Raw genomic sequence first — 112,492 nt, forward strand, 5'->3', positions numbered from 1 at the left:
CCACCAGGGCTTGTCCATAGCTGTCAACGTTTTCCTTTTTTTAAGGGAAATTCCCTTATTCCGAATAGGATTCCTCGCAAGAAAAGGGAAAGGTTTGACATCTATGGGCTTGTCCGGTGCTGTGGAGGAGGGGAGAGTCGTCGGGGGCGTGCGGCTTATAGTCCAGCCCCCGACAAGGTCTGAGGGACAAGGGGACCGGCCCCCTGCTGAAAAGGTTTGCTGACCCCGACATAACCCTACACATATGTAGAGTCTCTACAGTCGCCTTGAGTGCCTCCTTCCCGCAACTCTAGCAACCAAGCTGGTGTCAAATGTCTTGCTCTGCTTTCATTTGGACAACATCAGCCAGGCCGAAGGGGGTGGGGGGTGTTCTTGTCGTCTGGGTGGCCCAGGACCACCATGTGCCATGTGCGTGGCAGTCTGACTTCACCCCCCGAGGCGCACTCCATTGTCTGTTTGAAACAGACAGGTGCAAACAGCAATATCAGTTCCAGAGAATCGCATGTAGGGGTCGTTTTGCTGCTGTGTTCGGGTCCAGATCGTGAGCTTCCCATCAGGACATCTGGAGAAAGGGTGTTGGACTGGAACGGTCCCTTTGGGCCTGATCCAGCTGCAAGGCTCGTCTGGTATTCTTACGGAGCCTCCTGGTCCAGAGGAAGTCTATATTGATTTCTAAGTTCTTAAGGGTGCTTAATGGGACGCGGGTGGCACTGTGGGTTAAACCACAGAGCCTAGGACTTGCTGATCAGAAGGTCGGCGGTTCGAATCCCCGCAACGGGGTGAGTTCCCGTTGCTCGGTCCCTGCTCCTGCCAACCTAGCAGTTCGAAAGCACGTCAAAGTGCAAGTAGATAAATAGGTACCGCTCTGGCGGGAAGGTAAACGGTGTTTCCGTGCGCTGCTCTGGTTCGCCAGAAGCGTCTTAGTCATGCTGGCCACATGACCCGGAAGCTGAACGCCGGCTCCCTCGGCCAATAAAGCGAGATGAGTGCCGCAACCCCAGAGTCGGCCACGACTGGACCTAATGGTCAGGGGTCACTTTAAGCTTTAATGGTGTTTAGCCCTTGGGAGAACAGTCTAGCTTTAGCCTGACAGACTGTGGCTTATTATTGAAGCGGAGACCGGGGTGGGCGGGCGAAGGTTGGATGTACCCAACTGAATCTGGTTCACTCCAACAGGAATAAATTCTCTCGCTTGTCCCGTCTCACCCCAACTGTTTCCCAAAGCAATCCCAAAACATACGGCCACGTGCCCCCCTGCAGGGTTGGCGTTAAGAATTGCCCCACTAATTTATGCTGGAAGTGTTTGCAAACACCATTGTGCCATTTAAAAGCACCCATTGTTTTGTGAACTTTCCCAAAGGTAATCCAATCACCAGAAAAAAAATTTTTAACAGAAATTTATTAGTCTTATTTAGGTTTTAATATATTTTAACTTTTTTTCTTAAAAAAAAAAAAAAGAACACACATTTTGGTCTGAAGATAGGTTAATGGTCCTTTTTTGTAAACCTCCCCCTACCCCCCCCCCAAAAGCCCTAAGGCTAAGGCTAGGGAAAGAATAATTGCAATTTGATCCTACAGGTATAGCAGATATTTTTCAAAACTGTCTTTCTCTGGAGTTTTCATTCCAGCTAAAGCCAAAAGATTTTTCTTGTTTTGGTGCTTGAAAAACCTTATCTAATAAATTAAAACAAAAATCAGTGTCTCCCCCTCTGGGAGCGGTAAAAGGCAAGTAGACTACAGAAAAAGGGGTGTACCTCTGTGGGTGTGGTTTTTTTTAATAGGATGAGAAAAGGATTGTGGAGTTGGGGGCAAAAGGAAAGTATTACATTCCTAAGAGAAGGAACGCAGGGGAATAAAGTGAAATAGTGTGCATTGAATTAAATTCTCTACAGGAGGAAGGTGGTGCAGTTTAGAGAAAGCTCTTTTAAGAAAAGGAAAATAAAGACCATCACTGAGTTTTCAGCCTTCTGGCATCATTGACCTATCTGAATTAGCGTGCCGAAACATCTCCCCCACCCCAAACAAACTAAAATACCCAGGAAAAAAAGGTGAGTAAATCCTCCATGATCTCATCTGAACATGATCTCCAAAAAATTAAAACCCTCTACCTGTGATTCCCTCGCCTGTGGACTCACCGTAATCCAATCGCTTCTTTAATTAAATACTTTTTTTTGCAAATTAAAAACCTCTTCCTATTGGGCTGGGGGGGTCTGTAAAGGCAGAGGTCAAAACTCCAGGGCCTTACAAGTGTGTGGGGCACTGGACATACCTTGAGGACTAGAAGACGTCTATATCCATCTCCCTCTTGCCATTTGTTTCGCTGCAGCTAATAAAACAGAGCCAGGCTTTGCAAAGGAGTAATATGGCTTCTACGATAACCAAAAACGGATATCGAAAGGCTTTGGAGTTAAGGCAGGACCGGTGGTGGGACTCCTGGCCTGGTTTTGAAAAAGGTATCAAGACACAGTTGGGTAGATGTGCTCAGAGGAGACGGGAACCGTAGCGCTGCACCGACGGCGCCTGCTTGACTCAGTTTCCCAACTCTGGCAGAGCGAAGGCGCAGGGATTGTCCCCATAAGCGGCAAAGGGGAACTGGGGCGGAAACCCCAACCTTGCCCTCTGCTACAGCCCACCCGCTTGTACCCAAAATATTTGCTTTTTCCACACACACACACAAAAGGATTACTTGTGGAAAGAAAATATTTGTGTCCATGGTGTAAGATATAGCAGATCTGGGGGGGTGGGGGGGAAGGAGGCTTGATAGCTGAGCCCAGCTTTCCTGACATGTTTACAAGCAGGAGGGCCTTTGGCACGGGGAAAAGAGGCCTCGATGAGGACTAGACACTTGACAAGCGGAGTACTTTCCCCGCCAGTGTTGGTTCCTTTTGAGTGTGCTTGGAAGGGAAAAAAGACGTGTGTCTTTTCTGGGGTGGGGCGGAGAAGTTGCTCTCTGCTTGCCCAATTTTGTGGAGGGGTTTTGGGCGGGTGAGGAGGGGGTTGGCAACGTGTGAGGGGTCTCCGGGCTGCTTTCCAAGGTGGATTCAGGACAGGGGCTCAAGGAGGGAAGGGCAACCATGCTCCCCCAACTCTGCCGTTCTTCCCATACATAAAGGGTGCCGGGGAGAGAAAAACGAGCACTGTTTGCAAGCTCCAGAAAAGGGCCCCTCGCTTTGCCCCAAGGAAAAGCGGCGAGTGTCTCAGGATCCCGTCTTGAAATGAACCGGGCGATTCTTCGGGCACTTGGAGGGTCCAAGGATGGAGAGAGGAGCTGGTGGGGAGGCAGGGGCGGTGCTTCCAGCTGCAGCTCCACAGAGGAAGTTTTGTTTTCTTTTTGGCTTCAAAAATGAAAATAAAGATCTGGGTTCTGGTGGCAGACGGGAGTCCCCCCTGGAAGCGGAGGAGGCCTGGGTACCAAAAATGGACGTCGAGCGATCAATTGGTTTTCACCCGGTGGTTATTGTTCAATACGGGGTGCCCGTTGCTTAGGGGGCCGTTCTTTGTGGGTGCTGAGGCAGCTTTCTCTTCTTCCAACTCCTCTTCCTCCTCCCCGGTGCTGTCCGTCTCGTCACGGTCGCTGCGCTCGTCCTCCACCACCTGGAGGGGAGAGAAACCCAGGTCAGGAAACGAGAGACGACTCGGACACTTCCCTGGTCCTGGATGGGGCAACTGTGCCCCTGAAGGACCAGGTGCGCAGCCTGGGAGTCATTCTGGAGTCACAGCTGTCCATGGAGGCGCAGGTCAAATCTGTGTCCAGGGCAGCTGTCTATCAGCTCCATCTGGTACGCAGGATGAGACCCTACCTGCCTGCAGACTGCCTTGCCAGAGTGGTGCATGCTCTAGTTATCTCCTGCTTGGACTACTGCAACACGCTCTACGTGGGGCTGCCTTTGAAGGTGACCCGGAAACTGCAATTAATCCAGAATGCGGCAGCTAGACTGGGGACTGGGGGCGGCCGCAGAGACCACATAACACTTGTCTTGAAAGACCTACATTGGCTCCCAGTACGTTTCTGAGCACAATTCAAATTGTTGGTGCTGACCTTTAAAGTCCTAAATGGCCTCGGTCCAGTATAGCTGAAGGAGCATCTCCACCCCCATCGTTCTGCCCGGATACTGAGGTCCAGCTCCGAGGGCCTTCTCGGTGGTGACTCCCGCCCTGTGGAACGCCCTCCCACCAGATGTCAAAGAGAACAACAACTACCAAACTTTTAGAAAACTCCTGAAGGAAGCCCTATTTAGGGAAGCTTTTAATGTTTGATGTATTACTGTGTTTTAATATTTAGTTGGAAACCGCCCAGAGGGGCTGGGGAAGCCCAGCCAGACGGGCAGGGTATAAGTAATAAATTATTATTATTACTACGTAGGGCTTTTAAGGTGATCAGGAAGTTAATGCGTATCTGAAGAAGTGTGCATGCACATGAAAGCTTATACCCAGAACAAACCTAGTTGGTCTCCAAGGTGCTACTGGACAATTTCTTAATTTTATTTCGACTGCGTCAGACCAACACGGCTACCTACCTGAATCTAGGAAGTTAAGTGTGACCAAGAGACGGCGACAGCCGAGCAGGAAATTAAACGTGACCAAGAAATGGGAGTCTTTGGCCCTGGTGGTACTCCTGCTTTTGGAAATCCTTCCCCCGACACAGTCGTTAAAATCTTTTAGGTATACCAGGCTCGTTCCAACCCACCCACCAGAGATTTTAATCATTATTCATCGACTTTTAGTTGCTGTCTGTTCCCTGTGAGGTTATTATTATTATTTCCTGATGTTTTTAAGCTACCTTAAGGGCCAATTGGTGGGAGAGCCTTTTTGAAATGAAAATAACTTCTTAACTACATAATTCTGGAGATTAACCCTTCGCCCCCCTTTGCATTCCCGCTTTGAGAGGTGGAACTGGAAATATTCAATATTCAGAATCTGATTTAGCTTTCCAAAGGGTGCTGGTTTTTTTTAAAGTTACTTTTATTCACTGTAATTTATTCACGTCTTGCCTTTCCTGAGTGCAGAATGCGATGGGCTTGCAATGAAACTTTAAAGTGCAGCGGAAGAAAATAAAACCTACAAGCAGCTTTTAAAATCAATCTGATGGGTAATCGGGCAGCCTGCGGCAATTAAAAGCCACTCACGGCCTGAAACGGCTTTTCTTATAACGGAAGTGTCGAGGGTAAGCCATCCAGCAGATCTTTTCCACATAAAATCCCAAGTTCTAACCCACAAAAATTGCTTCTGGGCGCGGCAGAATCTAGCATCCTGAACAACTCCGCTTCCGTTGCCAGGAAGAGGAAAACATGAAAGTAAGTTGCTAGCCCTCATGAAGACAAGAATAGGGTTTATAAATTTTTTGGCTCCACAGGACAGGTCCTTATCAGGGTTGGCCTCCTGGACAAATTGACAGGTGGGCAGGCCCATCCACCTGGTGCTGTAATGGCGTCAGGTGATTCAGAACCCCATAGCCCATAATTGGGACTTCAAACCACCACTAGGGCATGACCAAAAGGGAGTTTCGGCCCTTAGAAATGAGTGCTTGAGTTTTTATTTTTCCTCATCCCTCCTTGTACCTTTCCCCTTGTATGTTGTTGGGGATTTTTTAAAGACTGTAGGCCTTCAGGTAGGTACTGTCTTGATTGTACGTAAGCCGCCTCCCCCCATGGGAGCCTTTTCGACTAAAGAGTTGGGTGCAATTGCTCCAAGCAAGTAATAAATCATGGGTGGGCAAACTAAGGCCCAGGGGCCAGATGCGGCCCAATCGCCTTCTAAATCTGGTTTGTGGACAGTCCGGGAATCAGCATGTTTTTACATGAGTAGAATGTGCCCTTTTATTTATAATGCATCTCTGAGTTATTTGTGGGGCATAGGAATTTGTTCATTTTCCCCCTTCAAAATACAGTCCTGCCCCCCACAAGCTCTGAGGGACAGTGGACCGGACCCCTGCTGAAAAAGTTTGCTGACCTTTGTAATAAATCAATAAGGAAGGGCTTTTGTTCTGAATCTTGCCAAATTGGCAGGGTTTAACTGCAGCTCATCCGTAGCCAGCGCAGGACTGAACCCCACCCACCAGAGTGGCATCAGCTACTGGGCCAATAGCTTGGAGAAAAAGATGTCATTGGCCCAAGTGGAATCATGACGGGCCAAAAGTGGCCTACAGGTTGCCGACCCCGGGGTTAGGAAGACCAGGGTTCAAAATCCCCATTTGGCCATGAAGCTCACTGGATGTGACCTGACGGTCTCTTAGCTTGGCCTACCTTTCAGGGTTGTTGTGGAGAATATGGAAAGTCGGAGAACCACGCAAGTAAGCTACCTCGAGTCCCTTTGAGGAAAAGTGGGACAGCAATAAATAGATATATTTTAAACACAGACTTGCCCTCTGGGTTGGTTGGTTGGTTGGTTTGTCTCTCTCTCAAACACCAAAAAATGAGTTGGTTTTCTTTTATACCTCCTACTAGACAAAACACGAATTGGGGAAGGGTACCAAACCCACCCCCCTAAAACCCAACTTGCCTTTCCAGTTATGAATTTCTGGGCCATCCGGATAATGAGGTACGCCCAAAATATGTGCAGGGACTGCAAAATCACCATCATGAGGTTGAAGAAATAGTAGCCGAAGAAAGCTGGGTATATTTCCAAGGGGTACACCATGGTGCAATGCAGGATCCTATAAAATTCAACATAAGGAATCAGATCAAGAAAAATCAGAATACAGAAACCACATTGGTAGTTTACCCCCTCGCAGAGCTACAATTCCCAGCACCCTTAAACTACAATTCCCAGGGTTCTTTGGGGGTAAACCAGGGGATTTAAATGCCCTTTTAAGGAACAGCATGGGTGTGGCCTAATAGCAACTGGCAGATTATATTCCCCTATGAACTGGCCCACATTTATTCATTCATCCTGTATTGCAGAGGGTTGGACTGAATAACCCTTGGGGTCCCTTTTGCCACTCTATACTCTTTTGTGATTCTGTTCGCCCCCTTCCGCCCATTCTCTCTCTCCCAACAGCTTCTCAACAGGCAGGTGTTCAACAGGTAAACCTCAGTCACACGCCGCGCACGTAACTCTCACCAGAACGGAAGGATGACGAGTCGCGTGACGATGAAGATGGTGGCAAAGACGATGAAGATGTTGTTGGACATGTTCTTCCAGCCTGCGTAGTTGAACATTTTCGCCGACTGCAGAGACACAGTAAAAGGAGGAGGGAGGCAATATTTACTGGCAGCCCTGAGCTCAGGGATAGGGACCGGCAGCAAGAGACGGAAGATGCTCTGGCTATGAAGAGCATGACGGAGCATCTCCTTCTCGTGGGCAGGATGTGGTCCGTGGGGGTCCCTCTACCTGTCTCCCGGGGGTCTCTCCAAGGGCCGGATTTAGGTTTGATGAGGCCCTCAGCTACTGAAGGTAATGGGGCCCTTTATATGCCCAGCTGTTCTTTGTCAGCAACAAATGGTCACTTTTTTTGTGTTGAATATATGCTATATGGCAATTTATGGGCCTAATAGGTATCTAAAACCATTTGCACATCACAAAATATGTATTTTATCGAAGTAATTGTTGAAAAGTCCATGCAGAATGCAAACTCCATGCAGAATGAAGGCACCATATATATACAAATGAGCAAACCAGTGATATTTTAGAGAGCAGGCTAGCATCATAGGAGCCTACACAACACAAAACACTCTTGCTGTATGTAGGCTTTATTTTATTAGTTTTTTATCTTATATTTTGGAAATGTACGTCCAGTTTTTCCCCCCTTTAAATTTTTTTGGGGCCCCCAAGAGAGTGGAGCCCTAAGCTGTAGTTTGTTTAGCTTATACGTAAATCTGGCACTGGTCTCTCCCCACACCACACACTTCCCTGGACCTGTTCCACCCCCTAAGTGCCCCCCCCCCCTCGGCTGAGAAGTGTCCTTGACTACTTGGGAGGACAGACCAGGGAGCAGAAACCAGCCGACAAAATCGAAGCCAATTGCTCTTGCAGCGGCTCTGTTACGGGTTTCAGGCAGAGATTATTCCCAGTCCTACCTGGAAATGCAACTGGGACCTTCTGCGTGCAAAGCGGGTGCTCTAACCACTGAGCCCCACAGCCCTTCCCAGACATGCCGCCATTTAATTATATGTTTTTAAGAAGCGACGACCGCACGCAGCACAAGGCGTCCGGAATGGGGGGAGTCCCTAAGTTGAGTCGGACCCCTGGGCTTGAGCAAGGGAAGAAGGGGTCCCAATCCCTCACCTCCAGCAAGTAGTCCGAGGAGTCATGCAGGGCCATGATGAGAGTCCCGGCCCGGATGTAGTTGGTGTACCAGGAGAAGCTAATCAGGACGATGGTCGCTACGTGGTGGATGACCTGTTCCTTGAAGTCCTGCCCAAAAGCAAAAAATCAGCCAAAGCGTAACAGAAAATACCTATTTCCCTAGAAATCTTTTCAGGCTGTTTCATATATTTTCTTTTACAGTAAGTTAACTTAGATCACTGTTACTACAGACCAGTTTTTTTCAATTCTGAATTGAGACAAGTTTGGATTTAACTGTATTATTATTATTATTATTATTATTATTATTATTATTATTTTATTGCTCTCTTTATATGTTACTGAGCTTTTAACACTACACCGAATGCAATGTTGTTAACATTTAACACTTGTGTTCTCCTGAGCCTCTCTGAGCTCAAAATTCACTGTCACAGAAGGAGTATACAGTGGTACCTCGGAAGTCAAATGGAATCTGTTCCGGAAGTCCGTTCGACTTCCAAAACATTCGGAAACCAAGGCGCGGCTTGTGATTGGCTGCAGGAAGTTCCTGCAGCCAATCGGAAGCCCTGTCAGACGTTCAGCTTCCAAAAGAACGTTCCAAAACCAGAACAGTCACTTCCGGGTTTGCAGCGTTCGGGAGCCAAAACGTTCGAGAACTAGGCTGTTCGAAAACCAAGGTACGACTGTATGAACATTTTATATCTGTCTGCGTTGAAACCCTAGGTAGGGCTGATGCCTCTCTGCTGCTAAATTGAATTTTTTTGTGTGTGTATTTAGACCTGTTGTTTCTGAGAGGGCCAGTTGCTTTAAACTGATTTTTCATATTGTGTCTCGATTTCAACAGGTTTAAGTTCTCCTGAGTACCACGTTGAAGGGGTTGGTCTGGATGACCCCCAGTCCCCCTTCCACCTCCACCATCTGATTTTTCTTTCATATACTTTCCCCCCACTTATTTTTTAGCTATCCTGGAAGTTTAATTATAACACTCAACCTTATGCTGCCATGAACCTGCAGTGATAATATGTGTATATATATTTAACTTTGTTGAATCTAAAAAAATAAGATCAACTTCCACTGATCAACTGCAGATCCAGCAGCAAAGGTCAGACGCCGTCTGCGCTCCCCATGAGCCAAGCATTCGACTCACCTTCCTCTTCACGTCCGAGGCGATGCTGAACAACAGGGACCAGTAAAACGAGAGCTCAATCATGTAATACCAGTACTGGGATGGCAGCAGGTTCTGGAGAAGGGAGGGAGAAAAACCCCTCAAATATATCCAGGTCGTTCCACGTCCTCAGCCAACATTTTTTAAAAACCCAGTTTTGTGGTCTCCCCATCCCAGGGAACTATAAGAACACAAGGAATGTCCTGCTGAATCAGACCAGAGGGACCACCTCTCCTGTTCTTCCGGAGCGCTTTCTTTTCCTCTGCCGTCCTCATCCCTCCCTTCCTTTTGTGTCGTGCCGCCTTTGACGGCAAGCTTCATTTATTTAAAAGCATTTTTCGCCGCCTGATGTTTCACAGTATCTCTAAGCAGTCGACTGCAGCGGAAGGATATCGGTCATCTCAATCTCGCTACCCCCCCCCCCTTTATAGTTATGTGCTCCTTATTTCATGGTGTATTGTAGATATTTGTGGATTTTCTTGTTTGTTTTTTATATAAAAAAAGAAAAATCCAAAGGTTGTGTATATATAATTTCTAATGCACACACCACATGAACAGACAGGGCTGTTGTCCCTGCTCAAGTTGCTCGCGAACCCTGCCTACCCCCCACCAACCCCCCTACCCCATTGCCAACCCCCAACCCGTGATTTTACACCTCTCCAAGCTGTCCCCTCGCAGCTGCATCAGGCCCACATTCTCACAGCTCTGTCAAGCTCTCTGCACATCCTCAGAGACACTCTGTGTGTTCCCCCAACCAGCTTTATTCAAACCTCTGCTGTTGTTTAAAACCACCATTTCTCTTTTAAATCCTCCCTGATTTCATGCAACTCCAGGATGGTGACGCCGCACTACAACTCCCGCCCCCCAACAAAGGCTGCGTGATGACAGCCTTAGGTTTCTATATGTATATGAAGATATTCCCCCCAAAAATAAATATTATTATTTTTTAAAAAAGCAAAGGTTGCAGCGTAAAAACTTGGCTAACCTGTGTAGGGTATCCTTCCCAAACTAGCCTGAGGTTGTAGAACCAAGGTTTCTGCAAGTTCGGGAGACAAAGGATGAAAAGACAGGAGGCGGTTAAGCATCAGGAGGACTCGCAGAAAAGGAAACTCCCGTTTCCCGCCTAAGGTTGAGGAGGAAATGTACTCACGTCAGCTATGACGGCCGTGCCAGCAATGAAAGCAAGAAGGTAAAAGGTGAATCTCCAACTGGAAAAGGAAGCACAAAGTCTTGTTTCTCATCCCCTGAGCAAATGAAGCACACGTTCTCAGGCATGTCAAGAGTGCCACTGGGGGCGTGCGGAGGGCCTCTGACGTCTGCCAGGAGTGGAAGGGCGAGAGGCAAGGAGACAAACAGTAGGGGGAGCCAGAGAGCCAATGGCTTGGTTGTAAGGAAGACTCTGGCTACTAAATGTTTTGGACTTGTGCGGCTGTGACACTCGCAAAGGCAAACCGTCTGCCTGAATTTGCTACCCTCTAGGTGTTGCTGGGCACCCAGCTGCCATCGGACAGCATACCCAATGGTCAGGGGCATTGGGAACTGGTCTTCCAATGGATGTGGACTGTTTTGGCAGGCAGAGAGTGTGGAGGAAGGCTGGCCCAGCTGCTGACCCCTAATCCAGCGATGCTTTTGCAGATGGGAAAGTGTGCATGGGGCTGGGGCAAGCCTGCTATTCACCCCAGCTGCACCTGCAGGCCTACCTGGCCTCCCGAAATTTCTTGAGCAAGCTGGGCCGGTCCTGATTGCGCCGCCGGCGGAACCAGCGCTCGACCTGGCGGGGGGTGCAGCCGCTTTTCTTCGAGAGGCCCTCGATGTCTGCCTGCAGGGGCAGAAGAAGGAAAAAGAGGGCCCAGTCAGAGGGAGGAGAGAGAGCTTAGGGAAGAAAGCCGCTGAAATGCAGACAGCAGCAACATTTGCTTTGCTTTGCCATTTCTACCTTGAGACACTAGATTTCTAAGTGCGTGGATCTCATGCCTTCTTCCCAGAAAAAGCCGTTGGTTTTGATGAAAGCTTCCAACTGGGGGTCCTGCCTTGGGAAATGGCCTCTCTAGTTGCAACATCAGCCTGGCAAAGACTTCTCTTGATTTGAAGATGTGCTGGTTTTTAATGCTTAAGAACTCAACTGACCCAATGCAGTTTCCAAGCTATTTTCCTGCTGGAGTTTGGCAGCCCTTTGATTCCCCCATTTTTATATTTTATACGGTTGGCTTTGGGTCACCATGTCCTGAATCTCAAGAAGGGGACATTTCCAGGCCAAGAATTCCAGGGATGAACCCGAGATCTTCTGCAGCCAAATTTATGCCACTGGGATGACGATTTTAGGGGAACTGCAGGGGTGAGCACACCCCAAGTGCAACAGAGGAACCTCACCCTGGGAAAACCACCTTCCATTCAACAGGGGGAAAGAATCCCGCCCTCCTGCTGCTGAAAACACCGGTTTCTCCCAGCCCTGCCTGGAGATGCCCACTGGGACCGGGGACTTTCTGCGCTCTACCAGTGAGCTACGGCCTGTCCCCACCTCCATCCAGACTGAAGCAGCAGCAGCGATGCAAGAAGGCACAGATTTGGCTCAGGGGCTGCCAGCTGGCAAAGGCATACAGGAGATGGAAACCTTTTTGCTCTTGTTTATAGGCTTAATTACCCAGATGCACCAACTGGGACTTCAGAGCATATGTCCACAACAAGTATTGGCACGGGCCGTGCGGTGCCAGCAACAAGCCAATTGATTTTTCATCTGGAGGCCTTGATGGGAGAAAAGGGGAGCCAGAGGCTTGGGCCATCAGCTCTGGCAGAAGACCAGCTCCATTAAGTGCCTCCTGACCCAGGACTTGTTCTATGCCAGCTGGTCACTGCAAGAGTTACTATTAAAAAAGTGGTGCCTGAGCGTGTTTTTCCTCTGCCCTCCCTGTCCCTTCTTCCTTGTGTGCCGTGTATTTTTTTCTTTTCCATGACTGTGGGCAGGGACTGTTTTGTTTTAATTGACTGGACACTGGGAGCCTCTTTCTGGCTGAAGAGCGTTGGGTACAAGTGCTCTAAATGAGAGAGCTGAAAGAAACATTTTCCATGTCTCCGGGTAGAGGGCGACCTTCGAGTCTCCTCTGTGAAAACCTCCTCTCAATACCCCCGCCACACAGGAAACCTTTGTTCCCTTTACAGAGCTAAAATTCCCAGAGTTCTCTATGTTTTTAGAAGGTTCCTGTTTTTATCTGTAAGCTGCCTTGAGTCCCGTCAGGGAAAAAGGAAGGGTACAAATTATTGTTATTATCCTTATTAGGGATGGATCATTAAACCGCTCTGGGAATTGTAGCTCTGTAATGGTACATCAATCTTCTAACCACTCTCAGTTCCCAAACTGACAAACTACAGTTCACAAACTACAGTTCCCAGGATTCTTTGAGAGGAAGTAATGTCTGCTTAAAGCAGAATCATAATATTTAAATGTATGATACAAAGAACATCTCCACTTCCTTCCTCTCAAACATGACTTCCCTGGCCAAGTTACCTGTTTGGGGTGTTTACAGGACGTCGTATAAAATTTCTCTAGGACGGGATTCGGAGTGGCTTTTAACCGCACTTTCTCCTTGACGTTCAAAAGACCTGCTAGCGGAGTTGCCACGTATCTGGGGTGGGGGGGAGAAGGGAACAACGGAAAGGGAAGAGAGGGGACGAAAGAAAAGAAACACGACGTTAGGATTCTGCAGCAGTTTCCGGGGCCAAAACAGAAACGGCCGTTAAATTTTACGGACTTCTGCAGCAAACCAGGGCTTCCTTTGAGGAAGGTCTGAGCGCCGAAACCATCAGATACAGCACAAATTCACGGAGTGATACGGAAGGGGGGGGCATGTCTTCTTCACCCCTTCCGCCGGTCACCAGAGGGTCCGAGACGATGACCTCAAGGGCACCCGGCCCTACATGGACCCTTCAGCCCCCCCACTGTTACACAAGCACCGATTTTCTTGCTTTTGGTGCCAATCTGTTTAATTTCCCTAGGACTCCATGACACCTTCACTGTCCACCATAATCCCTCAAGCGAGGTGTCACGTACACACAGGAAGACCCTAATCCCGTCAAATCACTCTGCCAAGCCTTTCCTCCGGGCAATGCCAGGTGACAGACTACGCATACATGGACCATTGTCTTCTCATCACCAGTACTCAGGATGTGCTTATCTGCGCATATCTCCAGCTCTGCATATTCCCCCCTCCCTCCTCCATATGTTAATCCTGTGTAACCCAACCTCTTCTTAATGTATTCATGATGTAACTGTGACAATTTTGGCACTGTATCTTGGGACATGGAAGGAAGTTTTAAAAGTTCACGTCACCCCTTCCCCGCTGTTCAATCTCGCCTTGAACCTGTTGCGCAATAAACTTGGATCTTCTGCATCTTGCTCCTGTCTCCGGCTGAGCACATTTTCCTCCGCAGGGACCCGCGGACTTAGTCCGACGAGCTGGGTGGCAGAGCAGCCTCGCACCCAGATTTCACCGTAACAGGAGGAAGCTGGCTTCAGACAGAGTCCGACCACTGGAGTGCATCCAGCTCAGAACGGTCTGGCAGCCGCTCTCCAGCGGTTCAGACAAGGGGATCGAGCTCGAATTTTTCTGTCTCCAAAGCAGAGGCGCCACCCCTGATCTACGGATCTTCTTTTAAAACAATACAGTGGTGCCTCGCAAGACGAAAAGAATCCGTTCCGCGAGTCTCTTCGTCTTGCGGTTTTTTCCTCTTGCAAAGCTAGCCCATTAGCGGCTTAGCGGATTAGCGCTATTAGCGGCTTAGCGGATCAGCTGATAAGCAGCTTAGCGGCTCAGCTGTTAAGCGGCTTAGCGGATCAGCTGATAGGCGGCTTAGCGGCTCAGCTGTTAAGCGGCTTAGCGGATCAGCTGATAGGCGGCTTAGCGGATCAGCTGTTAAGCGGCTTAGTGGATCAGCTGATAAGCGGCTTAGCGGATCAGCTGATAAGCGGCTTAGCGGCTTGGGGAAAAGGGGGAGGGAAAGGGGGGAAAAACCTGCAGGAACTTGCAAGACCTTTTCGTCTTGTGAAGCAAGCCCATAGGAAATTTGTTTTGCGAAGCACCTCCAAAACGGAAAACCCTTTCGTCTAGCGGGTTTTCTGTCTTGCGAGGCATTCGTCTTGCGGGGCACCACTGTACTAAGATTCCAGTCCTCATGGTCCTGAACGCAGGACCGATTTAACATTTAACTTGTTGGCAGGCTTCGGGCATGGAGTCTTTTTCCAGTCCAGTCATGGGGGGTTGCTGCAGCCCTCTTCCCAGGAAGAAAGCAAGTTTCTAGTCCTCATTCTGCATAAAGGGCTGAACTGAATGCAAAGAGAGGAGGCAGCCTTATATTGCCCTTGGTCCATCTACTCAGTATCTCCTGCACTGACTGGCAGTGTCTCTTTGGGGTTTCAGGCAGGGGGGTGGTATTCACAGCCCCACCTAGGGATGCCAGAAATCGAATCGGGGACTGTCTGCATGCAAAGCAAGGAATCAGGGATCCCAGTAGATGCTGGGCCTCACATGAATTCATAGAATTGTAGAGAGGGAAGGGATCCCCAAGGTGATCTAGTCCAACCCCCCCTCCCTGCAACACAGGAATCTTTGCTAAAGCATCCTGGACAGAAGGCCATCCGACCTCTTCACCCCACATAAACAAACCCGGCCGCTTCAATCTGCAGAACTGCTGCAAGTCCCTCCTAATACTCGCTCTGCATTTGTAGGAAATCCCATTACACTTTGGAACTCCCTGCCTATTGACGTCAGGCAGGCTCTTTCGCTGAATTCTTTTCGGCGCCTGAACCTCTTTGTGCAGGCAGGCCTTATCTAGATGTGTGGAACGCCTGCAGGCGTTTTAATCCGGGTTTTCGGCTTAGATTATTACGTGAAGGTTTCCAACAGTCTCCCTCCTTTACCCGAGTGAATCTCAGGGTTTCATTCCCTGCTTCTCCGCTTTATCATCAAGTAATAATAATAATAATAATAATAATAATAATAATAATAATAATAATTTATTTGTACCCTGCCCATCTGGTTGGGTTTCCCCAGCCACTCTGGGCAGCTTCCAACAAAGATGAAAAATACATTAAAATGTCACACATTAAAAACTTCCCTGAACAGGGCTGCCTTCGGATGTCTTCTAAATGTTAGGTAGTTGTTTATTTCCCTGACACATGATGGGAGGGCATTCCACAGGGGGGGCGCCACCACTGAGAAGGAACTCTGCCTGGTTCCCTGTAACATCAATTCTCACAGGAAGGAACCGCCAGAAGACCATCGGAGCTGGACCTCAGTGTCTGGGCAGAACGATGGGGGTGGAGACGCTCCTTCAGGTCTACTGGACGGAGGCTGTTTAGGGCTTTAAAGGTCAACACCAACACTTTGAATTGTGCTCGGAAACGTACTGGGAGCCAATGTAGGTCTTTCAGAACCAGTGTTATGTGGTCTCGGCGGCCGCTCCCAGTCACCAGTCTAGCTGCTGCGTTCTGTAGTTTCCGGGTCACCTTCAAAGGTAGCCCCACGTAGAGCGCATTGCAGTAGTCCAAGCGGGAGATAACCAGAGGATGCACCACTCTGGCGAGACAGTCTGTGGGCATGGAGGGTCTCTTCCTGCGTACCAGATGGAGCTGGTAAACAGCTGCCCTGGACACAGAATTGACCTGCGCCTCCATGGACAGCTGTGAGTCCAAAATGACTCCCAGGCCGCGCACCTGGTCCTTCAGGTGCAATTTTACGAGAGGAATCCAGTAAGGCCGTCCTAAACTGAGCCTCTGGAGATCTGCAGTGCTGAAGGGATTTGTTACAAGGGGGTACACAGCCCCCAATACCCCCCCATTAGCCTGCCCCCCAACCCCCCCCCCCCCGTTGAGCCTATCCTAGAGCTAAGGGGCGACTCTTCTCATGCTCTCTCCAACATTGCTGCACCATAAAAAATAACATACACACAGAGGCCAGCGTCTCAAACAATGCTCCGATTGTCTCCATCCTCTGTGGAGAAGGAGGGGGTGGTGGAATGGTCAACCGTGATAAATAATTGCTCTTTAATTCTCCGGCCTGGCCGCCTCAGGCCTGTCCGCGGGCGCTGCTGACTTCATCGGGATTGCCGCCCCCTCCGCAGACAACCGCTGGCAGGTGACACAATGCCACAATTATGCCAAGGGCCCACGGCTGGGTCAAGGCTGATGCCAGAGCCCTGCTGCCCTCTCCCCCTCTCCCCCCCCCCGCCCGATTTGCCTCCGATTGTTTCCTTAGGACTTGGCGAGGGATCCGGGCACAGGGAGAAAAGCGTCTCGCCTTTGCCCCAAAACTCTCCAGGAATCCGCAGCGCCCACGCAGGGCCGACCAAAGCGCGCCACCCTCCATCCCAGGACGAGCGGTCAAGAGTTTGCAAGGTTGAGGCTTTCAGTGGGGACGGAACGGCCTGGCAGCAGGATCAGGCCAGAAAAGGTGCATCGGGTCCGGCTTTCTGTCCTCGCGGCAGCCAAATGCCCCTAAGAACCAAGGAATCCAGATAGACTGCCCCTGGACCTGGAGGTTCCACAAGTGTCTCTCTCTTTTTTTGTTCCAGCCAATCAGAAATTCACTGGCTGCTGACCCCGTGGGGCCAGTCCCCGCCTCTCAGCCTAGCCTACTATGCAGGGACCTTGCTCCTTGTCCCCCTTCCCCCCTGGTTTACTCCAAATAGGCCATCGTACTCACATCTCAAAGAGGTGCCTGATGATGAGGAAGACAAATGCTAGAGGGATGGTGATATACAAGTCGCTGGACTTCGGGGCCACGCGGCCTTCGCTGAATTCGACGTCCGCCCAGGTGAGGTTGGACGGCAACCAGAGCCGGTCCCACCAGAAGTAGTTGCATAATGTCTGGAACATCCTGGGAAAATGAAGAAAACAGAAACCGGGTGAGTGAGGAAAGGCAGTTTCCAGTTGGGAGAGACGCCGGGCAGAGGGCTCAGAGCCAGTGTTCACACCATGTACAGTGGTACTTCGCATTACAGATACCTATTTAAAGGTAAAGCGACCCCTGACCATTAGGTCCAGTCGTGGCCGACTCTGGGGTTGTGGCGCTCATCTCGCTTTACTGGCCGAGGGAGCTGGCGTACAGCTTCCGGGTCATGTGGCCAGCATGACTAAGCCGCTTCTGGCAAACCAGAGCAGCGCACGGAAACGCCGTTTACCTTCCCGCCAGAGCAGTACCTATTTATCTACTTGCACTTTGACGTGCTTTCGAACTGCTAGGTTGGCAGGAGCTGGGACCGAGCAATGGGAGCTCACCCCGTCGCGGGGATTTGAACCGCCAACCTTCTGATTGTCAAGTCCTAGGCTCAGTGGTTTAACCCACAGCGCCACCCGCGTCCCATACCCAGAATTAGTACCTCAGGTTAAAAATTTTTCTTCAGGATGAGAACAGAAATTGCGCGGTGGCAGCAGGAGGCCCCATTAGCTAATGTGGTACCTCAGATTAAGAACAGTTTCAGGTTAAGCGGTAACTCGAGGTACCACTGTATTTAAAGCCCTACGGTACCACTTTAAACGCCCGTGGCTCCCATCCTGCAAAGAATCCCGGGAACTGAAGTTTGGCTAAGGGTGCAGAGTGTTGTTAGGAGGGGAACTCCAACGCTTCTCTGCTGCAGCTACAATTCCCAGAGCGGTTTATCCATCAATCTCTCTTCACAGGGAGTTCTGGGAATTGTACTTCAGTAAGAGGGAATAGCTCAGGCACCCCCAAACTCAGCCCTCCAGATGTTTTGAGACTACAGTTCCCATCATCCCTGCCCACTGGTCCTGTTAGCTAGGGATGATGGGAGTTGTAGTCCCAAAACATCTGGAAGAAGAAGAGGAGGAGTTTGGATTTGATATCCCGCTTTATCCCTACCCGAAGGAGTCTCAAAGCGGCTAACATTCTCCTTTCCCTTCCTCCCCCACAACAAACACTCTAGGAGTCTTGGTTGACCACAAACTTGACATGAGCCAACAGTGTGACGCGGCAGCTAAAAAAGCCAATGCAATTCTGGGCTGCATCAATAGGAGTATAGCATCTAGATCAAGGGAAGTAATAGTGCCACTGTATTCTGCTCTGGTCAGACCTCACCTGGAGTACTGTGTCCAGTTCTGGGCACCACAGTTCAAGAAGGACACTGACAAACTGGAACGTGTCCAGAGGAGGGCAACCAAAATGGTCAAAGGCCTGGAAACGATGCCTTATGAGGAACGGCTAAGGGAGCTGGGCATGTTTAGCCTGGAGAAGAGGCGGTTAAGGGGTGATATGATAGCCATGTTCAAATATATAAAAGGATGTCATATAGAGGAGGGAGAAAGGTTGTTTTCTGCTGCTCCAGAGAAGCGGACACGGAGCAATGGATCCAAACTACAAGAAAGAAGATTCCACCTAAACATTAGGAAGAACTTCCTGACAGTAAGAGCTGTTGGACAGTGGAGTTTGCTGCCAAGGAGTGTGGTGGAGTCTCCTTCTTTGGAGGTCTTTAAGCAGAGGCTTGACGACCATATGTCAGGAGTGCTCTGATGGTGTTTCCTGCTTGGCAGGGGGTTGGACTCGATGGCCCTTGTGGTCTCTTCCAACTCTATGATTCTATTCTATGATTCTAGGTGAGTGGGGCTGAGAGACTTCAGAGAAGTGTGACTGGCCCAAGGTCACCCAGCAGCTGCATGTGGAGGAGCGGAGACGCGAACCCGGTTCACCAGATTACGAGTCCACCGCTCTTAACCACTACACCACACTGGCTCTCTGGAGGGCCGAGTTTGGGGATGCCTGGAATAGGGGGTCTCTCTCCTGAAAACTCTCAGCATCCTTAACAAACTAGAACTCCCAGAATTCCTGGGGAGGGGAAGCCATGCCTGTTCAAAGTGTCATCGCAGAGCTTTGAATGGATGGTGCCAAAGAAACCAAAGTCAAAATAGTTCCCCCTTTATTTAGACTTTAGAGTGATGTGTTTCTACTACACCAGAGCAAGGAACCATTTACCCCACAGCTCAGGGGCCACACTGACTTGCAGGGGGACCCCCCCCCCGGTGGCAGTGGGCGGAGCCAGGGCAAAAGTGGGCGGAGCCAGAGAGGCAGGTGTTCCCTTTGTCCAGCCATGCAACTTCAGAGGGTTGCAGCCAATGAGAGCAGACTCACCGGAAACAGCGAAATATTCAACACAACTAACTTTGGTCCATTGATTTCAATGGGTCTACACAAAGTAGAGCTTAGTTGGAAACCAAACAGGGGTTTCTAGGCACACACTCCTCTGTCCAAACAAGCAAGGGGACTCGACATGCCTGAATAATAATAATAATAATAATAATAATAATAATAATAATAATAATTTATACCCCACCCATCTGGCTTGGTTTCCCCAGCCACTCTGGCCGGCTTCCAACAAAATATTAAAATACAGTAATGCATCAAACGTTAAAAGCTTCCCTAAACAGGGCTGCCTTCAGGTGTCTTCTAAAAGTCTGGTAGTTGTTTTTCTCTTTGACATCTGGTGGGAGGGAGTTCCACAGGGCAGTCTAGCTGCTGCATTCTGGATTAGTAGTAGTTTCTGGGTCACCTTCAAATGTAGCCCCACGTAGAGCGCATTGCAGTAGTCCAAGTGGGAGATAACCAGAGCATGCACCACTCTGGCAAGACAGTCTGCGGGCAGGGAGGGTCTCATCCTGCGTACCAGATGGAGCTGATAAACAGCTGCCCTGGACACAGACTTGACCTGCGCCTCCATGGACTGGTGTGAGTCCAAAATGACTCCTAGGCTGCGCACCTGGTCCTTCAGGGGCACAGTAGCCCCATTCAGGACCAGGGAGTCCCCCATACTTGCCCGCCCCCTGTCCCCCAAAAACAGTACTCCTGTCTTGTCAGGATTCAACCTCAATCTGTTAACCGCCATCCATCCTACAATTGCCTCCAGACACTCACACAGGACCTTCACCGCCTTCACTGGTTCCGATTTGAAAGAGAGGTAGAGGATACAGACTTCCCAGGTAAAAGTTCTCAAGGTGTTCAATGTGGCCTCCAGTCCTCCCTACCTGGCCCCCAGGACCCTCCCTCTCTGGCCTGCCTTTCAAGTGCTTCTGATTACTGCAAATGTATCCTCAGAACCGTGATGCAAAGAAGTATATAGAAACCTCTGAATTTCCGGGGGCTATTGCCGTTGGCCCCGGCCACCACCACACGCGGCCCTCGCCTGCAAGGAACCTGCCCCTCCAGCTGAAAAAGGTTTCTCCTCCTCGTGCCTCGCATGCCCCAAGTAACTTGCGCCTTCAGGAATAACCAGAGTGCCTCTAAGCATATGCAGAGTGCCATGCGTCTCCAAGAAACGTGACACACACACTCTGCATTTAGGGGGCCGGAGTGGACAGGAACTCTGGGTAAGCTCAACAAATTAAAGTCAAGTGGTTCTGTAGGAAGAGCTAAAGTGGTGGGGGGGCACCCAGCGCAGCACCCTGGGAGTGCCAGGAACCCACAATCAAGACCCCAGGAAAAGAGAAGGGGCTGGTTGGGTCAAAGTGCCCTTTTGATTACCCTCTGCCAATCTCGTTAGAATAAATAAAACACTCTTGGCAGCCAGTGTTGGAAATTAGCCAGGCACGTTTTGCAGCTGGCGCAGTTCCACTGGCGCTGATGAGTGGCATCTCCACCCGGCTAGCTCCTCCAGCCTTCCTCAGCAGGTAAGCAGGTGACCTTATTTATTGGGTTCACCTTTTTCTCCAAGGAGTACATGGTTCAGCCAAGCTCCTTGGTTAATCCCTACGACGACCCTGTGAGGTAGGTCTCACCAGAGTGGCACATGCTCTGGTTATCTCTCACTTAGACTACTGCAATGCGCTCCACGTGGGGCTACCTTTGAAGGTGACCCGGAAGCTGCAACTACAGTCATACCTCGGCTTACAGACGCTTCAGGTTGCATTTTTTCAGGTTACGGACGCGCCGAAACCCGGAAGCACTGGAATGGGTTACTTCCGGGTTTCGGCGGCCGTGCATGCACAGAAGCGCTAAACCGCACTTTGTGCATGCACAGAAGCGCCAAATTGCAACCCGCACGTGCACAGACATGCTGCTGTGGGTTGCGAACGCTGCAGGTTGCGAACGTGCATCCCACGCGGATCACGTTCGCAACCCGAGCGCCCACGGTAATCCAGAATGCGGCAGCTAGACTAGAGACTGGGAGCGGCCGCCCAGACCACATAACACAGGTCCTGAAAGACCTACATCCCAGTATGTTTCTGAGCACAATTCAAAGTGTTGGTGCTGACCTTGAAAGCCCTAAACAGCCTCAGCCCAGTATACTCTGAAGAAGCGTCTCCACCCCCATCGTTCAGTCCGGACACTGAGGTCCAGCACTGAAGGCCTTCTGGCGGTTCCCTCCCTGTGAGAAGCCAAGTTACAGGGAACCAGGCAGAGGGCCTTCTCGGTGGTGGCGCCTGACCTGTGGAACGCCCTCCCACCAGATGTCAAAGAGAACAACAACTATCTGACTTTTAGAAGACATCTGAAGGCAGCCCTGTTTAGGGAAGCTTTTAATGTCTGTTGTTTTATCCTGTATTTTAATATTCTGTTGGGAGCCGCCCAGAGTGGCTGGGGAGGCCTGGCCAAATGGACAGGGTATAAGTAATTAAATTGTTGTTGTTGTTGGTTATTGGTAAAAAGGCTGAGACTGAGGTCACCCAGTGAACTTCAGGGTGAGTGGAGATTCAAACCCGGACCTCCCAGGTTCTGGTCTGACGCTCTAACTGCTGCACTGTCCTGGCTTCCTAGAGTACTTCGGTTCTATAAATTAAGGAGGCAAATAAAACTGGGGAAAGCAAAATGTCACTTAAGAGAAGGAGATGGGAATATTTTTTCCTGGAAGCTTGAATTGATTTTGGTTCTGGATTGGTTTATTTGACGCTTTAATGTGTTGTAAACTGCTTTGATATTTGTTCTTCAAAATATAAAGTGGTATAGAAATGATCACCATCCCCCCACCGGGAGAGGAGGGGAACCCGGAGCTTAGAGATTCCTTCATGACTGGATTATAGATCTGAGTTTCGAACATGGTTGGCAACACCTCAGAAGTCTGTTACAAGTCGTTTGCCTTGCAGAGGAGTAAATGAAGGCGAGGCCGGACAAGATAGATAAGAGAATGAGAACATAAGAAAACAGAGAACTAATGATTAAGAAAAAAACCCGGTGCCAAAATTACAATGGAGAGGGACACACCATCTCACCGCAGACAGATCGATGGCGCTGCCAGCCCACACAGGACCGGTCTGGAGCAGCTCAGGCAGAATTTGACCCCGTTCAACCGTCCCAAAAAACCTGGACTTTTTTGCCAACTGGGTCAAGATGTAATTTTGTCCCAGTTGCTGAACTTCGCAGAGTTTGGCCAGGGCAAAACCGAGAGTGACAGGAGACTCTGAGGGTTGTGGGTTCGAGAGCTCCACTTGGGGCAAAAGATCCCTGTGCTAAAGGGGGTTGGACTAGATGACCCTGAGGGTCCCAATTCTACGGTTCTCTGACATGAAATGCATCGTTGAGAGGGCAGGGGAAAGAGAGACAAGAGATAGCTGGTGGTCAGGGGAACAACTGAAAAAATGACTTCACGCCGAATCAATAAAACATTGAATATGAAGCCCCCGACGTGGTACGATTTGCTGCCACAAGTCGGGGCAAGATTCGAGAGGTTTGCGGCGATGCCAATTTGGGAAAGGAAAGTCCTGCCCGGACACGGGTGCTACTCCCAATTGCTCCCATCTGAAGAAAGGGGGCAGCGTTTGGACCTTTTTGAGGTTTGGAGAGCAGACAAGGAAAACGCAACATGATAGGAAACAGGCAGAGAGGAGATTTTCCTCCCTCTCTCACAACACCGGGACTCGCGGACAACCAAGGATGCAGAAGGTTGGAAGGTTTGGGGCAGATAAAAGGAAGGACTTATTCACACAGAACAGAGATGAACTGTGGAACTCCCTGCCACAGGGAGGCAGGCAGGGCATAAAGGTAAAGGGACCCCTGACCATTAGGTCCAGTCGTGACCGACTCTGGGGTTGCGGCGCTCATCTCGCTTTATTGGCCAAGGGAGCCGGCGTACAGCTTCCGGGTCGTGTGGCCAGCAGGACTAAGCCGCTTCTGGCAAACCAGAGCAGCGCATGGAAATGCCGTTTACCTTCCCGCCAGAGTGGTACCTATTTATCTACTTGGACTTTGACATGCTTTTGAACTGCTAGGTTGGCAGGAGCAGGGACCGAGCAACGGGAGCTCACCCCGTCGCAGGGTTTCGAACCGCCGACCTTCTGATCGGCAAGTCCTAGGCTCTGTGGTTTAACCCACAACGAGGACTGGGCAAATGAGTAGCTATCGGCGGCAGCAATGAGAACAGGATCCTGGCGTGATCCAGCTGAGCTCTTCTCACGTTCTGGCCCGCGTAGGACCAGTCTGGATAGTTGGCCTTGGTGAAGACTTGACGTTTTCATCCCCAAAAAAGTTTTTTATTTGAGTTTCTACTGAAATGATGCTGCATTTTAATGTAGTTTAATCTTGTTTTTAAGTTGTATTTTGTTTTCTTGGTTTTTTTTAGTGTTTATATTATTAACTTGTAAGATATGGATTTGTTTTGTCTTTTTTAGTTGTTGTTGCTTTTTTAGTTTTTCAAATGTTGGTTTTTGTGTGTTGTATATTGTTATTTTTCGATATTTTTTGTGTTGTTGTTGTGTGGAAAATACTAATAAAATTTATTGAAGAAGAAGAAGAAGAAGAAGAAGAAGAAGAAGAAGTTGTATTTTAATCAATTGTTTTATACCTGGTGTTAGCCGCCCTGAGCCCAGTCTTGGCTGGGGAGGGCGGGGTATAAATAAAATTTATTATTATTATTATTATTATTATTATTATTAATTATTATTATTTGGGGCATTTGGCCACAGCGAGAGCAGGAGGCCGGAGCAGGTGGACAACTGACCCGCTCCAGCTAAAAGGGCTCTTTGTATATATATTTTGTTAAAGCAGCCCGTTCCAAGCAGGAAAGCGGAGGATATAAACCGGAATTAACTGCATATCCACCGGGTCTGGGAGCATGTGCGTGAGGAGGCAGAGATTGCAAGAGGACAGAAGATGGGAGTTTGCCCAATCTCTCTTCCCACATGACGGGCAAAGGTCACAGTCGGTGGACTCTGCTCCTCATCGGCTGCAACGCGACGCACACTTAAGCAGAATGGGAATTTATTAACACCGAGCATTTATTAACACATGCCCAGAGATTAACAGGCATCGCGTGTCCTTACGACATCCACACAAGGCGTATTACGAGCCAGGCTGCAGCCAGGGCCGGTTTGCCCAGGGCAAAGGTGGGGCTTCAAGTCTCCTCTCTTGAGGACTAGCCACTTGCAGGCTCTCTCTTAACACGGGAGCCCCGCCAGGAATGGCCGACCTCATGCGCATGTCCTTCCGCAGGGCCTGTGAGACAGAGCTATTCCGCCTGGCTTTCAATTTGAACTTAGCCTGATCTTTCATTTCCCTTCCTTCCCTCTCCCTCCCCTTTTTATGAAGATTCCCCGCTCTGGGATCCCACAGCTAATTCACCGCTGGTCTCCTCGCTGGACCAAATAGGACTAATTTAGCCAGCTAGCCCTGGTGATCATCTAATGTTTATTGGATGGATTTCCCCCCTAAATTGATTTTTGAATTCTGAATTTATTGTTATTCACGTTTTATACTGCATTTTATGCTGGTTTTTGTTGCATCAATTAAGTGTTTTAAATTTGTTGTTAGCTGCCCTGAGCCCGGTTTTTGAACTGGGAAGGGCGGGGTAACTGTGCCCCTGAAGGACCAGGTGTGCGGCCTGGGAGGCATTTTGGACTCACAGCTGTCCATGGAGGCGCAGGCCAATTCTGTGTCCAGGGCAGCTGTTTATCTGCTCCATCTGGTATGCAGGATGAGACCCTATCTGTCCACGGACTGTCTTGCCAGAGTGGTGCATGCTCTGGTTATCTCCCACTTGGACTACTGCAATGTGCTCTACGTGGGGCTACATTTGAAGGTGACCCAGAAACTACAACTAATCCAAAATGCGGCAGCTAGACTGGTGACTGGGAGCGGCCGCCGAGACCACATAACACCGGTCTTGAAAGACCTACATTGGCTCCCAGTACGTTTCCGAGCAGAATTCAAAGTGTTGGTCCTGACCTTTAAAGCCCTAACAGCCTTGGTCCAGTAGACCTGAAGGAGCGTCTCCACCCCCATCGTTCAGCCTGGACACTGAGATGCAGCGCCGAGGGCCTTCTGGTGGTTCCCTCGCTGCGAGAAGCCAAGTTACAGGGAACCAGGCAGGGGGCCTTCTCGGTGGTGGCACCCTCCCTGTGGAACGCCCTCCCACCAGATGGCAAAGAGAAGAACAACTACCAGACTTTTAGAAGACATCTGAAGGCAGCCCTGTAGGGAAGCTTTTAATGTTTAATAGGTTATTGTATTTTAGTGTTCTGTTGGAAGCCGCCCAGAGTGGCTGGAGAAAGCCAGCCAGATGGGCAGGGTATAAATAATAAATTTATTATTATTATTATTATCACCACCACCACCGGTCTGGCAAGAACATCAGAAAATCCGTGTAGCTGGGCAGGCCAATGGCTCATCTTGCCCCGCATCCAGCCAAACACTTCAAAGAATGTCGGAATCAAGGTAGACTGCCACTGCGCCTGGAAGCTCCGTAAGGATATCAGAAGAGGGCAGGGCTGGGAGAGAGTGGTGCCGGCTCCATTGGGCGTTTGGGGTTTTATAGCTACAACCAGACCAAGAGACTGGAAATGCAAGCCTTCTTATTTGTCGTCTTGTTTTCACAAGCGTGCAACCCAGCACCGTTCAGAAGGAAATTAAGTTTAAGGGAGGATTAAGGAGCAGCTCAAACAATTTTCTTCCCGGGGCTAGACGACACTTTGCACATCTTTGCGCTGCCGGGTGAGAAATTCCGCCACCGGATCTCTTCCCAGGAGCCAGGAAGGAATCTCAGAAGGCTCTGTGGGTGGGGAGTTCACAGCTGGTCCAGTCTCTGGCCGGCAGCCAGCCCTTCCCAACCAAGATGACTCTGTAGAGAGGTGAAGCCTCTCGTAAACGCTGCTTTCTAGCCTCTTAGCCACATCTCCAACCTGTTTGATGTCCAGGCGACACCTTGTCACAGGAACAGGGGTGCAAGCTGCTGCCTGATGCCACGCCCGGTCTCCGCTCCATCAAACTTAATATTGTCTGCACTGACCGGCAGAGGCTCTCTGGGCTTTCTGGCAAGGGACATCCCTTAAACGATGTATTTATTATTACTATTATTCATTAAATTTGTATACCACCCTACAGCCACAGGTCTCGGGGCAGTTCACAACATAAAATGATATAGCTTCTCTGCTACAAATTAAGTAAGATATTAGTCCTCATGCCTGTTGTCTTTGTCCATGGAGTTTGTCCAAGACGCCTGCTTTCTGGGAGAAAAGCAATGACAAACCTGGACAGCATCTTAAAAAGCAGAGACATCACCTTGCCAACAAAGGTCCGTATAGTTAAAGCTCTGGTTTTCCCAGTAGTGATGTATGGAAGCGAGAGCTGGACCATGAAGAAGGCTGATCGCCGAAGAATGGATGCTTTTGAATTCTGGTGCTGGAGGAGACTCTGGAGAGTCCCATGGACTGCAAGAAGAACAAACCTCTCCATTCTGAAGGAAATCAGCCCTGAGTGCTCACTGGAAGGACAGATCCTGAAGCTGAGGCTCCAAGACTTTGGCCACCTCATGAGAAGAGAAAACTTCCTGGAAAAGACCCTGATGTTGGGGAAGATGGAGGGCACAAGGAGAAGGGGACGACGGACGACGAGGTGGTGGGACAGTGTTCTCGAAGCTATGAACATGAGTTTGACCAAACTGCGGGAGGCAGTGGAAGACAGGAGTGCCTGACGTGCTCTGGTCCATGGGGTCACGAAGAGTCGGACATGACTAAACAACCAAACAACAACAACAACAAAAGCGCCATGGCTGTGCTCTGCCTGCCTTCACGGCGGGAGGCAGTAATGCCTCTGAACAGTTGCTGGACCAGCGGTTCTCAACCTGTGGGTCCCCAGATGTTGTTGGACTACAACTCCCATCATCCCTGAGCTCTGGCCTTGCTAGCTAGGGGTGATGGGAGTTGTAGTCCAACACCATCTGGAGACCCACCGGTTGAGAAAGGCTCCTGGAGACTATTGTTCTGATGGCAGCTCCAGGCCCAGAGGCAGTCTACCTTGATTCCCAGGTCCTTTGGGACACCTCATCTGCTTCAGGTACAGGGCTGCTCTCCATCTTTTTAAAACGGCCCGTCCCTGTGGCCTAATCCTCCGGCCCTAGGAGTCCTCATAAGGGAGCTGTTCCGGGAGGAATAACTGTCCACCTGCCTTGCCCAACCCTCCAGTCTCTGCTTCTCAATGCGTATTGTATTGTTTTATGTACTGTGGCTTGCCGCGGTTTTATTGATTATAGTTTAGATATTATTTATTGTAACTGTTGAGTGGATTTCTGTTTAACTTTTATATGTTGATACTATTATTTTATACTATTCTAATGATGGCTGAATGCTACATTTTGATGTAGGTTGCCTATTTTAAAGTTATGTTTTATTATCACATTTTTGTACAGTGGTACCTCGGGTTATGTACTTACCGTATTTTTCGCTCTATAACATGCTCCCAACCATAACACGCACATAGTTTTTAGAGGAGGAAAACAAGAAAAAAAAAATTCTATACAAAACAGTGGATGTATGATTTTTGTGGTTCATGCTGTGGCCACAGACATGTGATCTAACGATGAGTTTGGGGTAGCCCAATGCAAAAATCCTGAGGATCCATGTGGATCCGTGCTTTGTAACCACGTGAATGAAGGAACTGTCAGTAATGTATGGTATCTCCAATACAGTGATGAAGGAAGAGGGGGGGAGCTCGCACTTGTCCTAGGCAAAGCAGCCAACTCCTATAGGCCTAGGTGCCTTCACCCCCTCCATTAAATATTTGAGGGAGTCATCCTCCCCCCATGCTGATGGGCATTGCCATTCATATAAGGTACCAGTGTGCATGCAAGCTGGAAGAGGGAGGGAGGGAGGGAAGGAAGAGAGAGGGGGAACTCACATTTGTGCAGCTGCCTTGCCTCGAACCGAAGCAAAAAGAGGAGGAGATGCAGGGACACGAGCCTTGTAAGCTGCTTTGTTTGAATTTACCGGTGAGGTGCTGGGGGATGGACGGAAGGGGATGCCCTCTTTGTCCCTCCTTCCAGCTCATTGTAAAGAAAGCAGAGTAAGAGCCACTTACATGTGTGTAAGGGAGAGCCATAGAGCAGGCAGACACTGAGAAAGAGAGGCTGTCTCCCTTCTCCCACCTTGGCTTTTACAGCTGCAGGCAGCTCTTGCCGGCTTCCAAGCTGCCTCCCTTCTCCCACCTCGCTAAAAAGCCATAGAGCAGGCAGACAGGAGGGAGAGAGGCTGTCTCCCTTCTCCCACCTTGGCTTTTACAGCTGCAGGCAGCTCTTGCCGGCTTCCAAGCTGCCTCCCTTCTCCCACCTCGCTAAAAAGCCATAGAGCAGGCAGACAGGAGGGAGAGAGGCTGTCTCCCTTCTCCCACCTTGGCTTTTACAGCTGCAGGCAGCTCTTGCCGGCTTCCAAGCTGCCTCCCTTCTCCCACCTCGCTAAAAAGCCATAGAGCAGGCAGACAGGAGGGAGAGAGGCTGTCTCCCTTCTCCCACCTTGGCTTTTACAGCTGCAGGCAGCTCTTGCCGGCTTCCAAGCTGCCTCCCTTCTCCCACCTCGCCAAAAAGCCATAGAGCAGGCAGACAGGAGGGAGAGAGGCTGTCTCCCGACACTCAGCTGTTGCTCAGCTGTTGCCGCGGAGGAAAAGAGGCTGCCGAACAGCCAGCAAGAGCGGCTCCTCCTGCCTGCATTCGCTCCATAACACGCACACACATTTCCCTTTACTTTTTAAGGGGGGAAAACTGCGTGTTATGGTGCGAAAAGTACGGTAATTCGTTCCGGAGGTCCGTTCTTAACCTGAAACTGTTCTTAACCTGAAGCACCACTTTAGCTAATGGGGCCTCCCGCTGCCACCGGAGCACGATTTCTGTTCTCATCCTGAAGCAAAGTTCTTAACCCGGGGGACTATTTCTGGGTTAGCGGAGTCTGTAACCTGAAGCGTATGTAACCCGAGGTACCACTGTATTGCATTAGATTGTTATAAGATGTACAGTGGTACCTCTGGATACGAACAGGATCCATTCCAGAACCCCGTTCACATCCTGAAGTGAACGCAATCCGCATCCGCGCGGGTTGCGATTCCCCACTTCCGCGCATGCGCGTGACGTCATTTTGAGTGTCTGCGCGTGCGTCTGCGCGCTCCGTTACTTTCGGGTCGCCGCGGAGCGCAACCTGAAAAGGCTTAACCTGAAGCGACTTCAACCCATGATATGAACTCTACATTTTTTGTTTCTTTAGCTTGTAAACCGCCTTGAGTATTGTAAGATAGAAAGATGGTATGCAAATTAAAAATGGTGATGACGACGACGCGCTCTTCTGATGTTAGCTTAAATGTTACTATGTTATGCCCGTCTGGAGGGGGTGTTATAAAAGTGTAACAAGGGTGAATTTATTTCTTTTTTTAAAAAACAGCCCACAACATTTGGGGAATGCAAACTTACAGGATTTCAGCGATGAGCTATGCACGGATGAAGGACCATGTCTCCCCAAAAACTTTTGTAGGTTGAAGCAGTATCATAATAATAATAATAATAATAATAATAATAATAATAATAATTTATTCATACCTCACCCATCTGGCTGGGCTTCCCCAGCCACTCTGGGCAACTTTCAACAAAATATTAAAATACAGTAATGCATCAATCATTAAAAGCATCCCTAAACCACCCTGATGCCACCCAGAGTACAAATAATATGCTGCTTTTTGTTTTCTGTGTTAAGAAAACCTCCGGCTTCTGACAAGAGTCCAGTTTAGCAGGTTTCAATATTTGCAAAAAACAAAAACCAACGACACTAAAATGCGTTTTTCAAATGCAGCAAGCCACGGCAAGAGAGAGCGCCTCAGGCCGAGAGAGGCGGAATAATAATAATTATTATTATTATTATTCCAGCAAAACAAAATCCTAGCGTCAGACAAAGCCAGGCTAACACACAATTTAACACAGTGTCCCTGTTTAAACAATGCCACTGTTTACAAAGAAGGACCACTTGTTTCCTAGAACTAAGCTCTCCACAAATTAACTGTCCCCATTTGCCCTCTGGAGAGAGGGATATCTTTTAATTTGTTATTTCATTTTATAATGTTTAAACAGACCTGCGTCCCCCAGGGCCTCTGGGAGCCAAATCGCAGAGCCGAGGGCAATAAAGCATTCTTATTTTTTTTTTGCGCACGGTCGCAAAGAACGCCGGCGAATTTGATACCCGCATCCAGCCTGTCTAGATAGGAAAAGGTTCCTGCGCGCAGTGGAACATTCCCCAAAATGAGCCAGGCATGAAAGGAAAGCAGGGAGGGGAGGGGAGAGGGAAGAAAAAGACGCTCCGTTTTATCAGACATTCCCCTACTTCAGAAACTAGGGCAGGATTGTCTATTGTTGGGGAAATAAAGAGAGGAAGATTAAAGGCACAGATAGTTTTGCTGACCGACTTAGGACAAAAAAGAAGGCTCTTTCTCCCCAACCGATTTGGCGCTAAGTTGCCAGAAAAACAAAAGCAGGTCGTTTTTACGATAGGCTTCTTAATGCAAGCGGAGCTGGCCTTTTTTTAAAGGTGCACTATTTGGATTTCTGAGCCAATTTCCTTCCCACTCGCTCAGAATAGTTCTGTCCCCCAATGCAAGACACGGACAAGAGAGAGCACAAACCAGGGTGCATAAAAACCAATGGTTTTATAAAATATATATTTAAAAATCAACATCAAAAAAACGGAGATCATGGCCACTGGTCCCATCACCTCCTGGCAAATAGAAGGGGAAGAAATGGAGGCAGTGAGAGATTTTATTTTCTTGGGCTCCATGATCACTGCAGATGGTGACAGCAGCCACGAAATTAAAAGACGCCTGCTCCTTGGGAGAAAGGCGATGGCAAATCTAGACAACATCTTAAAAAGTAGAGACATCACCTAACCAACAAAGGTCCGTATAGTTAAAGCCATGGTTTTCCCAGTAGTGATGTATGGAAGTGAGAGCTGGACCATAAAGAAGGCTGATCGCCAAAGAATTGATGCTTTTGAATTCTGGTGCTGGAGGAGACTCTTGAGAGTCCCATGGACTGCAAGAAGATCAAACCTCTCCATTCTGAAGGAAATCAGCCCTGAGTGCTCCCTGGAAGGACAGATCCTGAAGCTGAGGCTCCAATACTTTGGCCACCTCATGAGAAGAGAAGACTCCCTGGAAAAGCCCCTGATGTTGGGAAAGATGGAGGGCACAAGGAGAAGGGGACGACAGAGGATGAGATGGTTGGATAGTGTTCTTGAAGCTACAAACATGAGCCTGACCAAACTGCGGGAGGCAGTGGAAGACAGGAGTGCCTGGGGTGCTCTGATCCAGGGGGTCACAAAGAGGCGGACACGACTAAACAACAACAACAACAAAAATTTAAAAATCTGGTTTTTAAAAAATTTAAATTGGAATTTTAAAATAAAATGCTTTCGGGCTGCTCTCCCACTTCCTTTTCTCAGCTCTATGGTCTTGTTGCCTTTAATGACCAGAAGGGGACACTCAGAAGCACAAGGGGAGACCTCGAGGGCTGCATCCAGCACATCAATGCTCCCACATGGACGTTCATGCAGTGCTGCATTTACGTATAAGCTAAACAAGCTATAGCTCGGGGCCCCACTCTCTTGGGAGCCCCCCCAAAAAAACTGAAGAGAGAGAGAGAAAAAACTGGGTAACATGTGCAAATGACTTGAGATACCTTTTAGGTCCATAAATTACCATATAGCATATATTCAACACAAAAAACAGCAAAGATTTGTTGTTGACAAAGGACAACTGGACATATAAAGGGCCCCATTGCCTTCAGGAGCTGAGGGCCTCATCCATCCTAAACTGCCCGGGACAGGCGGATACCAAAAAGGAGAAGGAAAGGGCTTGATTGTAAAAAAAGAAAGAACCTAAAGCAGTAGAATCACAAATAAGAATTTAACAGCAATCAATCAAGACCTTTGAGAAGTTAAAATAGACTAAAAACAAGTCAAAACTCGCATGGGCTTTCTTTGCATCTGGGTAAACGTGTGCTTTTTGGCAGGTGCCAAAAAGTATGTCAATATTAGCTTGGGTACGCTAGGTCAGTGCCATTTCATGCTCAGATGAACCTCCCTGATCTCCGCCTGGGGTGAGTTTGAGGACGGGTGCCCGCCTGGCAGAAACCGCCCCGGGGGCAAAACTAAGATGGTAAGGGGCCTGGCGGGAGAGTCGCCTTGAGCCACCAGGCCAGAGAGGTTTTCAGTGGCTCTGGAACAGAGGTTTTGTGCGCAGAACGGATTTGAGGTATAAACGCCTTGCCAAAGTCCGGTGGGGACATGGCAGTGTGGCGCAGTGGTTAGAGTGTCAGACCGGGACCCAGGAGATCAGGGTTCAAATGCCCAACTCGACCAGGAAGCTCCTCGCTCTCAGCCTTACCTACCTCGCAGGGTTGTTGTGCGGTTAAAAATGGGGAGAGGGAAAACTACCGTATTTTTTGCTCTATAAGACTCACTTTTTCCCTCCTAAAAAGTAAGGGGAAATGTGTGTGCGTCTTATGGAGCGAGTGCAGGCTGCGCAGCTATCCTAGAAGCCAGAACAGCAAGAGGGATTGCTGCTTTCACTGCGCAGCGATCCCTCTTGCTGTTCTGGCTTCTGAGATTCAGAATACTTTTTTTCTTGTTTTCCTCCTCCATAAACTAGGTGCGTCTTGTGGTCTGGTGCGTCTTATAGAGCGAAAAATACGGTATATCTGCTGCCTTGATCTCCTTGGAGGAAAAGAGGAGCTGGGTATCAAATAAGTGCAGAAATAAATAAAATGTGAGGACAGGTGGATTTGATTTAAATCACAATTTAAATCACTAGTCAGTAAGATTTGATTTTTCCATGTAAAACACTTGGGTTTTTTAAACCAAAAAAATAGGTTTAAAATTGGGGATTGTCTTATACACAGGTAGTGCTGAGGAGGCATTTTCTTAATTTGGAGTCCGCCCAAATAGGGGGCGTCTTATACACAAAAAAATACGGTAAATCAAATTTCTTTTACAGAAAGACTCATTCTTGCTGGTATAATCTTAATATTCACACAAGCAGATGAAGGTTCCGTTTTTGGAATAATACATTTTCAGAGTAGTTTTTACAGTTATATCAAAAATCACTGATTCAGTTATACTCTTAGAAATACATAGACCGATAACTATGAAATTATTGTGAGGTTTAATAAGTTAACCGTTTATATTAGGACAACTTTTCTGCTTTACCTTTATTGGAAGGAGAAAAACATAATCATTTCCTTAATAACAACTTAAACAATGTATTTGACTAAAACAATAACATTATAGCATATGTATCCATGTTAACTGATGTGGTTAAACAATTAAAAAAAAAAAACTTAGACTGAGTTTTAGCACACATGAAAAAACAAATCCTTATTTCTTGAATAGCCTTTGGGCTATAATGTAACTTAAATAGAAAACTGTCTTTAGAATGATTTTTCCTCCAAAAGCACATTGTTTAAAAAATCTGATTTAAATAAAAAAAAAAATCCCAATTTAAATAAAAAAAATTTTTTAAAAATTATTTATCCACCCTGGGATTGCTGCTTGGGTTTCGATACCCGCTGTTACTCATAGTGGAAACCTTCACAGATCAGATCAAAAGAATCTTTATCTGCATCAGCCACGAACTGTAGCAATAAAATAAAATACAATGAACTGCAGATAGAGGTTAAAAAAACTATACAAAATACATTTTTGAGGTTTAGATCAATCATCAGATAACAGATCTTACTCTAATTGCCCCTGCTAATTATTTTTTTTGCAGTTTTTGCTGTCACCTGATTATCTTTCTTTCCGCGAAATGTTTCCTACCAGCCTGGGGTTGTCTCCCTCTTCTCGCATAGAAGCCCCATAAGATGCGTGGGCAGAGAAAGAGAAGCACATTAGTGCCTTTTATTAACTGCGGTGGCTGCCAAGGGTTGCAAAACACCAGGTCACACCCCGTGTGTGCATGAACTCAGGGCCAGATTCAGGTTGGATGAGGCCCTCAGCTCCTGAAGGTAATGGAGCCCTTTCTATGTCCAGCTGTCCTTTGTCCACAACAAATTGTCCTGTTCTTCGTGCTGAAGACAGTGGTACCTCTGGTTGTGAACAGGATCCGTTCCGGAGCCCCGTTCGCAACATGAGCAGAACGCAACCCGCAGTGGCGCGTCTGCGCATGACGTCATTTTGTGCTTCTGCGCATGCGGCGAAAAGTAGTGAAACCCGTAAGTAACCCTTTCCGGTACTTCCGGGTCGCCGTGGGACACAACCTGAAAAAACGTATCATGAAGCAAACGTAACACGAGGTATGACTGTATATGCTATATGGTAATTGATGGACCTGATAGGTATCTCAAGCCATTTGCACATGTTGCCCTGCAACCAGTCCATGCAGAATGTTGGCACCCTATATATAGAAAGGAGCAAACCAGCGATATTTTAGGGAGCAGGCTAGCAGGCGGGGCCCATGACTTACATCACAGGAGCCTATGCAACACAAAACACAAATTGTCACTGTTTTTGTTGTTGTTGAATACAGTGGTGCCTCGCAAGACGAAATTAATCCGTTCCGCGAGTCTCTCCGTCTTGTGGTTTTTTCGTCTTGCGAAGCACGGCTATTAGCGGCTTAGCAGCTATTAACGGCTTAGCGGCTATTAGCGGCTATTAACGGCTTAGCGGCTTTAAGAAAAAGGAAACAAACTCGCAAGAACTTGCAAGACGTTTCGTCTTGCGAAGCAAGCCCATAGGGAAATTCATCTTGCGGAACGACTCAAAAAACGGAAAACCCCTTTGTCTAGTGAGTTTTTCATCTTGCGAGGCATTCGTCTTGCAGGGCACCACTATATATGCTATATGGTAATTTATGGACCTAATAGGTATCTAAAGCCATTTACACATGTTGCCCTGCAACCTATATATATAGAAAGGAGCAAAGCAGTGATATTTTAGGGAGCAGGCGGGGCCCATGACTTACATCATAGGAGCCTACACAACACAAAACACTGTTTGTGTATGTAGGTTTTATTTATTTTGTTTTTTATCTTATATTTTGGAAATGCACATCCAGGTGGTTTTTTTCTTTAATTTTTTTTGGGGGGCCCCAAGAGAGTGGAGACGTAAGCTATAGCTTGTTTAACTTATATGTAAATCCGGCAGACAATGGAGGCGAGCGCCTTTGCCGTGTTCAAAATCCGCCAGGCCCCAGGCGAATTTTGCACCCTGCTATCGGCCCCTTGCAACCAAGCGAAAATCTCCGCCACCTGGGAGATCATTGGATCTGGACTGTTTTCACACACTAATACCCCGCCCTGTAGAATTCTGTCCGTTGACCTGCACAATCAGAATGAATTCCGGGGACCAAAATGCTTTTTCTGCGCAGCCTTGAGCAGGAGCAGCGAACAACAATTGCTGTCGCTTGTCTTCTCTCGCCCAACTGCCCTGCTCACAGCTGTGAAGAATATTCTTACGTCATGAGTGGTCTGGTCTGTGTCACCATTCAGAAAAACAGGTCAGAATAGGGCAATATATATATATATATATATATATATATATATATATATATATATATATATGCTTTCGTAGATTTTCACGGGTACAGGAATGCAGGTTTTGGTGTCCTCGGGTGTCTTCCCGTGTAAAAGTTGGGGTGTCTAGGCGACGTTTCGACGAGGTCTCACTCGTCATCTTCAGGCTGGTGCTTTCGGCTTCTTGTTACTGGAACAGAGCAGGATCTCAGTGTTTGAGTTCCTATAAATACTGTTGAGGAGGTGTGTTGTATAGCCTCCAATGTTCTGGGCAGAGAGGAAGTTCCCAGGCTAGTGTGCCTTTTCTTCTTTTGTTCCTTAATTGCTTGAGGGATATCTTGAGTGATTTCTTGAGTGATATCCTGAGTACCACTTAGGTGGGTCATTAGGTGTGGATTAGTTGCTAAAGCCTTTGTGTCTTGACCTCTTGAACTTTGTGAAGAGTTTTTCTGAGAAGATGGGTGTACTGCATTTAGTTGTGCTCTGGCTTGGCTTCGTGTATAGGGGCGAGCTGTGGTTTTGTGGCCTGTGCCAGCCAGATCTGTGTAGGGATTGCAGGGGGGTGCAGCATCCGGAGGTGCCACCATGGTTTGGCTACTGGATGGTGTCTGTAATTTATCTGTGGAGAGGGTCTGGGTTTGGGTCTGGTGTGGTTGATTGGTGATGGCGTTCTGTGTGCCTCTGGATCTGGTGTCAGTTTTTGTGGGGAGGGCTAATTTCCAGATGTCTGGCAAGCGGGATGTGTCGTCACGCTTGTTCATGTTGTGAGGGTGTTTCTCTATCTCGATGGCTTCCATGATTATTCTCTTGTGGTGATGTTCCATGTTAGAGAGCAATTTGGAATCTGCAAAATTAATTTCGTGTCCTGTTTCTTTCATGTGTTGGAAAAGAGAGGAAGTTTTTTCTTCTTTTTTGACGGCATTCTTGTGTTCTGCGATACGTGCATTTATTCGTCTGTTTGTTTGTCCAATGTACGTGGCTGGGCAGACTTTGCAGGGTATTTCATAGACCCCTTGGTTTTCCAACTGGATTTTATCCTTGGGGTTTCTGAGGATATTGGCTATTTTTTGGTTGGCGCAAAAGGCTGTTTTGATATTGTGTTTATGGAGGATTTTGCTAATTTTATCTGTAGTGCCCTTGATATAAGGAAGGAGGGCCATGCCATTGTTTTCTTCTGTGTCTTGGTTTTTGGGGGGTGTTTCTTTTTGGATTAGCTTCGTAACCCTGTTTTGCTGGTATCCATTGGCAATTAACACATTTGAGAGATTCTGTAACTCAGTTGTCAAGTGGTCTTTGTCAGCCAGGCGTTTGGTTCTGGAGATGAGAGTCTTGGCTACGGAGTTTATTTGTGCAGGGTGGTGGTGTGATTGTGCATGTAAGTAGCGGTTGGTGTGTGTTTTTTTCCGGTAGATAGTGTGTCCTAGGGAGCCATCAGGTTTTTTGTAGATTAGGCTATACACGAAGCCAAGCCAGAGCACAACTAAATGCAGTACAGCCATCTTCTCAGAAAAACTCTTCACAAAGTTCAAGAGGTCAAGACACAAAGGCTTTAGCAACTAATCCACACCTAATGACCCACCTAAGTGGTACTCAGGATATCACTCAAGAAATCACTCAAGATATCCCTCAAGCAATTAAGGAACAAAAGAAGAAAAGGCACACTAGCCTGGGAACTTCCTCTCTGCCCAGAACATTGGAGGCTATACAACACACCTCCTCAACAGTATTTATAGGAACTCAAACACTGAGATCCTGCTCTGTTCCAGTAACAAGAAGCCGAAAGCACCAGCCTGAAGATGACGAGTGAGACCTCGTCGAAACGTCGCCTAGACACCCCAACTTTTACACGGGAAGACACCCGAGGACACCAAAACCTGCATTCCTGTACCCGTGAAAATCTACGAAAGCAAATATCTCACCTCTACGGGGAGGAAACCTTCCAGCTGACAAGAACCTACGAGAAACTAGAAATCCGAAGAGCCTCCATCTTATGTGATCTCTTGTTCCTACGCAACTGCCGAGACAACAACTTAATTCCCACATGCTTCCAACTTAAATTCCACTCTAAAACCCCAGCTACCGAAAGGATCCTGAAACGAACTGAACTATCCCTAATCAGAAACGAACTACACAAGAAAAGATACCTACTAAACCAAACCAACAAAGATCTGCTCACTCTTCACCTCAAACTCTGTAACAAAATCCACTCCGCACTCTGGGACAAATGCAAACAACTAGCCGTCTGGAGAGCTGAAACGGAGACCTCACATAAGACAGACACACACACCAACAAACTCCACAAACTAGAGAAACGCCAGAAGCCCAGCCACCCTCCACAACAACCCATGAAACAAACAGTACATAACATATCAGACAGGATCCTCACCTCAACTGAAACCAAAGTACTCTCCAAAGGTTTCAACTTTGCAGTCGCCCCGAGACGCATCCCCACGGAAAACATCATATGCGGAGTCGAAGCTAGCCTAACCAAAATCAACCCAGATGAAGCCAATAAAATCAGACTTGAAGTCACCAACATCCTCTGCTCCAGCAAACCACCCAGAAGCAATTTACACAAAGAAGAACAGAAAGCACTCACCAACCTGAGGAAAGACAACAACATAATCATTCTCCCAGCAGACAAAGGTAATGCCACTGTTGTGATGAACACATCGGACTACCAAGCAAAACTATCAAATCTACTCCAAGACCCTACCTACCAACCTATAAAAACAGATCCCACCACCTATCTGGAAAAAACCACCAAATCCAAAATAAAAGCCTCTCCTATCAGTGAAGAAATCCAGCTAAGAATCATCCCCAGAGAAAAATCATCCAGATGCCCCAAACTCTACGGCCTCCCCAAGATACACAAAGAAGGAACACCACTCAGACCAATAGTCAGCTCCATAGGCTCACCTCTACAAAATCTCGCTAAATTTCTCGCCAAGCAACTTCAGCCCTATGCAGAATCCATCTCTTCACACGTTCCAAACTCCTTCCAGTTCATAGAAACAATAAAGAAGCAAAACCTACATCCCAATGACCTACTTGTGAGCTTCGATGTTGTATCTCTCTTCACACAAGTGCCCATTAATGAAGCCTTGACAGCCATTCAAAACAAATACAATCCCCCCGAATACATCTTGGACCTGACCAACCACTGCCTAACCAACACGTACTTCATCCACAATGGACAAAGATACAAACAGATAGAAGGAGCACCTATGGGATCACCCCTCTCACCGGTCATCGCAAACCTGTACATGGAACACTTTGAAACCAATGCTTTAGACAAGTCAGAACACAAACCTAAACTTTGGCTCAGATATGTTGACGACACCTTTGTAATTTGGCCACACGGGAAGGAAAAACTGGACAGCTTCCTCACACATCTCAACAGCCTACACCCCAAAATACAATTCACTATGGAAATAGAAGCCAACAACCAACTTCCCTTCCTTGACGTCCTAATCTACAAAAAACCTGATGGCTCCCTAGGACACACTATCTACCGGAAAAAAACACACACCAACCGCTACTTACATGCACAATCACACCACCACCCTGCACAAATAAACTCCGTAGCCAAGACTCTCATCTCCAGAACCAAACGCCTGGCTGACAAAGACCACTTGACAACTGAGTTACAGAATCTCTCAAATGTGTTAATTGCCAATGGATACCAGCAAAACAGGGTTACGAAGCTAATCCAAAAAGAAACACCCCCCAAAAACCAAGACACAGAAGAAAACAATGGCATGGCCCTCCTTCCTTATATCAAGGGCACTACAGATAAAATTAGCAAAATCCTCCATAAACACAATATCAAAACAGCCTTTTGCGCCAACCAAAAAATAGCCAATATCCTCAGAAACCCCAAGGATAAAATCCAGTTGGAAAACCAAGGGGTCTATGAAATACCCTGCAAAGTCTGCCCAGCCACGTACATTGGACAAACAAACAGACGAATAAATGCACGTATCGCAGAACACAAGAATGCCGTCAAAAAAGAAGAAAAAACTTCCTCTCTTTTCCAACACATGAAAGAAACAGGACACGAAATTAATTTTGCAGATTCCAAATTGCTCTCTAACATGGAACATCACCACAAGAGAATAATCATGGAAGCCATCGAGATAGAGAAACACCCTCACAACATGAACAAGCGTGACGACACATCCCGCTTGCCAGACATCTGGAAATTAGCCCTCCCCACAAAAACTGACACCAGATCCAGAGGCACACAGAACGCCATCACCAATCAACCACACCAGACCCAAACCCAGACCCTCTCCACAGATAAATTACAGACACCATCCAGTAGCCAAACCATGGTGGCACCTCCGGATGCTGCACCCCCCTGCAATCCCTACACAGATCTGGCTGGCACAGGCCACAAAACCACAGCTCGCCCCTATACACGAAGCCAAGCCAGAGCACAACTAAATGCAGTACACCCATCTTCTCAGAAAAACTCTTCACAAAGTTCAAGAGGTCAAGACACAAAGGCTTTAGCAACTAATCCACACCTAATGACCCACCTAAGTGGTACTCAGGATATCACTCAAGAAATCACTCAAGATATCCCTCAAGCAATTAAGGAACAAAAGAAGAAAAGGCACACTAGCCTGGGAACTTCCTCTCTGCCCAGAACATTGGAGGCTATACAACACACCTCCTCAACAGTATTTATAGGAACTCAAACACTGAGATCCTGCTCTGTTCCAGTAACAAGAAGCCGAAAGCACCAGCCTGAAGATGACGAGTGAGACCTCGTCGAAACGTCGCCTAGACACCCCAACTTTTACACGGGAAGACACCCGAGGACACCAAAACCTGCATATATATATATATATATATATATATATATATATATATATATATGGACTTTCGCGGGACCACGTGATTTTTCTTCTTTACGTTCGTAATCAAGCTCAATGTTGCCTTCTGAACTAGCCGGATGTTTAACTGAGAGCCAATCGCAGTCAGTCCATCATTTGAAAACTGACTTTTGAGCCCTCTTGCCCCAAAATGGAAACTAGACATCCCATTTTGGCAACTATAACCCTGGTTTAAGGAGCCATTTGACGCCTGGGCTTATAATCTGAGAGTTTCTAGCCGTTTCGCCTTCGGGGATGAAGTCAAACCATTAGAGAGCGACATGAAAAATCTTTTAAAAATAAGAATTGGATAAAATGACACAAAGCATTCGAAACCTGCGGGACCAGAGATTTACAGAAGATTGGAAGAAATATACGAACTATTTGAAGAGCAACTGTAATCAACAAATTATGCCAGTAGGACTACAAGAAGTTTTGTAAGGAGAAATATATGAAATATATTGAGATTTGAGATATTGAGAAATGAGATTTAAATGTAATAGTGAGAGTAAGAAATGCAAATTAAGTGAATACAGTGGTACCTCGGGTTAAGTACTTAATTCGTTCCAGAGGTCCGTACTTAACCTGAAACTGTTCTTAACCTGAAGCACCACTTTAGCTAATGGAGCCTCCTGCTGCCGCCGGAGCACGATTTCTGTTCTCATCCTGAAGCAAAGTTCTTAACCTGAAGTACTGTTTCTGGGTTAGCGGAGTCTGTAACCTGAAGCGTATGTAACCTGAAGCGTATGTAATGCGAGGTACCACTGTAGATTGGGAAATTTTCAGATGTGATTGATGGAAGTAAAAAAATTGTATAAGATAGTTATTAGTATAAAAATTGGGGAATTCGTGGAAGGGAATTGAGGTCGACCTTAGAAAAAGATTTCAAGATTGATGTTTATAAGTTAAAATGGGTTATATAAAATGAACTAAATACAATAATGAACTAAATATAATAAGGTTAAAAAATTAGGGATAAGAACTTGTTGAACAAAAATTGGAATTGGAATGCAAGAAGGGGAGGCGTGGGGAAGTCATGGAAATAAGTTATTGAAAATAAGGTTTGTAACTGAGTGTTTTTTCTATTTTTAATTTTTTTTGTATCTTTTTCTTTCTTTTCTTTTTTCTTGGAAAATCTCAATAAATATCTTTTAAAAAAAATTGTATAAGATATAAAAGTATGTTTAGTTATTGTTGGAAATGATATGTTGAAAAACTAGTAAAATCATATATATATATATATATATGCCCCGATGGAGCAATCCCCAAAAGGGTTTCAATTGCCAGGACAAATATTGCGCCAACATGCTTGGGAAGAAGTTTCAAGGAGTTTGTGTGGGGTGGGGAGAGAAACACAGGACGGCAAGGGGAGGACGGGTTCTCCTTGCAGGGCGGCTGACTTCTGTTTTATCTTTTAAGCCTTCGGTTCAGAGGGTCGGAGTTCGCCAGGGCTCCTCGACGGTCATCTTGCAATTCAGGAAGGTGGGGAAATTATGTGCTCTTTCCAAAAGATGGCTGCTTCAACGGATCGGGCAGACATATTACAGTGGTACCTCAGGTTACATACGCTTCAGGTTACAGACTCCGCTAACCCAGATATAGTGCTTCAGGTTAAGAACTTTGTTTCAGGATGAGAACAGAAATCGTGCTCCGGCGGTGTGGCGGCAGCAGGAGGCCCCATTAGCTAAAGTGGTGCTTCAGGTTAAGAACAGTTTCAGGTTAAGAACGGACCTCTGGAACAAATTAAGTACTTAACCTGAGGTGCCACTATACTGTATTTTCCCGTGTACAGCACGCACCTGTGTATAAGATGCCTCCTATTTTGGGGGACTCAAAATTAAGAAAATGGGGGGAGATTGCGCAGAGTTGTTGACCTTTTTTTTGGGGGGGGGGGGAATTGCCAAGAACTGCTCATCCGCCTGAACAACGGTTCCTATCAGACGCAATGAAAAGGCCACCAAACGTCTGACCGCTTGCAGCCAGCGGCCGCCTATCGCAAATCAAATCATTGCCGCAGCCACCACTAACCCACACTGCCACCGCTGACCATCTCCAGCTCATGGCAGCAACCAGTCACCCGTCTCCCCCACAGCACTACCCGTGTATAAGGCGGCCCCAATTTTTAAGCATTACTTTCACGTAAATAATCCTTGTGTTATACATGGAAAAGTACAGTACAGTGGTAATAATAATAATAATAATTTATTATTTGTACCCCGCCCATCTGGCTGGGTTTCCCCAGCCACTCTGGGCGGCTTCCACAGAGACCAAAAATTCACTAAAATGTCACACATTAAAAACTTCCCTGAACAGGGCTGCCTTCAGATGTCTTCTGAATGTCAGGTAGTTGTTTATCGCTTTGACATCTGATGGGAGGGAGTTCCACAGGGCGGGCGCCACTACCGAGAAGGCCCTCTGCCTGGTTCCCTGTAACCTCACTTCTTGCAGGCAGGGAACCGCCAGAAGGCCCTCGGCGCTGGACCTCAGTGTCCGGGCAGAACGGTGGAGGTGGAGACGCTCCTTCATGTATACTGGACCGAGGCCGTTTAGGGCTTTAAAGGTCAACTTTGAATTGTGCTCAGAAACGTACTGGGAGCCAATGTAGATCTTTCAAGACTGGTGTTATGTGGTCTCGGCAGCCGCCCCCAGTCACCATACCTTGGGTTATGTATCCAGAGGGATACATAAACTTCGGGTTGCGAACGTGGCAAACCCGGAAGTGTGTACTTTCGGGTTTCACCACGCGCACATGCACAGGAAGCGCTCAATCTCACTATGTGCGTGCACAGAAGGGCACCACCTGGGTGCGGACTTTTTGGGATACGGCCGGACCTCCAGAACAGATCCCATCCATAACCAGAGGTACCACATAATTTCTTTTCTGAACAACAAGCCCTGCTTTCGGGACCTGGGAGCAAAACAAGAGCACTTCTATCTTAGGTCGGCCTGGTCGCCGCAGCGGCCGACTCAGGTGTTTTGAAAAGGGACGCTCAAAAGCAGCTCACGAAGGTGCGTTTCCCACAGCGACAGGCCTTCTAAGGGCAACTGCTCCTGGGCATGGAGGCTCCACTATCCAGACAGGAGAGGAGCCCTTCTGAAGGGCCATCGAATTCAACAGCCTATCCTAATATGGGTTCCAAAGAGTACAAAGCTATCAAAATCTGGAGGCTGCCGGTCAGAGTTGGTAGCACGGGGATTGGGGGGAGCCTCAGAAACACAGATCTGGAGATACAGGAGGATGAGGAGCTGTCTCCCACTGAGTCAGACCATTGCTCTATCTAATTCAGTTTTGTCAACACTGGCTGGCAGGGTTTCCGATGGGGAGGAAACACTGACTTACCTGCAGATGTCAGGTTTTTTACCTGAGACCTCCGGCACGCAGAGCTGATGCTTTCAGCCACAGTCCTCCCCTTTTAAAGAAAAAGCCCGGTTCTGAATTAAGGGCTGAATTAAAATGCAAACAGAGAAGGGCTTTGGGTGAGTCGGACCCAGAGGAAAGCAGACAAGGAGTCGCTCCCAGCCTCAGATAGTGAAGACGCCAGAGGTTGAAGCTGGGACCTTCTGCAGGCGCAGCAGGTGCTGTAACCACTGAGCTACAGCACCTCTCTTCCAAACAGAGCAAGATTCCAGTCCTCATGAGTCTGAGGACATAGCTCTCTCCCTGCAATGCCAGGAGATTTCAGGGACTGAGCCTGGGACCGTCTGTGTGCGAAGAGACTTGTCCTGTGATTAAGCTGGAGGTGCTCCTCCAGCTAATAATAGTAATAGATATTATGATAATAGATATTATTATTATTGGCAGAGAACTGCAAGAACACATCAATCTGGCCCAGAGGCTGCCAACTGGCAAAGGCCAGCACGAAACGTAAAGCTTTTCGCCCTCCAAGGATGCTAGACTTAATTACCTGCACACAGCAATAAGAGACGCAGCCAGCTTCCATAAGACTTATTTGCATCTGCTCCCCGGTGCCAACAGAAAGCTAATTTGTTTTGCACTAGGCAATATTTGAAGCTGGCGAAGAGAAGGGCCCTGAGAATGCAAGGGCGTAGGATGCTGGATCAGGTCCATGGGGGCCCATCGATCCCAGGATCCTGTTCCCACAGGGGCCAAGCGCTGCAACCCCAAAAGCAGAACCCAAAAGACAGAAGCAGCACTCCGCCCAAATGAGATCTATTGTCTCCAATGGTGAATTTTGCAAATCTGGCCAACTGGCAGCTGGCGACCAAGAGCGGCTGAGGGCTCTTGACTTTAGCACCTGGTGCAGTCAAGGTAGGATGGGGGGGGGCAGGGGGAAGCACAGGTAAGGAGCCCCATTCAGCAGAGACACCCCCCCCAATCAACACAGTGCTAGCCGATCACATTTTGAAGTAATGCACACCCACCTCTTAAAACAGATTGGGTAAACAAATTACTGGGCTCAACAGGACCCTCATCCTGACAAGGGGCACTCATCCTGCCCCAAGGAGGCTCTCCAAAGCACCTGAGCCGATTCCGCAAGCGCCTCTCCATCGAGAGGCAGTGTGGCGTAGTGGTTAGAGGATTGGACCAGGATCTGGGAGGAACCAGGGTTCAAGCTCGGCCATTAAGCTCGCCGCGTGAGCGACTCTCCCCCTTAGCCTCGCCTCCCTCGCAGGGTCACTGTGGGGTGGAGAACCACGCTTTTGGGAGGAAAAAAGTAGGCTATCTTCGCAAACCGATCGGTAAATTCCCAATAATAGCCATCTGCAGTTGCCTTACCTGGAGGGGAGGGGGGGAAGGACACCTAATGGCCTTTTTCAGACACGGGAGGTTTAGGAGTGCGGAAAAATCCATACACAAAAAGCTTTGAAACTTGCCCTTCGGGTATTTTCCTCTCTCTCCCCCAACCAAGATCAGACGCAAAAGCAGGTAACTGCAGCCAAATCCATTAAGAGCATTAAAGCCTTACTGCGATCAAAGGTTTGCCACCCACCCAAGCACAGCTTATGCTCAAGAAAACCGTCCTGTTATTTATTCCCAGCGTCCAACAGATCTGCCACCAAGTCCTTAAAAATAAACCTGTTTCTCTAAAGGCACCCATTATTTTTTTTTGCAGGGAACTCTCCAAACACCCATCCACACCTGAGACAGAAGAAGAGGCCGCTGGATCAAGCCAATGACCCCTCTAGGCCACCCTAGGGCTCTTACAGTGGCCAAATCTCCCTGGGAACGGTGAGGCCAAGATAGACTGCCCCTGGGGGTGGAGGTTCCATTGGAACGTCAGAAGAGGCCTTGCTGGCCGGGGGCAAAACCCACCACCCCGTTCTCACGTTGGCCAGACAGTTGCCCATTTAGGGAAGGCCACAAGGAGGACGTGAGCGCAAGAGGACTGTCTCTTCTGGTGACTTCCTCAGCTTCGTTTCCTCACCTTTCCCCTGAAGCAAAAAAAATTAAAAAGACCCAGATGCTGCAAGCCTTCCTCATAGTTGCCCCATCCTAAGATCACTTCTTAGACATCACCTTGTCCACAAAGGTCCGTATTGTTAAAGCAATGATTCTCCCAGTCGTGATGTATGGAAGTGAGAGTTGGACCATAAAGAAGGCTGATCGCCGAAGAATGGATGCTTTTGAATTCTGGTGCTGGAGGAGACTCTTGAGAGTCCCATGGACTGCAAGAAGAGCAAACCTCTCCATTCTGAAGGAAATCAGCCCTGAGTGCTCACTGGAAGGACAGATCCTGAAGCTGAGGCTCCAAGACTTTGGCCACCTCATGAGAAGAGAAGACTCCCTGGAAAAGACCCTGATGTTGGGAAAGATGGAGGGCACAAGGAGAAGGGGACAACAGAGGACGACATGGTGGGACAGTCAAAACAAAAAAAAAATCCTTCCAGTAGCACCTTAAAGACCAACTAAGTTAGTTCTTGGTATGTTCTGAAGAAGTGTGCATGCACACGAAAGCTCATACCAAGAACTAACTTAGTTGGTCTTTAAGGTGCTACTGGAAGGATTTTTTTTTGTTTTGACTATGGCAGACCAACACGGCTACCCATCTGTAACTGGAATGGTGGGACAGTGTTCTCGAAGCTACCAGCATGAGTTTGACCAAACTGCGGGAGGCAGTGGAAGACAGGAGGGCCTGGCGTGCTCTGGTCCAGGGGGTCACGAAGAGTCGGACTAAACGACCAACAACAACAACAACAAGATCACTTCCACACCAGGGGTGCTGGGAATCACAGCTCTGTGAGGGGGAAAACTACAGTTCCCTAAATTATCTGATATGAGGCCTCGGCAGGGCTGGCTTACCCACAGGCGCTAGGGGTGCGGGGCACCCGGGCACCAAGCTCTCAGGGGCGCCAGGCCGAGAGTCCGGTGCGGAGACTTGGAGTCCGGGGATTGAAGAGCCAGGCAGAGCGCTGCAGGTTTTTCTGCTGCCCGCCCCCCAAAATGGGGCACTGAGCAGTTTTTTGCACCCCAGGGACGTGGGTAGCGCTGTGGGTTAAACCACAGAGCCTAGGACTTGCTGATCAGAAGGTCGGCGGTTCGAATCCCCGCGACGGGGTGAGCTCCCATTGCTCGGTCCCTGCTCCTGCCAACCCAGCAGTTCGAAAGCACACCAGCACAAGTAGATCAAGAGGTACCGCTCCGGCGGGAAGGTAAACGGCGTTTCCGTGCACTGCTGTGGTTCACCAGAAGCGGCTTAGTCATGCTGGCCACATGACATGGAAGCTGTACACTGGCTCCCTCAGCCAATAAAGCGAGATGAGCGTCACAACCCCAGAGTCGGCCACGACTGGACCTAATGGTCAGGGGTCCCTTTACCTTTACCGCATATGCTAAATACGGCCCTTGGGAGAGTCACTACTGAGGATCCCCTGTGGCTCAGCTCAGACCCACCAGTTCTGTGTTGTGGGCTGTTTTGTGGATGTCCCACTTGAGGTCAGACCTCTCTACCTCTGTTGAACTTCTGAAATCTAATGAATACTTCTTCTTCTTCTTCTTCTTATTATTATTATTATTATTATTATTATTATTGTGGCAGGCTTTTATACTGGAGAAAGTGTGACCACCTATTGGTGGCTAGGGGAACTGCAGCATGACGACAGCCTTACATTTTTTGTATATAGGCAGAAAATAATTTTGTACATCCTTCTTCGGAACATGGTTGGTCCATACTTGGTTGTCTTTGCTGACAGCTTCTCAAAGGCCATGCACCACATTGAGAGACTATATATACAGTCTGGCCAAGCAACGGCTGGTTTTCAGAGAGCTGACAGTCCGAATGTTTCCAACTGCCTGTCACAGAGAACTGATTGCCTGCTAGCTGCCAATAATTCAGCCAGCCTACAGTCTGGACGAAACACAGACACCTAAGGATACGGCCAGGTATTCACTAAAATGTGGAGGCTATGCCTGGCTGTTTGACTTGAAAAAGGTTTTCGGATTTATTGGGAGTGCAGAAGACATGTAAGAGTAGAAAGATAACCTCGCAATTTCCACAAATTGTGTAATATGAATTTGTAATTGTTTATTTTACGGGATTGTTCTGTAAGGTAAGGACAGGCATACTGAAAGATTGATGATAGTAAAGACTAGTCATTCTGGGTGTTGCCTAACTAAATTCTACTTAGACTCATTAATGGACAGTAATTAGGCACATGAGTAGGACTAACGCTGCATCCAACCCAGTGATAATGATTATTAATCAGACATATGGATATGGAATGTGGATAAAAATGGTATACTGAGGACTTAATTCCTTAAGATGAGGGTTTCTTGTGTAAAGGATGCTTGATGGTTAATCATATAATAAGGATTTGTCATTATGATAAGTTGGGTAACCACACCAAATCAGTTTGGAAACATTTAAGAATACAATGTTGCATTGTAGGAAATCCGAAGGAAATTTGCACAGTGTAAAATCCAATAAAAGAAGATGAGTTCTTGTCATTATAGGGGATTGGAATGCTAAAGTAGGGAGTCAAGAGATAAAAGGAACAACTGGCAAGTTTGGCCTTGGAGTTCAAAACGAAGCAGGGCAAAGGCTAATAGAGTTCTGTCAAGAGAACAAGCTGGTCATCACAAACACTCTTTTCCAACAACACAAGAGACGACTCTACACATGGACATCACCAGATGGGCAGCATCGAAATCAGATTGATTATATTCTCTGCAGCCAAAGATGGAGAAGCTCTATACAGTCAGCAAAAACAAGACCTGGAGCTGACTGTGGCTCAGATCATCAGCTTCTTATAGCAAAATTCAAGCTTAAACTGAAAAAAGTAGGAAAATCCACTGGGCCAGTAAGATACAATCTAAGTCAAATCCCTTATGAATACACAGAGGAACTATACCAGAAAGATATGGATGGCTCGTACACCCCAGGTAGTGTGGTTGCTGACCTTGAGCCAGACATCCTGGAGAGTGAAGTCAAACGGGCCTTAGAAAGCACTGCAAATAACAAGGCCAGTGGAAGTGATGGTATTCCAGCTGAACTACTTAAAATTTTAAAAGATGATGCTGTTAAGGTGCTACACTCACTATGCCAGCAAGTTTGGAAAACTCAGCAGTGGCCAGAGGATTGGAGAAGGTCAGTCTACATCCCAATCCCAAAGGAGGGCAGTGCCAAAGAATGCTCCAACTACCGCACAATTGCACTCATTTCACACGCTAGCAAGGTTATGCTTAAAATTCTACAAGGAAGGCTCAAGCAGTATGTGGACCGAGAACTCCCAGAAGTGCAAGCTGGATTTAGAAGAGGCAGAGGAACCAGAGACCAAATTGCAAACATGCGCTGGATTATGGAGAAAGCTAGAGAGTTCCAGAAAGACATCTACTTCTGCTTCATTGACTATGCAAAAGCCTTTGACTGTGTCGACCACAGCAAACTATGGCAAGTTCTTAAAGAAATGGGAGTGCCTGATCACCTCATCTGTCTCCTGAGAAATCTCTATGTGGGACAAGAAGCTACAGTTAGAACTGGATATGGAACAACTGATTGGTTCAAAATTGGGAAAGGAGTACGACAAGGCTGTAATTTGTCTCCCTGCTTATTTAACTTATATGCAGAATTCATCATGTGAAAGGCTGGGCTGGATGAATCCCAAGCCAGAATTAAGATTGCCGGAAGAAATATCAACAGCCTCAGATATGCAGATGACACAACCTTGATGGCAGAAAGTGAGGAGGAATTAAAGAACCTTTTAATGAGGGTGAAAGAGGAGAGCGCAAAATATGGTCTGAAGCTCAACACCAAAAAAACGAAGATCATGGCCACTGGTCCCATCACCTCCTGGCAAATAGAAGGGGAAGAAATGGAGGCAGTGAGAGATTTCACTTTCTTGGGCTCCATGATCACTGCAGATGGTGACAGCAGTCACGAAATTAAAAGACGCCTGCTTCTTGGGAGAAAGATGATGGCAAACCTAGACAGCATCTTAAAAAGCAGAGACATCACCTTGCCGACAAAGGTCTGTATAGTTAAAGCTATGGTTTTATCAGTAGTGATGTATGGAAGTGAGAGCTGGACCATAAAGAAGGCTGATCGCCGAAGAATTGATGCTTTTGAATTATGGTGCTGGAGGAGACTCTTGAGAGTCCCATGGACTGCAAGAAGATCAAACGCATCCATTCTTAAGGAAATTAGCCCTGAGTGCTCACTGGAAGGACAGATCCTGAAGCTGAGGCTCCAAGACTTTGGCCACATGGTGAGAAGAGAAGACTCCCTGGAAAAGACCCTGATGTTGGGAAAGATGGAGGGCTCAAGGAGAAGGGGACGACAGAGGACGAGATGGGGGGACAGTGTTCTCGAAGCTACCAGCATGAGTTTGACCAAATTGGGGGAGGCAGTGGAAGACAGGAGTGCCTGGCGTGCTCTGATCCATGGGGTCACGAAGAGTCGGACACGACTAAACGACTAAACAACAACAACAATGGCAAGTAACGAACGGCAAGCGATGGTAAACCCCAAAATCACTTACCCTAGAAAGCAATGGATAAATCTTTCAAGGAAACCGGGTGTGGGGGAACTTTGGCCCTTCGGAGGTTCCCAAACTACAACTCCTATCAGCCCCAGCAAGCATGGCCAGGCGTGAGGATGGGATACGTAGTTCAGCGACACCTTGGTGGGCCAAATGATCCTTGCACCAAAGTAAATAAATGCACAAAGCAAAACAAAACACTCCCAAGGGCAGGCACCCCCAAACTCGGCCCTCCAGATGTTTTGGGACTACAATTCCCATCATCCCTGACCACTGGTCCTGTTAGCTAGGGATGATGGGAGTTGTAGTCCCAAAACATCTGGAGGGCCGGGTTTGGGGATGCCTGCCCGAGGCTGACTTCTACACAGAGTAGACCCGGCGAAGTTAATAAATGTGGTTAATTTCAATCTACTCTGAATGGGAGTCCGCTGAATGCAGACCCAATGAGGTTATGGCCTCAGCCTGCACAGGCCTGAAAGCTAACAACTTTGGGGAGTTTTTTTAATCCCACAGCGGATACATTAGAAAAAAAATGCTAGTCCATTACTATGATTTAATCCTACGTGGCGACTGGGCAAAGGCTGTTGCACGCGAATATTTCTGTTTTTTAACCCAGCCTTTCGGAAACTTAGAAAAGCAAACAGAGGCTAGATTCAGATGTGCCACACTGAAATGCATGCATGGCTCTCCTTTCTGAAAACCCCGGAAGCGAAAGGCCTTAAGAAACAGCAACACAACTATCGGTTTAGTTTGGACAGACCTGAGGGTGCCGTAAATGTGCTTTCGCAAACAGAAAGGAAGGAGGGGGGAAGACAGGCCTGCCATGCCCATGCTCAAAAGGGGGGACATTTCCCCCCACCCAGATCAAGGATCATTAACTGGTTCCGGGATGCCAGGGTGCCCTCGATTTGCAGGGGGGAAAGTTGCACACATACACATCAGGGTGGCGAAGATTTGGTGTAGGCCTCAAAAGGGGAGACTGGCACTTCCTGGATCGGAGGGAAAGAGCAGAAGAGAGAAGGAAGGAAGACTTTGGGGCAGGGGTCAGCAATCTTTTTCAGCAGGGGGCCGGTCCACTGACCCTCAGACCTTGCGGGGGGCCGGATTATATTTTTGGGGGGGAAATATGAACAAATTCTTATGCCCCACAAATAACCCAGAGATGCATTTTAAATAAAAGGACACATTCTACTCATGTAAAAACACGCTGATTCCCGGACCGTTTGTGGGCCAGATTGAGAAGGCGATTGGGCCGGATCCGGCCCCGCGGGCCTTAAGTTTGCCTACCCATGCTCTGGGGGGAAAGATAAACTGATATCCTACAGCAATGAAGCACACTTTGGAGAGGCAAGCCAGGAACCTCTCCCAAACTCTGCGGGGTTATGTGTAAACATGGCTTTAAGGCACAGGATTCTTGGATAAAGCTGTCAGAGAAAGGGCCATTATGGCTGGGACAATGGACCCCATAAATCAGGAGAGAAAAGAGAGAAGGGAGATGCTAGCAATGCTACAAAGGGTGGAAATTTAAGGGTGGGGGCACCAAATTCTCCCTGTCCTGCCCCCCTCTTCTCCTCCCCACTTTCGCTGAACATTTACTTGAAGGGAGTTCTCGCCCGAGCCCCCAAAAGTGTCCGAAACAAAGTCTATTTCCCCCTCACAGCCCAGAGAGGGGAGGAAAAACAGTCCCCAAATAAAGTGGGTCAGACAAACCCTTTTTTTCTGGAAATAAACACATTCCCCTTCCTTTCATCTCCAAAACACACATCCCTCAAAGATAAAAAGGTTCAGCTCTACAAAGTACCTTTCAAACTTTTCTATATAGATGCAAAAAGGTTTTGTGGGGGGGAATAAGGTGGGGATTCCTATAAATTGGGGGAAGGAAAGAAAGACCTGGAAACCCCCTTCTATAATAGGATTCTGGAGGAAACAGGGTTTTTTTAATTAAAAAGGGAGAACAATTCTTAATTTTCCGAGAGAGAAAAAAGAGAATTACCTCCGGGGTTCTTCCTCCCGCCAGTGAATCCGACTCGTGTGCAATGTGGGGTGGATGGAAGTGTGGGTCGATCCTGGCTGCCCCCACACCCACAAAAAAAAAATCCCTGGATGGAAATTAGTCATAGGGAAGGGGGGGGAGGGATCGAGGGAGGGGCGCCCCGTGCAAAGGATCCGCCCCATTGCCAAATAACAGTTTAGCCATTCAAAGCCCCGTGCGCGGAGCTCCGAGGCCCCGATCCCGCGCGCCTTTACTTGCGAGTAAGCGCCGTTAGGCCCCTTCCTTCCGAGCAGACTCGCCCTTTCCTCCGGATCCTGGAGCTCCAGGGCTTCCTGGTGCAGGGCCGCTGAGCCCGCTTACTCCCGAGTAAGCGCGCTCCTGGAGTCCCGCGTCAAAGCGGCCGGCGGCCCGCAGGCTTCGCCGGGAGTTGAGTCCACCCGTTTCCAAAACGCAGAGCAAGCCGGGGTTACTCTAGAGTAAAGGCCGCGCCCGATCCGGTGCAAAAACACTCTTTTAAAAGCTCGAATTCCCGGTAAGAGGAGCAGATGCGCTATGCCGTAAGGAGGTGCAGACGCCCCGCGATTAATGCGTGCGCCCTTGATGGCGATGGGTCTACTCCCAGTATATCTGGGAGCTTTTGCCATGCCTGCTCGGAAGCAAGCCCCGTTGACTTCCACTGGGTCTTACTCCCGAGTAAGCGGCCTGAGGATCGCAGCCTGCCTCGGCCCCGATCCGAAACCAGACACCCCCCAAAAAACAACACTCCATGAAATCAATGGAGATGAGTCTCCTCGGTGAGTAATACATACTGGAAAGTGCCCACGAGTATTTTTCCTTTAAACCGGGAGTGGCGAGGGCGCACGGGAGGGAGATATCGATCCGGTTTATAGTCTGTTTACATGACGGAAGAGAGAAAGCGGGAGAAGAGTTGGGGCGAGTAAAGGGGAATAAATGAGGGTGTGTCTCCCCCCCCAAAAAAAACATCACCCTCCCAAACAAAACACGCACACAAACTCCCCCAAAGAATTAGGAATCAACTCGCCTTTGGCGCAGCGCAGCCGAAATGGGAAGGCGCAAAGCGGAGCCTCGCCTGGAGCCACAAAGTTACTCATGACACAACCCTCCTTCCGCTCACAGTTTCCTGAACCCGGAGCAAGGGAGGGGGGGCAGGATTACAAAGAGAGAGGAGGGTTTTTTTTTGGAGGGGGGGTTGAAGAGAAGCTCGTGGGAGGAAAGCAAAGTGGGGCGAAGAAGGAGAGGAAAACCCAACTTGTTGCAAAGCATCGGGGCGCACAGACAAGACGAGGGATCCACTCACGTTTTGCACCAGGAAGTCTAGCAGAGCTCTGCGGAATCTCCCCTTCTCTCTTTTTTCTTTGGGGGGGGGGGGTTGCCTGGTTTAAAATAAAAAATTGGGGGGTGGGAGGTGAGGTTAGGGGGCGCAACCTCTCTTTCGCTCCTGCTCCTCCCCTTTGATCCAAAGCGCGCAGGCGGGGGGGGGGGGCTGCTGCTGCTGCTGGGAAGGGGCAGAAAATAAATAAATATAAAGTAAAAAGCAGTCTTCTTTTTGGGGGGTGCGCGCGCGTAAGGGGGGGCCGGGGAGTTGTTGGAGAAATGACGTCGCCCCGGGACGGATCAGGTTAGCAGCCCCGCTGAGCCACTGGCAACATTAATTCGATATCGCAAAAAAAAACAACACCACTTTTTTTGGGGGGGGGAAATAGCCAAGCCTTAGCAATCGAGGGCAGAGCCTGGCACGGCGCGTCCCCGCGCCGCCCCTCCCCCTCCATCCATCTCTCTGGCCATCCACTGACTCACCCACTTTGCTGGCGGGGGAGGGCGCGCGCGCGGGGGGGGGGTGTTGTCCCACTTTGGAGGAGGGGGGAGGGAGGGGCCTGCCCGTCACTCGGAGGGTGGGTCTCTCTCTCTCTCTCTTTCCGGATTCCGGATAGAGCCCCTCCTACCCAAGGGAGGGCTCTTCTCTCTTTTTCCCTCCCCCCCCCCGCACTTTTCTTTCTTTCTTTTTTCTTTCTTTTTGCAAAAAAAAGGAGCTTCTCTCTATTTCTCTTCTGGACTCACCAGTTTTGCAAAAGAGAGGATGGAGCTGGAAGGAAATTGGGGGGAGGGAGAGAGAAATGGGGAGGGGGACCCCAATTTTCCCCATCACTCCCCCCTTTTCTTTCTTTCTTTCTTTCTTTCTTTCTTTTTGCAAAAAAAAAAAAAAAGGCGCTTCTCTCTTTTCCTCTTCTGGACTCACCAGTTTTGCAAAAGAGAGGATGGAGCTGGAAAGAAATTGGAGGGAGGGAGAGAGAATGGGGAGGGGGACCCCAATTTTCCCCATCTTCCCCCCTTTTCTTTCTTTCTTTCTTTCTTTCTTTCTTTCTTTCTTTCTTTCTTTCTTTTTGCAAAAAAAGGAGGTTCTCTCTTTTCCTCTTCTGGACCCACCAGTTTTGCAAAAGAGAGGATGGAGGTGGAAAGAAATTGGGGGGAGGGTGAGAGAATTGGGGAGGGGGGACCCCAATTTTCCCCATTGCTTCCCCCCGCCTCGCCCACGTGGCTAAGGGACCCTGGGTTGGGCTCCAGAGGATAAGCAACTTGGTGCCGGAGTCAGAGCGTTGGTCCATGTAGATCAGCATTGTCGGCACTGGCTGGCAGCAGCTCAAGGAGGGGAGGGGGAGAAGTTGGGGAGGGGGGCAAGGTGTCTAAGCTGCCCCAGGTTGAGTGACACTTCAGAGGAGTGGCGGAGGAAGCGGACTTTGTGAGTGTGTTGCTGCATAGGGCGCAGCGGTGCTTGCACGGGCTGGCAGTATCTCTCATGAGGGGGGCAGAAAAAGAAGGGGGCAACACCCGATTCCCCCTCCCTTCACTCCAGTTGGACTGCTGCTTCGAGGAAGATGAGTCACAGCATTGCTTCACCTAGTTCAGCGAGGTCGACACTGGCTGCCAGCAGCTCTCCAAAGTTTCCGGCAAAAGGGACTTTCAACCAGCTGAACCCAGGACCTTGGGCAGGCAAGACTGAGACTCTGCCGCACCCGAAGATGACTCGGAAACTGCAATTAATCCAGAATGCGGCAGCCAGACTGGTGACTGGGAGCGGCCACTGAGACCACATAACACCGGTCCTGAAAGATCTTCACTGGATCCCAGTACAATGGTACCTTGGTTTACATACGCTTCAGATTACATACACTTCAGGTTACAGGCTCTGCTAACCCAGAAATAGCACCTTGGGTTAAGAACTTTGCTTCAGGATGAGAACAGAAATCGTGCTCCGGCGGCGCAGCTGCAGCAGGAGGCCCCATTAGCTAAAGTGGTGCTTCAGGTTAAGAACAGTTTCAGGTTAAGAACAGACCTCTGGAATTAATTAAGTACTTAACCCGAGGTACCACTGTACGTTTCCAAGCACAATTCAAAGTGTTGGTGCTGACCTTGAAAGCCCTAAACCAGGCATAGGCAAACTTGGCCCTCCAGATGTTTTGGGACTACAACTCCCATCATCCCTAGCTAACAGGACCAGTAGTCAGGGATGATGGGAGTTGTAGTCCCAAAACATCTGGAGGGCCCAGTTTGCCTATGCCTGTCCTAAATGGCCTTGGCTTAGTAGACCTGAAGGAGTGTCTCCAACCCCCTCCATTCTGCCCGGACACTGATGTCCAGCTCCGGTTCCCTGCCTGCAAGAAGTGAGGTTACAGGGAACCAGGCAGAGGGCCTTCTCGGTGGTGGCGCCTGCCCTGTGGAATGCCCTCCCATCAGATGTCAAGGCAATAAACAACTATTTTACTTTTTGACAATTGAAGGCAGCCCTCTTTAGGGAAGTTTTTAATGTCTGGTGCTGTATTGTTTTTAATATTCTGTTGGAAGCCACCCAGAGTGGCTGGGGAAACCCAGCCAGATGGGCGGGGTATAAATTATTATTATTATTAATAATAATAATAACATAAAGCACGAGGCTAGTCCTCATTGTGCACCCAGTGAGTTGTGTTACGTGACTGACAGCAGCAAAAACAAACGGCCTGATGAAACAGTACAAACATCGTCAGACCAGGATCTCGTATGGAGACCCTGTTGGGGATTATTGCTGTGAAACTCACAGACTCATTTTGTTGTTGTTTTGTTAGCAGAAAGTTAGCAGGCTCCGGAAATTTTACAACATCCGTGTGGCAAATTGTGAAATGAAGATCCTCTGCCCAGTTCTGGTTCATATTTCCAGTAAGTAATTTTGGGGAGGACGTGTTTCTGAAAAGGGGCTTTAAAGTATTGCAAATACTGTACAGAAGAAATAATGTAAATAAAGAAATAATCTAAAGGTGTTTGCTTCCATGCTGTTTTTATTTCCTGCTGTCCCACAGCGCCACCTGGTGGCACACTCTGCTTGTCTCTCCTCTTCATCAGCAGGGAATTGTAGTGCTCTGAGCAGAAATCTCTCTCAGCGCTCCCGAAAACTACAGTACCTACAGAACTACAGAAGCTCTCAGCAATCTGAACCGCACCCTGTTTCTTCTTCTGCTTGGTGTAGTGTCTGACCAGGAGCTTGCAGACCAGAGTTCAAAACCCTGCTCAGGCATGAAGCTTGCTGGATGTGTGACCTTGGGCTAGTCACAGTTGTTGTTGTTGTTTAGTCGTTTAGTCGTGTCTGCTTCTTCGTGACCCCCTGGACCAGAGCACGCCAGGCCCTCCTGTCTTCCACTGCCTCCCGCAGTTTGGTCAAACTCATGCTGGTAGCTTCAAGAGCACTGTTCCACCATCTCGTCCTCTGTCGTCCCCTTCTCCTTGTGCCCTCCATCTTTCCCAACATCAGGGTCTTTTTCCAGGGAGTCTTTTCTTCTCATGAGGTGGCCAAAGTCTTGGAGCCTCAGCTTCAGGATCTGTCCTTCCAGTGAGCACTCAGGGCTGATTTCCTTCCGAATGGATTGGTCTGATGTTCTTGCAGTCCATGGGACTCTCCAGAGTCTCCTCCAGCACCAGAATTCAAAAGCATCCGTTCTTCGGCAATCAGCCTTCTTGATGGTCCAGCTCTCACTTCTGGGAAAACCATAGCTTTAACTATAAGGACCTTTGTTGGCAAGGCGATGTCTCTGCTTTTTAAGATGCTGTCTAGGTTTGTCATTGCTTTTCTCCCAAGAAGCAAGTGTCTTTTAATTTCGTGACTGCTGTCACACTGACCTCTCCTTTATGGATCACTGCCTTGCCGTGGCGAAGGGGCTTGAATAACTCAGAGAAGCGATGAGCTATGCCGTGCAGGGCCACCCAAGATGAACAGGTCATAGTGGAGAGTTTTGACCAAACGTGATCCACCTGGAGCAGGAACCGGCAAGCCACTCCTGTATCCCTGCCAAGAAAACTCCATGGACAAAGACAACAGGCATATAAAAGTTATGACGCTGGAAGATGAGCGCCTCAGGTCGGAAGGCGTCCAACATGCTACTGAGGAAGAGCGGAGGACAAGTACAAGTAGATCCAGAGCTGATGAAGCGGCTGGGCCAAAGCCGAAAGGACGCTCAGTTGTGGATATGCCTGGAAGCGAAAGGAAAGTCCAATGCTGTAAAGAAAAATATTGCATAGGAACCTGGAATGTAAGAACCATGAACCTGGGTAAGTTGGATGTGGTCAAAAATGAGATGGCGAGAATAAATATTGACAACCTGGGCATCAGTGAACTAAAATGGACGGGAATGGGCAAATTCAGTTCGGATGACCATCATATCTACTACAGTGGTGCCTCGCAAGACGAAAATAATCCGTTCCGCGAGTCTCTTCGTCTAGCGGTTTTTTCGTCTTGCGAAGCAACCCTATTAGAGGCTTAGCGGGTTAGCGCTATTAGCGGTTTAGCGTCTTAGCAGCTATTAAAGGCTTAGCGGCTTAGCGGCTAAAAGGCTATTAGTGGCTTAGCGGCTTAGAAAAAGGGGGGGGGGTTGGAAAAAATCGCAAGACTCGCAAGACGTTTTTGTCTTGCAAAGCAAGCCCATAGGGAAAATCGTCTTGCAAAGCAACTAAAAAACGGAAAACCCTTTCGTCTAGCGGGTTTTTCGTCTTGCGAGGCATTCGTCTTGCAGGGCACCACTGTACTGTGGGCAAGAATCCCGCAAAAGAAATGGAGTGTCACAGTATCTCAGCCTTAACCTACCTCTCAGGGTTGTTGTGAAGATGAAATGAGGAACAGAGGGAAAGGAAAGAGAACCACCTATGTCACCCTGAGCTCCTGGGAAGAAAAGTTGAGATATCAGTGTAATCGACGTCTTTTCCTTTTAACAGAAGAATTAGGGCCATTTCCTCCAAACAGTGATGGGTGTCTCATTCCAAAACCCAGAGAGAATTCTTTTTCCCCCCTCCTGCCAATAAATTTTATTAAAGTTGGAAAGAAAATATATAAAGATAAAAAGAGAAACAAATATAAATAAATTTTAAAAGATGCAAAGATAAAAAAACTAATTAAAAACACAAACCAAAAGGAGGAAGAAAAAAAAGGGGAAAAAAGAGACCTTCTGATTCTATAAATATAGCTCTCTATACGCAGAGAAGTATGCAAAACATCCACTCTGATAAAACACCCAACAATTCTACTTTATATAAACCAATATTTTCTTCAGTCTCCAAACCCAGATATCCTAAGTGCATTTTCGTTTTCATTCAATAGGTCTATAAGGAGATCCCAGTCTGAAGAAAATACTGACAAAGATTTTTTTTCTGATTAAACAGGTCAACGAAGTCCAATAATTTTAGCAATTATTCCTGCATGGTGGGTCATGACCTTTCCATCTTTATGCATATAAAAGTCTTGCTGCTGTGATCATTTATTGAAATAATGTTCTTTTTCTAATTGTATTCCATTATTCCTAGCAGGAAAAGTTCTGCCTTCAACCGAATGTTACAATTTAAAAAACACAAACTTTTGCATCAATGTATGTATTTGTATCTAATATTTCCTGGCTTTTTTTTGCAGGTCCACCAAGCGTGAGAAAATGTCCCATCATATTTTTCAGCAAACATTTAGAACGCCTTTACACATCCTAAATCATTTATCCGGATACCATTAATCCATCATTTTATTTAAACATTCTTTAAGGTTATTATAACCATAATACAGAGAGGTTTCTAGCCATCAGGAGACTTTTCTGACCAGTATCCCAGCTGATGAAACGATTGACGGTCTGTTGAGACGCTTCATGGACCCCTCTCTCTTTGCCTTTATCACTGCAGCCTAGCAGGCTGAAGTTCAACAGGTGGTTCTCCTCCAAGCATGGATATAAAAAGTGCTAAGGCAAACTTTGCCTGCTGGTTTTCTGCCTTGCACGATCCGTAATTAACTGGTGGAGCTCCTCCGTTCAGTCAAAAGCACCCCAGGAGAAGGTGGGGCAGGACAGGTGAGGGGTGTGGCTTAGGGAGAGATTCCTGGGGGGCAGAGAGAGAGAAAGAGAGAGAGAGAGAGAGAGAGAGAGAGAGAGAGAGAGAGAACGAACCCCAGAGAGCCTTAAGTCAATACTGACCTACTTGGAGGTGTTGGGGATTTAACCGGGGACATTCTGCATGCAAAGCATACACTCTGCCCCTGAGCTACGGAGTTTCCTTTAAAAAGAATAGTTAAGGTTCTAGTCCTCATGGTTCTGGAGAACGGCCTGTCGTAGGCAGGAAAATAAAAAGCTGTCTTCTACTGAGTGGGGCCATAAGAATTGCCCACAGAGGAGTATCAGGAAGAGTGGAATAAATTTAATGATTATCTAGTTAAATTTGTTAAGTTAAATTAATTGAAAATAGCTTGCAGATACTTAATTGGCTTAGGATTTTATTTATGTTAAGTGATGAATTAATATGTTTAATTCCATAAGGTGAAGATTTAAGGATGTTAATGTTTAAGTTAAATTTCACAAGAATTGGGATTTGGAAAACCGTTAAAAGGACATGCAATGAAATTCAACCAAGGGGAAGCGAGGAAGTCACTTAACAAAGTTAATAAGTGTAATTTTCAATAAGGCTATGATTTATGTTTGTTTGTTTATAATATTGTGAAAACCAATTTAAAAAAAAAATTGGAGGGGGGGGGAGAATTGCCCACTGTCTGGCAAGTGAGCGAGGTCCCGACTATTATTATTATTATTACTATTGGCAACTTAAGCTGACAGAATATGCACAGCTTGCAGACTTAACATCTAGAATAAGAGGACAAGAAGAACATACGTTTAGAGAAGATTGGAAAACGTTTCTTGAATACATGCGGGGGGGGGGGTGTACGCTTGAAAACGTTGGCAGCATTAAGATAAATTCAACAGTGTGATTAAATTCTCATGGATGGAATAATGGAATACTGAATGGTTTAGTTTTTGTAAAATATGCAGGGATTTATGATATGCAAAATGAACCAGGGAAAGAGAAGAAGGGAAGTCATTGATATTTTAAGGATGCTTAAACGAGAGAATTGCCCACACTGGCTGGCAGCAGCTCTGTGGGGTTTCAGGCAGCCCCGTATTATTCGGACCGTGTGTGGCATCTGCAGGAATTGGCAAAAATACCTGGGATTCAGGGGTCATTATTGTTGTTTAAAATATTGTTATCTTCTGCTTCCCGCCCCATTGCAATAATAAAATTTAAGGTCTTATATATACAGTGGTACCTCGGATTACATATGCTTCAGGTTACAGACGCTTCAGGTTACAGACTCCGCTAACCCAGAAATCGTACCTTGGGTTAAGAACTTTGCTTCAGGATGAGAACAGTTTCAGGTTAAGAACGGACCTCCAGAACGAATTAAGTACTTAACCCGAGGTACCACTGTATAATAAATGTTCATAAATGTACCAACCAAGCACATACGTACATAGATCAGCACAGGAAGACTGACCTGAAACCATTTTTGATTCCCAAACTGACCAAATGTTTTCTCTGCAAGGAGGGAGGGGGGTGAGGGAACCTTCTCATTGTCTCAGGAATTGGGAAGTCACCATCTCAGAGGGTGACAGACTACCAGGAAAGGCAATCAGGTAAGGCATTATCAGATAACCTGGCAGACAGGAAAAACAACAACACGCTCAAATTTCTGTTGTAGACCGCCTTTTCTGTGATGTAGGTATGATGTTTGTGGGGGGTGGTCTTGGGCTACACCCCTTCTGTGATGTATGTATGATGTATGGTGGGGTGGTCTTGAGCTCCAGGGCAGGGAATTTAAAATGTCTAGACGTTGTTCGAGGTCCTCCTCCTTTCCTGCGTGTGAGGGGAGCACCCTCCTGCAACAGATCAATAAAGATCAGGCTTCCGAGCTGCTTTGCTTCTCAATATTCTCTGCTTGGCCTCTGTTATTTTCTCCTATCAATAGGGAACCCACGTAAGGACTCTATACGGGCTCTTGGATACCCCATAAGGGGAAAAGGGCAGATTCTGTTTACACCACAAAGGAGTTGCCCGGTTATATCTACAAGCACAAAAGCAACCCCCCTCTGCAATGCAGGAATATGCAGCTGTCCCACACAGGGATCGAACCTGCTGCCTGCAACTTTGGCACCATCAGCGCCACCTTCTAGGGACCTGAGTTATTCAGGCTGCGCCCTTAAGCATTTGTGCAGCGCAAGAGGACGAGGTCTCTGCCCCGAGAGGCTCCCAGTCTAGAGAACGTCTTGAGACCTTGCACTCCACTGAGTGTCTCCCTCGGATCAATGATTAAGCAGGGCTCCTTAGGAGGGAGGCCAGCGCAGGAATTTCCACCTCGCCTCTTCCAGAGATGTGGGAGGGTTGGCTCTTGTTCTCGAAAGGAATTCGCGGCAGGAATGCAACCAGGCAACTCTGGCAGTGTTTACTTGTGTGTCTCCAGAGAGTCCTTTACTTTTGAATTTCGCCAGGTGGAAGGAAGAGAAGAGACTAAGGTCAGCCTGGACCATCTTTGTTGCGTGAAGATAATAAGCAGGAAAGGTGTAATAAATTAAAACCAGCTCAGATCATAGCAAAGCTTAGCCAAGCCCAGCACCCTGTCTCCAACAGGGGACAGCCAGAAGTAGCTGGGAAACTGACAAGTTGGGCAGGGAAACACCAGCTCTCCTGCTTCATTTGGAAGCTTGCAACTGGATGCAGGGGCTCTGTTTAATAATCCAGGCTAAAAGGCGTTCCTTCCCAAATTTACTTGGTCCTGGCGCTTCTGGATCAGACCACTGTCCTCTCTCCGAGAAAAATGCCCCTTCTTGGAATCCCGTAAACACACCAGGCAGGCAGTACCTAAACCGAGATCTCCTTTGGGGAGACCCAAGTCAAGTCAAGTCGTTTTATTATGGTCAATGACCAGTATCAAAACAAAACACCAATTACAAAATTTTAAAGCTCAAGGCGAAATAAAATAATATAAAAACACACATACATGAAAGACCAGTTCTGGGTGGACCTTTATCTCTCAGAAAGGAAACCCTTCTGGCCTAGGAGTGTCTATCAGAGAATTGTTGTTTGTTGTTTAGTCATTTAGTCGTGTCCGACTCTTCGTGACCCCCTGGACCAGAGCACGCCAGGCACTCCTGTCTTCCACTGCCTCCCGCAGTTTGGTCAAACTCATGCTGGTAGCTTCGAGGACACTGTCCCACCATCTCATCCTCTGTCGCCCCCTTCTCCTTGCGCCCTCCATCTTTCCCAACATCAGGGTCTTTTCCAGGGAGTCTTCTCTTCTCATGAGGTGGCCAAAGTCTTGGAGCCTCAGCTTCACGGTCTGTCCTTCCAGTGAGCACTCAGGGCTGATTTCCTTCAGAATGGAGAGGTTTGATCTTCTTGCAGTCCATGGGACTCTCAAGAGTCTCCTCCAGCACCAGAATTCAAAGCATCAATTCTTTGGCGATCAGCCTTCTTTATGGTCCAGCTCTCACTTCCATACAGCACTACTAGGAAAACCATAGCTTTAACTATACAGACCTTTGTTATACTAATTCTGGGTGCTCACCATTGCATGTCATATTTTAATGGCTGCTACACAAAATTTACAGGGACATGGGTGGTGCTGTGGGTTAAACCACAGAGCCTAGGACTTGCCGATCAGAAGGTCGGCGGTTCGAATCCCCGCGACGGGGTGAGCTCCCGTTGTTCGGTCCCTGCTCCTGCCAACCTAGCAGTTCGAAAGCACCTCAAAGTGCAAGTAGATAAATAGGTACCGCTCCAGCGGGAAGGTAAACACCGTTTCCGTGCGCTGCTCTGGTTCGCCAGAAGCAGCTCAGTCATGCTGGCCACATGACCCGGAAGCTGTAAGCCGGCTCCCTCGGCCAGTAAAGCGAGATGAGCGCTGCAACCCCAGAGTCGGCAGCGACTGGACCTAATGGTCAGGGGTCCCTTTACCTTTTTTAACTCCTGTCTGGCACCCAAGCGATTGTTTCCTAGGTTCCAGGTGACTTTCTTCTCTTCTTCCAACGCAGCCCACAAGCTAAATAATAATAATAGAAGGTTCTCCACCCCTGGGCTTAGTTACAATAAACCTTTTCTCTTGATCTCTGTGTGTGGAAACACAACACAATGGTTAGGCAAGTTTTGACCTGCACGTTTTGCTCCTCGTGCCTTCCAGAGGGCACTGAATTGTGTGTCTGTGTTTGTGTGTTTGTGTTTGTGTGTGTGTATTGCAGCGGCTTACAAAGCAGAAATTGATCTGATCAGAGCAACTGACGATGGCAGAAGCTGGAACTTTGTGCTATAAGCATTTAATGTATTTTTAATCTTTTGTTGGAAGCCGCCCAGAGCAGCTGGGGAAACCCAGTCAGATGGGTGGGGTAGAAATAAATTATTATTATTATTATTATTATTATTATTATTATTATTATTATTATTATTATTATTATTATGGCTGGTAAAGTCAAGATGGGCCAAAGCTGGCAAACCAGCCAAAGTTTATAGAAAGCTGGCACTCAGATGGACATTTGAAGGGTCAGATTGAAACCCCCTAATATAGGATTCCCTCCCCCCCCCCAAAAAAAACCTCCAGATCTAACAGGGGTTTGCTCCTTCCCATCCTCACCTGTTTTGTGAAATTCAGGAACTCTTTGGCAATTTGCTGCCTCTGTTCATTGCTCCTGTTGGTCAGTAGGTCAATGACGGTTACATATTCGACACCTGCCACAATGGATAGCAAATTTAGAGGCTAACCACTAAACCGTGGTTCACTGTATGTGTTTATTATTATTATTATTAATTTCTATTTTGTCACTGAAATAGATATATGTGGTTTTAGTGACTAACTTCATCCTACCAGCTTATCTGGAGGGGTTTGATGCTTTTTAAAAATCTCTATCTCTCTATCCCCCTATCCACCAGTGTAAGAGTTAGAGATGGTTAGAGTGTTGGACTAGGACCCAGGAGAGACCAAGGTTCAAATCCTGCACTTGGCCATCAAGCTCATTGTGTGCCACTTTTGGCCACCTGCTCACAAGGAGGTGGGGAGAACCATGAACACAAAATGTGAGATGTAAATGCAAAAAGAAAAATGCTATTTGTCTTTTAAACAGAGGTTCGAGGGCTCTTTGGGAAGACCCAGCCTTTTCCTCGGTTTCCCCATCGATGATCCTTGCTCAAGCTGAGTTGTTGCTGGCTAGCGTTGACCTAATTTCCTTTGGCATGCACCACTTTGCAACATCGCGTTGAGGCGAAGCGAACAATTGCCCCTGAACTTTCTGAGGACACTGTGGGATGTTGATCGCTCTGGGTTTTGATCCTTGCCACTGTCTTGGTGCTGCTGCTAACTCCTGTCCTCAGTCTTCTGCCTGCGGAATGGGAACAATCTTCCCAGCCCACAGAATGAGGCCGTTGTACAGACGCATACCCTCCAACATTTCTCAGATTGAAATAGGGGCGTCCCATTCCATAATGATATTTTTTTCCTATTTATACCTCCACACATCTTACTGGGTTGCCCCAGTCACTCTGGACAGCTTCCAGCATATATAAAAACATAAGATAACATAAAAAACTTTCCTATACAGGATTGCCTTTGGCTCGGGGGTTGGATAACTCCATACCCTCCAACATTTCTCCAGTGAAAATATGGACATTCAAGAACCTTTTAATGAGGGTGAAAGAGGAGAGCGCAAAATATGGTCTGAAACTCAACATCAAAAAAACTAAGATCATGGCCACTGGTCCCATTACCTCCTGGCAAATAGAAGGGGAAGAAATGGAGGCAGTGAGAGATCTTACTTTCTTGGGCGCCATGATCACTGCAGATGGTAACAGCAGTCATGAAAATAAAAGACACCTGCTTCTTGGGAGAAAAGCAATGACAAACCTAGACAGCATCTTAAAAAGCAGAGACATCACCTTGCCAACAAAGGTCCGTCTAGTTCAAGCTATGGTTTTCCCAGTAGTGATGTATGGAAGTGAGAGCTGGACCATAAGGAAGGCTGATGGCGGAAGAATTGATGCTTTTGAATTCTGGTGCTGGAGGAGACTCTGGAGAGTCCCATGGACTGCAAGAAGATCAAATCTCTCCATTCTGAAGGAAATCAGCCCCGAGTGCTTCCTGGAAGGACAGATCCTGAAGCTGTGACTCCAAAACTTTGGCCACCTCATGAGAAGAGAAGACTCCCTGGAAAAGACCCTGATGTTGGGAAAGATGGAGGGCACAAGGAGAAGGGGACGACAGAGGACGAGATGGTGGGACAGTGTTAGACAGGCCTAGGATTAGAATAAGAATGTTGTTTATTATTATGGATCTAAGTCAATAAGAAAAGAGATAAAGATAGTAGATTGAAGGAGTTAATTGGAGTAGAAAGATGATCTTGGAGAACTGTTATAAGGTGATACAATGAAATTCAGTTAGAGGGGTATTGAGGAAGTCAGTTTATAATGAAATTTTAAATGAACTTTAGAAAGAATATGTGTTTTTAGTTTCATTTCTTCTTCTTTTTTCTTGTAGTATTGTAGTGTGTTTTCTTTTGTATGTTTTATATGTTTTATCTGTTAAAAACAATAAATTTTTTTGGAAAAAATATATGTTCCAGGTTTGTTTATTTCGCTTCTACTTTTGCTGAGCTGCGCCGCAAAAGTGCTCCGCTATGGATGGCAGTAACAGGGTAACATTGTGGAAGCATCGCAGAGCAAATACAAAAGAGGACTCCTGTGTGGATGGCCCAGTATCGATCCACCGCTAATGTGCTATTATTTGTGTCAATGGCGTGTTGCAGAACACGCCTGGAGGAAGCGAGAGAACTGCGCTTTCCGTTCTGGCACCCATCTGTCTCGGGAGACAACGGCGGAGTGCGCCTTTGGGGCTGAAGTCAAACCGTTGGAGAGTTACAGCGCCTGCTGTGTCTGTAGAGACCGATACAGGAGAGACATGTTTTGTTGCAGCCGGGGCAGATAAAGGCGTCCGGTTGTTTCTTCTCCCTGCGGTCATCCCAGTGGTCATTCCTCCTCTGGTCACTGCTGTCTGTCTCCAGGCACTGCGGTCGTCTGCAAGGGACTCCCACACAGCAAGGTTTATTCTGACAGCCTTCATGTCTCACCTGCAGATGCCACATGCTGGGAATGTGACATTTGGCAAGAGCGCATCTTTGTTTGAGTCTCTGTCCTGCCATGTGACGCCCCAATTCCTCCTGGCGCACTTGGAAGATGTTGAGGCGCTGCTGCTGAAAGCTGTAAGTTGCCCATGACTCACTTCCATGTCGTTTTTAGGGGGGAAAGAAGGAATTGACTAATATTGCATATTCTCTTTGGCAACATTTTTCTTTAGACAAGCCTGCCCAGCGATGTAAAACGTTGGCGTGCATTTTCCTGCGTACCACCGATTTTAACTTTTTAAAGAACACGTTTTAAATAGATGTTCTTAACCGTTTCTCTCTCTCTCTCTCTCTCATTTTAAAAAAGATTATCTTTATTGATTTTTTAAATTACATACTATACATACACATATTACAGTAGTACCTCAGGTTAAGAACTTAATTCGTTCTGGAGGTCCATTCTTAACCTGAAACTGTTCTTAACCTGAAGCACCACTTTAGCTAATGGGGCCTCTTGCTGCTGCTGCGCCGCCGGAGCACAATTTCTGTTCTCATCCTGAAGCAAAGTTATTAACCTGAAGCACTATTTCTGGCTTAGCGGAGTCTGTAACCTGAAGCATATGTAACCTGAAGCGTATGTAACCTGAGGTACCACTGTACATTATATTTTACATTTGTTCTTGCTCTCCTGAGCTGACTTCCCTCCTTCCTCCTTCCGGCTTTTTCGTGTCATCTTTAACTTTTCGCATCGTCTTTATCCATTTTGTATATAGTTCTTCTTCTTCATTTTTTGTCCATGAAATGTCTGTAAACAAATAAATCTTTCTATATGTACAATTCTTATTGCCTGTCTATATTCATTTACAAATACTGTTCAACAACGGTCATAATATGTTCTTAACCGTTTCTCACTGATCATTTTAATAGGGCAGCCGTATTCCAAAAAAGGGAAAATTCAGACACCAAAAAAAGTTGCTTTTTCAGTTTTGCCCAAAGTTGTTGTTGAGCTTTCTAAGGAAATTTGCCAAAACCTACACTTCCGCCATAGGTTGCCATACATAGGTTGCCATACATAGGATTCAGTGGCGTAGCGTGGGTTGTCAGCACCTGGGGCAAGGCAAGTAATTTTGCGCCCCCCTAACCCGTGGATTTGCGCCCCCTAACCTGTGGATTTGTGCCCCCTAACCTGTGGATTTGCCCTAACCCCAGATGTTGCGCCCGGTGCAGCCGGCCCCCCCTGCACCCCCCCCACTACGCCACTGATAGGATTTCCCCAGACATTAGGTGATTTCCGCCGGGACACTGTTTCCAGCAGCCAAATCCTCGTTATGTCCGGATGTATGGCAACCCTAATTTTAATTCTTCCCATAAGCAGCTTTTAGGTTGGTTGGTTGGTTTTCCCAGTCCAGCAGTGCCTGCATTTCGTGAAATAAGTAAATAAAGACATCTTCTTCCGAGGCTGATCCCCTATTTGGGGACTTCCCTAGCTTTTTGCTTTTTTCTGGCCCATGTAGGACCAGCCTAGATAGTTAGCCTTTGGTGAAGACTTGACGTTTTCATCCCCAAAAAGTTTTTTATTTGAGTTTCTACTGAAATGAGGCTGCATTTTAATGTTGCATTTTAATCTTGTTTTTAAGTTTAATCCATTGTTTTTATACCTGGTGTTAGCTGCCCTGAGCCCAGTCTTGGCTAGGGAGGGCAGGGTATAAATAAAATTTATTATTATAATTCCACATTAGACACCCTTCCTGCCCATCACCTGTTCCCTCACCTGTCAGGTTTGGGCTCACGTCTCAGAAGGACGTCATTTTTTATTCCTGATGCTCCAGTTCCTGGTTGCAGCCCCGCCAGGGATAGAAAGGAATTACGATACTTGGCAGCTTGCCTTGCGAAAGGCACAGACTTCTTGGCTTGAGAGCTACAGACCGGACTGGTTTTTCCTTCATCCACTTATCGCGGGCTGGTCGGCTGAGGCCCTCCCTCAGGGTGCTGGGTGGAGGTGACTTGTCACTGCCACCCGCTCACGTAGGACAAGGCACTAGCTGCTGTCCGGGAGAGAGACACAAAAAACAGTCAGGTACGTTCTTCAGACGTGGGGTTTTTTTTTGGGGGGGGGGAGTCACATTTGGGAGTTGCCAACTTTTAAAGACCAGTCCCGCTCCTCTGCCTTTGTGATCTGCTTGATGCATAGAAGACTGGGAGGGTGAAGCTTTTACCCAAACTGCCTCCACTCTGGGAAAAGGTCTCACCTGCTTAATTCCTGCTGTTTAACATCATAGGGATGCGGGTGGTGCTGTGGGTTAAACCACAGAGCTTAGGACTTGCCGATCTGAAGGTCGGCGGTTCGAATTCCCGCGACGGGGTGAGCTCCCGTTGTTCGGTCCCTGCTCCTGCCAACCTAGCAGTTCGAAAGCACCTCAAAGTGCAAGTAGATAAATAGGTACCGCTCTGGCGGGAAGGTAAACGGCGTTTCCGTGCGCTGCTCTGGTTTGCCAGAAGCGGCTTACTCCTGCTGGCCACATGACCCGGAAGCTGTACGCCGGCTCCCTTGGCCAATAAAGCGAGATGAGCGCCGCAACCCCAGAGTCGGCCACGACTGGACCTAATGGTCAGGGGTCCCTTTACCTTTACATTTAACACCATAGGAGTTAGGCGGCTTTAGAAAGTTGGCAACCCTACCTAGGATCTGGGGTTCAGTTTAAGGCAGGCAGATGGAATGAATGGACTATTTTTCAAACTGATCCTGAAGACAGAAATGAGAGAGGTGGCGGGGAGTAAATTTCCGAAAGTGGATTAGTCTCAAACCATATTCCTCCCCAGTGAGACCTTAAGCAGGTGTCCCAGGTGATCTCTTGAGGGGTTGAAAGTGAAGAAATTAATGTGTTTTTTATTATTATTTAAATTTTATTAACATATAAAACACATAGATATACATTTACACAATACACATACACAACACACTACCTTATTTTCATAACATAAAACATACCTACATTATATAATACTTACCTATACTACGCATATCAACACACCTACCCCACACGGACACCTACCAAGTGACTTGACTTCCAGCTGTTCTTGTTACGCTACTTTATTTTTCCAACTAGCTTAAACGCATTTCATTACTTCTTTAATCTCTTCTTCTATCTTGACTTTACTCTCTTTTCACTCTAACCATTTTCTGCATTCACTCAATATCTGTCAGAAATTTTTCCACATAAATTTTGATGCATTCCTTAAAGATAGTCCGCTCCTTATTCACTTTTTGTATCGTTTATCCTCCCTGTTAGTTCGGCAATATGGAAGTATTCCATCATTTTAGATAACCAGTCTGTTCTAGGTGGGACACTGCTGCTGTTCCAATTTTTGGCAATCCATAACCTTGCCGCCGTAGTTGCATACATAAATATTGGTCTGACCGTTCTTTTATTTCCTGATACCTAGGAGAAAGGATTCTACACATCTACACATGTGGTGGGAGTGCAAAGAGGTAGTGGGATTCTGGGAAAATATCTATAACGAACTGAAAAAGAGGTTTAGATTTTCATTTGAAATTAATGTGGTTTGATTAACTCTATGCTGCATGAAGCCCTTTTTAAAAATCTACCTTGACTCTTCTAACACTGACTCTTCTACAATGACTCTTCTAATTAGTCATTTTGTTTCAAGGGAGAAACACTTTTCTTTCTTTTTTTAAATACATTTTTATTGATTTTTTAACATATCAGTCCCAACAGTCATACAACATATCTTCTCATCTTATACAATATTTTAGACTTCCGTCAACACCTCTGATGACTTTCCATTCTTTATCACTTATTCTGCATTTCTTAATTTCTATATTACATTTAATTATCCTTAACTAATAATTCTCTTCATAGTCTTTCTTGCAGTATTTCAAATAATCCACCTTACAAAACTTCTTGCAGTCCTAACTAGCGTAATCTGTTCATCACAATTACTTTTCAAATAATTCATATATTTACTCCAGTCTTCTAAGAATCTCTGATCCCACAGGTTTCGAATCCTTCCTGTTAATTTATATAATTCTGCATAGTCCACCAACTTCTTCCTCCATTCTTCTTTCGTCGGTAGTTCTCCTTGCTTCCATTTTTGTGCCAATAATATTTTTGCTGCTGTCATTGCATATAAAAACAACTTACAATCCTGTCTATTAATATCACCTCCTAGAATACCAAGTAAAAATGCTTCTGTTTTCTTAATAAATGTATATTCCAACATCTTTTTCATCTCATTATATATCATTTCTCATAAGTTTTTCACTTTTTTTACATTCCCACCATGTGGAGAAACACTTTTCTCCATGTATTGTGGCTGGTATCCTCCAGGAATTTTTTTCCAGTCCTCTTTTAAAGCCATCCAACTTGGTGGCTATTATCAGCTCCAGTGGCAGAGAGTTCCGCAGTTTAACTCCGCACATTCAGCTTCACTAGTGCTATGACAGAGCTTTCTCAAGCTCAAACCTTAGTAAGTGTCCAGATTCCTCCGTCTCAGACACAGAGATCAGGTGGGATCTCTCTGTTCTGTGTAGCTTGCGATAACAGCCTCCCTGCCTGTTGTTTTCCAAAGCTCAGATTTGGCAGCTGCGGGCGCAGGATGTCGCTGGTGAACGGAGTCGAGAGACGATCCTGTGGGATGTAAACACAGGAGCAGTCAATGACAACATTCCTAGAGTGTACATGTTAGAACATGGGGGGATGTCTGTCCAGCAAGCAGGTAAACTTCCTGGGGACGGACTTCCTCCACATGTGACCAGAGGTGGGTGTGGCCTCACCTGTGCAGGTAATGACAAAAAGCACAGGGCAGGCAGCCATCTCTCTCTCTCTGCCATTTTACTTCGATGAGGAAACATCTAAGGATGCTCTCTTGGCTCCCAGCCAAGAGAGGAGATAAGGCCTATCTTGCTATAAGATAGTGTCTAAATGTATGTAACCTTTTTAAGCTGTGCCTTCTGGGATCACATTGTGAACGGAACGTGAGTAAACTCTTTTTATACTTTTATAAAGACTGTGTCGTGTCTTGTATTTTAAGAGGGAACTAAAGGGGAAATTACCAGAGTAATTATTATAGAGGTTCTAGCGAACCTGTGCACACGTTGCCGTTGCGCACTTAAAGGGGAATGTTTATAAACTCTGCTGATATTTCGGGAACTTGTTAGCACAAGTTGGATTAGGATATAATTAGTCAATATATCCTCTCCTGCACCCCAGAACATTCCCACAAAGGGTTATGGGCCCAGTATTGCATATTTCTGCGTATTTTTGAAGGATTGCGTTGGATTGTGATTTTGAGTTGAGTAGTATTTTTCTGAGTTAACTTCCTGGTAAGCACATGGTCCTTTGTTCCATTGTGCAGTGGGGATTAAGCAACCCCCCCCTTCCCTCAGAGTTCACAGTGACCCAAGGCAGTGAAGAATTGTTTTGCATTTTGAGATTTTTGAGATTTTGATTTTAAAATTTTGAGAAATTTTGAAATTTTGAAGAATTTTCAAATTTTGGATTTTAAGATGGCTAGAGCAGCTTTTGATAGTGATGCAAAGCTTGGAATGCCTGTGCTGAATGAATACAATTTCATACACTGGAAGCAGCGCTTGATAGCATGTTTAGATTATAAGCATATTTTGGAAGCTTTAAACCCTCAACCTACGGGATCGTCTGAGGGAGATTTAGCCAAGATAAGTGCTTGGAAACGCATGAACAGCGAAGCTAGACACATAATTTTGAGTGGACTTCGTGATGAGCAGCTATCATTAATAAATAGTACAGATGATGCATCTCAAATCTTAAGAGATATTGAACGCGTGTATGGAGAATCTAGCATAAACAGCTTCAGAAACTTGGTGTGTAAATTAACCAGATTGAGGATGAATTCAAAAGAGGAATTCACAGAGCACATCAACAAGTTTACTGAGATTATTCAAAGAATTGATCTGACTCCCAAAGCTTTTGATGAGGATACAAAGATAGCATTTTTGTTATCATCACTTGGACCACGCTTTAGCACATTTGTAAGTTTGATGGATCATAGACAAGGTCTGACTTTTAAAGACTTGATTGGTTATTTAAAAGAAGAATGCAGAGATAGAGCTGAATCTCCGGTGAGGAATGCTAGAAGCAAGGACAGCAGTTATGCATCTAGGCAATGTACAAAGTCCAAAGAGATGCCTAAGAAAGTGATTTGCTTCAATTGTAACAAAGAAGGACACATTGCAAAGAACTGCAGAGCTCCTAAAGCAAAGAAACCCCACCTCTTTCAGCCAAAAGGGGAAAAGAAGGGGAAATGTGAATGCACATGGCTACTGCAAGAAAGGAATTTAACTGTCCAGAATTGTGAAAATAGACGTAATAAATGGATAATTGATTCAGGAGCGAGCTCGCATTTTTCATATAAAAAGGACTATTTTAATGAGATAAATGATGTAGAAGGATCTGAAATTGAGATTGCAGATGGCAACATTGTTAAAGCAAAAGGTGCAGGTTCCATGAGCCTGAAATGCAATATAAACAATGAATGCATTGAGAACACAATCTCTAGAGTTTTGTACGTTCCAGAGCTGAGTTGCAATTTAATCAGCGTGTCCACTTTGGACAAGAAAGGTTTCCAGGTCACATTTGGAAATGGAGAATGTAAAGTGACTAGAAATGGCAAAGTGTTTGCTCAAGCAAAGCTAATAAATGGTGTATATGAGCTTGATCTTTCAGAGAACCAGTCTGCAAAAGTGGCACATTCCAGCCAGAAGGATGAAGCAGATCTGGACCTGTGGCACAGAAGGCTTGGACACAGGGACACCAGCGCCATTCTGGATCTACAGAAAAGAAATCTTGTAAGAGGTTTGCAGGTAAAGCAGAGCAACAAAGCTCCAGCAAAGTGCATAAGCTGTATTACTGAGAAGGCTATAAAACCTTCATTTCCACGTTGTGCAGAACAAAGAAGCAACAAAGTGCTTGACATAGTGCACACTGACATATGTGGACCCATGAATGTTCCCTCACTGGGAAAGAATAGATACATTTTGATATTTCTGGATGATTTTTCAAGATTTTGTGTTGTATATTTCCTCAAAGAGAAGAGTGAGACAGTGGAGAAGCTCCAGGAATACATTGCCATGGTCAAGAACAAATTCCAGAGAGCTCCAGCTGTGCTAATGAGCGACAATGGAGGTGAGTACTGCTCAAATCAAATGCAGGCTCTCCTGGCCAAGGAAGGAATTGCACACGTAACCACAATTCCTTACACACCACAGCAGAATGCCATAGCTGAGAGAAAGTTTAGGTCCATTATGGACATGACAAGGTGCATGCTAAAGGATGCACGTTTGCCACAAAAGCTGTGGGCCGAAGGAGTATACACGTCAGTCTATTTGCAGAATAGACTGCCAACTAAAGGTGCAGAGCGCACACCATTTGAACTTTGGCATGGGAAAGCTCCCAATCTGTCGCACATACGTGTGTTTGGAAGTCCGTGTTACTTCCACGTGCCCAAAGAACACAGACACAAGCTTGACTCCAGGGCAAAAGCAGGTATCCTTGTGGGATATGCTTCTGGAGGCAAAGGATACAGAATTATGGACTTACAAACTGGTAAGACAAATGCATACCATGCGGTTTATTTTGATGAATATGGAAAAGTAGACACTAAGAACACTGTTGTGGATTCTTCAGATGAGTCAGAAAGGACTCAAGAGTTTGTATATTTCCCTTTTGAGACCCCACAAAGTAATTATCTGCCTTCGAGTGTTACAGCGCCCCCTACAGGCGATGCACCAGAAGACGCAGAGGACCAGAACCCTGGCGGCACCAGAGACGAAGATGAGGACTCAGATGGGGACATGCCTGCGTTGGAGGAGGATGAGGAAGCTGATGCGGTCGCAGAACCAGAGGTCAGACGCTCATCCAGAACCAACAAAGGTGTCCCACCAGTACGGTTGTCCTACCTTGCAGGGTCGGCGTTTCCACAGGAACCTTCCACTTGGGAAGAGATACAGGTGATGCCAGCTGCTGAAGCCAGTCTCTGGAGGAAGGCCGCGCAGGAGGAGATGGATGCACTTCATCAGAACAAGACCTGGACACTCACTGAGCTGCCTCCCGGTAAGAAGGCCATTGGCAGTAAATGGGTTTTCAAGGTTAAGAAGGGGTCAGAAGGAGAAGTGCAGCGCTACAAAGCTAGACTTGTAGCACAGGGATTTTCACAGCGTTTTGGTGAAGACTATGATGAAGTTTTTGCACCAACTGTGAGGTACAGCAGCGTAAGAATGCTTTTAAGCATTGCAGCCTCCAAGAAAATGAGAGTAAAACACATAGACATTGCTACCGCTTTTCTACATGGGCAGATTTCTGAAGAAATTTACATGAAACAGCCTAAAGGTTTTGTAAAACCACATGAAGCACATTTAGTGTGCAAGCTGCAGAAAGGACTTTATGGACTTAAACAGGCTGCCAGAGCCTGGAACCAGAAGTTGCATAAAATGCTGACGCAACTTGGGTACAAGCAAGGCGACGCTGACAAGTGCTTGTACAGTAAGTCAAATAATGGACAATTCTCATATATCCTAGCATTTGTTGATGACCTGATTATTGCCACAGCAAGTGAGAAAGACTATACACAGATAGTAAAACACCTTAGCAAAGAGGTGGAGGTCAAGGAGCTAGGAGATGTCCAGTACTACCTCGGGATCCAGGTGGAAAGAGAAGAGGACGGCTCATTTCTTCTCAGCCAAAGACAGAAGATCCACGAGCTAATTGAGCACATGCAGATGCAAGACGCACATCCAGTTGCTACACCGATGGCTACTGACTTCCTGAAGAATCAGCAGGATTCGAAGCAGTTGCCAGACAACAATGACTACAGGTCGGCGATTGGTAAACTTTTGTATTTAGTTACCACATGTAGACCTGACTTAGCTAATGCTGTGGGGATTCTTAGCAGAAAAGTGAGTTCTCCCACTGAGCATGATTGGGCAGGTGTAAAGAGGGTGGTGCGATATTTGAAGGGTACCATGAATTGTAAATTAAGGTTACCAGCCGTCAGAGACCCTAAGTTGGTTGGGTATACTGACGCGGATTGGGCTGGGGATAATGCTGACTATAAATCAACAAGTGGTCATGTTTTCATGTTTGGGGATGGACCTGTTGCATGGGGCAGTTATAAACAGAGCTGTGTAGCATTATCTTCCACAGAATCAGAATACGTTGCAGCAACAGAAGCCTGCAGAGAGATCGCCTGGCTTGATCAACTCATAAAGGACTTTGGGTTGGTGAGAAAAGGGCCTGTCAGCTTGCTGGAGGACAATCAAAGTTGCCTGAAGCTGACGCAGAGTGAGAAGTTCCTGGCCAGAACAAAACACATTGGGGTTAAGTACCACTACATACGCCAGATGATCCAGGATGGACTTGTGGAACTATCCTACTGCAGCACCCAAGAGATGACTGCTGACATCCTGACGAAACCCCTACCAAGAGAGAGTTTCCAGAATCTACGTGTCAAGCTGGGACTCTGGGTGGTTGAATAAAGTTGTTTATATTTTGTATATGTTGTATTGCCTGAGAAGGGGTATGTGGGATGTAAACACAGGAGCAGTCAATGACAACATTCCTAGAGTGTACATGTTAGAACATGGGGGGATGTCTGTCCAGCAAGCAGGTAAACTTCCTGGGGACGGACTTCCTCCACATGTGACCAGAGGTGGGTGTGGCCTCACCTGTGCAGGTAATGACAAAAAGCACAGGGCAGGCAGCCATCTCTCTCTCTCTGCCATTTTACTTCGATGAGGAAACATCTAAGGATGCTCTCTTGGCTCCCAGCCAAGAGAGGAGATAAGGCCTATCTTGCTATAAGATAGTGTCTAAATGTATGTAACCTTTTTAAGCTGTGCCTTCTGGGATCACATTGTGAACGGAACGTGAGTAAACTCTTTTTATACTTTTATAAAGACTGTGTCGTGTCTTGTATTTTAAGAGGGAACTAAAGGGGAAATTACCAGAGTAATTATTATAGAGGTTCTAGCGAACCTGTGCACACGTTGCCGTTGCGCACTTAAAGGGGAATGTTTATAAACTCTGCTGATATTTCGGGAACTTGTTAGCACAAGTTGGATTAGGATATAATTAGTCAATATATCCTCTCCTGCACCCCAGAACATTCCCACAGATCCTTGGTCAACGAAATCCTCAGGCACCTGCCCCTTGCGGATAAGGTGAGCGCTTGGCTTGGCACTCGTCGGATCACGAAGATTTCGGAGTTTCTGGTGACCATTCCATCTCTGTCTTATTTTGCTCTAGACAGCTGTTTGGGGCACTCTGGGGACGATCAGACCCCACCTGAACTTTGAGGTGGAAAAAGATGTCCACGCTCTCCTTGACGCCGTCAGCGGGAAAGGTAACAAATCACAGTTGTGGCATTCGTGTGTTGTGTCCTTGCTGGGTTTTTCCTGTATATATGTATTTTGCAAATCCACAGAACAGCGCTGTGAGGTAGGTTAACCTCAGAAGTAGAGATTTGAGTGAAGGTCACTCAGTGAACTTTTTATCTCAGTGAGAAAGGAACTGAATGTGAGCCGCTGCCCTCTATACTGTTTGACAGCGTCACATTCAGCCGAGTTTTAATCGATGCACGTCAGGACTCGAATCCGTAACCCTGGCATCTTACAAATGGCACCACGTAGGAGATTCCGGCTGAAAAAGTGGGATGCAAATCGACAGATGCCCTTTGTATAAAGCGGATGGTTATATATACGTGTTTGATTCATAAATGTGGCTTCTCCTGTTACAGAATTGAAAGGGGGGGGGGATTTATATATGTGAAGGACACATACAGAGAACCACGGTTTAGTGGTTAGCCTCTAAATTTGCTATCCATTGTGGCAGGTGTCGAATATGTAACCGTCATTGACCTACTGACCAACAGGAGCAATGAACAGAGGCAGCAAATTGCTGAAGAGTTCCTGAATTTCACAAAACAGGTGAGGATGGGAAGGAGCAAACCCCTGTTAGATCTGGAGTTTTTTTTGGGGGGGGGGAAGGGAATCCTATATTAGGGGGTTTCAATCTGACCCTTCAAATGTCCATCTGAGTGCCAGCTTTCTATAAACTTTGACTGGTTTGCCAGCTTTGGCCCATCTTGACTTTACCAGCCATCATAATAATTTATTTATTTATTTATACCACACCCATCTGGCTGGGTTTCCCCAGCCACTCTGGGTGGCTCCCAACAGAATATTAAAAACACGATAAAACACCGAGCATTAAAAACTTCCCTAAACAGGGCTGCTTTCAGATGTTTTCTAAAAGTCAGATAGTTGTTTATTTCCTTGACATCTGGTGGGAAGGCGTTCCACACAGCGGGCGCCACCAACGAGAAGGCCCTCTGCCTGGTTCCCTGTAACTTGGCTTATTGCAGCGAGGGAACCACCAGAAGGCCCTCAGAGCTGGACCTCAGTGTCCAGGCTGAACAATGGAGGTGGAGATGCTCCTTCAGGTACACTGGACCGAGGCCGTTTTGGGATTTAAAGGTCAACACCAGCACTTTGAACTGTGCCCAGAAATGTACTGACCCTAGTAAAAGGTGAAGGGACCCCTGACCGTTAGGTCGAGTTGCGGATGACTCTGGGGTTGCGGCGCTCATCTCACTATACTGGCCGAGGGAGCCGGCGTACAGCTTCCGGGTCATGTGGCCAGCAGGACTAAGCCACTTCTGGCGAACCAGAGCAGCGCACGGAAACGCCGTTTACCTTTCCGCCGGAGCGGTACCTATTTATCTACTTGCACTTTGACATGCTTTCGAACTGCTAGGTTGGCAGGAGCAGGGACCGAGCAACGGGAGCTCACCCCGTCGCTGGGATTCGAACCGCCAACCTTCTGATCGGCAAGTTCTAGGCTCTATGGTTTAACCCACAGCACCACCTGCGTCCTCACTGACCATAGTAGTTCATGCCTTTGTAACCGTCAGCTTAGACCACTGCAATGCACTTTGCCTGGGGCAGCCTTTGAAGACTGTTCAGAGACGGTTTTAATCCTCCTCCTAACGCATTTCTATTTCCCCTTCTCAGGACCTTCTGAAAACTCTCCAAGCAGCTTTTTCCGGGCACCTAGAGGGCGTGATCACGGGTCTGCTGAAGCCGGCAGCTCAGTTTGATGCTCATGAAATCAACCTGGCCCTGAAGGTACGGCCATCGGTCCCTGTCTTGCTCAGTCAGGCCATTTGTGCACCTAGCCCTGCATTGCCCACACGGACTGGCAGCAGCTCCCTGGGATTTCAAGGAAGAAGCATTTCGTAGTCCCACCTGGAGATGCCCAGGGAATGGGAAGATTTAACCGGGCACCTTCTGCATACAGAAAGTAAGATTCTAGTCCTCATGTTTAAAGACCACTTGCCCATCTACCTCAGTATTGTCTACACTGGCTGGCAGCAGCTCTCCAGCAGGGATATGCCAGAATTGAACCCGGGACCTTCTGCATGCAAGAAAGCAGGTGATCCACGCATTGGGCTACGGCTTTGCTGGGTCTTCGGCTGCTCCATCCGCCTGGTCCTACCCGTGGACCAGGGTTTGAGTTGAGATGCGGTTGCTAGGCAACCACAACCTCCTCCATCCCGCACCATCCGAGAGCAAGAGGAGAGGGCAGCTTGCTTAGCCTACCCAGGATTTTAATCTGGTTTTAGTCTCTTGCTGTTTTAAGTTTAGGGAAATCTTAAATAATTGTTGCTAATTTTTCTTAGCAGTGACTTTATTCATTAACTTCTGTTTTTTGCAAACGGCTTTGAGGGTGTGTGGGTTTTATTTTATTTAAAAAAATCAATATTTGCATTTTATGAAATAAATTAAAAAAATACTTAGCAGCCTGGAAGCTGACCGCATCGGCTTCTCCTCTCCGCCCCTGTGCTGCTCTTGAGCTCCCTCGCCTTTTCAAGTGTTGCCACACTTAAGCTGCTAAGGTTACTCAACAAACGCCCTTCCTCTTTCCAGGGCCTGGAGGCAGGTACGCTTCTCGAAATCCTCTCCACCCGAACCAGCCAGCAACTCCGAGAGATCCTGGGTTGCTACAAGCATGGTAAAGAAGGAACGAAATAAAAAATGATATACTTTCTTCCCCCTGTCTTTTAAAGGACAGCTAAGCGTGGACGGTCGTGGATATGCCTGGTTTGGAGAAATTGGAGAGTTATTCATGCTTTCTGAGAATCCCCAAATCATTAAGCCATGGGTAGGCAAACTAAGGTCCGGGGGGCGGGATCCGGCCCAATTGCCTTCTAAATCTGGCCTGTGGATGGTCTGGGAATCAGTGTGTTTTTCTCCTTCCCGAGGGAAGGAGCTTCTGGGGTGCAAAGGATCTGCTACTGGGATGCCTCCTCCCTCACAAACCCCCACGCCCACTCAAAAGGCGAAATTGGTAGATTGCCAGCAGGCTGCCGAGTCTTTCTCAGTAGACCAGAAAGCCTTTCTTGACTTGGCTCTAACTGTAGGCAAGCTCTGAGCCTCGGTGTTCCACAGATGTAAAATGGGCCCGCGTGCTGCTGCCGCTGCTGCACCACATTGCTTTTTCCTCCTCCCTCCCAATCACTTTTCCTTTTGTGCCGTGTCTGTTTTATTCCTTCATGCTTCCAAGCTGACCTGGAAGGCTTTTCCAGCAGTGAACAGCAGGTTAAAAAATGGTTTGAATGGATGAATAAAAATATTCATTCTAGCCTGGTGTGAATCTCTCTCTCTCTCTCTCTCTCTCTCTCTCTCTCTCTCTCTCTCTCTCTGTTTTTCACCTAGAAATATGAGTGGCTGTGAATGAGAACCTAAAGCATGGGTAGGCAACCTAAGGCCCAGGGGCTGGATCCGGCCCAATCGCCTCCTCAATCGGGCCTGCGGACAGTCTGGGAATCAGTGTGTTTTTTCCTTGAGTAGAATGTGTCCTTTTATTTAAAATGCATCTCTGGGTTATTTGTGGGGCATAGGAATTCGTTCACTTTTTCCTTCAAAATATAGTCCGGCCCCCCACAAGGTCTGAGGGACAGTGGACCGGCCCCCTGCTGAAAAAGTTTGCTGACCTTTGCATTAAGCCGATAGGCTGCAGATTTCAGGACAGAGGGAAAGCAAGTCATCCTTTGCTCAATGCACTGTTAACCTGCAGAACTCACTGCCACAAGATGGTATCATGGACTTTTATTTTTGGTAAAGCTGATTATTTAAAGAAGCACTTCATATTATTGTTATTTAAAGGTGGGGTGCTTGTTTGTTTGTTTGTCTGTCCTATCATCCTTTTAGACCCCATCCTGTTAACATAAACAAGCCCCTCAAGTCAGCATATAAAAATGAGGTCATTTAAAAAAACAAAAAACAGCACAAAACAGAAAAAGAGAGAAATAGGTATCACAGTTTTTGTTCCTGCTTAAAATCCTAATGGTGTTGCTTAACTCCTGAAAGCCTATCAGATCTGGGTAAAACCGTTTTCTCTTTAATCCAAAATTGTTTCCTCCACTGTGCCTAGATTTCAGTTTGGAGCTCGAGAAGGACATCGCTTCGCAAACCAGCGGTTTCCTTCAGGGTCTCCTGGATGCCTTGATCAAGGTAAAAAGGGGGGACGGAATGACCATTCGGAGGCACTTAGGGTCAAATGAGGGGCCAAATAAGGATTCAGATTTATAGCAATAATGATAGTAATCAAATGCAGAATTGGAAATGATTTTAGAAGACCATTAGACGGGGTTGAAGGAAGTCTTAGGCTGCGATAGCCAAAGATCTGATTTGATGTTCGTGAGATGCTATGCTGGAAAATATGTGTAAAAAACACATGTTGGCTTCTGTTATAGATGCAAATTTAGCCTGCTTTTCAGAGGGAAAGCCATTCTGTATGCAATATTTTTTCAAAATCACCTAAAAACAAAAGGAAGGGTTAGGAGACCTGTGATTTACTTCAAAAATATTTGGGGTTTCGGATTTCCCCCAACAAAGCCTTTAATTAATCAGGAAGCATATTAAGGGGTTGTTGTTTTTTTGTATTTTAAAAATATTTTAATGTATTAAAGCATCAACCTTGTGCCCTCCAGAAGTTTTGGCCTATTATTATTATTATTATTTACCTGCCCTTCACTGTAAGGTCCCAGGGTGGGTTTCAATATAAAAACACAATATTAAAAACAGTTTAAGACAACTTACTTCATGAGGCTGAGTCTGAAATATTCACAGAGGCCCAGGATGGTGAGATGGCCTTATAAGCAAAATTTATGTACCACTTAATAATAATAATGATAAAACTAAGCAATGATATAACTAGTATAAAGTATTCATTTAAAAATCAGCAACTGAGAAGTCATTTAAAAACAACAACAGTGGACCTAATCAAATTATCAAAATGCAATTACGGCAATCTGCATTGGGAAGGGCTGTTTTAGGAAAGGAATCTGCCTTCTAAGCAGGGGAGCAAATATATTCTCTAAACTTTAAAGCAACATGCCGTCATCACCTCTGTTTCGGTTCTAGGAAGCAGGCTACAGGTTTCTGAGCTGCTGTTTTCACCCCATGCAATTGAAACCAGTCAGCTTATCTGCATGCAATTAAAATGGCTCATTAAAAAGAAAAAGAAAAAAATCTGGTGAGAGCTCTGTTGGAAATATTTTAAGTGGGGCACACGGTAGATTTCAGGCTTCTCACACGCCTAATCTGTAAAAAAGTTTTCGGAAAACAGCGGCTCTGAAAATAAAAGCGGGTAAGTGGCTAGTCCTCATTGTCTATGTTAAGTTGTGGGCGAACATATCAGACGACACAGCGATTCTTCAAACAGCTCTTCTTTATTCAGAGGCCAGGCCAGAACTGAACTGAAGGGCTCAGCCAGCCTGCTTATTTAGAGCTCCAGTACAACGTAACTGTAACAATTTTCTAAAACTATCCAATCACTGAACGTCACTTTCGATCCCTTATTTGCATAACTATCTACAGTATCCCCCTGCTGGCCCAGGGTGAGAACTTCAGTACTTAACAGTCTAATCCCCCCCAAATACACTCTGCTTCTGTTGAACATGTGAGTCCTGATGCTGCCATTACCTGCGTCTTAGCAAGAGCGTGAGATCGGACACTAGATGTCTGCGCAGTTTTGCCTTTGCCCTGCTGTTTTAGGAATAAATCAGAGAGAACATCAGTCGGGAGAAAACCCAATGGACATGTAATAATAATAATAATAATAATAATAATAATAATAATATTTTTTTATTTATACCCTGCCCTTCCCAGTTCAGAAAACCGGGCTCAGGGCGGCTAACAACAAATTTAAAACACTTAATTGATGCAACAAAAAAACCAGCCTAAAATACAGTATAAAACGTGAATAACAATAAATTCAAAAATCCATTTAGGGGGGAAATCCATCCAATAAAAAAATAAACATTAAATGATCACCAGGGCTAGCTGGCTAAATTAGTCCTGTTTGGGCCAGCGAGGAGACCAGGGGAGACTTAGCTGTGGGATCCCAGAACGAGTAATCTTCATAAAAAGGGAAGGAAGGGGAATAAAAGATCAGGCTAAGTTGAAATTGAAAGCCAGGCGGAATAGCTCTGTCTTACAGTCCCTGCGGAAGGAGGTTAAATCCTGCAGGGTCCTGGTCTCCTGGGACAGAGCATTCCACCAGGTCGGAGCCACCACTGAGAAGGCCCTGTTCCTGGTGGAGGATAATCTGACCTCCTTAGGGCCCGCTCCGATTCAGTGGTTAGGATCGGGTTTTCCCGGGTGAAAAGCGGAAGTGTGGCTTGAGCCTTAAACTGGCCGTTCTCTAGGCCCATTTAAAATCGACAGAGCGGCTTAGAAACAGCTCGTTTAAGTTGTTTTGGTGGTGATGGGAAGAGTAAAGCATAGTTAATTTGGATCCAACTCAAGGACTGCCAGCCCACAACCAACATCATTGACGTCTGACTTTCTGCTTTCTCCCAGGGCAACCGTGAAAGGTACTCCGGGGTCATTGACTATGTCTTGATACGGCAAGATACGCAGGTGAGACATCCAAGGCTGAAAATTGAGATTATTCAGACCCCATGATCTCTCTGATGCATGCAAGCTCTGTTGAGATCATCTCTATCCCGGTGAAAACATTACCCCATGAGATTACCCCATGGTTCATAAAGGCCAAACACATCAGAATACACAACAAGGTCTTGGCCTGATCCTGCCTGTTATGTACTGAGTTGAATAGGATCCAAAATGCAGCAGTCTGATTGGTCTGTGCGCTGCTTGAGTGCGCTGCTGTACTCGGTGCACCTCCTCCCTGTCAGATCCCGAGTCGTCGGCGAGGTCTTGGTGGTGGACTCTCGGTTGGGACAGCAGGTTCGGCCGTGCCTCTTGCGTTGACCTCTCGGCAGCTTCCGTTGCCGGGGCCTCCTCCCGAGCAACCTGGAACGTTAGGTCCTTCTTAGCATAGAGGTGTTGTTGCAGCTTCTCATCCTTCAGGCCACCGACGAGGCGGTCACGAAGCATGTTCTCCAGCTCTGAGAAGTTGCAGAACCGGGCGGCTTGGCGGAGGGAGGTCACAAACCCAGTTATGGTTTCCCCAGGGGCTTGCCGCTTTGCGTAGAAGGCATTTCGACGAGCCACCACTGAGGGCTGCGGCGAAAAGTGCCCCTTCAGCTGTTCCATTATTGTTTTGTATGGAACGGTAGCGACGTCTTCAGGCGCAAGGAGAGCCCGGGCGATTTCAAACGTCTCCTCTCCGCAGACGCTGAAGAATATCGCCCTCTTCTTGGCATCTTCTTCGTTGGTGACCCCTTTGGCTTCTAGGAGGAAGGTGAAACGGGAGGCATACGCTTCCCAGCCTCCAGATGCAGGGTTGAACAGCGAGAAGCTGCTGTCGGTTGCCATTCTGAGTTCCTTGGGTCCCGGAGCTGAAGCCTGGATACACGGTGCGAGGCAGCGGTGCGGCAGGTGGTGGTGCTGCGGTGCTGTGTGTGGCAGTCAGCTCAGCGGGATCCCATCCTCGTCGCCAGTGAAATATACTCAGTCGAGAGTGGATTTCATGCTCTTTATTCAGCTCATAGTAGTGAGGAGGAATGGAAGTTCCCTCAGAATATCTGCTTTATATACATTATTTACACAATGGGCCCCACATGATTGGCTAATTCTGGAATTCTCCTGTAGGCCAATCAGGTTGCGGATTCACTTCCACCTGGATTGGGTGGCTCCTGCGGACCAATCAGACTGCTGCATTGTGAATCCTATTGTTCTAGGACCAATCAGACTGCTGCATTTTAGATCCTATTGTTCTAGGACCAATCAGACTGTTGCATTTTGGATCCTATTGTTCTAGGACCAATCAGACTGCTGCATTTTAGATCCTATTGTTCTAGGACCAATCAGACTGCTGCATTTTGGATCTTATTCAACTCAGTACATAACACTGCCGCTGAACTCTCCTCGTGTTTTCAAATAATGTGTTCCACCCATGTTCCCTTCGTGTTTAATTTCTCATAAATTTCCCATCAAGTTGACCGAATGGCTTTAAGGAATAAGCTGCCCGTGCAGATTCGAGGTGCATTTGTGTATGCTATTATAGATGGCGAAGCAGCGATAAGGAATGCTTTTGCATAATCAAATGCTCTGTTTTGTATGTATGAGTGCAACTGTATGACATGATTTAAAAAATCACAGCTCTACAACCGCCCCGATAAAAAGCTTTTCCTTGTCTCGCATTCCTGTTCTGTGAGGTTAAATGAATAATGATGGAGTTGGGGGAAAACCGGCTGCACTGGATCAGAGATAATTAATAATAATAATAATAATAAATGTTATTTATATCCCGCCCTCCCCAGCCGAAGCCGGGCTCAGGGCGGCCAACAACAATAAAACAGTACAAAAGACCTAATAGGTTTGGGGGCTAAAGCCTCAGGGCTCCCCAGTTTCTATTAAGACTGGGTGTACTCCTTAAATGAGGCTCTGTTCTTACTCATGTTTAATACTGAGGGAGAGGAAAAGGTACTGGGGCTCACATGTTCTAGCCCTTATCTCAGGCTGGATCTAAACACAGGAAAAACCCTGCTATAAATAAGTCAGAAATTAGATCGTTTTAATAAAAGGGGGGAAAAAACCTCTATGGAAAATAGCTTTTTAAAATTCCCTGCTCTCTGGTGCCATCTGTTGCATGTTTATAGGTAAAGGTAAAGGGACCCCTGACTATTACGTCCAGTCGTGGCCGACTCTGGGGTTGCTGCGCTCATCTCGCTCTATAGGCAGAGGGAGCCGGCGTTTGTCTGCAGATAGCTTTCCGGGTCCTGTGCCAGCAGGACTAAGCCGCTTCTGGCAAACCAGAGCAGCACACGGAAACGCTGTCTACCTTCCTGCCGGAGCGGTACCTATTTATCTACTTGCACTTTGAGGTGCTTTCAAACTGCTAGGTTGGCAGGAGCAGGGACCGAGCAACGGGAGCTCACCCCGTCACGGGGATTCGAACCACCAACCTTCTGATTGGCAAGCCCAAGAGGCTCAGTGGTTTAACCCACAGTGCCACCCGCGTCCCTGTTGCATGTTTATAGCGCATTCAGATCACTGTTTCTTTACTAATGTAGCTAAGTCCTCAGCTATGTGAGGAGCAGACTCTGGTTACTCTGCGATTGGATGGCGCCAATTTCACTCTGCGCATGTTCTGGGGATTGCTTCTACACCCCATGTCTTGTAAGCTCAAGGCCTGTTGGTTTAAATAGGTCATGCGGCGCTTCAAATAGGTCCTGGGCACTGGACTGAGTACTGATCCCTGAATTAAGTTGTTACGACAGAGAGGGCTGTTGCGACTTCAAAAAAGGCTGTTGTTATTTCAACTGTGCAATTGTTTTGTTCAGTGGTGTGTCTCTGTGGGTTCTTCCAGGCCCTCGCGGGTCCCGGAGGTGGCGACCCGGGCAGGTTGGATGAGATCGAGTGGATCAGGATCCTAACCGAGCGGAGCCCCCAACATCTAAACAGAGGCAAGGTCTAGTTTGCAAAGCTTGCAAGTTGCTTTTTCTGGGGAAAGGAGTTGAGTTCAGCCATGTTGGCATTCTATGCAGTGCACTAAAACGGCGTTCTCATGGGCCCCTGAGTCAGAGCCAATAGGTTTTTCAGGGGCTCTTTCCTTCATAATAAATAATAATAAAAAAATAATTTTTTATCTATACTCCGCCCTTCCCGGTTCAGAAAACCAGGCTCAGGGCGGCTAACAACAAATTTAAAACAAAATTGAGGCAACAAAAAACAGCATAAAATACAGTATAAAACGTGAATAACAATAAATTCAAAAATCAATTTAGGGGGGAAATCCATCCAATAAACATTAGATGATCACCAGGGCTAGCTGGCTAAATTAGTCCTATTTGGGCCAGCGAGGAGACCAGGGGAGAATTAGCTGTGGGATCCCAGAGCGGGTAATCTTCATAAAAAGGGAGGAAGGGGAATAAAAGATCAGGCTGAGTTCAAATTGAAAGCCAGGCGGAATAGCTGTGTCTTGCAGGCCCAACAGAAGGAGGTTAAATCCTGCAGGGCCCTGGTCTCCTGGGACAGAGCATTCCACCAGGTCGGAGCCACCACTGAGAAGGCCCTGTTCCTGGTGGAGGATAATCTGACTTCCTTAGGGCCCGGGACCTCTAAACTATGATTATTCAGTGAATCTGCTTTCGAGGTGACCCCTTCAGAGTGTACAAGGCAGCTTCCAATGTTCCTAACATGTTTAGAAGCAGTCTGGCTTAATCCTTTCTTTCTCCCACAGTGTTCGTCTGGTACCACAAGAAGACTGGGCTCCAGGTGGAGGAAGCCATGAAGAAGTACTTAGAGGGGAAGGCCCTCGAGGCTGGCTTGACCCTGGGTAGGTAAGGGGGCGTGGGCTGGATGTGGCCCCCCAGAGCCTTTCTATCTGTCATGCTTGGAGGGGGGGGGGTGTATGAATGCAGAGATACCTTGGTCAGACCCCACATGGAATACTGTCATACCTCGGGTTATAGACGCTTCAGGTTGCTCGGTTTCGGGTTGCACACTGTGCCGAATCCGGAAGTACCGGAACGGGTTACTTCTGGGTTTCGGCGCATGTGCAGAAGTGCTAAATCGTGCTTTGCGCATGCGCAGAAGTGCCAAATTGCGACCTGCACATGTGCAGGGGCAATGCTGTGGGTTGTGGACACTGCGGGTTGCGAACGTGCCTCCCGCACGGATCACGTTCGCAACCCGAGCGTCCACTGTGTCCAGTTCTGGGCTCCCCAGTTTAAAGAGGATGTTGACAAGCTGGAATGTGTGCAGACCAAGATGATCAAGGGTCTGGAAAACAAGCCTGATGAGGAACGGTTGAAGGAGCTGGGTACCTTTAGCCTGGAAGAGAGGAGACTGAGAGGAGATATCAGAGCCATCTTCCAATATCTCAAGGGCTGTCACATGGAGGAGGGAGCAAGCTTGTTTTCTCCTGCTCTGGAGGGTAGGACTCGAACCCATGGCTTCAAGTGACGAGAAAGGAGATTTCGACTAAACATCAGGAAGAAGTTTCTGGCAGTAAGAGCTGTTTGACACTGGAATGGTCTCCCTCGGGAGATGGTGGACTCTCCTTCCTTGGAGATTTTAAAGCAGAGGTTGGGTGGCCATCTGTCATGGATGCTTTAGCTGAGATGCCTGCATTCCAGGGGGTTGGAATAGATGTCCCCCTGGTGTCCCTTACGACTCTACAATTCTGATTCTATGTATGTGAATGGTATTTGTTTGTGAGCAGGGCGTGTACGTCTATCTACTCTTGACTCTGGCCTCGTCTGCCGTAAAGGAGCGCAGAAATAAATAACACACCGAACATGCTCAGGGACGCTCTCGCCCTTGATGATTTCATGTTTTCTGTACAGAGGTCTGGCCAGGAACAAGCAGGAACTGTGAGATTATAGTTAGCGGCTCAGAAACCTGGGTTTGGAGCAACTGTGACAAAAACACTCACGGGATGAGCAAGTCTCTCGCTGTTGGCCTAGTCCACCTCGCAGGGTTGGTTGTGAGAATAGAGTGGGGTGATTTCTCCCCCATAACCAACTGGGCATGACCCAGAGCGGTTTGGTTGAGGAGGAGGAATTCAACAGGTCAGGTTGCTCCAGCACAGAGCTGTAATGTTGTTGGAGGGCCTCGCCTGGTGAATTTCTACCTGTGATACAGTGGTTAAAAACACCCGAAAAGCTGGGGATTTTAGATTCTTCTTCTTCTTTGGCAATCACTCATAGCCAAGTAAGAGTGTCTTCCATAAACACAGTTTTAACAATGAGTCTGTAAGTGACTGTGGAGGCCAGTTCTGGATCCACACGTCCTTCCACAGTGGGGACATTGGTTTCCGGGTGGGAGCTGATCACGGTGTGGATTTGCCCAGCGTGCCTTCCTCTTAGCACGTTTCTCCCTTGCGTCCTGAGTTTGAGTGTCTTCAAAGCCCATGACACCTTTGCTAAAGGCTGTTCTCCAACTGGAGCACTCGCAGGCCAGTGTTTCCCAGTTGTCGGTGTTTATACTACATTTTTTAAGATTTGCCTTGAGACAGTCTTTAAACCTCTTTTTTGACCACCAGCATTACACTTTCCATTTTTAAGTTCGGAATAGACTAGTTGCTTTGGAAGACGATCATCAGGCATCCGCACAACATGACCAGTCCAACAAAGTTGATGCTGAAGAATCATTGCTTCAACACTGGTGGTCTTTGCTTCTTCCAGTACACTGGCATTAGTTCGCCTGTCTTCCCAAGTGAGCTGTAAAAATTTTCAGAGATACTGTTGATGGAATCTTTCGAGGAGTTGGAGATGGCGTTTATAAGTGGTCCATGTTTCACAAGCATACAGTATTGTTTTGGGTGTGCTTCAGATAACTGAAGATGGTTTTCAGAGACGATATGAGAACATGTTGGTTATCCGATTGGTTTATTATTATTCTAAATCCATGTTCTTTTGCAGTCTCCATCCTCAGAAATACCCCTCTCTATTTTGCCACAAAGCTCTACCAAGCGGTTAAGGTGAGGAGAATTAATCCACCCTTATTTCTCTCTTTCGCTCTGTCGCACAAGTGTATCCTTCCCTTTCTCCAGGAATTTGGATAAAGTGTTTTGGACACCAAAACAGCTGCAGACAGGGCATGGCTTGACGCAAAACGACTGCTCTGCTGTTGCTTTTGGATTGCAAATGAGACATGATTTATTGCACACGTGAACACCTTTAGAGTCACACTGTGTTTCCTTTTGTGCCCTAAATCGGCGGGGTGGCATAACGGAAGGACAATGTCTTTTGTGTAATTAATTTCGCAAGTTATAATTTTGTTGCAGCGGATGGCGAGATGAAGAACGGAATGGGGTTGTGTGTGTAAGGTCTCCTTAGTAAAGGTAAAGGGACCCCTGACCATTAGGTCCAGTCGTGGCCAACTCTGGGGTTGCGGCGCTCATCTCGCTTTATTGGCCGAGGGAGCCGGCGTACAGCTTCCGGGTCATGTGGCCAGCAGGACTAAGCCGCTTCTGGCGAACCAGAGCAGCGCACGGAAACACCGTTTACCTTCCCGCCGGAGCGGTACCTATTTATCTACTTGCACTTTGAAGTGCTTTCAAACTGCTAGGTTGGCAGGAGCTGGGACCGAGCAACGGGAACTCACCCCGTCGTGGGGATTCGAACCGACGACCTTCTGATCAGCAAGTTCTAGGCTCTGTGGTTTAACCCACAGCGCCACCCGCGTCCCTAAGGCCTCCTTACATCCCCAGTAAAGGTGCTGTTTGCCCCCTGCCACAGCCTTGCAAATAACCCTACCCAATTCACTACCCTGTGAAAAAGAGCAATCCTATCCTGGTGGCTGGGCCTGCCTCTCCCAGCTTTCTTAAACCGCGAGATTGCTATGACATCTACAATATAAATATAGATATCCTAACCCTCACCTGTCTGCTCTTTAAAGGGTCCAGAAACCAGCCCAAGAACTCTGGCCCGCATCCTGATTTCCCGTAGCGAAACCGACCTGCTCAGCATCCGATCCGAGTTCAGGAAGCATTATGGGATTTCTCTCTACTCCTTCCTCCAGGTAAGGGCGCCAGGCTTTCTTTACTGTGGGTGGGGAGTGGACAGAGATGGAGGGAGGAAGAGTAGGGGTCCAGGGTTGCTCCATCAGCATTGCAACTTTGGGTACCTCCCCTCCTTGAACTTTTCCATCCCAGCCGGTCCCTGAAATGACGTGCAAATTTGGAACTTGAGTTTGCTGATTTCTTCCTCCCTCCTGATTCGTTTTCCTTTTGTGCTATGTCTTTTTTCCTTAAGTGAGGTGTAAGAGGAGGGAGCCTTTTTTGGCTGAAAAGTGGGGGTGTCTTTAAATGAAATTAATCTGCTTGGTCATGATGGGATATTTAGTTAGCTAGACCTTCCGTCAAATTCTACCAGGATCCCGTTATGCAGAGATTTATTAACAGGGTTCTCTCGTCAGATATGCATATGTTCAGGTCAGCAGAGGACAATAGAATATCTCCCCTTTTGGATATTGTTGAGTTGTTTAGCTGTGTCCGCCTCTTCGTGACCCCCTGGACCAGAGCACACCAGGCCCTCCTGTCTTCCACTGCCTCCCCCAGTTTGGTCAAACTCATGCTGGTAGCTTCCAGAACACTGTCCCACCATCTCATCCTCTGTTGTCCCCTTCTCCTTGGGCCCTCCATCTTTCCCAACATCAGGGTCTTTCCCAGGGAGTCTTCTCTTCTCATGAGGTGGCCAAAGTCTTGGAGCCTCAGCTTCAGGATCTGTCCTTCCAGTGAGCACTCAGGGCTGATTTCGTTCAGAATGGAGAGGTTGGATCTTCTTGCAGTCCATGGGACTCTCAAGAGTCTCCTCCAGCACCAGAATTCAAAAGCATCCATTCTTCGGCCATCAGCCTTCTTTATGGTCCAGCTCTCACTTCCATACATCACGACTGGGAAAACCATAGCTTTATAAGTGCTTAATTCTGGGTGGGCTGTGCCCTTTACTCATTTAAGCAAAGCCTTCTAAAATCCTTTTTTTATCTTCCACCAGGCTGAAATGAATGGCAACTACCAGACCGCCTTGCTTGGTCTGTGCAGAGCAGAAGATCTGTAAGTTATGCCCTCTGCTGACGAGCCTCTGTGTGCAACAGCAGTCTACCTCTGAATGCCAGGCAAATGCTTACACCAGCCAACCAACCACCTCTTCCTCCTGAAGGCCCTGGAGTCCCGCCAAAAGTCACCCTCAGAGGATCTCGATTCTCCATTTGTGCTAATTTCTTCTTGTTTCTTGGTTGGTTCTGGAAATATTCGGGGGGGGGGGGGGGAGGCTGGGAATGATTTAAGGAGAAAGAGCGAGATGCCGTACGTATTTCTTGCTGAGCCAATGCAAACTGTTTAATTTGGTTGTGAACATCCAGCCATTTCTGTGCTGGGGGGCAAAATGGAATTAATTGCTCACGAGTCGTGATGGTGAGACGCTACCGCCAACATCAGAGACCGTTTTTCCACTGGAAACTGCTGGCTGCCTTTTCCTTTGGGCGATACGAACCAATCAGGGATCCTGTGCGGAATTTACATTTACAGAAGCTGGAATCTGGAACACCTGTGGCCCTCCAGGTGTGGTTGGACTCTTATCACCTGTAGTCAGTGTTGGTGGAAGTTGTAGTCCCTCAATATCTGGGGAGGGGGCACAGGTCCCCCTCATATCCATCCCAGCAGCAAAGGACAACCTATCAGCCTTTCTCAGGAACTACAACATCCCCTTACCTGGAACTGTGTAGTTTAACATATACCGGTATATTGCAGGTCTTTCTGTCTTGGTAAGCTCACCTTTTCTCCACCACCTGACCTATTTAGTACCACCCTTTCTTTAAAAATGAAGTACGTGATAATAAAGTACCTCTGAGCATATAACGGAGTGTTTTTTCCCCTCTCAGGGCAGATGTGAAGTTTTGGCACCTCCCTGTTTTACAAACTGAGTTGGGTTGTGCTCATTCGATTCCTTTTATCGTTCAAAAATAGGCTGGGAAATTGCCTCGGTTAAGTCAGGCAGCAGATTGGGCGTTAAGAAGGGGGAAATTTGCAAAAAACTGTGAGGGGCAGGAACTTCGAAGAGGCGTTCCTTCTTTTCCACCAGGCATGATGGGACAATACAGCAGTTTTAGAAGAGGCAGACCGCTTGCTTAATGCACTAAAAGGGAGCGTGTTTTCATGTCTACCCTGAGAGGCAGACTAGGCTGAGAGGCAGCTTCATGGACGAGCGGGGATTCGAACCCTGACCTCCTAGACCAATTCTCTAACCACTGTACCATCCTGGATCTCTACCCCACACTGGAGTTCCCGCTCCTCCATCCCTCAAAATTTTAGGGGCACATCACGGCTGCCCCAAATATTTTTGTTGTTTCTAGTTTAGGGGATTCAATTCCCATCCACCATTTAAATTTTTAAAACGACTCCAAGTCCTTCTCCAATTATGCTCTTGGATTCCTGACAAGAGATCTGAAGACCCCAGATTGTCCCCATTCCTGCCCCCCCACAGGCAAAGCTGTAGATAAAAACAACCTCAGCACTGGGCTGTGTAAGAATGTGGCTGCCAGACTGGTGACTGGGAGCTGCCACCAAGACCATATAACACCAGTCCTGAAAGACCTACATTGGCTCCCAGTACGTTTCCGAGCACAATTCAAAGTGTTGGTGCTGACCTTAAAAGCCCTAAATCAGACATAGCCAAACTTGGCCCTCCAGCAGTTTTGGGACTACAACTCCCATCATCCCTGGTCCTGTTAGCTAGGGATGATGGGAGTTGTAGTCCTAAAACAGCTGGAGGGCCAAGTTTGCCTATGCCTGCCCTAAACGGCCTTGGCCCACTATACCTGATGTCCACCATCATCCAGCCCGGACACTGAGGTCCAGCGCCGAGGGCCTTCTGGCGGTTCCCTCCCTGCGAGGTTACAGGGAACCAGGCAGAGGGCCTTCTCGGTGGTGGCGCCTGCCCTGTGGAACACCTTCCCATCAGATGTCAAGGAAATAAACAACTACCTGACTTTTAGAAGACATCTGAAGGCAGCCCCGTTTAGGGAAGTTTTTAATGCTTGATGTTTTATTGTGTTTTTAATATTCTGTTGGGAGCCTCCCAGAGTGGCTGGGAAACCCAGGCAGGTGGGTGGGGTATAAATAAATTATTATTACTACTACTACTACTACTACTACTACTACTACTACTACTACTACTACTATTACCTTAATACACATCCTGCTCCTCTCAGGATGCCAGTCCCCATCAGCCCCAGCCCCTAGAGGAGAGTGTGTGTGGGGGGGGACAGATGTTGTTGGACTCCAACCCCCAGAAGCCAGCAGGGCTGACAGCAAGGGATGATGAGAGTTGGAGTCCAAGAAGGGGGCTTTAGAAGGCAAGTCCGGCTTGTTTCTCTGCCTGGCGTGGGAAGATCATCTCCAATCAACTGCACCCGCAACCAAACTGCTCTCTTATCAATTCCCATTGAATGATAGACAGGGCCCCCTCCCTACTTGTGGGGTGGGGAGAGGAGAAGATAAAGACTCTGGAGAAGACGAGTTTGCCGGGGTTTTCGCCACCCCAAAGGTTAGTTTCTCTCTTTTTTCCCTTTTAATTTTGGTTTCAGCCCCAGAAGGGGGAGACTTTTTAAAAACAGCAGTCTTTTTAAAAAAACGGAACAAGAGGCGTATAGAAGAAGAGGGTCCTTCTCCGCGGCAGACTTCAGTCGGCTGGGAAACGGGTGCTTTGGGCCACCCGCGGCTTGGCGTTACAGGACGACGCAGTCCGAATCCTGCTTCTGGCGCGGCCTGCGCTCTCCGGAGGGGCGGGAGGGTGGCGGAGTCCTCCCCTAAAAGGAGGGAAGAGGAGAAAGGGGGCGTGTTAAGGAATGGGAGATTTTGTCAGACGTGGAACACTTTTCCTCCCTCTCTCGCGATACTGGATATCAATAGGGACACACTCAAGGGAGGCTGGGAGATTCAGCGAAGACAAAGCTCTTCTTGCTGCGGTTAAACTGTGGAACTCACTTCCACATGAGGCAGCCAATCTGGATGGTTTTAAAAGAGGATTGGACATGGGAAGTTTTTAATGTGTGACATCTTAGTGTATTTTAGTGTTCTGTTGGAAGCCGCCCAGAGTGGCTGGGGAAACCCAGCCAGATGGGTGGGGTACAAATAATAAATTATTATTATTATTATTAGGAGAAGTAGAAGGAAAAGGCTATTGTTGGCTGTGTTATACCTGTGCTATACCAGTAATAATAATAATATCTAAAACTCGCGACACACAAGGAAAGGGCGATAGGGAGGGAGAAGGGGTGGAAACACCCCCCCCAAACCAGGCACCTATTTTTAAATAGCAGCTCTTATCACAAGCAGCTAGATAAAGGTAAAGTGACCCCTGACCATTAGGTCCAGTCGTGACCAACTCTGGGGTTGCGGCGCTCATCTCGCTTTATTGGCCGAGGGAGCCGGTATACAGCTTCTGGGTCATGTGGCCAGCAGGACTAAGCCACTTCTGGCGAACCAGAGCAGCGCACGGAAAGGCCGTTTACCTTCCCGCCGGAGTGGTACCTATTGATCTACTTGCACTTTGACGTGCTTTCGAGCTGCTAGGTTGGCAGGAGCAGGGACCGAGCAACGGGAGCTCACCCCGTCACAGGGATTCGAATCGCCGACCTTCTGATCGGCAAGCCCTAGGCTCTGTGGTTTAACCCACAGCGCCACCCGTGTCCCTGTCATGAGCAGCTGGTGGTCTGTAATAGAGCTGTTTATGGCAGGTCTATGGCCCTGCAGATGCTGCTGGGGTCTACCTAAATCTACCCCTGACCGCTGGCCATGCTGCGTACACAGGGGTTGGGGGGAGTTGGGGGGACGTTACCTGTGCTGGGGGGGCCGCGGCCGGCGGCGGCTGCTGCTGCTGCTGATATTCCTCCTGCTGCAGCTGCTGGGCAAGCTCTAAGTCGCTGAGCGCGGGTCCCCCTTGCTGCTGTTGCAGAGACAAGGCGATCATGTAGTCCTATGGAAGAAGGAAGGAAGGAAGGGAGGAAGGAAGGAAGGAGAGAGAAAGAGTTGGTGGATGTGAACTCAGAGCATGGCACACACACCTCCTTCGAATTCCTACCCTCTGGTTTCATTTTCTTCTTCCATCTTAATTTTATTTTATTCGCAACACGCCAAAGATTTTGGGTATAATATATAGTTAAAAGATTGGGGGAAACTATGGAAGGTGACAGCAGCCACGAAATTAAAAGACGCCTGCTTCTTGGGAGAAGGGCAATGACAGGCCTAGACAGCATCTTGAGAAGCAGAGACATCACCTTGCCAACAAAGGTCAGTTTAGTTAAAGCTATGGTTTTCCCAGTAGTGATGTATGGAAGTGAGAGCTGGACCATAAAGAAGGCTGATGGCCGAAGAATGGATGCTTTTGAATTCTGGTGCTGGAGGAGACTCTTGAGAGTCCCATGGACTGCAAGAAGATCAAACCTCTCCATTCTGAAGGAAATCAGCCCTGAGTGCTCACTGGAAGGACAGATCCTGAAGCTGGGGCTCCAGTACTTTGGCCATCTCATGAGAAGAGAAGACTCCCTGGAAAAGACCCTGATGTTGGGGAAGATGGAGGGCACAAGGAGAAGGGGACGACGGAGAACGAGATGGTGGGACAGTGTTCTCGAAGCTACCAGCATGAGTTTGACCAAACTGCAGGAGGCAGTGGAATACAGAGGTGCCTGGCGTGCTCTGGTCCAGGGGATCACAAAGAGGCGGACACGACTAAACGACTAAACAACAACAATGGAAGGAAGGATTAAAATTTACTGCATGCAATGCTCTGAAAGAAAATGTGATGAAAATGATGTATAGGTAGTATATTGCACCTGTAAAATTAGCTAAAAATGTATAAAATAAGTAATAAATGTTGGAAATGTAAAGAAAAGGAAGGAACTATTTCCTTTGTACATACATAGGATGTGGAGTGTTTCAAGTCCTTATTATTATTATTATTACATTTGCACGCAGCAGAACCCGGCCACCGTTCTCTTGAAACGGAAGCATTGCATTTTCAGTGCTCCTAAATGCTTAGCTTGGAACACGCAGAACAACTCCTCTTTTTCCCCCTTAGCCAGAGGGACACTCTGAGCCCGTCCTCAGTGGCTGGATCAGCTCCTTTCGCTTTGATTGGCTCCAATCAGCACGGAGGGTGAGAAGGTTGCTTAAAAGGTAAAGGGACCCCTGACCATTAGGTCCAGTCATGGCCGACTCTGAGGTTGTGGCTCTCATCTCGCTTTCCTGGCCGAGGGAGCCGGCGTACAGCTTCCATGTCATGTGGCCAGCATGACTAAGCCGCTTCTGGTGAACCAGAGCAGTGCATGGAATCGCCGTTTACCTTCCCGCCAGAGTGGTACCTATTTATCTACTTGCACTGGCATGCTTTCGAACTGCTAGGTTGGCAGGAGCAGGGACCGAGCAACGGGAGCTCACCCCGTCGTGGGGATTTGAACCTCCGACCTTCTGATTGGCAAGTCCTAGGCTCTGTGGTTTTATCCACAGCCCACCCGTGTCCCGAGAAGGTTGCTTACCATTGGCTAAAAAGCCTCCCCTTTCAACTGATTGGGTGAACCGGGGCAGCCCTTATGCCCCGCATGGTCTTGCCTCGCTGGCCCCTGCTCTCACCTGGTCCACCTGTCTCTGGTTGAGGTGCTGCTCTTGTGGGGAACCGCCTGCTGCCTCCTTGCCCAGGGCGTGGCTGAGGTGGAACTCTGCGTCGCAGAAGCAGCTGTCCCCGTCCACGTTGTGCAGGCTCTCCCAGGCGACCTGCTCCTCGTGGAGGAAGCCCTGGTCGGTCACCAGGAGGTACAAGTGGCTCTGGAGACGGAGCAGGGAGAGAAAACAAACAGGCTCTGGTTAATTCGGAGGCAGGATGGCGGTAAATCGGCACGTGACCTGCTTAAAAATGTCAGTTTGTTTTGCTTCAAGCTGGGTGTGTGTGTGTGTGTGTGTGTGTGCGGGGAACAATACTTGGCATAGCTGTCAACTGTCCCTTATTTGGTGGGACAGTCCCTTATCCCAGCACTGTGTCCTGCTGCTTTCCCTTATTGATGATGCCCCTTAAATTTCCCGGGTTTCAAAGGAAGAAGCTCCTCTCCCCCCCTCCTTGCCGGCCAGGGAGGAGGGAGTCTCCAACTGTGTTGCTTGGCTGCGTTGCTCACCCAATAAGGAGTCTGAGAACGACTGGGGGGTGGAGCTTGCATGCCTTGTGCCGATCAAATTGGCCGCGTTGTCTGGGGACTCGCCTTTGCTCAGCGCTTCCCAGCGGAGAGGAGACGGTGGTTTTCCTTGCTGCATCCCCTTTGCCGGGTTGCTGCGCTGTGGGAACCACCGCTTGAGGCTTCGTTTGGCTGCCGGCTGGGCTTTCTGCCTTTGGCTCGGAGGGGCTCAGAAGTTGAACACACCTGTGCTTGGAAAATCCCTTATTTGGGCTGCTGATCCCTTATATTCGAGGCTGCTGGTCCCTTACTTTCAAATCTGTAAGTTCTGGGAGATGGAGGGTCTGGAATGCTTTCTAATGACAGTGTGTCAGCTGGGTGTTGTTCTGGTTGTCCCACGATTTCCCAGCTTTCCCCCTCCTCTGCCCTTGAGCTGCGACCTCCCTCAAATCCTTGTTGTAAAGCTATATTGTCTTCCTTTCCCTCCTCCCTGGAAGGGTCCGGATGGGGAGGCCGTCTCCACCATTGCTCCTCCCCTGCCCAGCCCTGGACATCACCCACCTTTCTTAAAAAACAACAACAGCCCTGCGGGGCGGGTACCTTGTGCTTGATCATGGTGCTGAAGTGGTTGTTCCTGAAGAAGACGCTCAGTTCGCCTTCCTTGACCGTGGACGTCAGCTCGCAGAGGCCGTGGTAGGTCAGCTGAGAGGCCGTGGACTCCAAGAACTGCTCTGCAATCAGGCCTGCGAGGGGCGAGGGGCGTTGCGATGGAACAGGGAGGAGAAGAAGCAAAGATGAGGCGAAATGCAGGCAAAGCGTGATAGTGATCGACTGATGAAAAGACCCTGGCCCTAGTTGAGACCAACCTAACCACCTTGTGACCTGGGACCTCCAAAGTGTTGTCATTTGTGGACCTTAAGGTCCTCCGTGGGGCATACCGGGAGAGGCAATCCCGTAGGTACGGTTTAAAAGAATTCAAAATTTCAGTGGTTGTAAATGATACAAGAAATATACAGTGGAACCTCGGTTGTTGAACGCTTCAGAATTCAAACGTTTCGGCTTTCGAACACCGATGACCCGGAGGTGAATACTTACGTTGTCAAACGTTTTGGAAGTCGAACGGTCTTCCAGAATGGATTACGTTTGACAACTGAGGTTCCACTGTATATACATTTAACAGTTGTTCAAAATAGGTGTCTAATAGCTCAGAGGTGGTTAAAAGGCCTTTGCTGAAGCAGAGAGGTCTCCTGAGGTGGAAACCATGAGAGACGAGGCTTGGAAAGCACGTTTCTGCAAGTGTGAAACTACCACCAAGCAGGCCCTGCTGCTAGTCTCTGTAAATCAGATCTTATTTTATTTTTCCTTGCACAGGGGCCATGCTAATCTTCTCTGTATCATTCCCATTTTAGCATATGCGCTGCCGAAGCGAGCACAAATCAGATCTTATTTACAGTGGTACCTCTGGTTACATACTTAATTCATTCCGGAGGTCTGTTCTTAACCTGAAGCACCTCTTTAGCTAATGGGGCCTCCCGCTGCTGCCGCGCGATTTCTGTTTTCATCCTGAAGCAAAGTTCTTAACCCGAGGCATTATTTCTGGGTTAGTGGAGTCTGTAACCTGAAGCATATGTAACCTGAAGTGTATGTAACCCAAGGTACTACTGTATTGGCCTCCACCTCTAGGCTGATGACAACCCCACCTCCAGGTAACAGTTACCCCTGGACCTTGACTGTGTGAACGAGCCCAGGCAGACGGGCCTCACCTTCCGTCACCAGATTAGGGTCGCTCGAGTGTTTGCAGGTGATGATCTTCTCCACCAACTGGTTGTAGGTCAGCTTGCTGACGGCCTGGGCCACCTCTGGTATCTGGGGTGGGGAGAAACAGGTTCTGAGCTGGAGTCTGGGAGTCCACGGCGCAAGGGGTGTCGACAGCCGAGAGGCAGGTTCAAATCCCAGTTCGGCCACCAAACTCCCAGTTTCCCCACACCCACCCATATTGCAGGGAGAGGAAGAATGAGATAAATAAACGGAATAAAGAAATGTATGAAGCCCATTGGGCTCCAGTGGAACTGATCGTGGTGGTGTTGGGAAGACATTGCCTTGTTCTCATTATCTTAGACTTAGGTCAGGAATGGGGGCCTGAGGCAGTGCTGGACTCAGTTTCCCATCAGCCCCAGCCCACCTGGCCAATGGTTGGAGGTGATGGAAGTTGTAATTCAACAAACATCTGGGTGGGTGGTTGTCACAGGACACCCCAATTTAGAATTTAAAATGTTTAAATTTCAATTATTATTTTTAACATTTCAATTAGAAATGCAGATTGCAATTCAATTTCTCAACAGCTGGGGATGGCTGAACGCAGGGCTGGATATAGGTTTAATGAAGCCCTCAGCTGCTGAAGGCAATGAGGCCCTTTATATGTCCAGCTGTCCTTTGTCAACAACAAATGGGCGCTGTTTTTTCATGTTGAATATATGCTACATGGTAATTTATGGACCTAATAGGGATCTAAAGCCATTTGCACATAACAAATAGGAGCCTACACAGCACAAAACACTGTTGCTGTATGTGGGTTTTATTTTATTTGTTTTATATCTTGTATTTTGGAACATCCAGGTGTTTTTTTCCTTTGATTTTTTTGGGGGCCCCCAAGAGAGTGGGGCCCTAAGCTATAGCTTGTTTAGCTTATACAGTGGTACCTCTGGTTGCGAACGGGATCCGTTCCGGAGGCCTGTTCGCAACATGAAAGGAACACAACCCGCAGTGGCGCGTCTGTGCACGCGCAGGTTGCGATTCGCCGCTTCTGTGCACGTGCGCGACATCATTTTGCGCGTCTGCACATGCGCAAGCGGCGAAACCCGGAAGTAACCCTTTCTGGTACTTCCGGGTTGCCGCGGGGCGCAACCTGAAAAAATGTAACATGAAGCAAACATGAGGTATGACTGTACGTAAATCCGGCACTGGCTGAACGGCGGGTGCCATTTACGCTTCTCAGACTGGAGAGATTCGGCTCGCGAACTCTCAAAGACACCTTTGGCAGCATCTCGGACGCTGACCACTTGCAAGTTCAGCTCCTAGGAAGCGATGGCGTGCGGATAGAAGAAAAGAGAAAGCATCTCACCTGTGGGTCCACCAACCAGCCGTGATAGAGAGGCATGTTGAGAAGGTCAAAGACGATGCACTCGGGGGTGTACTCGAAATCGGCGACTCCCGTGAACCTCACGTTGACATCCAGCCCCGTGGAGAGTTTGGGCAGAACCGTCATGGCGTCGTTGACGTTCTGTCCGCGGCAGGAGAGGAAGAAGGGCATGCTGGGTATTTTTGAAATTGGGGGATGGAACAAAGTCTAGCTGGGAAAGCCTGCATTTTTTGGGGGGTAGGGATAAGGAACCTCAACTCTGGGAGACCAGGGTTCGAATCCATCCACAGGGCCGCTGTCTCTCTCAAGGTCGTTGTGGGGATTAAATGAGGGGGAGAACCACGTGTACCACCACCGCCTTGAGCTCTTTGGGGGGAAAGCTGGGGCAGAAACGCCATCAATAAACAAATGAGTTAATCAGAGATAATAATAATAATTTATTATTTATATCCCGCCCATCTGGCTGGGTTTCCCCAGCCACTCTGGGCGGCTTCCAACAGAACACTAAAAAACAATAACCTATTAAACATTAAAAGCTTCCCTAAACAGGGCTGCCTTCAGATGTCTTCTGAAAGTCTGGTAGTTATCTTTCTTTGACATCTGGTGGGAGGGTGTTCCACAGGGCGGGTGCCACCACCGAGAAGGCCCTCTGCCTGGTTCCCTGTAACTTGGCTTCTCGCAATGAGGGAACCGCCAGAAGGCCCTCGGCGCTGGACCTCGGTGTCCAGGCTGAACGATGGAGGTGGAGACGCTCCTTCAGATATACTGGGCCAAGGCCGTTTAGGGCTTTCAAGGTCAGCACCAACACTTTGAATTGTGCTCGGAAACCTACTGGGAGCCAGTGTAGGTCTTTCAAGACCGGTGTTATAGTATTACTTGTAAGGGATTGTGCCCTCGCTGGATCCGGCCACGAGGAACTCAGCGTTCTCCTTTCGGCAACGACCTGCGGGACAGCCGTCCGCAGTGAGGGCAGTATCCTCTGAATGCAGTTTTTAGAGGTAGGCTGCTCCTTCCCATGGAGGTTCCAGTCCTTACCACCAAAGAGGAGCCCTGCTGGGTCTGACCTAGCACTCAGCTCCCTTGGTATCCTGATCTCATTCTCCGAAGGGAGAGCAAAAGGCGCTGCTGGCTGCTGGGGCAAACTGGCGGCTCCCTTAGCCTGCTGTTTTTACGACGGTACGTGGTTAAGCGCAAGATGCTTCTTGGTGTGCCATTGTTTGGTTTTAATGCGCACGTATTCTCTGCAGCGGGAGCTTTGGGTACAGGGCAGATTGCAAATGTTCTCAGCAGGTTATTACAATAAACAGAGACCTGCCGAGTGCCTTGGGGGAGCCCAAAGGGGGAGAGAGAAGGAGAGAGAGAGAGGGAGGGAGAATGAGAGAAGCGGGGAAAGAAAGGAACTCACTTGCTGAAAGTTGAGCTGGAGTGCTTCCGACTGTTTTTGGGGCTTGATGGACAGGATGCAGTCACCTGGCATAGAGAGAAAATAGAAAATAGACCTTTTTCATTAAGAATGTAAGAAGGGCGCCATTGCTGGAACAGGCCAAAGGGGGCCCACCCAGTCCAGCCTCCTGTTCTCACAGTGCTCAAAAACGCCTCCGGTAACCTAGGAATCTAGATAAGACTGCCTCCAGTGGCAGGGAGTTCCACTGTTTAGCAACGCGTTTTGGGAAGAAGTCCTTCCTTTCGCCTGCCCTGGATCTGCCAACATTCAGGGTTGCGTCCAACGCTAGTCCGACGCGGATCAGACCCGCTGCGATTAAAAGACAGGGCTAACTTAAGCCTGTCCCTTCTGGCAGATCTGTAACTTGCTTGAATACAAGCCTGCATAGAGAAGAATGCTGACTACGCAAAGGTAAGCAGCCGCCTTTGTTGCTCCGCCCACTTTGGCCTCTGGCCCCGCCCACCAGCGGCATGCGGCCCCTGAACCTTGCCCGGAAGCGGAAAACGGCCCTTGAGCAAAAACAAAAACGAAAAACAGGTTTCTTCACCCCGGTACCAAATGATCTCACTCTGTACAAAGGCAGCTTCACAGGGGTGGGGGAATTACCGTATTTTTCGCTCCATAAGACGCACCTGACCATAAGACGCACCCAGTTTTTAGAGGAGGAAAACAAGAAAAAAAATATTCTGAACACAACAGTGGATGTATGATTTTTGTGGTTCATGCTGTGGCCACAGATATGTGATCTGATGGCGAATTTGGGGTGACCCAATGCAAAAATCCTGAGGATCCATGTGGATCTGTGCTTTGTAACCACATTTTTGCACCATTGCAGCCCCAGAAAACAGTGGGTGCGTGATTTTTTTTTTTGGTGCAGGCTGTAGCCACGGACATGCTATGTGATCTGATGGTGAATTTGGGGTGGCCCAATGTAAAAATCCTGAGGATCCATGGGCTTTTACCTCCCCCCTCCCAGGCAGCCTCCTTTATCTCTAGCGTTCCTTATCTCTCTCCCCGATCGGCAAATGATCAGTGGCTTTGTTTCAACAACAAAAAAAGCATGATCTGCTTTTTGCCCCTGGGCAATTCAGCTCCAGGGACCACGCATTTGCACCATAAGATGCACAGACATTCCCCCTTACTTTTTAGGAAGAAAAAAGTGCGTCTTATGGAGCGGAAAATACGGTAGGTGGCCCTTTGTCTAGTACCCAGAACCCCCCTCCAAAAAAACACAACCCCAGCCCTCAGGAAATGTGAAAACGATGGCGGCCGCATCCTGACACTTACCAAGGTGAGCCATCAGCTCGTCGGAAGTGATCACCTCCTTCTGGGGAGGCAGTTTCACCTGAAAAGGGAGAAAGAGAGAAAAAGAGAGAGAAGCGATTTGGGAGGATGAAGGACATTTTGCAAAGAGGATCAGCCCGTCTTGCCCTGTGTGCGCCCCCTCCTCCCTCCAAATGCCCACATTCGGGGGTATATACCAAGAAAAAAGGGGACGCAGGTGGCCCTTGGGTTAAACCACAGAGCCTAAGACTTGCCGATCAGAAGGTCGGCGGTTCGAATCCCTGTGGCGGGGTGAGCTCCCGTTGCTCGGTCCCTGCTCCTGCCAACCTAGCAGTTCGAAAGCACGAAGTGCAAGTAGATAAATAGGTACCGCTCCGGCGGGAAGGTAAACAGCATTTCCGTGCGCTGCTCTGGTTCGCCAGAAGCAGCTTAGCCATGCTGGCCACATGACCCGGAAGCTGTAAGCCGGCTCCCTCGGCCAATAAAGCAAGATGAGCGCCGCAACCCCAGAGTCGGCCATGACTGGACCTAATGGTCAGGGGTCCCTTTACCTTTACCAAGAAAAAAGCACACCAAGAACTCAGGCCAATATAAGTTTCAGTAGTGGGAGTGGTCCCTACTCACAAATCAAGTCAATTGTAACAAAAACCAATCCATTCAAAAGTATGTATTCTGACAAGGATTGAAAACTCAAGTAGAGATTACAAACTCAAAACAGAGATTACAAACTCAAATTCAAAAGGATATGTAATTATTATTATTATTATTATTATTATTATTATTATTATTATTATTTTATACCCCGCCCATCTGGCTGGGTTTCCCCAGCCACTCTGGGCGGCTCCCAATCGAGTGTTAAAAACAATACAGCATTAAATATTAAAAACATCCCTGAACAGGCCTTCAAATGTCTTTTAAAGATAAGATAGCGACTTATTTCCTTCACATCTGAAGGGAGGGCGTTCCACAGGGTGGGCGCCACTACTGAGAAGTCCCTGTGTCTGCTTCCCTGTAGCTTCACTTCTCACAGTGAGGGAACCGCCAGAAGGCCCTCGGCACTGGATCTCAGTGTCAGGGCTGAACAATGGGGGTGGAGACACTCCTTCAGGTATACAGGGCCAAGGCCGTTTAGGGCTTTAAAGGTCAGCACCAACACTTTGAATTGTGCTCGGAAACATACTGGGAGCCAATGCAGACCTCTCAGGACCGGTGTTATGCGGTCTCAGTGGCCGCTCCCAGTCACCAGTCTAGCTGCCACATTCTGGATTAATTGCAGTTTCAAGGTCACCTTCGAAGGTAGCCCCACGTAGAGCGCATTGCAGTAGTCCAGCGGGAGATAACCAGAGCATGCACCACTCTGGCGAGACAGTCAGGTAGGGTCTCATCCTGCGTACCAGGTGGAGCTGGTAGACAGCTGCCCTGGACACAGAATTAACCTGCACCTCCATGGACAGCTATGAGTCCAAAATGACTCCCAGGCTGTGCACCTGGTCCTTCAGGGGCACAGGTACCCCATTCAGGACCAGGGAGTCCCCCACACACACCCCGCCCCGTCCCCCAAAACTGTACTTCTGTCTTGTCAGGATTCAACCTCAATCTGTTAGCCGCCATCCATCCTCCAACCGCCTCCAGGCACTCACACAGGACCTTCACCGAATACAATAATTTGTTACAGAATTAGAGAAAAGAGTTTATGCCTTCGGGGGTAGACTGCCCCTGACCCTGGAAGCTCTACTCACCTTCCACTGCAAGAAAAGGATGTTCATGATGGCCAGTAGCGGGCAGGGCCCGTTCTCGCTTTGCGTGATGACGGGCGTCCTCTCCCCTTTCCAGCTGATCCATTTGACGCAGTAGAAGTCGGGGGGCTGGGGGTGGCTGGCGGGAGAAGACCGGGGCTCGGGGGCCGCCTCCCCGGCTTGCTCTGCGGTGGCGGGGGGCGCATCAGCCGGGTCGGAGATGCTTGGCAAAGAGGCAGCGCTTGCCAGCGGTTCCTCCTCTCCTGGACGCTCTTTGGAATCTGGCTTTCCGGCCTCCGCAGACTCCAGAGATTTGGGTTCCGGCCCTTCGCCTCCCTTCCCGGCCCCCGGGGGGGTTTCCTGGCAGGCCGGGGCCTTCGACGCCTCCTCCTGGTCTTGCCCGTTTGCGGCGGGCACCTTGCCACACATGGCGCCAACGTCCTCTACGCCTCGCTCCTCCGGTGAGGCCTCGGTGGTTTGGGGTTCGGCTGGCACATTCTCCCCCTTCGCTGACGGTTCTGTGGATAATTCAGGCTCCATTCGGAGCTGCCCCTACTGCCGCCTTCCTTATAAAAACCCAAGCATCCACCGCGGACGAGCCAACGGGCTGGCTGTCGGATCGAGTCCTAAATGACAGGCTTCCTTCTCGCTTTCTGCTGAAGTTTGAATGTGCTTTCCGATTCTGCCTCTCAAGAGGAAAACGGATTCGGGCGTTTGGCAGGAGAAACTAACCTCTCTCCCTCTCCCCGGATCAATAAGCGATTCGCAAACTTCTAGTCGCCTCGACAAAATGCAACGTTTGCTAGGTACAATTCCTCTGCCCTCGCCGCCTTGCCTTCTACTCCCAAGTGGTAGAAAACGTTAACACTTTTTTAAAAAGCGGGTGGGAAAAGATTCCTATTTCAATTTATCCACTGTTTCCCAAACGGATCTTGCTAGACGTTTTCAAAAGCTACCTTAAAAGACCTTAAAAGTGGGGGACGACGGCAATTTGGGGTCTGCTGTTTTCGGGGGCTGTCAGGCACTGCTGAGAAAATGCGAGGCGGAAATAAAAATGAGAATAGAAACCGATGTTTTTTTCCCCAGGCCGGTTTTTCCCTTGCGTTTTCTGCTTCTCGTGGGGGCCACGGAGAAATCAATTCCGCCACCTCCTCTCCAGCTCGGCTTTAAAAATTTAATTATTTAACACCCAGGAAACCCAATCGCCGGCCGCCTCTCAATCTCTCCGCTTCTAGATCCGCAAAGGATTGTTATCTTTCAAGATCCTTTTTTTAAAAAAAGAAAAATCTCCCTTTTTTTGTACAAAAAAAAATCTTTTTAAAAAAGCAAAGAAACCCACGCCTATATATATATATATATATATATATATATATATATATATGAAGTTAAAAGAAGTAAATTTCCATAAACTGGTTAAAAATAGGATTAAAATGCAAAGATTTTGCTGGTTTTTTCCTTTTAAAAAAAGTTTTTTTTTTTTAAAAAAAAGCAAAGACAGATGTAGAAGACGAAGGTTATTTGGGTGTGTTGTTATTCGCTTTCCTAAAGTGTCGGGCGGACTCTGCCCCACCGGCTCCAAACCTTCGCCCTCCTTTTGTTGTCCTTGAGGTTGGGCAACGGCAAACAGAGGCAGCCAGTCCCCTATCTTATTTTCATCTGCTCTGAGCTTCTCCTTCCGCTCTGAGGCATCCCAGCATATTGGCTTTCTCTCCTCGCCGCCAACCACAACTCACGCGCTGCTCAGCCTCTAGAGCGAGTTTGGCGGGTTGTTGACAGCTTGCCTTTGCAGAGAGAGCGGCTCAGCCGGAGGGGTTTCAAATCAGCCGGGCGGCAGGATCCTGGCAATAAAAAAAGATGGGGCAGGTAAGAGGGTGGTAAGAGAAACACCTGGATTTTTCCACCTGGACACACCTTCACCTCGCTTCCACGGAAGAAATTCCTTTAAAAGCCATGTATGTTTTCACCTCCAAGGACTGAAATTGGGCCTGGGCTTTTCCAGACCAAGCAAGGGTGGAATTCCGTTCCAGACAGGCTTTCAGGGGCCGCATGCTGGGGTGGGCGGGGCCACAGGTAAAAGTGGGCGGAGCCATGAGTACCTTTGCACAGTAGGCTGGCTTCCATACATAATCTCTCTCTCTCTCCCCTCCACCCAAACATGTAAAAGGCATGATCAGGGTGGAATGACGTATTTACAGCAGGAAGAAAGCACTCTGGGAGGGTGCAAAGCGAGGCAGGCGAGGGGTGTGCCCCCGGGGGCCACAGGGAGAGGTCCCAAGGGCCATATTAGGCTCCGAAACCCCACCACCCTCAGCTGGAAGCGTTCTTTCCTCTCCCGATCGGACAGAACCATATTTCCTTTCTGGCCCATAAATGGAAAGCACAGAATGGCTCCCCCCAAAGAATCCTGGGAACTGGAGCTTGATGAGGTTGGAAACTACACTTCCCAGGATTCCTTAGGGGAAGTCACATGCTTCAGATGGGAGATGAATGGACTTTAAATGCATGGATCTGCTATAGCTCTCTGACTTTTTAGATGAAAGCTGGGGATCTGGGTAAATTGGGGAGGGCAGAGCCAGCTGCTCCCCTCTCCCCACGCGACCCCATCAGGGAGGGGAATGGCCAGCCGTCAGTGAGCTGAACGCTCAGTTGCCGTGGTTGTTGCATAGCTTTGGGGTGGTTGTTGTGGGGTGTTTTTGCAAGAGGGAAGCTGCCAAGCCGGTCCTAAGGGTGGGGTTGGGGTTGGGGAAACAGCTTAGCTCTGCAGCCTGGTTGGATCCAGGCAACGGCTGGGACCTGGGTTTCAAACAACCCAGGAGGGAGGTGAAGGGGAGAGCAGGATGGGTGCAAATCCACCTTCAGCTGGAGGTGCAACATATAACTCTCCACCCCACCCCACCCAGTTCCCTCAAAATTTATTCATTCTAACCCCCACCCTTTAGCTGAGCGGCTTACAAAGATTGGTAGCAAGACACGGCACACAAGGAAAAAGGGAGGAGGAGGGAGGAGGAAAGAAGCAGCAGCAAGCTAACCTTGGTTACCTATGGGCTGCGCACTCTCCTCACTCCTTCAATGTTTCTATTCTGAATATTATTGCTGTTATTTTTACTTTAGCCACTTTACATTTTGTAGCGCTTTAATTGTATATTGTTTCATTAGTTACGCTTTGCAGGCTCCTTTGGGAGCAAACAAAGGATAGAAATCAAATAAACAGATAAATACATTTCTAGGGCTAAATGGCAGTGCAGTGAAATGGTTAGTGTTAGGCTAGGACTAGGTTGCCCCAGGTTCGAATCCAATGGGGACTGGACCTTGGACCTTCTGTGTGCAAAGCAGATGCTCTCACCACTGAGCCACAGCCCTCCCCTTAAAAATAAAGCTGGACTCTAGTCCTCATGATTCTGAAAACACAATTCTGTTGCAGGGGCCTCTCCCAACCCCACCTGGGGATGCCATTGGGGGCTGGACTTCCCGCATGCAGTGCATGTCCTCTATCTCTGACATAGGGCTCCCTAAGAATCGGTCCAGTATACCTGAATGAGCCTCGGTCCAGTATACCTGAAGGAGTGTTTCCACCCCCATTGTTCAGCCCAGACACTGAGGTCCAGATCCGAGGGCCTTCTGGCAGTTCCCTCCCTGCGAGAAGCCAAGTTACAGGGAACCAGGCAGAGGGCCTTCTCGGTGGTTGCACCCACCCTGTGGAACGCCCTCCCACCAGATGCCAAACAGAAAAACAACTACCAGACTTTTAGAAGGCATCTGAAGGCAGCCCTGTTTAGGGAAGCTTTTAATGTTTAATAGGTTATTGTATTTTAATATTCTGTTGGAAGCCGCCCAGAGTGGCTGGGGAAACCCAGCCAGATGGGCGGGGTATAAATAAATTATTATTATTATTAAGAGTAACCTTAAGATTCTAGTCCTCATGATTCCGAATAAAGAGCCAACTGAATAGGAACACGGAGAAGCTTCCTTATACCAAGCCAATAATTGCTCCATTTAGTTCAGTGTTGTCTACACTGACTGGTAGCAGCCCTCCGGAGTTTGAGAGAGCGGGACTCTCTCAGGCCCACCGGAAATTGAACCCAGGACTTTCTGAATGCAAAGCACTGCCCACCGAGCCAGTTAGACGGCTTAACAAATTAAATACTGTAAATGGAAATTATCTTAAGGCCAAGGAGTGTGTGCTAACAGCCGGTTAAAAGAGTCTGGGGCTGTGTAAGCCAAACCTGCCAGTCTGGACACACCCATCTTGCAAAGGAACTCGCACCCAGGACCGGGATGGGTGGGTGGGGGGTCTTTGTGTGGCCTAGCACCGGGTCGAGTCCTGTCTGCCTTCTTCTTCTTACCCAACCAGGACAGCCAGCCAGGGTCCAAGCCAACGGGGAAAAGGACGGGTTTTTTTGGGGAAGGCTGGCAAAATATTATTAGGGAAAGCTTTGCAAGAAAAAGTGACGGGTGCAGAAGACGAGAAAGTGGGGCTGTGGGTCAAGGGGGGGCTGGCTGCTTCTCCGCTCCTGGATCCTAATGTAAACACCCCCTGATCCGAATCAAGCAGATCCAAATGCAGGAGGCAAAATGTGGAGTGACAAGGGAATCTTTCCTCACCTTTCCTTTGGCTTTCATCCCAAGGCCTCTCTCTCTCTCTCTCTCTCTCTCTCTGCAAATCTTCCTCCGTTTTGGATCCTTCTGAAGTTTCTCCCTCTCCTCTTCCTTCCCTTCTTTTTTCTCTCCCCAAATCGGAAGACGAGAGGAGACCTGGCGGAGAAAAAGGAGAGTCACTTTGCACAGGCTTGTTTACCTTCTCGCCTCCCCACAGAGACATCTATTGGGGCGGAGGTTTTACAGCACTGGAGGGGTCTTGTGCAATGGGTCCGGAAAAAAGGGAGAGGAATTAGGGTCAAATAACAAAAGGGCAGTGTTTTCCAAAGCTGCTGACAGCTTTTTTTTTTTTTTAAGGTCTGATAGCGGGTGGCGCTGTGGGTTAAACCACAGAGCCTAGGACTTGCTGATCAGAAGGTCGGCGGTTCGAATCCCCGCCACGGGGTGAGCTCCCATTGCTCAGTCCCTGCTCCTGCCAACCTAGCAATTTGAAAGCACGTCAAAGTGCAAGTAGATAAATAGGTACCACTCCGGCGGGAAGGTAAACCACAGAGCCTAGGACTTGCTGATCAGAAGGTCGGCGGTTCGAATCCCCGCCACGGGGTGAGCTCCCATTGCTCAGTCCCTGCTCCTGCCAACCTAGCAATTTGAAAGCACGTCAAAGTGCAAGTAGATAAATAGGTACCACTCCGGCGGGAAGGTAAACCACAGAGCCTAGGACTTGCTGATCAGAAGGTCGGCGGTTCGAATCCCCGCCACGGGGTGAGCTCCCATTGCTCAGTCCCTGCTCCTGCCAACCTAGCAATTTGAAAGCACGTCAAAGTGCAAGTAGATAAATAGGTACCACTCCGGCGGGAAGGTAAACGGCGTTTCCATGCGCTGCTCTGGTTCGTCAGAAGCGGCTTAGTCCTGCTGGCCACATGACCGGAAGCTGTACGCCGGCTCCCTCATCCAGTAAAGCGAGATGAGCGCCGCAACCCCAGAGTCAGCCATGACTGGACCTAATGGTCAGGGGTCCCTTTACCTTTTTAGCGCTTATTTTCCGAATTAAAATGGGAGGTGTTACTTTGCTCTCACGAAGGGAGACTGCAAGGGGAGAGAAAGGTTTGCTTTGGGGGGGAGTGAATCTGATCGGGAGGAGACAGTGACTCATTCAGAAGGGCAACAGGGAAATTCCTCCTGCGATCCCACAGCAATTGAATCGAGCTGCACAGACCACGAGGACTCATTCTCCCTCAATTCTCCCGTGGGAGGCTGGATGGAAAGAAGGAAAGAGGCAGAGACACACAGAGAGAGGGGCGACAGGCACCCTCCTTGAAGACTTGTATGCTCTGCAGGAATTACTGGACACATTTTGCCCCATAAAGGGATATGGTCACAATGACTCACTTCTGGAGCAGACTGCTTGGGTAAACATCATGCAGAGGCACAATGGATGAGCTCCCCATCTGTGTATGTGATTAAGATCTCTCGCCCAAGGAATTTCTTTCTATCTTTCTCACACCTCACATGGGTCAGAAGCTTGCTGAGATAGGGGAAAGCTCTACCCCATGTCAAATACTCTTTTTAGAGGTTTGTTTCCAAATTGTGTCACATCTGAAAAACATATTGTGGGGGGAAACATTTTTTTGAAAGGATGAGATGCCAGAAAGATTTAATTCGGTACCTGCTGCCTTCCCCGTCGTCCTTCCTTTTTCTCGTTACAAAATATTACCCACCCACTCTCTGGGCAAAGAGATACTACTGTTTGTGGAAATTTGAAAGCCCTTCTG

The 112,492-nt window shown here is 47.8% G+C and overlaps 3 protein-coding genes and 1 pseudogene across 6 annotated transcripts; 1 reads left to right on the plus strand and 3 right to left on the minus strand.

Annotated features, from left to right (window-relative positions):
- Positions 1–1,381: 1,381 nt before the first annotated feature.
- On the minus strand, positions 1,382–54,383 carry CERS2 (ceramide synthase 2). Of its 4 annotated transcripts, none has more exons than XM_028709400.2 (11): positions 54,270–54,383; positions 17,101–17,274; positions 12,909–13,026; positions 11,107–11,225; positions 10,557–10,614; positions 10,392–10,442; positions 9,389–9,481; positions 8,224–8,352; positions 7,060–7,166; positions 6,499–6,652; positions 1,382–3,594 (listed from the first exon to the last, which is right to left on the minus strand). In XM_028709400.2, exons 2-11 carry the CDS (start codon positions 17,271–17,273, stop codon positions 3,433–3,435), a joined length of 1,164 nt encoding a protein of 387 aa, XP_028565233.2. In that variant the 5' UTR covers position 17,274; positions 54,270–54,383; the 3' UTR covers positions 1,382–3,432. The 4 variants fall into 4 exon arrangements, with proteins under 4 accessions (XP_028565233.2, XP_028565235.2, XP_028565234.2 ...); XM_028709402.2 differs by lacking the exon at positions 54,270–54,383 and adding an exon at positions 53,994–54,127; XM_028709401.2 differs by lacking the exon at positions 54,270–54,383 and adding an exon at positions 52,952–53,052.
- Positions 54,384–77,551: 23,168 nt separating this feature from the next.
- On the plus strand, positions 77,552–94,076 carry ANXA9 (annexin A9; the record flags this gene model as incomplete). The annotated part of the gene is made up of 12 exons (XM_028710961.2): positions 77,552–77,599; positions 77,685–77,781; positions 78,270–78,364; positions 79,451–79,564; positions 80,366–80,450; positions 81,873–81,952; positions 84,305–84,364; positions 87,222–87,318; positions 88,095–88,190; positions 90,280–90,338; positions 91,259–91,381; positions 92,356–94,076. Coding segments are annotated over 12 exons (1,017 nt in total), but the record flags the coding sequence as incomplete, so codon positions are not given.
- Positions 94,077–94,878: 802 nt separating this feature from the next.
- Positions 94,879–110,770, minus strand: MINDY1 (MINDY lysine 48 deubiquitinase 1). Its single transcript, XM_028709441.2, has 10 exons — positions 110,727–110,770; positions 106,128–107,962; positions 104,392–104,449; positions 103,066–103,130; positions 101,643–101,801; positions 100,285–100,387; positions 99,122–99,264; positions 97,989–98,180; positions 96,199–96,336; positions 94,879–95,167 (listed from the first exon to the last, which is right to left on the minus strand). Exons 2-10 carry the CDS (start codon positions 106,662–106,664, stop codon positions 95,087–95,089), a joined length of 1,476 nt encoding a protein of 491 aa, XP_028565274.2. The 5' UTR covers positions 106,665–107,962; positions 110,727–110,770; the 3' UTR covers positions 94,879–95,086.
- Positions 99,859–99,954, minus strand: LOC114587254 (U6 spliceosomal RNA; annotated as a pseudogene).
- Positions 110,771–112,492: the final 1,722 nt, after the last annotated feature.

The sequence above is a fragment of the Podarcis muralis genome, chromosome 16, assembly GCF_964188315.1.
Source record: "Podarcis muralis chromosome 16, rPodMur119.hap1.1, whole genome shotgun sequence".
In the NCBI taxonomy this organism is placed as follows: Eukaryota; Metazoa; Chordata; class Lepidosauria; order Squamata; family Lacertidae; genus Podarcis; species Podarcis muralis.

What these genes read in the sequence shown, in the direction of transcription:
- CERS2 (XM_028709400.2), bottom strand. Translation starts at nt 17,273, where the DNA reads ATGTTCCAGACATTATGCAACTACTTCTGGTGGGACCGGCTCTGGTTG. An exon ending in CCTGTAAACACCCCAAACAG is followed by an intron (nt 11,226 to 12,908) that starts GTAACTTGGCCA and finishes CTGCCCCTGCAG; the next exon opens with GCAGACATCGAGGGCCTCTC. An exon ending in CCTCGGACGTGAAGAGGAAG is followed by an intron (nt 8,353 to 9,388) that starts GTGAGTCGAATG and finishes GCTTTTGGGCAG; the next exon opens with GACTTCAAGGAACAGGTCAT.
- MINDY1 (XM_028709441.2), bottom strand. Translation starts at nt 106,664, where the DNA reads ATGGAGCCTGAATTATCCACAGAACCGTCAGCGAAGGGGGAGAATGTG. An exon ending in GCACCATGATCAAGCACAAG is followed by an intron (nt 98,181 to 99,121) that starts GTACCCGCCCCG and finishes CTCCGTCTCCAG; the next exon opens with AGCCACTTGTACCTCCTGGT. An exon ending in CCGCGGCCCCCCCAGCACAG is followed by an intron (nt 95,168 to 96,198) that starts GTAACGTCCCCC and finishes CCCTCCTTTTAG; the next exon opens with GGGAGGACTCCGCCACCCTC.